The sequence below is a fragment of the Hirundo rustica genome, chromosome 21 (assembly GCF_015227805.2).
Source record: "Hirundo rustica isolate bHirRus1 chromosome 21, bHirRus1.pri.v3, whole genome shotgun sequence".
NCBI classification, from domain to species: domain Eukaryota; kingdom Metazoa; phylum Chordata; class Aves; order Passeriformes; family Hirundinidae; genus Hirundo; species Hirundo rustica.
This window is the reverse complement of record NC_053470.1, coordinates 373,748-496,603: the sequence shown is the minus strand read 5'-3', so window position 1 is coordinate 496,603 and position 122,856 is coordinate 373,748. Positions and strand designations below refer to the sequence as shown.

At 54.7% G+C, this 122,856-nt stretch overlaps 1 protein-coding gene across 9 annotated transcripts; it reads right to left on the bottom strand.

Annotated features, from left to right (window-relative positions):
- Positions 1 to 41,056: 41,056 nt before the first annotated feature.
- On the bottom strand, positions 41,057 to 108,430 carry MID2 (midline 2). Of its 9 annotated transcripts, none has more exons than XM_040083980.2 (13): positions 97,164 to 97,302; positions 96,425 to 96,628; positions 95,827 to 95,888; positions 95,469 to 95,735; positions 92,353 to 93,074; positions 63,605 to 63,700; positions 59,134 to 59,241; positions 56,735 to 56,883; positions 56,129 to 56,256; positions 55,017 to 55,160; positions 51,477 to 51,638; positions 46,554 to 46,761; positions 41,057 to 46,372 (listed from the first exon to the last, which is right to left on the bottom strand). In XM_040083980.2, the coding sequence occupies exons 5-13, from the start codon at positions 93,016 to 93,018 to the stop codon at positions 45,970 to 45,972; spliced, it is 2,064 nt and encodes a 687-aa protein (XP_039939914.1). In that variant the 5' UTR covers positions 93,019 to 93,074; positions 95,469 to 95,735; positions 95,827 to 95,888; positions 96,425 to 96,628; positions 97,164 to 97,302; the 3' UTR covers positions 41,057 to 45,969. The 9 variants fall into 9 exon arrangements, with proteins under 9 accessions (XP_039939914.1, XP_039939913.1, XP_039939916.1 ...); XM_040083979.2 differs by having other exon boundaries at positions 96,457 to 96,628; XM_040083982.2 differs by having other exon boundaries at positions 96,526 to 96,628.
- Positions 108,431 to 122,856: the final 14,426 nt, after the last annotated feature.

Here is a 122,856-nt window from a genome sequence, read left to right as displayed (position 1 = left end):
TGCACAGGGGGGGAAACAGGAGGTGTGGGAAGAGCTTTGGGGCTGGGTTTGGTCAGGATCCTTGTGTGAGAGCTGCAGGACATTGCAAGAGCCATGCCTGGGGGTGATGTCATCTCAGGTAGGAGAAACAGGGCTGTCTCTGTCTGCCAGTGCCTCCAAGTTCCCCATTCCTGGCATTGAGTCTCGGGCAGTGCCATGACTGCATAAAGCTCACCTGCATGCTAGGGCCCCCAGGAGTCTTGGATCAGCTACTGCCCTTGGGTTCCTTCCCCTGGCCCAAACTTCACCATATCCCTCTCACGGGGAAAAAACTCCTTCCCAGAGTGGGGAAACCTGTCCAGCATGCCAAGACCTCCCAGGTGTGCAACCCTTCACCCCTGGGAGCCAAGAGGGGTTGGGATGGTTCAGCCCAGTCGCTGTGTCCCAGGACAGAGCACCTCTGACACATCAGATCTTGGCATCCATATAGCAACAGAAAGGACCAGAAAGTGCTGAGAGGTTGTTATGGAAACAGCCACAAATTGGATCAGTACTTGGTGCAAGGAGCAGTTTGTGTGACTGATGTGGGAGCAGGTGGGTGTGACAGCTGCAGCGGTGCAGGGGCCCTGCAGTGGCGCCCTGCTGCCCATGCTGTGTCCCTGTTCTGGGGCTGGGCTGTGGCAGCGCCTCAGCTCACAGGGACCCGGGCATGGGGCTGTAGGCAGCACGGGCTGGCTCCCACCCACCTCACCCAGCCTCTGCACACCCCACGGAGGCGAAGGACTGGGGCAAGTAGGGGGTGGTTTGCAGAAATTCCATCAAGAAAACACTTTCTCTGCCACCTCTCCAAGCCCTGGCTGAGCCCAGCATACAGCGTCAGGCAGGGGGGGCAGCGGCCCCTGCACCAATAGCCCCAATGTGGGCCGCGGTCCGGCAGCTTGGCCATTGTTCTGCTCCCGGCGCTGGAGAGCCACGCAAGGTAACCCATCACTCCGAGCCACTTCTCACCTTGTGCGGGGCAGCCCCAGACCCTGCACGCTCCTCGAGCCCCGCGGGCACACGCGGCTGCCTGCACTGTCCCGGCCACACGGTTCCTGGGAGCCCGGGCAGAGCCGGGTGCCTCACCGGGAGCCCGGGCTCACCGTGCCCGGGCCAAGGGGCAGGAGGCTGCCGGTGGCTGAGCGGGGAAGTGCCGGTGCCACGGCTCCGGCCGGCCCAGCGCGGGAGCGACTCCGCTCTGCGTTCCCGCAGCAGACCCTCTTCTGGCAGAGAACACAGCTATGAAGAAGCCATAAACATTTGCTAAGTGGCCGAGCTGGTTATTTTCAGGCCAAGAGGCCATATTAAAAGCTCACAATCAGAGAGGCTGATGAGCTCATTGGAGAACAACGGCTTGGGGCCGGGCCAGAGCCGGGGAGCAGGGCCAAGGCTCCCAGCCCCACGCCGGCACCACGGCGAGTTGCTCCGGGCTGGACTGGACCCTGAGAGGTGCCACGTCCCGGCAGAGCCACCGGCGGGGCCCCTGCCAAGCCGGAGGGCAGAGCCGGGACACCGAGCCTCAACAACACCTTATGTTGTCCCGCTGGAGGTGACCCCCAAGCTACCCCCCGAGGCCTGGCACGGGACCTGCACGCAGGGTTGGAGCTGCCGTGACACCTTCGTGCCACCTCGAGTCCCCTCCAGGCTCTGCATTCCTGGGATTCCTTCAGCGCACTAAACGCATTTCCTTGCTCCATGTCCCGGGAACCGCACTGAGGGCCAGACCGTCCTGCGCAGGACAGGCACTGTCGGGGTGCCCTCCCTGCTCCCGCTGTGCCAGGGCTGCAGGATACAGCCACCTTGCTCTACTCCACCCCTGGCAGTGTGAGAGCTCGGCATGCAGAGGACAGGGGTGCCCCAGCCCTGATCACCCCACAGCCTGCACCCGCACCCCCAGGGCTTCCCCTGAATGCCCCCGAAACAGCTGTGCCAGAGAACAGCACGGGCCAGGCTGCAACCACGTGCCATGGCACCCCATCGCTGGAACTTGTCATTTATGGGCTCTCACTGGAGACGTGGGGTGCGAGGGGTGTCATTGGCATCTCCCCCGCACTGCCACTGCATCTCCCAGCCCCTCTGCAGGGGCACGCCGTGCTCACTCCTCCCGCTGGGGTCTCTGGGGAGGCTTCCTGTCCCAGCCCGAGTGTGTGAGCAGGAACAGGAGGACACATCCAATCCTTGTGCTGGGCACGGGCACTGCCAGGGAGCAGAGGGCACCGCACCTCTCCCGGGGCTCTGCCTGCTGCCACCATGGGTGCGTCCTGCCTTCGAGCCCTCCCGTGACGGGCCCATGCCACCGTCCCCATCCACTGGTGGGCACAGGCAGGGGCGAGGAGCCGAGCAGGCGGCTGTGCCAGCCCTGGGGCTGCTGCTGCCTGCACTCACCTGCAGCGACAGCCACCACGCCGCGCACCCACGACCCCCTGCCCTCGTCCTGCAGCGCTGCCAGGCCCTCCCGGGGCGGGGCAGGGAGTCCCATAGGCAGGAAAGGACAAAACTTACCCAACTCCGCCTCCTCCTTTTCCTCTCCCCGCCGGCTCCGAGGGCAGGGGGAATGGCAGCTGCCCCACACCTCAGGGGGTGCCCCGAGCCCCCATGGCCGGGATGGACCGGCGGCTGCCCTGGCCGGCAGCGGGAGACGGCAACAGCGCCAGCTCTGGCGGTCGCTTGCTCGCACTAACTCGAACCAGGTTTCTGGAGAAAGGCTGGATGAAAACGCTTCTCCCACCCCAGCCCAGGCCCTTCTTAAAGACATAGCTACACATCCCTGCTGCGGGTGCTGGAGCCGTGGAGATTGAGCAGGGATGGAGCATCCTGCCAGCCGACGTCTTTCCGGCGGGTCTGGGAGCCACAGAAAGGGATGTGATTGGTGGGTCCCCTGGAGAGGAGACAGCATCCACCACCTCCGCCATGGGCTGTGCCAGCCTGCGTGGGGTGCTGTGGGCAGTGGCGGCTGACCCTCTTGTAATCAACAGGGGTCAGGCAGCCAGGTGAAGATTTCCTGGGGCTGGCAGCAGCCTGTGGCCGTCAGGGAGGTGGCTGTCCTTCCCCCCTGCCCTTGGCTGGGGTCCCAGTGCAGCAGGAAGGGAGCTGGTTCCACGCAGGGCCTCGGCAGCCCACGCTCTGCCTGACAGCTGGGACCACCCGGGAGGCGCTGGCTGCAGCTGCGGGGAGGGGAACACCGGGGGGATGGCCAGAACACTCTCATGCTCTGGACAAGAGGGCTCCCCGTGCGGGGTATGCGCTGGGGGATCTGCTCTCCCTGCTCGCAGGACACAGCTGTGTGAGAGGCCCTGGGGATGGCAACGACTGGATGGTGATGGACAAGCCCTGTCCAGTAGAGAGGCGCCGACGTTGGGCAGCCATAGCCACAGCAGCCAGCTGGGAGGGATGGGAAAGCACTGGAGCAAAATCCTGACACGGGGGGAGGTGATCTCAGGGCTGAACCCACAGTAGTGGAGACTCCCCACATTCCCACAGAGCACAGACCAAGCACGAGCTCAACTCGGGAGCATCCTTCCAGGAGCACTGGCAGCACAGATCCTGGCACCCTCAGCATGCCAGGAGCCCCCATCTCTGCCACAGGCACACACGTGCACACTCAGACACGTACAGAATCAGACACGTGTGTGCCAGGGGCGTTTGCTCTGCGCTGGGGATGTGGGGTGCCCTTGCTGTCCCCATCCTCCTGCCTGGCTGTGGGGACACTGAGTCAGGATCCAAGCTCATAGTGGGGCCATGCTGCTCCATGTGGATGCAGCCAGCCACTCAGGGTGCCAGGAAGGGAGGAAATGGCTGCTGACAGCCACTCTCTGGGTAACTGGGGGAATTACCGTGTTCTCTGTCTGCTTCTATCTGCTGCCATTAATTAACTCAAGGAGTAATGATCCTCTCCTGATGTCTGCACTGCCCACCCTGCTCAGTCTCCCCATACCACACAGCTCCACGCTGGCTCCTGGAGCTGTGCCCAGCTGCCAGACACTGCTGTGCTGGGCTGGGGTCAGGCTCCAGCAGACAGACAGGGCATGGTCACCGCCTGTGTTGGTGGGTACTCCCACAGAGCCACACGCGTGCCGCTGGCCGAGGTGCCAGCCTGATTCCCTGCCAGGCATCCCAGTGCCAAGGTGGGCGGCCAGTGGGACGGCAGGAGGAAGATGGCAGAACCTGCTGGCACGGCTAAGTAGAAGATGCTACTTGCCAGCGTCCTTGGCCTCCTGGGTGCTGTGCCAGCTCCTGCTCAATCCAGGCTTTGTGCTGGCAGCCAGCAGCTCCCGTGCACGCACAGGGACTGGCGTGTGGCTGCCCTGTGCCAGTACCTGCAGGGCAATGGGCACAGCCAGCAGGCATGGTGCTGGGCACTCGGGGAGCACAGACCAGCCTGGGAGCTGGATACGCATCCCCAAGGGATTGCTGGGTTCCTAAGCAGCCAGGTGTGTCCCTGGTGGGTCCCTGTGTCCCTCCCCAAGGGTCATCTGCTCTCAAAGCACAGCCCCACAGCCACTGGGGGATAACTCACATGGGTGCCACAGGGAACCATCCTGCACTTGGACCACCACAGAGCTCCCTACAGCTGGAGAACCGGCAGCCAAGGCATGCTCCAGCTCTTGCTTCCATGTGGAGGTGAACGCATTCCACACGCTGCTTTAGGATGACACAAACTCCAAGGAGACAAATAGTTGAAGCCAGTCCATGTTCCTGAGCCGTAAGTGCTGCCATATTCCCAGCCAAAGTCCTTCCTAAGAACCAGGAACACCGGTGCTCATGGAATTCCTTCTAAGCCTGCTCTGCAGAGACAGGCCCAGGCAGGAGGAATCAGAAACACCACGGGTGTGTGAGGCTGTGAGGGGACAGCAGTGGCTGGACTCTCTCCTGCTTTCGTGCACTTCTTACTGGGTGATGGGGGTCCAAGACCTGCTCTCCTCAGGGGACCTACTGCCCCTGAGGGCCACAGCCCAGCCCCTGAGCCCTTGGGGGCCTCAGCCCCAGCTCAGCTCTCAAATGAATCCTTCCAAAACACCACCCAAGGGTGAAACCCCTTTTTTGGAATGAGCGTTTGGATCCATCCCGGCAGGAATCTCAGCCCTGACAATACCCCAGCAGGGTGGGAGGGAGGTGGCAGCAATGAACTGGAGATGCCCTCCTCAGGATATCCCACATGTCCCCCTGGCATGGCCAGGCTCTGCAGGAGCCCCATGCCCAGGGGCAGGGGAGCCAGGGGAAACTGTGATCATGGAGGCTGGGAAAGCCCAGGCAGGGCTGCCCTTGCCTTGCAGGAATGCCAGCAGCGTGGGGAGCTACTGGCAGCAGTGTTGGGGTGTCCTGCCCCTCACGCTGCCTGCAGCACGCATTTTCAGGGAGTGGCCTCAGCCCACTGCCGAGGACGGCTTTCAGCCAGAGCGAGGCCGGTGGGAGCCGTGTGTTATCCATCCATCCACCCCTCGCTGAGCTGTCAGATGATTCCTGTTAAGAGAAGGGTGTGGCTCCTCTCCCCCTCCTCCGGCGGCCAAGCCAACTCTCCAGCCTTGGTCAGCATCCCACTTCCTGCACGCCAGCAGGCTGGGGAGATCTGCTCACCCCTCTGGCACTGCAATCGCCACTGGCTCGGGGAAATGCAGGAAGAGAAAATGCCTTGGAGGGCGGGAAGGGTTTTGGGAGCTGCTCTGCCCTGCAGAGGATGCTACAGTGGGTTGGAGCTGGGGTGAGCAATGCTGGGCTCCAGCCGGGGGCCCCACAAGTCTTTTTGGCACTTCTGTGCTGTGAGCAACGCAACTGGTCAGGAAGAGAGCATCAGGGTGAACTGAGACCATGAATCCCTCCCAGCTGACCCTTCTTGTCCCCTGAATGTGGGACATCTCCTTCCCATGGCTCCACGGTGAGAGCCCTGTACCATTCCTGGCACCTTGTCCCAGCTTGAAGGGCACTGACCCCATGGGCAGGTGCTGACAAGGACACCGTGGGGTGAAAGGACTGGAGCTCAGGCAGGTTCAGAGGAGGGAGCCTTGGGACTGCAGTCACGGCTGCAGCCACTGTCCCAGGGACCGAAGGACAGACCAGCCACTTCAGCCCGGCAGGAAACTCCAGCATGTAATAAGGTGGGTTTTTTTCTTTCCTTCATTCCTTTTGTTTTTAATCCAGTCACAGAATATGGGGGAAAACATCTGTGCCAGCTCAGCAAGGGAAGAACTGAGCAGAGGGCATGGGGGCAGCATCTATCTGGCCAAGAGCTCTGTCTATCTCGATGGCTGGTGTCAAAGAAGGCAGGGAGGTCAGAGAATGGAAATGCTGCACATTTCAGCAGGAGCAGTGAACAGCTGCTCCTACCAGCACAGCCTGGGGTTCCTTCCAGAGAACTGTCCTGTGGCTCTTCAGGGACTGCACCTTGAATAGCTGAGATTTATTTCTGGAGCTGCAGGGTCCTGAAGAGGAGACTGAGCCACACTGGCATGTGTCACCATGCAGGACATGGCTGTGCCAGTGGGCATGGGACAGGGGGCCTGCTCCCTGCCCTGCTCTGCCTGCAGTGGGACCCTGTGCTGAGCATCCTTGGCTCACAGCCCCGAGGCATGAGGGATGCTCCCAGCTCCCGGTGACAGGCGTGTGCCCTCCCCACTCCCACCACTGCCGGTGAATAAGAGCAGAGGAATCCAACAGCCCTTGGCTGCCGTCTCCTGCTGGAAACAGCCACGCTGCCTCATCAGACAAGTGTTTCCCCAGTCCTTTGCTGGGTGATTTCTTCATCTGGAAGCAATACTTCTCCAGTGGCATCTCCCCTTCCTGAGGAGGATGGGGCAACTCCCTCAGCTCACAGCCCCTGGAAACACCCATGGACACACTCTGCTGCACAGCGGTGACCTGAACTCCCCAGCCATGGGGTGAGGAGGCCCATGTCTTTTAAACCTTTCTAAACCTGTCTGGTAGGAGCCAAAACCAGACAAAGGCTTATGACCCAACAGAGAATGCCCAAATCTGGGAGCTGGTACCAGGACCAGGCCTGGGAAGGGCAAAGCGCCACAGACTCATGGGAGCTGGAGTCAGGTCATCTGTGAGGGCTGGACCACCACCCTTATGCCTTGCCTGCATTGCTGCTGGGCTTTGGTCATGCCTGGAGCATTTCTGCTTGCTGAGAACTGTCTGGTCCCCATCGTGTGGCCTCAGAGGAGATAAAGGATGGAATTAATCCAGCCCAGGATGGTGCTGGATCTGCAGCAAGGACATACTGCGGCTGGTGCTGGGTTAGTGTTGTCTCCAGCTCTGCCCAGGAGGCACCTGCTGAATCTCCAGCCTGATCCATCCCTGTCCTTACAAGCTGGCCAGACAGTCTGTGACATGTCACCTGGACCCACGCTGGCTGAGCAGAGGCTGTACCAGGGCACGACTGCTCCTGGGTGAGCTCCACCTGGAGCATCTTCTGTGGACTTGCATTCAATTTTAACAGGGGAAATGTGATTTTTGCCATTGGATCCTCTTCAACAAATGAAAATGGAGGAGAAAATAAACCCCAAACCCAGTGCGGGGCATTGTTAAGCGTTTTCTCCTCACTCCTGGGTCCCTGCTGTGCTGCAGCTCAGTGGGAAGTGTCCTCTCAAGGCCTGGGAAGCCACCACTCTCCTGCAGGGGTGAGCTTCAGTCCCCCCAGGATGTGATCTGATCCCCCACCGTGGGCTGATGCTGGAGCACTTAGCAAAGCAAACTGCCGCTGAAGTACCAGTCAGAATTTTGTTCTTTACCCAAGTAAGTTCAGTCACACTGGAAGCTCTGGCACCGCACAGGCTGGTGGTGGATGGATGTGGAGCAGGTGGGAAGGTGAATGGTCTGTGTTCCCTTAGGATGCAGGGGGAAATGAACCTCCTAAGCCTCTGTGCTACTGAGCAGCAGTGAAGGTGAGCTCAGCTCTGTTCACACTGCCCCAGCCCTTCCCACTAGATAAATCACAGCATTTCTATCACTACACACCTCTGACCCCAGCTCTGAGCCAGTCCAGAACATCTACATACATGCACATTCATGGCTCTAATGAGGAGCTGTAGCACAGGAGGTCAATTTGCTGCTGCCTTACACACACCTGCAGCTACCTGTGGTGTCGCTTGCCAGGTGCATGGAAATAGCTGAACACACAACATGGGGATACACACCCCACCTGCCTACAGCAGCAGCTGCAGGTGCCCCCTGACAATCCCCCCATCACTCTGCCGAGCCCTGCCCCCTACACCATCTCCTCCATGGTGTCCTCCACTGTCCCTCCACACTAAGCCCCTGCCACCACGGTGGCACACACACAGTGCTCCTGTGGCCACCTGGAGCAGGCCCATCCTGCTGGCTAGACACAGTGAGGGACCATCTGGCTGCTGGCACAATCACCTCCTCCACCAGCAGGCCCTGGTCCAGCACGTGCGGCGATGCCGCTGCCAGGTTTGGCACGCTCTGGTGCCGTGCACAGGTCAGCTTGGGTGACTGGGAACCGTCGCTGTCCCCTCACTCGTCCTGGCCACAGGACAGTGGGAGCCTCATCTCAGTCTCATGACGGGTCCACAGCACTGCCAGGAGCAGTGCAGCTCCCGAGCTGAGGCTGGGTGCTCTGCTCCTTCCCGGCATCCAGGATGCGAGCTCTGAGGATCTGGCAGTCATTTCCCATGGCTCCAGGCAGATGGAGCAGCAAGGGAGCCCTTGTGAGGAGATTTGCCGAAAGCAGAGGCACAGGCTCTGCCAAGGGCCTGGGAAACGCGCGGTGCTTGAGGGGAATGTGCTGGAGCAGCACTGCCCTCCCCGCCCTGCAAAGCCTTTAAAATAAACTTCTGTAAACAACTCCAAAATGAGCTTATTTTAAGATCCCCCGAAACGGCGCTGCCTGTTCCTGACCCAGCACAGCAGCCCGTGCCAGACTGAAACGCTTGGAACGGGAAGTGGAAGCAGTCCAAGGGAACCCAAACCCTGCTGGCTGCCAGGATGAGCTGACAGGATGCCTGGGTGACAACCAAACATTTTCCCCACATACACAACGCCCCGAGTGAAAACTGCCCCACGCTGGAGAGGACAGGACAGCCCCCTTGGCTCCCCTGCCCCAGGATGAGGCAAAGCACCTGAGGCAGGGACAGTGTGGGGGTGGCAAGGACCAGTCCCGGCAGTCCGGTGTCCCTGCTTTCCCAAAACGACCCCCACTAACTGCAGACACAGCGTGAGGTGTGCTTGGCCGGCAGCCTGGAAAATGCCCGTTACGAGCAGGGGAATAAAGTCCCGGCAGAGGGAAAGGGCGCAGGGTTGTCCCTGCCTCACCCCAGTGCCCCGGCCACCAGCATCCCAGCGACACCTCACCCCAACGCCGAGCACGGTACCCCGGCCGCTGGCGCCGTGGGCTTTGGCGAGGGCACTGCCACCCCAACCGCGCTCCCCCGGACCTCCCTGCTGATGGAGGAGGCACGATGGGCCAAGAAAGCAGGAGCCGGCGTGGGTCACCCTCCCGGGGAGGGGACACCGGGTGACAACGCCGGGGGAGCAGCAGCGTGGCCCTCGGGCACCGGGGCACGGAGCGGGACCTGTGGGAGCGGGAAGCGGCGGCAGCGGCACGCCCCGTCCCGCCGCGCGTGTCCCTTACCTGCGGCGGCGGCGCGGAGCGAGCGGCCCCGCAGCAGCGACTGCAGGCGGGCGGCGCGGCGGTGCAGGTGGGCGGCGCGGCGGGCCAGCGCCCGCAGGTGGCCCTCGATGTCTCCCAGGAGAGCGACGGAGTGGCCGCAGAGCTCGGCCAGCTGCCGCAGCAGGGCGAGGGCCGCCAGGCTGCAGGTGTCCCGCAGGTCGGTCAGCGGCCCCGCCGGCCGGACCCGCACCGCCACGCTCCGGCGGTAGAAAGGCATGGGGCGGATCGGCTCGGGGCGGATCGGCTCTGTTTCCCCCGGGCCGGTTGCGCCCCGGCCCGGTTCGGTTCAGCCCCGGCCAGGCGCTGTTCCGCTCGTCGTGCCCCGCGGCTGCAAGGGCTGTGGTCCGGCCGCAGCGCCGGGGCTCGGAGCCGGTCTGTGGGAGGAGGAGGAGGAGGAGGAAGGGGAGGGAGGGGCGGCCCCGCTCGGGGATGCTCGGGCCGGCGGCGGGGCACGGCGGCAGGAGCTGCGGGGATGCCGCGGGCCGGCTGCCGGCCGGACCCCCGGAGCTGGCGTTGCTCGGGCTGGGGCACGGGGCACGGGCGCTCCTGCCGGTGCCGGCTGTTCCCTCCCGTGCCTTGCCCGGGGGCACGGGCACCCTCCGGTACCGGCAATTCCCCTCTTCGTTCCCATTGCCGAGGGCACGGGCCCCTCCAGCGCTGTCTGCAGCTGCAGCCGTCCTTCCTGTGCTGGCACCGGCGTCTGTGGGGCCTCCCCGAGCCCTGCCCCGGTCTCCCCGGTCTTCGGGGCCCCAGGGTCCCCCGAGGTGGGCAGCGCCCAGCAGCCGCCTCAGGACGGGCCCTTAATGCCGCATTTCCCCCGAATTTCCCGTGGGTGTTCCTGCTCCAGCAGCAATCTTCCCTGCTGCAGCTCTCGCCAAAGGCAGTATTTGGGTGGCCCCGGGGTGGCACCTGCGTGCACTGGGGATGTCCTGGCTGCCCAGCTCCGGGGAGATCCAAGCTGCCTGGCTCCTGGCAGCAGTGAGGGCAGCAGCAAAAGCTGGGAGAAGAGTGGCTGTGGTGGGTGTAACCTCCAATCCAGATGGCCCCGTACCACATTCCCGGCAGCTCCAGTTGCCTGGGACAGAGCAGGACTAGAATTCCTACTGGGAATTTCCTGTGATCCTGTTTCTCCCTGCATAGTGAACCTTGCTGGACTCCTGAACTATTCCTGCTCTGCTTGGGTTTGTGTAAATATTTGTTCATCCAAACCCAGCTCCATGGGGCTGCTACCACTAAGAACTATCTTTTCCCTTTTCCCTTTTCCCCTTTCCCTTTTCCCTTTTCCCTTTTCCCTTTTCCCTTGTCCCTTTTCCCTTCTCCCTTCTCCCTTCTCCCTTTCCCCTTTTCCCTTCCCTTTCCCGTTCCTTTTCTGCTTTTCCCTTTCAGCTTTATGAGGTGTCCTGAGCTCCTCTCTGTGCAAAGAGCTGAACATCTCCTGCAGGAGCCTTGGTGTTCTCCCATGTTGTCATTCCCTGGGCTGATGGATTGTAGTGGTTGCCACCTGCCTGGATGAAATCGAGGCAGAAGGAGCTGAGGAGTGCCTTGGCTCTGTTCCCAGCACAGATAGGGAAACTGAGGCACAATGTCACACCCCGTTAGCATGTGGGGAGGGTGAATTCAGCCTGATTCTCTTGGCTTGCGTGGCCTCAACCATGAATCATCATCTGGGTCGGGAGAGCATCTGGAGCCCATCAGGGCTCTCCTCACTCCTCCTTCCCAGCCCACCCCCCCTTTCCAGCACTGACCTCTCCTCCTGCCAGCCGAGAAGGAACACTTGGACAGTGTGCCTGTTTCTGTGGTTTTGTCAACACAGATCTGTGTGTCTTGAAATCCAAGGATGAGGTCTAAACTGTCTTCCCCAGCAGCTGCAACGCCCACTTGTGCAGGCTCCTGCTGGTCAGGACGAGGACAACCGAATCTGCTGAAATGGGAATTTATTCAATTTTTTGTCTGGTTTTCAGGTGGTTTCCTCTTGTTCTGCCTCATGATGCAGGTTTGTTGTGGCAGCAGTGCCCAGGTCTCGAGGCTGGCTTAGTGGAGGATTTTAAGCCAGGTAAGTGCCAAGGGTTTTCCTTTTGCTTTCTGTGTGCCTTTGCCTCATTTCCATATCTTTTTCTGTAGCTGGAGAGGTGTGAACACCTTGCCATTGAGTGTAAGCCTAGATCTGGACTCTGGGAGCCAAGGGATTCATAAAACCATCGTGTAGTGCAACAACCTCAATAAATGACAAAAATCTGGTTGCTTAGCAACTTAAACTGGTTGGGTTTTTTGTGTTTTTTTTTCTAAAAGGATTGTGTTTTCTTGAAGTCTTCTGTCAAATATTTAGCGTGAGAAAATTACAAGGGCCCTTTCCATGTGAAATAATCTGCGCCATGAAGTCACCACATATTCTGCTGATCAGGAGTGGGGCTGGCCGGGGTGGGAAGGCTGGAAACGGGGAGCCACAGCCTCGTGATGCCTCTGGAGCTGTGGATAGGCCCCAGGGAGAAATCCCGGGAGAAGCAGTGCCAGGGCATTGTTCTGGTTCTCGGCGGGACCGGACCCCTCGGCGTGGGCAGAGCCAGGAGCCCGGGGCTGCTCCGGGATGCGCGAAACCCCGGCGCGGGGACGGACGGGCTCGGCATCCCGTGGGAAACAGCTCCGCTGGCCAGCGGCCGGGCAGGAGCCAGGCCAGTTCTGCAAACACTGATTGCAACCAGATGTCCCAGGCATCGCCTTCCCCGCTCCGGCTCTGCTCCGCCCCGCGGAGAGCATCCCCTCCCGGGAAGCGGACACACCGCGCCCGGAGCGGCTTCGGGTGAGTGTCACTGGTGTGGGGCTCAGGGGATGGTGGTGCCCGGACCCCGGAGGGGGTCAACAGGCCGTCCTAACCTTCTCTCCGGTTTGTCCTGAGGATGCTGCTGCCTCTGCCTTGTGTCTTCTCACTGACTATCTGGTGATCGTTGAGTGAGGATCATCGGCTCTCCACACAACCGCCCGTCCCACGTTGCATCCCTGGATGCTGGTAAATCCAGAGCAGCGTCACCGGCTGGACCAACCCCAAGGGGTTCAGTGTCCAACAGCCAAATTCTCTGCTTTTGCAGAACTGCTTCTTGCTATTCCAATACCTTCGGGGCCAGGGCAACCCTCAGCTGGAGCCCACAGCCGTGCAGGCGAGCCCAGCGTGGCTCCTCATGGACAGCTTCCGATGGGAGCTGCTCCAGGTTCTCACCACCCCTCCGCAGAGGCTCAGTCGCGCTGCGCGGATGCTGGAACCACCACGCACCCGGCACGGGGACCCTCCCGGCCTCCCAGTGCCCACTGGAGGGTGCTCTCTGCCAAGATTTGCACAGTGGATGCATTTAAGCAGCACTTGGTGAGGGGAAAAAAATGAAAAACAGTAAGGGACAGGTTGGAGCAGTTTTGGTGGGACCGGCGACAGACAGCACTGAACCCTGCCGGGCACCCCGCAGCATCCCCAGCGCAGTCCCAGCCCCAGGACCAGGTCCTGCTCCCGTGTGCTCCCCCCACACGTTGATTTGTGCTCCCAAGCTCTGCTGTGGCACAGCGATTCTGCGGGGCAGCGGCTGAGGCTGCTCCATGTGCCTGAGCCGTGGGTAAACACCTCCAGCCCACGCTGCATGGCCGTGCCCCTCTCTGTGGCCTCAGATCTCGCGTTCCTGCGCCTCCCAGGCCACCCTTTTTGGTGCTCTGGCAAGTCTCTTTCCTGCTGCAAATCCCTCCAGTTGCTGCAGCTCCTCTGCTCTCCCTGTGCCCCCTCCAGCCGTCCCGTGCCATGGTGCCAAGCAGATCGGCGTGGATACACAGGCTGCCAGGGCCATGGGTCTGCTCAGACAGATCCCATGGCCCAGGACACTGAGTAGAAAAAAGAACAGCACCTGGGATCAAGCTTTTCTCCCACACATTTGCTTTTGTTTCCCAAGCTACACACAGGTTTTTCAGAACTTCGTCTGAGGAGCGGGAAATATCCCCAGCCAGGCCGTGGATCCAGGTCCCACCAGCTGCCAGCCCCTGTCCTCCTGCTAAAAATTACCTGGCACAGCCAACACCCAAAGGGTGTCTCCTACAACCACACCTGGTCAGTGATGCCAATGTGCTACAGCATCCCCTGTTCTTGGCTCACACGTGGTGCTAATCATTGTAGCAGCTCCTTTTCCCTCCAAATTCACTCCCTCCCACCCTGGCAGTCCCCACTGTGCATTCCTGTGTCCTCCTGAAATGCAAGTGCTGAATACCTTGTTCATTGAAAAGAATGTTCAGCTACAAACTCATCCTCCAGCTCCCTGACTTGGCTGCTTGGAGGTGCAATGGCCTTTCTGGGTTCAATCGCTTCCCTCTGTGTCATCTGTGGACTGGGCTGCGCTGTCCAGCCCTTTGTCCTTTCCAGAGTGCTGTGAAAAACATTAGCATGCGCAGTGGTGAGATCCATGGTGGAAGTGTTCCTGAGAAATTGAATATCAAACCCCTCAGTTTTCTGTTCAAGTGATTTTTTTTTCCATAGAGGCATCATTCCCCTGGCTCTTTCTTGTCTGTAGTCCTGCAGCCCTCTGGCTACTCCAAACATCCACAACTCCTGCTGGGAGCAGGAGCAAGGATGTTTTGGAGACACTGACACATTTTCCATCACAAAATCCATGTCATCTCATCTGTGCTCCATTAGCCTATTTTTAATCACAGTTTAAACCATTTTCCAGGAACAAGCACAGACTTGCTGGCCTGTAACTTCTCCAGCCCCTGGTGATATTTTGATTCCAGGTATGTGAGCTGCTGCCAGGAAGAGCAGAGGCTGCAGTAGCAGGATGAACATTCACAGAATCAGGGAACGGTTTGGGTTGGAAGGAACAATGAAGTCCATCTCATTCCATCCCCTGCCATGGGCAGGGACACTTTCCACTATCCCAGGGTGCTCCAAGACCCGTCTAACCTGGCCTTTGACACTTCCAGGGATCCAGGGGCAGCCACAGCCACTCTGGGCACCCTGTGCCAAGGGCCTCACCTCCCTCACAGGGAAGAATTTTGAGAGCAGATAAGCAATTAACCCCTCCCTTTTTGCATAATCACATTATTACACCTGCTGAGTTACCGCTGTGCCCCCAGTTGGTTTTTATTCCCTGCAAACCTCAGCTCCTGCAACCCAAGCTGCCAAACTCCCCGATTACTCAGGTGCATGTTACTCAAGTTTTTCTGAGTTTCTTTATTAGCCTTTTGATTTTCATAAATGGAGTCAGATCTTTTAGTTACTGTAGAATATTAGAGCAGTTTTTCTACCTTTCCCACAGAAGTAATATAAACAAATCCTTTGTTTTTCATTCTCTATCCTTTGTTTGCATATTTCTAACCTGAAAACAATTGTAACTGACAATTCGTCTGGCCACTGAGGCTGAGGGGTGGAAACCCCAAAAAGCCAATCTTCTGCTAGACCCACAAATGTATAAAAAGTAAAAGAATAAACAAAGGGGTCTCTTCTCTCCGCTCTTTCAGCAGGGAGCTGGATCAGAAGAACCTCTGCAAAAATCTCTTGTCTGTGTGTGATTGCTTTGTGTGTCTTGGTGACACGTGCAGACTCCTGGCACCGCGTCCCTCCTGGGGCAGGAATGTCAGGATGAAACGCTGCCCCTCTGTGAGGGAGTGATGTGGATTTCACGGGTTTCCTGTAATTTTGAGTTGACCCCCTCCAGATTTCCTTCCACACCTGCACAGCACACGCTGCAGTTGCTTTGTGGTGAGCCCCCTCCAAGCCCCGAGCTGCAGAACGGGGGGGGACCATGGTTGGTCTCTTGGGGGCTTCCTCCCATGAGAGAGGCCACTCCCTCATACTCACAGATAAAGTGCCCCAGTACTGGAGACAAGCTGGTGCAGTGTTTCTCATGGCTGCTCACCGTGGGACCTCTCTCCAGCCACTGCAGAGGGTAGGGGAACACAGGGGAGGGAGAGAGTGGCAGTGTGGTTTGGAGAGCCTCTCTCTTCGGAGGGGACACTGCTCTGGGGGTGTCGTTGCTATGCCACAAGATGCTCCAAGCGGGAAAACGTCCCAGCAAGCCCCGTAAAACAAACAGCACACGGGGCAGGAGGAGCCTGAGCAGGAGAGGGGAGCTGTAGCTCACCCCAGATGGGCAGGAGCTCTGTCCATCAGCACTCACCCACTCTGCCCCAGCCGGAGTCCCAGCAGCGCAGGGAACAGTCACCTCCACACTCATGGACGTGGGGAGGCTTAGAGCAAAGCACCTCTCTGCCAAAATGTGACTTTACATTTGGGGCTTCGCACTGAGTCCTTTCCTAATCCAAACTTTTAATGTCTGATGCGGCTGGGAGTGGCTGAACTGCAGCTATGTGTGGTGCAGCGATATATCCAAACACAGGCTGCTTTATATGCGACGTACCTCAAAGGCACGCTACACCACCAACATATTTTTCCCAGGCTTCATATAAATATTTATAGGGCCCGGGGGTAGGGGGTGTCAGTACATGAAAATAAATAGCGTTACTTTTTGGTATCACAACATTTCTAGGACAGAAATTAGTTATTTCATGTGCGTGTGTCCAGCACCAACACAGACCACAGAAGGGAGGGTTTAACTCTGTGCTCCCCCTTGGGTGGCTCTGAAGAGCTGCTCTGTGAGGATGTCCCTGTCATCTCCATCGGGGGGTCCCTGCCAGCTCCATCCCGGCGCTGGCACGGTGCCGGGGTGTGACAGGGACAGCTTTGGGGCCTCTCCTGTGGGTGTCACTCTAGAACTGCCGAGCAGCACCGGCTGGGAAGGGATTTGGCCCAGCAGAGGGAAGGAAAATATTCCTCATGGCCTGACGTGCTGCCAGCGCTGCTGACGGCCAAGAAATCTGGATTTGGGCACTGGTCCACCTTAGCCAGCTCTTTTCCAGTTGCTTTCCCCCTCCTGCTAAAGTCCTGGACCTCACTCTGGTTCTCTCCTCCTGCCTCTGGCTCAGGCTCCCACTCATCCTGGGCAGCTGGTGGGGCTCTGAAGGGCTGTGGTAACTCCTGAAAGTCCAGAGCTGGTCGGAAGCAGACACGGAGGAGAGGACCTGCCATAGGTGCAGGTTTATTTCTGACCCCCTTTCATCCTTGCTCTGACCCATTCAGCTGTTCTGAGCCTCCTACACCTTCAAAAGCCACTTGTTCCAGGTTTCCTTCAGGTAAACCTTCACTTTTAGACCCTAAAATGCTGGGGGCATGTGCAGCCTCTGCCCAGTCAGTGCCCATGGAACTCCCCAAACCTTTCCCACAGTGGGGTGAGAAGGGGCAGAAGATGCTCTCCTCTGGCTCCAGTGGGAATGGAGCAGCCAAGGCTGGAGAGGGGGGAAAGTGATGGCAGGGAATGGGTGGAGCTGTGATTTCTTTTGTCAGGAAATCAATAAATCAGAGGGCCTGGAACTTCTCCGGCATCTCATCCCACTCAGACATCCAGGCAGAACAGCCAGAAGAGGCACTTGATGGTTTAACTTGTTACGGTTTAATTCCCTGTCCCATGTTAACATCAGCTGGTCTCAGTTTCAAAATTAGCAGTGGTAATTGATACCTGAGCACGGAATAACTGCTCCTGGGCTGTGCTCCTGTCAGCCCCAGTGACAGCTCTGTCAATCACCAGGTGATTTATGCAGGCTCAGGGCCTCACAGGGATGGGTTTTGGTGCTCCTGTTGCAAACTGCTTTTATTTTTTTCCTCTCGGCCTCTCGTGCTCACTCACGAGTTGATGCTCATCGTTATGGTGGTTTATTTGTCTGAGCACGGGGCAGGGTGAGCACTGCATTTGTTACACAGACACAGGGGTGTGCACACCCCGGGCCTGCAAGTGAGCACACACTGTGCACGCCAGGAGCAGCTCTGTGATGCGTCAGCTGCGGGGCTGGAGCCCCTGGGCACCTCTGGCAGCACCCTGCAGAGGCCTGGGGGCTGCTGGCACTGCTCCCAGCGGCTATCCCTCTGCTAGGCTGGGCAGAGAGGGCCAGCACCCTGCCCAGGCATTCTTGATTAGGTGCTGCGTGCTTGGGTGGGGGGCTGGTGAGTACCTCAGCACGGGCACTGTGCCCCATCTCCCACAAGGACCGGAGCTGTGCTCTGGAGCTTGTCTGGCATCACCGCAGGATCCTCAGCAGCCAGCCTGGGGTGCCTGATGCTGCCAGCAGAACTCCTTCCCCGGTCCTTGGGGGCTGGAATGAGGAGCTGTCTGCTGGGGAGGGCGAGGAGCTGGTGAGCTTTGCCTGGACAGGAGTGGTGCTGCCCTGAGGGATGGGATGCAGGAGCAGCTGCTCCCCACAGGGAAGAGTCATGTCCCAAGCACAGCCCCGTGCCGGAGTTCATTTCGCTGCCTGAGGCCAGGCATCTGCGGCTGCAGTGTGTCCCAGCTCCATCTGGGACACATGGGAGCAGAGGCTGCCCCAGTAGCCCGGGATGGCTCAGCAAAGAGCAGGGAGGCACAAGGGAGAACACTCACCATTGCTAGAGCACAGCCAAAAACGAAATAAAAGGCCTTTTGTTTTCCTTCTCATTAGTCTGGGTCTCCCCATGCAGGAGAAGTAATTATCTATTTCTTCACGCTGTTGTGTGTTCTTCATGCTGCCTCGGGTGCGTGCCCAAACACCTTGTCTGCAGAGTCAATTGATGCTTCTCATTCCTCCATTCCCTGAAAGGGCTCTGTGTTCCCTGTGTTCCACGTGTTTGGGCTTTGTCTGCCTTTGTTTTTCTTTTTTTTCCCCCTCCCTGGTGCCCACTTCATTAACCAAATAGGCGCAATTTTGCCTTTAGGGCGGGATTATTTCCCACATGGGAGAAGCAGCTCCAGCTCTCCAGGTTCTGCCTGTGCTCCCGTGCAGGGATGCTCACCAGTGCTGAACCAGTGTGGGAACTCAGTGTTCTGGACCCTCAGCTCTCAGCCTATGGCATGTGGCCACAGCTTCAGGGAAAGCAGATTCCTTCAGGAAAAGTAGATTCAAGGTTATCAAAGTGAAATCTCCGTCTCTCCCACCAGACGTTGCCCAAGAGAATCTGAATTCCTGTGGACCAAAGAGCAGGAGGTGATTTTCTGGGGCAGCATCTCATGGTGGCTGAGGAAGGAACAACGCTGGCTGTGCCAAGGTTTAGTTCAGGTGCCACAGTGTGTGCTCAGCTCCTGGGCAGTGTGGGAGCTGCCTCAGCCTGCATGTCCCTGGGTAGGATGGTGTTGGGGACTTACCCCAACACTGAGGTGGTTTCAGGGTCTTTTGCTCTCCTGCACAGCTCTGAGCTGAGCCGAAGGAAGAGACGGAGTTCTCAGGTTTAGATTTTTCAGTGTTGCATACTTTGTTTATTGTTTTTATCTTACAATTTTCTCGGAGTCCGACAAGATGTTCGCAGCTGCATGGATTCCTCACGTCTCCCCCCGAGCTGGGCTGTCCTTATCTTTTATACTAATTACTACGTATTTCTTATTTACTATTTCTTACCAATGTCTATCACTATTACTAAAAAGGTCATCTTTACTTTGACCTAATCTTTACTAACTACTTTGTGCCACGTCAATGCAGAAATGGAGTGAGGGAAGGAGAATGAAGAAGAAGGAGACAACGCCCCAGATTCTCCATCTTGTCCCCATTCACTTCAGTGCTAGGAACCTAAAACTATTATTTTCTCATTCTGTGATAAGCTAAACTACCATTTCTCACATTCTTGTGGCCTGTAAACCTTCTCTCAAAGTTTTTCCCATGGACTGAAATCAAAGCCAGTGTCTCTCTGAGCTCTGGGCTGGGGTCCCAGACCCCCCTGCCCAGGTCCCTGACCGTCCAGGGCAACCAGAGGAATGCCCTGGACTCCAACAGGATGGGATATCCCCGAGGGAGAAGGGATGAGCTCTGGGAGGCGGGATTCCTGCACGCTGCTTTCACAGCCCTGATGGTTTCCCATTTTAACCTTGACCACTTAAGATCCAGCTCCTGCCTCTTGGCAATGATTAATTGGGAAGATGCTGTTGAATTAAGACTATTGATGTCTCCTCCTGAAAGTTAGGCTGCTAATAAAGTTATATGACAGTGTTTATGCTTATACTAGATTAATTACCTGCCTTTTCGTGCCCGTTAATGATTTGTTTGTGACGCTCTTTATTGTTGTAATGGGGGACCAGTGACTGATGGACCTCCCTTCTTTATGAGTGTAATTAAAAAGGTAGCAATTAGGGCATTTATGCAGAAATAGCAACCAGGATCCAAACCTTGGGTAGGGTGTGTGATCCACACTGATGTCCCACTCACAGCTATGGGCTCCTACCTGGATTTACATCAGGTTGCTGGAGTAGGATGTGATCTTTGATAAATCCGTGAGGGTTTTCCTCATAATATTTGGTTTCTCCTATCCATAGGGGCTGTTTTTAAACTGGCATTTCACAGCTGAGATGTGGAGGAGAGGTTTACTGCAGAACAGAGATCACAGCCTTGTGACAGGACTGCTCCCATTGGAGCCGGGAACATGCAGCGTTGCACCTCTGCTTTTCCTGTTTAGGATCTTGTCTTGGTTTTGAAAAGACAGGTGTCTGCTAAGGAGAGGCAGGCCTCTCTAGGAAATGAGGAATTTGAATCCTTCCCTCCGTGTTATTATAATTTGGAAGATTAAAAAACAAAACTTTTCAGTCAGAGCTATGGGGAAAAGGAATAACAGTCCTTTACTAGTAAATATAACAGAACAGACAAAAAACCAACAGCAATTATAACAATAGTAGAACAGAACCAAGAACCCCGAGGGCAAACGGTGGAAGCTCCGGCTCTGATGGCTGGAAGCCGGGCGCAGTTGACTGTCCTCGGCAGGCACGGGGTGTCCTCGGCAGGCAGAGGTGACAGTGCCGGAGAAGCCGCAGCGGCGGGACCTGGTCTCACCCAAAATCCAGCAGGACAACGAAGAAACTCCGAATTCCTGCATACTCCAACAGATGGTAGAATTCCCAGGACCAGACTCCTTCGTTAACCGTGGACTCCAGCAGCCAGCCGTGGCCCGATCCGTGCTCCCCCCGGAAGAAGAAAAGAGCCGCGAGATCCCCCACCCTCAGCTCTCTCCGGGAGCTTTTTTTCCCTCTCCCAAAACTAAGTTATCAGTTCTTTTGTTCAGGTTAAGCACTCAGCACGTAGTCTCCTAGCAACTTGGGAGGGGGGGAAAAATTCTACAGGAGACTTAAACCTCAACAGATCTCTGTAAAGCCAGGTGTGGAGCTACTCTACCCCAAGGTGGGGATGTGACTCCCTGAGCTGAGCCACATCTCAGGTGGGGCAAGCAGCACCGATATCGGTGTAGCATGGTGGGCGTATTTCCCAGAACCATGGAAGATCCCTCCTCCCTCCACGTTCATCAGGTACAGCTGTTCCCCAGCACTGCCAAGGCCACCACTAACCCATGCCCCCAAGTGCCACATCCACACATCTGAAATTCCACACGTCTGGGGCTGTCCCTCTTGGCTCGGTCCAGGGCTTTCTGGGGCCAGCTCACAACAGGGAGTGTGGGGTTGTTCTGAACTTCCTGTTCTTGTGGAGTATCTCCAGAGTCCCCCTCATCACACACAACTCTGTCATTCCTGCAGGAAACTAAAGATCAGAACAGGCTTCCAAAGAATGGCTCCTTGGCAGATTGGCTCTGAAAAAGCAAATGGGTCCTCACAGAGCTAAGGTTTCTGACTCCATTATAAAGACTTCTTAAGATTCTAAAAATACTTTAAGGCATTTTCTGAACTTTCGCTGGGGAGTTACTTTGGGAGGGGCTCTGTCATTGAGACCAGCAGGGATCTGTGACTTCTTCTGGGGACAAGTTTATATTTGCGAGTTAAAACCCGTTGGAAAGCATCGCTTATCTCTAGTACCAGCAGAAGATGTAACACATCCCCTCACAACCCTGAGTGTGGAGAGTGAAACCAGGAAGCACCAGCACTTGTCACACAGCCCAGGATTGTCACTCCTGTCACTTCACCTGCTTTTCTGCCATTGGCAACCCCAATTGTCCCCTATTTCTATCGAGTGGTGTCCTGCAGTCAGGGCCAGGGCAGCAAGGGGGCTGGGTGCCCTTCACCCTGCCAGGGACTATGTGAGATGGGAGCAGATGGACAGCGAGCAGGGGCCATGGTACATCCCTACATTTTCACCCAACACTTCTGCAGGGAGGGAACAATATTCCCTGTGTCTGATGAGTATTAAATATTCTCCAAGCCACAAGGTCTTGGTGTGCGTGAACATATGGCAGAGCTGCGTCAGCGCTGGCCGCTGAGAGGGGGATTCATTAGTAAGACATTTTTATGTATGAAAAGAAAAAACATTCCAATCTCTGTGGCTGGCAGCAGGCTGGTGTTTTACAGTTCTGGGAGGAATAGAAGGATCTGCTCATTGGCACACTGCCCTGAAATGTTTATCAGAAAACATTTCTCCTTGTTTTCTTAAATAAAAATTTGCATATTGCGTGTTGGAGTAACAGTCTGCTGGAAATGGGCCCGTTGGAAGGGAACGAGCGATGGAATCTCTGGCTGCAGAGATGCACTTCTCTACCTTTAATCAGAAATATACATATGGTTTGAGGGAGAGTTGAGCTGGGAAGAGGAGCAGGGGGATGGAAGAGGTTGGTAGCAGAGCCATTAGGAACACTGGGAAGCAGAAAAGGAGATGCAGGGGTATGGAAGCACCAAGACCAGCTGGGGATGGGGAATTAAGCTGTGTTCCATCTAATGTCATGTTTGGGCTGGACCCAGAGGCAAATGGTACCCAGACCCATCACACACTTCATCAGAAGGAGCCTTTGCTCCAGTGGGGTGGCACCAAGAGACAGCATCACACAGGGATTTCTCTTCCAGAGGGCAAATGGTGCATCAAGGTGCCCCCAACCAAAGGGCAAAACACTGTGGGCAGTGAGGGCATCTGGGCACTGAGTTAGGAAACGTGGTCCCCAGGCAGAAACCCTCCCTAGCAAATTCTTGACTTCTGAAATATGTCAGAGGTGCTGTCCTGGGCTGCAGGGGCTGTGGGAACAGCAGCACACGCTCCCCTGGGATGGGGACCCTGAGATCACCTGCATGAGACCCTCCTGCAGTTCCCAGGCATTCCCAGGGCCAGCTGCTTTGGTGGTGCCACTCCTCAAGTCCTTGCACTGCTGTCTGAAGGGAGAAAATTGTGTCAAACTGGAAGCAGATTCAGCTCACCTCAGCTTCTTCATGGGCTTGGGATGCAGCACAGAAAACTTCCCTTTGATCCCTTCCTGAATCACTCCATCTCCTTCAAAGCCCTGATGTCACTTTGTGGGTCAGGAAAATGAGTGATCCATGTCAGCACAGGACTGGCACAGTAATGCACAGGGGGATGGAGCAGGTCAGCCACAGATACCCCCCAGGAGAAGGCCTAAGGGAGATGCATTTTAGCCATGGCCTTTGTGGAAGACCGGCCCTTGAGCCCAGCTTTGGAGGAATCCTGGAGAGACCACCAGCTTTTGTCCCCAGCTCGTGGCCACTGGGCATTTTCTGCCTGCCCCAATGCCACTGCAGACACATCCCTTCCCTCTGTAGCCCGGAATGTATCGGCTCTCAAGGTCCATGTGCAAGGATTTCTCTTCTCTTCCCTTGCTTCCCCCTTGTCGAATCAGTGGAGGCAAATTAGGTCATGTGGAGCTAAATTGAGCATTAACTGTTCTCCCTTCAGAACTGCATCTGCAGCCTCTCTGGGGAAATCAAAATAATTTCAAGATGTGACTGGGATCAGATCCTTCCCTTCCAGTGCTGGAGAACTCTGGACATTTCAGAGGGGGCTCTGAGAGAAAGCTCCTCATGAAAAGCAGGGCTTTGGGGAGGCATGAGAATGCAGATTGGCTGGGAAGGGGCTGGAATGTTCCTCCTGCCCCGGCAGCTCCCCCTCCTCAGCTCTGCTCCCACATCTCATGGTGCTGCTGTGCCTTTCCCTGGCTTCTGCACACCCGTGATGCTCCTTGTGCACTCAGCAGCTCAGGGTGGTGGCATCAGTCCCTGCAGTGTCTCTCACCACCCAACTCTCCCACTGCTGCTGCAGGACGAGGGAAAGCTGCTGGAAGTTGGTAGTGAGAGTTCCAGAGACTTGGTTTGAAAGACAGGTATCTGCTAGGGAGGGACGGGACCTCTCTAGGAATGGAGAATTCAAATCCCCTCCTTCCAAATTATTACAATTTAGAAAATTCAAGGGGCTTTCAGTCAGAGCTATGGGGAAAGGAATAACAGTTCTTTACTAGTAAATATAACAAAGCAAACAAACACCAACAACTACAGCATTAATAATAAACAGAACCAGGAACCTCGAGGGGCTTTGTTTCACACAGCCCGGGGCAGTTTGATCCCTTGGGACCCCGAGAGCACCAAGGTGGAGCAGTGGAAACTCCGGGGCTGGTGGTTGGAATGGTGAGGGTCCCCAGCAGGCAGGGGGGTGACCCCAGCAGGCAGGGGGGTGACCCCAGCAGCCAGGGGGGTGTCCTGGCAGGCAGGGGGGTGTCCCTGGCAGACAGGGGGGTGTCCTGGCAGGCAGGGGGGTGTCCTGGCAGGCCGGGGGTGTCCCCAGCAGGAAGGGGGGTGTCCCCAGCAGGCAGGGGGGTGTCCCCAGCAGGCAGGGGGGTGTCCTGGCAGACAGGGAGGATGCGGGGATACAGCGTAGCAAATAGAGCAGTGCTGGAGAAGCCCCGGTGGCCGGACAGGGCTGGCCCAGCTCCAGCAGGGCAGGCAGAGGAGCTCAGAATTCCTGGGCACACGAGCAGATGATGGTAGATTTCCCAGGACCGGACTTTCTGTTGACAGTGGACTCCTCCCGCAGCAAGCAGCAGCTCTGCCGTCCTCCCTCCGATGCCAAGAGCAAGAAAAAGCAAACTGCCCCGAGCTCTGCCCTTTTCCTGCCCCAAAACTCGTGTGATCTTTCCCCTCCTGACTTCCTTCGGTCACCTCCTTTGTGTTGGTCAAGCACCACCTAAGCACCAGTACTTATTCCCCTAGCAACTTATGGGGAAAAATTCTATAAGAGAAAGAAGGAACAAACATAACCCCCAGCACTGTCCCACCCCCACGGAACTTTGTGTGGATTTGACCTGTGCTGGAGCCCCCATCCCAGCCCACTGCACTGCCCACAGCTCAGCTTCCTCCTGCAGGAATCCTGGCAGCGGGAGCAGCGTGGGGGTCCCTGGGGAACCCAACCCTCCTTCTGGGCACTCCTGTCCCACGGGAATTCTGTGACTGGAGCTGCTCTCCGTTGCCCTGTGACCAGGAGATGTTTTCCATCACTGCCTTCACATATTTCTTGCAGATTACCAAGCTTCAAAGGCAGGCCAATAGTGAACCACAGCACGTGGAGCAGTGAGGGTCGTTCCTCCTCGCTCTGAAGGCACCTGGACCAGGGCTGGTGCAGCTCCTGCCTCTCTTGGAGGAACCCAGCCAACCTGGCCAAGCCCGAGAGCACTGGGATCAGTATTTCCTAGGCACAACTCGGTGATGGTGGAAAGGTGCAGGAACTCCTTCCTGGCACCTCATGGCTGCTGTGGCACAAGGTGAGAAGTCTTGTCTGTATGGGATGGTGCCTGCAGGCATAATGGGATAAAACCTGGGAAATGCTGAGTGCAGGGAATGGCTCCAGCAGTGAGGCTGGACTGGGTAGGAGGGAGCTTCTGGCTGCACATACCGGAGTCGCTCTGTGGACTCTTTCCTCCTTCCCACTCTTTTCCCAAGCTGCCCTCTCCAAAAAGGCTTGTCCTCGCAGGCTGGTTCCATGGATACATTCCAGGTAAGTTAATGAGACCTGAGAGGTGCTTGTGGCTGCCTCAGCGTCAGTGGAATTGTGCTCTCCAGTGTGTGAGGAGGTGAAAAACCCATCAGGAGCACCACAGCCCGGCATGGGCTGTGCATCCATCCTGGCCCCAGTGCCAGCACCAGGAAGGGTGGATGGCAGCAGGATGGACCCAGAAGCTTTGATGTGCAGGTGAGAGCTGCACTCATGTCCTGCTGAGGGTGGCAGAGCAGAAGGCTGGATCCACAGAAGCTGCTGACAGAGGAAGGCACTGTGTGGCTGGCAGGGCTTCCCTCGGGAAGCAGGCTCCTGATGGAGGCTTTACTTGCTGCCTGAGGTGAGGAGCTGTCAGGCTGTGTGTCTCAGGGAAGTCCACGTGCCCAGCGGCTGCAGGAGCCTGGCCAGCCCCTTGGGAACTCTGAGTGACTCCTGGAAAATCCTTACATATATGGAAAACCCTCCTGCAATCACCAGCTGTTCACCAGCCAGACCTCTGCCAGCCAAAACCAGAAAACTTGAGTGCTACACAGAGGAGGAGAAAACCCTGAGAGTTTCTTGAGTCTGGTGTCTCATGAAACAGCTGATAGCCTCTGGAAAGAGACTGTGATTCTTCCTGATGCTCCTGACCTGACCCTCCCTCCCTGCCCTGTGACTGCCTGTCTCAGGCACTGTGAGTGTCTGAGAGCAGCAGCTCCCTTGCTCATTTGATGGCAATTGAGAAGGAGCTGCAAGTGGCCTGTTAAGGTTTGGAAGGGATCTTAAAGACCACTTAGTTCCAAGCCCCTGCCATGGCCGGGGGTGCTGAGAGGCCTGAGGGATTTTCCCGGGATGCCCAGCAGCCTGTTGTAAATACCCTGGGGATATTGCAGAACACACATGGCCTTTGGAAAAACACCCACATTCCCTAAAACAGTTTCCCAGCCAAAGCTGAGATGTTATTTAATGAGCTGAGATGTTATTTAATAAGGCTGCTTTAAGCAGATCCTTGGGTTTTCTCAGCTGTTTCTCTGAATGAGCAAGATTCCAATTTTCAACCAGGAACAAATGTGTTTGCACAGATGAGAGGGTTACCTGTTCTCCCCATCTGAGATGGGTTATTTACCATAAACATGTTTGCACTGGAGTGGTGAAATGAAGGCGTGCTGATTGAAAAGCTTCGAGCAGCTGTTGCCTCGGCATCCCCCAGGAAACTGTCACTGCCAGTTTTTCTTCCCATGGAACTGACACTGCAGATCAGTCTAGGGAATGAGTGCTGTGTTGAGGAGAGATTTCTGTCGTGCTGCCAGGGGAATAGCAAATTCCTGTTTGATGCATTAAGCAGCATGTAAAAATTTAATCAAAACCGCATTTATTATACATGATAGCGGGGAAAAAAAAAACCTGGTAAGGGCTTCTACAATTTATTAACTGCATTAAAATTACTCAAGAGGAGACAGAAAGTGCTTCAGCTTAGCAGAAAAGCTTGAAAATAAGAGTGTTGCCGGTAGTATTGTTGAAGTGACCCAAAAAGTGTTTGGAACAAATAAACTCCCCCTGGATAAAGTGTCAGGAACAACCCGAGGGATTGTGATGTACTGGGGTCCTCATCCCCTGGGGTCCCTCCTGTCTGGCTGGTCCCTTCTGTGTGGCATTGACGGGAGCTGGCCCTGCTCTGTCTCTGGAATTGGCTTTTCCCCTGCTGGATACAGTGGCATGGACACAGCCGGTGGTTGTGGCTCTGTTTGTGACTTCTGCTTCTCCTCCAGGAAAGGCAGAGGTGTCCCCAGGGTGAATCAGGTGTGGGCAGGAGTTGTCGTGTGGCAGCAGTGACCATCGTGTCCAGGGAGGTCACAGCCACCTGCAGGGAAACAGAGACAAGTCTTTGTTGGAAGCACGAGAATCCATTTATTTCCCCCTGCCCCGGGCCGGGGGTGAGAGCGAAGAGAGGGGAAGATGAAGAGGGCGAGCAGGGGCAGGCTCCTGGGTTTATCAGGTATTCTACAGGAGGAGTCAGGTTCTGGTCAAAAGGAGGGAGATGGGATTTCAGCCTCCTCAAAGCAGCACTCCACAGGCAGGTCTCCTGCCAGGGTTCGGGGTGACCTCAGGTGGATGATGGGGGGCTGCTACTGCTGCTCACAATCCCCTGGATGCTCACCCAGCAGAAGAAAGTTCTCGTCCCTCTTGGTGGGCAGTGGATGGACTTGGCTGCTCCCTGCTCTGTTTAGCAAAGGTTTGGTGAACTCAGTAACTGGGCAAACAACATAAACTTGGGAAGGGAAATAACTGTTATTTCCAAGGTTACAGCCGAGTGGAGTCATGATAGCATCCTTCATTGATGGGAGGGAAAACCAACAAGGAAGAGGCTTTTGGACTAAGTCAGAGCAGAATGAAGGGAAGGATCCAGAGCCTGCTGAGGAATGAGGGGGGATAGAAACCAGGGAGGTCTCCTGGGCTGCATTCCTTGAGCTCGGTTTGTCCCATTCTCCTTTTCTCCCCAGAGCTGGCACCGAGCATGGTTCCGTGGAACCCACGGGAGGGGAGGGTCCATGCCCAGCCCCATCCAGCCAATTCCTCCCTGGGGGTGAGGAGCAGAACCTGGTGGGAAGCCACTCCTGGGAAAAGCCTCCTGGGCTTGTCTCCATCGTGCTGGGACAGCAAGAGCATGTCTCCAGCTCTCTGTAGGGATTTAGGCATGGACAGGAGAGTGTGGAGCACAGGACCTCACTTCTGGCAGCTGCTCTTCTGTCACTGTGAGGGGCCGAGAAAATACTGGCAAGTTTTTATGGAAAGGGTAAAAGCCTCAAGTGCAGATTGGAATTCTTAATGGAGCACTTCCACAGCCCCTTTCCTCACGGTGTACAGCCAAGGCTGAGAGTTGAGCTCTGCTTGTCTGAGCTGGGCTTAAACGGCTGGAAGGGTCTGGAGGGCTCAGCCTGCAGGAGGGGTCAGGAGCTGCGGTGCTCCTGCCCTGCATCCCAACAACCAGCAGTGACAGATCCCCTTCATGGGGTGGGAAATGTCCCCTCCTCTTAAATAACCCCCTTGGCATCCCCTCCTCTGCCTCTTCTCTGTAGCCCTGGGGCAGCGAGGGAAAGGCTGGGCTTGGCAGTGCTCAGAATTCAGATACATCAGGAAAAGAAAACTTTATTTTTTTCCCCCCTAGCAGTAAAAAAAAAAAAAGAAAGGGAAAGAGAAAGAGAAAGGAGAAAAGCCAGTGAGAGGCAAATTAACCAGGAAATCAGGCCTCTAGGAGTCAGGGGGAAATTGTTTTCAGAGAGAAAAATATTGCAAAATACTGCATGAATAGGATTTTACCCTGTCAGACAAAAAATGCAGCTAAGGGAAGGCCGGGCTGGTGGCAGTGGTAGTTGGTTCTGACTGTAATTTAAACAAGGCAGGAGCTGCTGGAGCAGAGCCAGGCAAAGGGAGAATTCTCCCGCTTGTGAGAGGAGCTGGAAAACAACTTTTCTGAAATGTTTAATTTCGAGATTTTTTTTTTTTTTTAAAGGGCAGCAAGCCTTTTTCTCTTTCCAAATTGATGTTCTTAAATGCAATGTGGGGATTTTTTTCAGATTAAAATGAAACAAACCCCAATGAAATAGTTCAATAAGAAAATGGTAATACATTGATTTTGGACAAATCCTTAGTGGTTTTATTTATTTTCTTGCTTTAATACTGGGCTGAGAAAGAAATACTTTGCCCTGAATCTGGTGTGTGTCTGTGGGGGTGGAGGGGTCAGCTGTGCCTGCTGCAGAGTCTAGGAGCCATTTTTGTACTGAGGGGAGAAAATGTTGAAATGTCGAAAACACATGTCAAGAACATGATGAGGGGTTAGGAGCTTATTTGGCTCTGGCAGTATTGTTGGGTTTTCATGGGAAAATCAATAACAATCTTGTCCCCATGTGTCACCAGCAGCCAGCCAGTCCCTTGCAAATCCATGGCGATGAGCTGGGCAGTGGAGTCATCCAGATCTAAGCCCTTGGAGGGTTTGGGGGAAAAGGGAAAACAGATTTAAGGCCAACACGATGTTAAAATGTATTTTTTTTCTGCCAAGACTCCCTGCCAAGGGTTCCCTGTCCCCACCCCATCCCTTTCACTCCATCCCTGATCCCCCTTGCCTGCAGCTCCCAGCCAGCCCTGGGCAGAGGCTGGAGCTGAGGACAGCTGTGCCAAAGCACAGGCTCCTGAGCAGCACCAAGCCTTTGCCCCAGGCCAGCAGCACCAGTGGGCTCCCGTTTCAGTCCAGTTTCACACACGGGACCCTCGCAGCCAGGGCTGTCACCAGCCTGGGGATACAAGAGAGCAAAATTTTATTTATTAGCAACTGTTGCCATAAAAGACGGAAATGTTGAGTGAATGTTCCAGAACTTCATCATTCTCCGTGGATTTTACTGAGGGAGGTTACAGCCAAGGCTCATTTGCAAGAACAGCCTGATGATTCCTGGGCAGAAGCAGTGCTTCCCGATTTTGCTTTTTGGTTTAATCGACGTCGCAGCACAATACCATCAGAAGGAGCCAGAGTCGTTTAAATCCACCCAAGCCATGCTTCCCAAAACAGCTCCTGGACTTCCTTTCTCTCTCTGTGCTATTTATATTCCTTGTGCTTATGGAGAAAACTCAGCTGCCTTTTCTGCAAGTGAATAAACCCCCTATTCTACTTTTTTATTCTTCCCCCCCCCCCCTTTTTTTTCCCCCAGTAGGTCTGAAATAAACCCTGGAGCAACAGCATCAGGGTGCAGAGGGCTGTGAGATGGGGCTGAAGGGGTGAACTCCCTCTCTCTCCAAAGAGATTAAGTGAGAGGTGTGTCCACAGCCAGGCGTGCTGGAGACCCCGCGCTGGTTCACCAGGACTGGGAAGGATGCAGGAAAAAGGAGCCCATCACCCCACTGGAGCTCATCCCTCCAGCCTGTCCCCTCTCCACACCACAGCCACATCTCATCCATCTCTGTCGTGGGCAGACCCTCCCAGAAGGATTAAGCTTTTTAAAATTTTTTTTTAATTTAAAATCTATCTGCCTGCAGATGCATGTGCAGCTTCAGTGACTCCTCGGTCCAAAAAACTGCTGAGTGGATAAATGGTTTGAAATGGTTGATGCAGAAACTGGGTCTTGGCATTTCCATGAGGAGGAGTTTCCATGTTTTTTCATTTTACGAAATGCTTGGAAATGAGTTAAAAGATCAGCTGAAATGGAATGGAAATTGTTTGAAGTTCTCGAAATACGTGTATATGGGTACACACACAGGGGTAAAAAGGGAGAGAGGGGGAATTCTGCTTTCAACTGTTTTCTTTTTCCCTTAGGTATATTAATTTTATTTCAGCTTTTCATCCGGTTTTGTAAAAAGACTTTTACCTTTTTATTTTTAATTTTCTTGGAGATGTTTCTGGGATCAGGACACAGCACTAGCAGCCTGGGGAATAGGGAGGGAGACTGGCACAAAACCTTGATATGTCTTAAGGTTGGTGGTCACGGAAAGTACCTGTGCTAGGAGTTAGGGAAGAAAGGAAAACCTTTGTGCAGTATGAGTGTATCTGTACTAAAGGGTTACACAGCATCCAAACTACAGGCTTACATGGCAGAAGTGTGATTATGTGGCTCATGCAATTATCACCATCAGAGAGGTGTTTTCCGGCACTGAGGGCTGAGGAATTCCAGCGCTGACACGATTTCCTTCCCCTCTAATTCCTCAAGCCATTAATCTGAACAGACTTTTATCATCCCCTTGCTGCCTTCCTGCGGATGATAAATGATGCACTGGCCACTCTGGGTTGTTGTGCTGTAATTTACTACACAGCCTTGTCTCTGGGGCTGGGCTGGGCTCTCCCTCCCTGCTGTCCTGGCCACTGTGCCTGGGCTGGGCTGCTGGAGCCTCCCAGGCAGGGAACCACCCCCAAGACTGTGTTTGGGAACTGGAGGGGGACTTTGTTTTCAGTCCAGATAGCAGTTTCTGCCTAATTTTCAAGAACCAAAGGCACTAAGCTTGTGATTACTGTGCAGGGGAAAAGGCAGCTGCTCCTGCTCATCCTCTCCACGCCTCCTCCGTGCGACCAACACTCTGGTTTTTTCCTGTGTTGTGCAGCTTGTGGCTCATGCCTCCCTGTGCTGGGGGATGCTGTGGGAATGGCACAGGGATGCTGTGGGGATGCCTCCCCTCCCTGTCACAATTTCTCCTGTGTCATGCCATTCCTCGCTTAGGTCAAGCACCTTTGGTGATGGAGGGGGTTTAAGTGCCACGTTTGATGCTGAGCTAAAGGTGAGAATGTGCACTATTTCACTCTCCCCTCCCCCCAACCACCACAGTGGTGGATTGTATTTGTTTAAATCACATTTCTTCCCTGGCAGCCAGCACAGCATGCTGCAGCCTCCTAGAGGGTTTGGAAATGGGGAAGGATAATAGCACAAAGAGGACATTTCCCTGGCTCCCCCATTCGTGTAGTCCTGTCCTGTTTACCAGCCCAATGCTGTGCTGAACTATTTTGCCATCATCTGCTTGCTTCTGCAAAATTCCATTTGAATTCCCAGCCCCGATGCTGTGGATGTACTGCACACGCCTCAAGCTCTCACTGACTCTGAGAGCCCTCCTGTCCCTCACTCCATGGGACAGGGCTGGCCTGCGCTCACTCTCCCTGCTTCCAGGGAGACAACGCCTGATCACATATTCCAAGCGCCTCATTCCTCTTCTGCATTCATTTTCCAGCCCAGGAACGTTCCCTCCCCAGCATAAATGCCGCACAGCAAACGTGCTGCAGAGCCTCTGTCGTGTTCAGTTCAAGGTCTTTCCTCTAACAGCCTCGGGCTTATCTTCTCAAAATCATTCCAAAGATCTCACCGATGGCTTGGGAGGAAGGAGGCACATTGCTTGGTGGTGTCACTGTGGGTGTGAACCTCAATGGCAGCCTGTGAGGTGGCTGTGACTGAGGGGGAGGTGACAGTCCCCTCTGTGCCACAGTGTGCCATTAGTCTTGCATGCACTTGGGGATTAAAGAGACCGGTCTAATTAAAACGGTATAAATCCAGATTTCCTGAAGTCAGACTGGTTAATGTCGTGTCATGCTGCGGCAACCTGGAGCTGTGAATTAGCCTGGCAGCGTCTGGCCCCAGCGAGTCAGGGCTGCCAACGCCGGAGTTTGAATCACATCTTCTCCAGGTCTCCAGCAGACTATAAAGGCTTAGTTCCATGGGTTCAATAAATAATGTGTCTGTTTTAAACACAGACAGTAATTCATGGCCTCTGAGTAACAGTAGCTCAAAGATCTTAATTTAAAGGTCTTTATGAGGATGATGCTCTCATGTGCTGGGGATGGTTATGGAGTCTCTAATTTTCAAATTACTGGGTAGAACCGAGCCCCTGTTTTAATCTGGCCATTAATTAGAGGAAGTAATTGTTGCCCAGTGTCTCTCCAAGCGCTCTAATGTGAACAAGAGCAGTCATTTAGTGCGGTGCTGGTGGACAGAAGCCTGCGGCACTCGGCTCTAATTGGGTCCCAGCCCTGGAAAGGACGGGACTGAGCAGAGCCGGAGGCTTCAGACTGCCTCCTTCATCCCTCTGGCTGTGATGAATTCACCGTCTGACTCCAGTGACCCCCGGGCTGGGACGATGCCACCCGCCCTGACGAGAGCCGGGGTTTGCCCGGGGTGGGGTCGCGCTGCCGGAGGAGGGGTGGGCTGGGGTCGGTGTCCTGTGTCCCGGGAATCGGCTCTGCAGAGCTGCGAAATCCGCGCACGCCGTGCCAGGCGGTGTCGGACACGCACCGCGCCTCTGGCTCGTCCCGAGCTCGGGACACGGCCCGGGACACTCGGCTCCGTGCAGGAGCTGTGCGGGAAGGGGAATGGGGAATGGGGAGGGGGACGGAGCCCAGGGGAACTCCCGAGAAAAGGATGCTGGAGCCGTGGGGAGCGAGGAGAGGAAAAGGGAGTGAGTGAGGGTTTGAGTGATGGTGGGGACTGAGAGGGACAGGGAGCAGGAAGGGCAACCGAGAACAAGGAGAGGGACGGAGCAGAGATCAACGAGGGTACAAGAGGGGATGGAAAGGAGGGAGAAGAGCTGGGAGCAGGAAGGACTGGGATCAGGGAGAGGAAGCAAAAGTAAAGAGAGGGACTGGGAGCAGGAAGCAAGGGAGGATACAAGAGGTGATGGAGAGGAGAGAGAGAGGAATTGGGAGCAGGGAGCCGGGGAGGATACAAGAAGCAATGGAGAAGAGCTCATCCCATGGAGCACTAAGATCAAGGATAGTCTGAACACCTGAATCACCATTTGCCCTGTGTCCTGGAGGTGATTTGTCACAGCAAGGGCTCCCTGGGTGCAGAGCATGGTGCCCAAGCCCAGTTAAGGCTCTCGCAAAGGAGACATCCAAGAAGAGGCAGCCAAACCCACACCGTGTGTTCCCATCTCCCTCTCCACTGGTGTTTTTGTCTGATTCCCGTGCCTCGCTCTGTGCTGAGCTCCACTGAGCTCCATGGATCAAGCGCCCAGGATTCACTTGGGGGTGGGAGGGAATGAGCAGAAAAGGTGACTTTAGGCGTTTTTCTTTTGCAGCCGAGGTTTCAGAGCTGTGGCTCTCGGCACCCACATCGTCCCGGCATGGGGAGGGGGCAGTGGGAGAGAAGGGAGGCCTTTGCTGTGGGAAATGGCTTTGGCAGCTGTGATGGGCAGATATTTATTGAACCCATTTTCACCAATGGATATAAAAATAGTTTTCATCCTGATCAGGCTGCTGTTTCCTTCCTCTCCTCTCGCACGCTCTTGCTGCCACTCACCCAGTGAAGCACTGCAGCTTCAGAAGACGTGGTTCCTTGGGGTGCCCAAATTTCCATGGGTGCCTTTTGTAGAGATGGATGAGGGCTGATGGGGGCAGTTCTCTGGGGTTTGGGGCTGCAGCTGCTGAATGGAACAGTTTGGGCAGGGACCAGCATCACTGCCAGCACTTGCACCCCAAAAGTGTCTGAAAGTGAAAAGGAGTCATTTCCCAGCAGAGGGGAGAGGCACTGGCAGAGGATGGATCCTGTGGGTGTGCAGTTTGGGACACGGGGTAGTGGTGGTCTTGGCAGTGTTAGGGGCATGCTTGGGATTGATTGTCTCAGAGGACTTCGAAAAGATTCCATGTTCCTGAGTGCTGCAGGCTTGCAGGCGGAGAAGCAGTCTTGGAATTCAGGATAATCTCCACACGCTGAAAAAATAGCCCAAAATCAATGATAGAAAATTCAATAATAACAAGTGCAAAGCACTGCACTTAGGCAGGAGAAAAAAAAAAAAAAATAAATAACAAGAGGATGAAAGGAGGATAACTGGCTTTGCAGTGGATGCCCTATTTTTTTAATTGATTTGCTGCCCATTTTTTATAAAAGCGACTTCCCAGGGCTGGGGCAGAAGGGCCAGAGACAAGTTTACACATTTTGAGGAGCCCAGAGGGTGCGCAGAGGGGCTGGGACATTCCCTGGAGTCCCTTCCTCCTTGTGCCAGCACCCTGACCCAATACCAGGCTCTGCTCTCCCTCACATGAGTGATTTCCCAGCCTGACTGTGGCTACAGGCAACGCCACCCTTCAGAGAAAGCTGGAATGTTTGGGATAAAATGATGACCAGGCTGTGAGGGACCCTGGCACTGTCCCAAATTGATCCCTGGCAGGGCAGAAAACGCCTGGAACTGCAGCCCCACATCATCCCTCAGCACTGGAGACCTCCAGGCTGCGGGGACAGAAGCACTGGAGTTAATGGATGGGGAGCAGGATTCGATGTGCTTTAGTGTCTGTTTGAAGAGTCGTGGAACACCTGGGGATATTTAATTGAAAGTAACTGTGCAAAACCCAGAATTAATTCTTATTAAACATCTGCAGTGACATTTTCTTAAGTAGAAATTAAACCGGGATTAAGGTGAAGTCTCCTAAGACTCTCCCTGTTGTGACCAGGAATATTTTAAACACTGGAGTACGTTAAATTTGAAGAAATGAGCTGATCTGGATGCACTCATGTTTTTCCCTGTCTCTGTGTGGCTGCTCAGGCAAACGGGGCAGCTGGAAGTAGAACCATAGACAAATGGAATCCTAGAATGGTTCGAGTTGGAAGGGACCTTAAAAAACATCAGGTTCCAACCCTTGGCCATAGAGAGGGACAAATTGCATTATTCCAGGTTGCTCCAAGCCCCATCCAATCGGACCGGAACACTTCCAGGGATGGGGCAGCTCTGGGCACCCTGTTCCAATGGGAAATCCCATGTGGATTGTGGGTGTCTTTGAGGAAGGAAAAAGAACAGACAAAGAGAAGGCAGGGAACAAGGGAGAGCTGGGAAGAGTGGCCAGGAGGGATGGAGTATCAGACACAGGGACACCTTGAAGGCCCTATCCCTCTCTGGGGCTGAGCCCTGGTCACTGGAGCTGCAGCCACGTGGCTCACACTGTCCCACCTACAAGAAGCATGACATGCTGAGAAGATAAAAATTTGGCTGGACATCAGGGCAGGAGATCTCCTGTGGGAATAATGGGGACAGAAACCTGTGGTTTTTATGCTTATTAGGTTCCCGACAGTGGCTGTGTGACACCGTGCCCAGAGCTGGAGGGAAGATGCTGCTGCCCACCAGCACTGCTCAGCACAAGGCTCCCAACTTCCAGGGCCGGCCATCTCCTCATCCAATGTGCTATTCAATTAATTAAATATTCTCTCTTCCAGATTGCTGGCTGGGGGTGACACACGCTTAATGAACAGCTGCAGGTCCCTAATCACATTGGCAATTAGGATGTAATTAGAGCACTTGCAAATGGTTTTCATGCTGATAAAACATGACAGAATGGAGCGTTTTCACTCACTGTCAGCTGCCAGACAATCTGTTACCCATCTAATGGCAATTTAATTACAAATTCCTCCACTACCCCAGTTTCCGGTTGCTTGGGTCCATGGATAATTGGTCAGCTCTTGGGTTGTGCTGAGGTGTCACCCAGCAGCGCTGGCCTGGAGCTGGGCATGGAGCAGAGGGATTTCTGGAGAGGACGTTCCCTCCCACCTGGCTCCTGTTGAGCCTGTCTCCACCTGAGGGAATGGTTTGAGCTGTGTCAGGGAGGGTTAGGTGGGAGATCAGGGAAAGGTTCTTCACCCAGAGCGTGCTGGCACTGCCCAGGCTCCCCAGGAAATGGTCCCAGCCCCGAGGCTGCCAGAGCTGAAGGAGCGTTTGGACAGAGCTGCCAGGGATGCCCAGGGTGGGGCTGTTGGGGCATCTGTGCAGGGCCAGGAGTTTGACTTGATCCTGATGGGTTTATTCCAACTCAGGAGATTCTTTGATTCTAAGAGGCTTGAGGGGAAAGCCAGGTTAAACACAGTGCAGGGGTAGGGCTGTGCAGAGGGCACAGGGGGTAGATCCCAGCTCCCATGGAGCCATGCACGGTAGCATTGGTTACCTTGACTGATCCAGGGGAAAATCCCACTTGACTGAGGAGCCTTGAGAGTACAGGTGTTACGTATGACATCTGATGTACCCATGCCATGAGGCATAAAGGGCTCCCACGGCATCAACCCGCCCCAAAGCGCTCCAGCGCTGCCTGCCCTGGGCAGCTGAGGGTTGTGGTGACACAGAGGGACCTTCCCCCCTTGCCCACCTTCCCAGGCCGTGAGGGGCTTTGGCTGTCTCCATGCTGGCCACCTTGGGCCTCTGTGGTGGGGACTGGGTTGGGAAGTGCCTGAGGCTGTAGCTGGGGCAGCGTGTGGCTGTGCAAGGGACGGGGCTCAGGCTCCACTGTGGCACGAGCATGAAGAGGCTCAGTGGGCTCAGAGGATGCTGCTGTGTATTTGTGCAGTGAGTGAAATAAAATAACACTGTAATTGTGTCATCAGCAGCACTTCTCTCCATCCTCCAGGTGCTGTTTGAATGTTAAGAGAGTGTGTAATTCATCATCAGGTGGAGCAGGATTAAGAAGCCCATTTCACAAATGAAGACACCACTCAAGAGAAGTTATTCACATCAGGGTGACACACTGGGAAGAGAACAGAGGGATTTTAATGACAAATGAAGGGCAAAGACCTGCCAAATGATGGACATATGTTTTGGTACATGAAAGCTCAGAGCCCAGTTATCAATTAAATCATCAAACCAGCTGAAGGTGGTTTGATGGTCCTTATGACCATCAGTAACCACGGCAGCCAAATTCATGGCATTGATGGGCCCTTGAAGAAATTCTGCAGGTAATTTTCTTATCGTTCTGGTGTTTAGCTTCCTCAAATCATGGAATGGTTTGGGTTGGAAGGGACCCTAAAAATGATCCAGTTCCATCCTCGAGTCCCACTCAGTTCTTCCCGCTCTGCCCTGCAACCCCCTCAAACCATCTCCCCCATCACTGCTGCCCTGACAGCTCAGCACTGGCCCTGTCACTCAGGTAACTGCTGCAGGCCGTGGTGGCAGAGGCACCTGTGCATCCCTGGCAGGGGGACAACGATGCAGTCCCTGCCCCACGGCTGCGGAGCGCAGCGCAGAGGCTGCATCACGCACATCCAGGCTCCATCCAAGCGTCGGGCTGATCAAAGGCAGCGAGCCTAGCACAGCTCCTGTCAGCGAGGGGCTGTAATGAGGATTTTCACGCAGACAGCCTCTGCAGAGAGAATCCCAGTGATGGATGTCAGCCTGTTTGCCTGTGTGAATAAACAGGGAAAAATGAGAGCCAGGAAGGCAGGAGAGCAAGGGCCACGTGGAGAGGAGGCACTTGGCTCAAAGCAGTGGGAAATTGGGGGCAGGGAAGCTGAGGGAATTTTGAGGATAAATTGCTCTCTGTAGCTACGTGTGCCTTGGGGACCAGGCAGCCCCTGCTCTGTGCAGCCTGGATCCAGTGTCTCGTGGAGAAGTACCCACGGGAGCCCTCCTGTGCCTCCCTCCCTGGGCAGGACCGGCACCCCACTGCTCTCTGTGACATGTGGTGATGGGAGCTCTGCTTCAGCTCTGAGGGTCCCAGGGTCCCCTTGCCCCCCCAGCTCCTTGTGCTTTATTTTCTGGCTGGTGTTTACTTTTAAAACTCCTGGGAGTGCTTGGCTCCTCACACCCTGCACTGACCCAGTTCTTGCTCGTTGCTATGGAGAACTGGGCCCAATTCCATTAACAGTCCCTGTGCTGCTTCTGCCTGGCTCTGAAGCTTGGAGGATGCAGTGGTGAGCCTGGATGGGATGTTCCCAGGAGAGGGGCCAGGGGAGATTTGCACAGGCTGATGAAGGGCTGGAGTCTCGAGCTGCCTGCTCCAGGTGGGTCAGGACAGTTCCTGCAACTCAGGATAGGTTTCTGCAGCTCAGAATTCCCGAGGCTCCCCCTGCACCCATTTTTAGTCTGAGACACAAGCACTGGTGTCCTCACCATCTCCCTCCCAGCACCCTCTCTCCCCTTCATGTCTTAAACCCCAGAATTCCTCAAAAAAGGCTTCTGGTCTCATTCCAGGTATTGTCTGTCGTTCCATAGCCAGACCAAGAATATTAAGTGATGCTCAGTCTAATGATCAAGAACACTCAGTTTTAGGGGCTGGTTATTCAGATGAGTATTTAAAACCTCAACTTCCATTAAGGATTAATCCAGGCCAGCTCAGACTGTAATTCGTTTGCCCTGTGCAGCCTATGAGCAGCTCAGGGTGTAATTTTCTTTTCTGTCCATTTATTTAACGTTTTTTTTCCAGCCTGGAGTGAGATCACCAGTTAAAGGGGTTTTCATTCCTGGATGGGAGTGCTGTAGCACGTATTCCCAGTGAGGATTATCCCACCCCAGTGCAAGTCATTGCTGCTGCAGACAGGACAGATGAAACATCTTGATGTCTCTTTCTAGACAAACCCAGTAATTTCTCTTATCTCTTCACTTTGCAGCTTCCCAGAGCAGGGGGAAAGCCCCAGGGTTCCCAGGCAGTGGGTTTTCAAGCTTTCTCAAGGGAGGGATTTTAAAATTTTCCTGTTTCATGAACCACAGAAGACATGAAAAGTAAAAAGCCAAAATCAACCTTCCCCTCAGTCCCCCCAAACCTGCCATTAGCCTCCCCAAGCCCATGCCACACGCCGTTTATTCCCCTCCTGGTGGACTTGAGGAATCCATTTCTGGTTTCATTTTCGGTATTTGTGACACTTGAAACCTCTCGTGTTTGAAGGACATTCCTGGAAAGCCGCGGCAAAGCTCATTCCATCATCTCAGAGCAGCCTTTCCCTTTCCATGAAGCAACCTGCCATGCGAGTGATGGTTTTAAACTGGCTTTCACAACGAGGGATGCCGTTTCCTAGAAACGCGAGGCTGACAGAAAAAGCACCAGATAAAGCAGGAAGAAAAGGGGAAAGCTCCTCCCTGGGCTCGGGCTGGCACCGGCTGTTTCGGGGAAAGAGGTGACCGGGGATGACATCCTTTAGGCTGCTTTCCAGGAGCTGTGACAGAGCCCCGGGCCATCCCCAGCACTGGCAAGGGCCGGAGCAGCCAGCTGTGCCCAGCACTGCCCGGAGGGAAGGTGGGAGCGCGCTCAGGGAGGTTTGGCCACAGCCAGAGGACACAGAGGTGACACTGAGGCGTTTCTCCGCTGGCACCATGTCAGAACAGGCTGATCCTTTGCTCTGTGCTCTCCCCTTGCCCAGCACCCCTCGTTCCTCGGCCTGGCCCCGAGCAGCCCCAGCAGGGACGAGCTCCCGGCTCTGCTGTCCCAGGGCTCCTCATCCCCTTGGAGCCTGGACTGCGCTTTGCCCTGCAGATGGGTTTCAGGTTAGGAAAGCCTCTAAGGAAAACGCATCCTCCCCTCCCAGGAGGCATCTCCCCGCTCAACGCCGTCGTTCCACGGACACCGGAGAAATCTCCGGAGCTTCCTCTCATTCTGTCGGGGCGGAGGGAGGAGGGATGGGGCGGGTGTGATTCCCGGCACCCACGGGACCCTGCTTTGCCAAGGTGTGCCCTTCCCAGCACCTCCCAGCCCCGCCAGCTCCCCAGGCGCTGGGCCAACATCCACCCTGGTGATTCACAGCAACACCCACTCCCAGCCCGAGCCACCGAGGCAGGAATCCTGCCAGCAGCACGGGGGAACAGCGTGTCAGACACATCCACGCAGAGAATTCCTGCCTTTCTGGAAGCTCTGGATCCACCGAGCAGACAGTTCATGCTGTTGAGCTGCTGTGACAGCCGGGGTGAGCCCCCCTAAATGAACCCCCGCAGGTCCGGAGGATGAGACATCATCCCGGGACTGAGGGGCTGCACGGGGGCGTTCTCAGCGCAGTTTCGGGGTGCCTCACCTCTCCACGCCCGGCTGGCCAAGTGCCCGTGTGGGGAATGTTTCTCCTCTGGAAGGTTTTATTTTTCAGTTTAAAAGAAAATAAGGTTCCCGTGTTGGGTCAATTCCACGGAGAGGGGAGCAGGTCCTCTCCCAGGGACGACTGTCCCATGGTGAAAGGAGAGGACCTGTGTCCCCTCGTACAGACTCCTGGAACAGCCAGATTTTTGCTCCTATTGTGTCCTTGCTGCTTGCTGGGTGCTTGCCAGGCTCAGGGCAGGCTGGGTGCCAGGGCTCCAGGTCTCTCCTGGGACTGCTCAGCAGGGCTGGGGCACCTCTGGCTTTTGGGACCTGTGTCAGGATCTGTTTGACAAGTGGCCAGAGCAGCTGTAGATCCCTGCCAGGCCCTACACACGCAGCAGGACACGCAGCACCAGGCTGGAGCAGAGTGATGGGATGGATGGAGGGGATGGGGTTAGGACAAACCCCGGGCAAGCTGCGGTGGTCTGGGGCTACCCTGCCAATCTCTGGACCGGGGAATACAACGTCTGGAAATGGAGGCTGTGAGCCCTGGGTGCTGCTGCTCCCCACTCCCCAGCGTGGGGCTCTGGGCAGAAGCAGGAGCACCAGACCCAGCCCACCACTGCTGTGTGTCACTGACACCCCACAGCTAGGGCAGAGCTCTGACCGATGCAAATGCCACAGGTTTGTCCGTAGCAGAAGCAGCAACTCATCCTCCAGGCAGGTTCCATGTGCTGCTGGTTAATCTTTAACAGGAAAAAGCGTGGAGCAAAGGCATAAAGTAAGAAATATTTAATTCCACAGCGTTGGTTTGCACCGTATGTTTTCCACTTAATAAATATTTTAGGCACTTGTGCTCCAAAAATAGGCTCTGTCTTCTGGTGGTTTGTGTGCCTGTACTCCCCCACATGAGGCTGTCCTCCAATGCCCCTTCTCCAGCAGATTCTGGCCAGTGGCCCCATTCCAGCACGGGGAGTCCCCAGTGTTTGGGCCCAGTCCTGCCTGGGAGCCCCAAGGGATGTGCACCCAGGGCTGGGAGAGGGGAACCCCGAGTTCCTCCCTGCTGGCTCCAGTCCCTGTGCATGGCAGGGGCTCTGTCACGGCCGGTGCTCAGCGCCATCGCCAGCTTGGCCCCACCGCCGGCTTCATCCTCACCCTCTCCAAGGCACTGGGGGGGCGAGAGCACCAGGAGGACACGGCTGGCACTCAGAGATGTCCAGCGTCCTCGTGGCCATCCAGGACTGGGGAAAGGGCAGGCTGGCACACTCAGTGTCCTGGAAAATGAGACATCATCCGGGGGGGCAGCAGGGTGCTCGGTATTTATGTGTACAGATGTTTTTGGATGGAGCTTTAGCATCCCCTGTGCCTGGCCAACCCCTGGGCTCTTCAGGCTGAGCTGAGCCCAGCACAAGGAAAGCTGCTGCTGGGTGATCCCAAGAGTCCCCTCTGCTTCTGTGGATGCCTGGCCATATGCTTTGCCAGGTTTGGGGAACACTGTGATGGCCAGCAAGAAGATCCCAGGGCTGTCCTCACCGTATGGCCCCCACCACACACAGACATACCCAGCAACGTATATATATATATTATTATATTATATTATATTTTTATATATATATCTATATATATATGTACACACATTAACAAAGAAGTTGCCAAAAAAAATCAACAAAAAGGGAAAAAACCCAACAGGAAGAACAGCCTTCCCCCCAAACAAAACAGAAGCGGGAATGTTACGTGTGGAAGGGGAGGCTGAGGGAAGCCAGGAGTCCACACATCCCAAACTTGTACACTGGTGTCACCAGGAGCAGAGGAACCAGCAGCAGCACTCTGAGCCCCCCTCCACGTCCTGGGCAGGGCCCAGGGAGGGGGCTGCTGCTCCCCAACTCGTGGTAACAATTGGCTGGGCTCTGCTTTCAGTACCACAAGAGGACAATGGGGGTGCATGGGAAAGGCCCCAGCCCCTGCTTGGGGTGTGGGGCTTCCCCCGCCTGGCCGAGTACGAGACACGTGTGGGGGCCAGGGGGTCCCACAATTAGTGCAATTTCATCAGGTGCAAAAGCCACGCTTAGGGCTCATAGTCTCTGAGGTGAGGATGCTGAGAGCGCCGTCCTTGGCATTGCCAGGGCCAACATCCACCTCCAGCGCCTGGCATCGCTCCGGGGTGACACAGGATGAGCAGCCTCGTGGCAGGGACTTCCATGAGACCTTCCCATGAAAAACATCCAACTTTAAAGGGTGATTTAACCTCCCAAAGTGAAACGGGGCCACATGCCAGGCTGTGGGGATGGCAGACGTGCCCCCGTTGCACCCTCCCTGAGCTCCTGCACCCCCGGGCTGGGAGAAGCAAACGGAGCTGCTTCTCTGCTCAGGAGGAGTCAGAAGGAGGGGTGTATCCCCCACTTGCCCTGCCAGGCACCATGGGTAAGAAGCCTGCAGCAGAAGGAAACCCCTCTCAGCCTGGCAGTGCTGCAGCAGATCCTTTCCTGAGGGGCTGCCCACGTCCCTTTCCCAAAACCCACAGCCCAGACACGGAGAGATGGCATGCTGGGCAACGGGCTCGCATGTACACGCTCCTCCTGGGCTCACCAGGCTCACCAACACACACCCCTTTGGCCAGGTCACTGGGAGGGGTCACCAGATGAATCCCGAACTGGCCCCATGTGAATTCAACCTGGCTCTGCCACAGCCCCCATGGTGTGAGCCCCAGGCACCCTGTCCAAGCCAGCCACTCACTCCCAGAGCCTGGGCTCCAGAATCACAGAACAGGCTGAGTTGGAAAGGCCCCATCAGGATCATTCAATCCAACTCCTGGCCCTGCACAGGACACCCCAACAATCCCACCCTGTGTTTGGGAGTTTTGTTCAAATGCCCCTTGAGCTCTGGCAGCCTTTGGGGCCATGACCATTCCCTGGGGAGCCTGTGCGGTGCCTGACCACCCCCTGAGAGAAAAACCTTTTCCTGACATCCAACCTAACCCCACCCTGGCTCAGCTCCAGCCATTTCCTTCAGTCCTGTCACTGGTCACAAGAACGAAGAGATGGGTTCCTGCCCCTCCACTCCTCCTTGGGAGGAGCTGAAGATGACAAAGAGGCCTCCCTTCTCTTCTCCAGCTGAACAAGTGACCTCAGGCACCCCTCACAAGACCTCTGCAGACCCTTCTCCGTCCTCACAGCCTTTGTCCACTCTCTTAAACAGCTTCATGCCTTTTTTATATTGTGGTGTGCAAAACTGCCCTCAGGGCTCAAGGTGAGGCTGCCTCAGCCCTGAGCAGAGCATGACAATCCTCTCCCTGGCCTGATGCCCCCAGAACACTGATTTCCCTCCTGGCTGACTGAGATCCAGCTGGGCATGGACCAGGACCCCCAGGGCCTTTCCACACCCTCTCACTCCCCAGTTCACACACACAGTCAGGGTTGCCCCATCCCAGGCACGGAATCCACGACCTTCCCTTGTTAAACTTCACAGCTGGTGATTCCCCATCTGTCTCATTTGTATGGGTCTCTCTGCAGGGCCTCTGTGTCCTTCAGAGAGCTGACAGCTCCTCCCAGCTTAATGCTGTCAGCAAACTGACTTAGGATTCCTCCCAGTCCTGCATCCAGCTTGTTAATGAAGATGTTGAAGAGCACGGGGCTGAGGATGGAGCCCTGCAGAACCCCACAAGTGATTAGTGCCAGCCTGATGTCACCCTTTGTGCCTGACCCGCGAGCCAGCTGCTCACCCACCCACGATGTGTTCATCCAGCTGTGGGCTGGACATTTTGTCCAGAAGGATCCTGTGGGAGATTGTATCAAAAGCCTGCTAAAGTCCAAAAAGATTCTACCTCCTGGCTTTCCTGGGTCAATAAGGTGGGTTACCCTCTCATAGAAGGAAATCAGGTTTGAAAAGCAGGGGTAGTTCCCTGTCAGCAAGCTCCACAGGAAGGGAGAGGCTGGGAGAGCTGGGTGGCCCCAGCTCAGTGGTTCCCTGTCCCACTGAGGAACCACATCCAGAGCAGGAAAAGGGGTTACAAATGCCACAGAACAAAGACCAAGCACCAGCTGCCTCGGGCCACCACAATGCCTGAAATCCTTGCCCCCACAATGTCCCAGCCACTCACACGCCCACTGGCCCCAAACTGTGCCACAGACCCCCATGGTGGCAACAGGGATTGTGTGCCAGCCCAGCTCCTCCTGGCACCTTAAATAAATCTGGAGACTGGAGCTTGGCCAGGGGACTCGATGCTTGTGGTTACTGGGAGTACTGGTGACAGCCAAAGAACTCCCAGTAACCAGGGTCTCTGGGCCTCTGAGACAGACTCAGTCCTTTGCCCCAGAGTAGACAGGATGGCTCCACACTCACACCACCACAGAACCATGGATTAGTTTGTGTTGGAAGGAATCTTTAAAATGCATGCAGTCCAATCCCCTGGCATGGTGGAAAACAAGCTAGAAGTCAAGATTTGGGGTCATAAATTGAAATTTTGAGTCATAGAGCATAGAGGTGGTCTTTGAGCAGGACTCTACTGCAGGCTCAGAGCAGGAAGAGGTTTTTGCTGCTGGGACACCAGACAGGACACTAATGGAGGCCTCTGTGGAGCAGGGCACTGCTGGCCAGACCCTGCGTCGGGAAGGAGCAGTGCCAAACCTCTGCACCAGGAGCCAAATCTCCTCAAGGATGCAGGCTTCCATGCTTACTGGGAAGCTCGCAAAGGAGGAGATGGTGGGCCGGGGGTCCGTGGCTCTCCACTGCAGGACCCCAAAAATGTATCAGGAGCATGCCATCTGCAGCATGGACGGCCACTGGGAACACCCTGAGTGCCATCTTCACTCCCACGGACCACCACCCTCCCTCCACGTGAACACCATCCACCACACAACAGCTGCCAGCGCTCAGTGAGCCTGAGGGCTCCGAGCCTCATCCATCTCACCAGGGAAGCTACCGAGCCACAGCCACACGGAAAGTCCTCCCTGAAAAGTGCTGCTCAGTGCTCTGGGCCCCCACATCAGCCGTCAGCGGGCTCCAGAGCCCACCCCTCCTGTCCCAACCTCACGGTACACACGAGCCATTCTCTGACCACCACGGCACCTCAGGTCGCTCTGAAACCCGCCCTGGCTTTTCCAGCCCCCGAGGGAAGACAGAACCATCCAGGTGACAATCTTCTTGGGGAGAGGTGGGAGCCACCGCCAAAGAGCTGCTCCAGCCACCCTTGTGCACTCTGGAGCTCACCAACAGCAGTTCATTTCCAGACGTGGTTTAAGGTTCTTCCACTTTTCCATTAAAGCGAGATGGAGCTGGGTGCGGACGGTGCTCAATTGCTCGGGTGCCACAGCGGCTCTCCGGCATGGCTGCCAGCGGGCAGCTCTGGCCACCTGCACCCACTGGGCATGGCCAGCGCTGCCACGGGGCACGGGCAGGCCTGGGCAGCCTAGTGACAGGCTTTCATTCCTGACACGTATGGGGACTCCTGGGGCCGGCAGTTACACTCCTGCTGCTCAGGGTAATCGATGAAATCTGGGGCGGGCAGCCCCGAGAGGATCATCAGGGATTTGTTCCAGATGGTGAAGGTGGGACATACTGGCAGGATGAAGGAGACTTCGAAGGTGTGGAGGTGGAGGGAGTTGGCCGGGTCGTAGAAGGAGAGCGCGTTGTTGTCGTAGTCCAGGAGGATACCGAGGCGCTTCATCTGCGGATGCACCTCCACCAGCATCTCCTTGTTGTTGTGCCGCACCACAAAGTTGTTGTTGCAGCGGGAGAAGACCCAAGAAGAGGAGTTCTTCCCGATCCACTCGTTTTTGGGGGCTGACTTGTAAGCCACGCCGATAGCATACCTGCAGGAGAGGAGAAGCTGTGCTCAGCACCCTCCAGCCTCGGCACAGCACCAAGCCCAGCCCTGATGGCACGGGCACCTCGTACTTTCAGAGCCCACCTGCTGTAAAAGGGCACAGGGTGGGCATCTCTGGCAGAGGCCAGACTGGGAAAGCGTCCCCCCTCGCACAGGTGGTGTCTTACCAGGTAGAGGATCCCACCACCACCTCCCAGTAGTGGCAGCCGCTGTCGATGAAGACGTTGCCGGCAGCGCCGTAGCAGCCTGTCCCGCTGAACCTCTCCGGCGTGTGGCTCTTCTTCAAGGAGCTCTCGTCCTTCTCCATTTGCAGCCCGTCATTGGAGATCTTCAGCTTCTTGTGAGCCATCTTGGGGTCCAGCTTGAATGGCTGACCTGTGGGGAGGAGACACATGGATTAGGATTTGCGTTATTAGCATCATGGTGCAGCCAACGGGCTTCTTCACATCCTGTATTCTCAGCTTTGCATATTTAATTGTGGTTTGCTTGGGTGTATTCCCCAAAACCAGACCAGATCTGGGTGATATCCCAGAGCTTCAACCAACCTCCTTGTTTGTCAATGATTTCCCTATGTAAGTCCTCAGACTATCCCTGGATTTGCAAACAAAACCCCAAGATGGTAGAAAGAACTAAATTGAGTTGAGGTGGATTTTGCTGCTGTGTTTTCATGCGAGATGCAGCGAAGTGCACACAAGCACCGGAAAGCATTTCCATAGGGATTCACCTGCTTCAAGACAAAGCAAATGACAGCTGCAGAGAACAGCCCAAGTCCTGCCAATACCCTCACCCTCACATTTTGGCACCCGGCTTGGGGTATGACTAGCTGTGTCCTCCTGCATGCTCCCATTTTTGGCTACAGACACTGAGTCCCAACAAGAAGAAACACAGACACCACCATAGCAATGGGGTCCTGAGCCTGGGCTGGGGACCCCCAGAACAGCCAGGAAACCCTGCAAACAGGCACACAAGGAGAACCCCAGGACAGCTGGGAACTTCTACAAAGAGCTGCAACATCAGCGACAATTGCAGCTGCAGAGCGGAGCTCATCTGTGCCGTGCTCTGTTACCTGATGGTAGCTCATGCTGGTTTTCCTTGAAGCTCAATTTGCTGAATAACTGAGTTGAGAAGCCTGAAACTAAAGCTGCAAATTGGGAGTGATCTGCCCCCTCCTTCTTCTGGCTGCTCTGATCTTTCTGCCGTGTCTTTTCCTGGCAGTAATGCAAAGAGACAAGCTCTGTGGAAGTGAGGTATAAAAATACTTGGCTCCATCAGGAGAGAGACACTCACAGCTCTGTTTGTGAAGGTGGCCCCTTGCTAAGGTCAGTGTGAAGAACTGGAGCCCAGCCCTTGTCACTGGTTTGTGCTGGCATGTAGTAGAGCAAGGACTTGAGCTGCATCCACAGGCAGTGGATGTGATGGGCAGGCTGGGTATTTCAAACAGCACAGCCAGGCACCTGCTACCATCAATCCCCTTCCCAGAATATCACTCTACCATGGGGAAAAAAATAGAGATTTCACAGAGGTCATGACAATCCCAACCTCAATCCCCCGGCATGGGAACTGCCAGGGGAAGGGGAAGTTGTGACTGCAGCCTTCACTCCCTGCTCCTGCACCATCAGCAGCCTCTGTGCCTCCCAGTCACTGTTCTCCAGCCCCTCAGCCCTGCCCTGCAGAGAGCCGAGGGTTGCAATGATTCCTACCACCATTAATGATTCCTCTCACCATTAACATTTCCTCTCATCATTAATATGTATCTGCTGGGCTGGTCACTCAGATTACCTTTATCCCACAAATTCAGCTTGCTGGGATATTCCTGATAACCTTTTGCTGGTCATCCCTGCACGAGGCTCAGGAGCTGTGGGGAAGCAGCAGGCTTCAGGGCTGGACACAGCCCGCTGTACCGCTGGAGCATTTATCAGCTGGGTTATCTCCCCCTTCCCTACAGAGCCAGGGTGAGCGGAGCAGAGGAAATCCTGTCTGGCACTGGGTGTGTGGGAGCAAAGAGGAGGCAGCCAGGAGCATGGTCAAGGTCAGTGGAATGTGGGGATGGAGGCAGGCAGAGGGAGGTGTGTGCTGGAGCTGCATCCCCGCCCTGCAGGACCCCAGACACCCACCCCACTCCTTTGGACCTCACAGGGCTCCTGCACCCATCCCAGTGAGCAGAGGCTCACCGGCTTGGGACACTCCTGTCACCCACCCAGAGGGACAGCGAGGACAGGCTGCCTGCTGTTTTACATAACAGCTACGGAAATAACTGGAATGAGATCCCCAGGAGCAGGAGATGACATCCAACACTCAGCCAAATCTGGGAGCAGCAGCCCACCTCACCCCAGGGGTCAGTGCAGGGGTGCCACTGGTGCCACCAGCGCCCTGCAGGACAGCAGCTCCTGTGTGGCCCACTCCTCTGGTTGTGGGGGCACAGGGACGGGGCAGAGCAGAGAGGGCAGACAGCTGGTGACTGAGTTTGGCTGAAAATGTGTGGAGAGAGAGGAGGGATGGATACGAACCCTGCTCCCAAGGATGCTGCAGGCACCCCCCACATTCTGCCCAGAGGGCAAACAAAGCTCAGGGACACAGGGACACAAAGCCAGCCCTTCCTGCATTCTGTCACTCCTCTCTGCCTCCAGTGGCAGTGTCCCTACTCCCACCAGCCATCCAAGGTGACACATGTGGGGCACAGGACACCCACACAGCATGGCTGCCAGCACCATCCTGTCTTCCCTGAAGACATCACTTTCTGCAAAGAAAGAAACAAAGGTGCAGCACTGTACTGCTGAGTCATAGGAAAGCCATAAATCCATCTAAATCTATGAATCTTTTCACAGACTCCCTGCTGGGAAGTTTCTGTAGGGATCATCCTGCTCCTTAAAAACACCTGCGCTAACACGATTCAGGCAGTAACAGTGACCACGCAGCCCACTGCTCAGGCATCAAACCCACTCCTGACATCTCACATGGGATGTGGATGGAGCCATCCTGTAGAACACTGAGGTCTTGCCAAGAGATGCAGAAATCAGGAAAAGCCAGAACTGCAAGGGAAAGTAAGGCCAGGATGCAGTGGCTAAGGCAAGGGCTGCAAAACCCATTTCCCAGCACTTTCTTTATGGCTAGAGCAGGGCCTGTCCCTGCATTCCAGCACTTTCAGCAACTTTTGGACACTTGCTCCTAACTAAGTCCTGCTCAGGCCCAGCCTCAGCAGAGGATGGTCTCTCTGTCACTAAACCAAACCTGTTCTCCCAGGCTTCTCTGTTCAGGAACGCAGATTTAGTGCCAGCACTGACAGTGCCAATGCTGCGGAAATCGATCTGTCCTGACACTGACCTTCTGGCAATGGAGAGATCTCTCCAGACATCCCTTCAGGAACAGAATGGGCTGGGAAATATGCTAATGGGCTATTTCTGTGTTGAGCTGCTGACACCTCCACCAAGTCTACAGCAGTGGAAAGTGTGGGTGTGATATCCTCTGGATATTGTCCACTGGAAAAGGAAAAAGCCTGGTCCCAAATACCAGTAGGAGGAAAGGGCAGTGGGGACATGCTGGGGCTGCAGCACAGGGCGGCTGCACCACTGGGCACCCAAAGGAGCCCTTGTCCCTTGAGGTTGGCCACAGAAGGAAATAAAGCAATACATATTTTGTCCATATATATGGCTAAATCAAACTTTCCTGAATTCCGAAGTTTCCACCAACACAGATGGCAGAGGAATACCAAAGCGGTGACAGAAAGGGATGTGCCCATCAGCGCCACATGCCTCTCCTGCCCAACACCTGAGTGGGAAGTGAGGGACAGGTCCTTGTGGAAGGGGCTTTAGCACATGCAAAACCACAATCACACATAACCTGTATAGTGTCTCAGGTGGGGCTGCTCCAGGTTTCAAACATGCAAGGTATCACTGAAGCAAGAGGGGCTCAACTCCTGACTGGAGGCTGATCAAACCCAGTCCATCCCCAAGCAGGAACTCTCGGAGCTGTGCTGGCAGGTCTGGTGACTGACACTCAGCTAAAATCACAGAGAGCAAACCCTGTCCAACAGGAGCTACCACCAGAGCCATCCATCCTCACTCCCAGCTTCCCAAGCTGCCCATTCCTCACACCCAGAGTGAGTGCTTTTCAAAGCTGGGGAAGCATTGAGAAACAGCAGCTGCAGGAGGGATAAATCTTTAATGAACAGGTGGATTGGGTTGAAGTTTGCTTCTCAACAGCTCCCTCAGCCCCACTGCCTCAATGTTGTTTTATTCAGTTTAACACCACGCAAAGAAAGGGAGGCAGTAGAGGTGATAAATCATCACAAAAGCCTTGTTCAGGCAGAAGCAACTGTTGGGAAAGGGCCAGATGGGAGGGCAGTGCTCACCAGGACTACGGAGAGACATGCAAGCACTGGGAAGGCACAGGCATGGGGCAGGCAGGAGCCTGGAGAGCCAATTTATTCTTCCCCCAGCATCTCACACTGTCCCTCCTGTGTCACCCTTCAGGCCATGGCTGCCAGTGCTTCTGCTGCATTTGCTGTCTTGCAATGGAGAAATGTTTCCCATCACAAGCCTTGGAGCTCTGTCTGTGCCAGGACAGGTCTAGCTCCACTCTTCTCAGAGCTCAGCTATCCCTAAACACATTTAACCCTCCTTGGCATCCCCAGGGCACTGGTAAGAAAAATTTCTGCTTCGGCTGCAAAGCCACATCGACCATCATTTTTCAACCTTATGGCTCTCCAAACCACAACCCTCTGCAAGCTAAGCCACACACAAGAACAGTTGCTTTGTGACTCCTTGCATCAGCCCCAAAAAGCACAGGGATGTAAAACCACCCCAAGAATGGACCCTTATGACCTAAGACCCCAGGGACGGGTGCTGACAGGAGCAGAGGGCCGGTGGGAGCCCCTGGCACCACAGGGGGTAGGAGGAGACCACCCGAGGCAGAGAAGGAACGGAGGCTCCAGGGGAGACGGGCACTCCCGTGATTTAACAACGCGGTATTTCCATCCCACTGCCAGCCACTGCCCGCTCACCGGGAGCGCTCAGCCGTACCCCGGGCACCCCAGTGCCCAGGAAACTCTCCCCCTGCACCTGCCACAGCCAGCTGAGTGCCTGGGCACCTACTGTTGGTCTTGAGGCGGGCGGGCTCACTGTTCCGGCTGCCCGCCTGGTTGATGGCCTTCACCAGGAAGATGTAGCGGGTGCCACTCTGCAGCCCATGCACTGTGTAGTGGTTCTGCTTGATGTTGGGGACGATCATCCAGCTGTCCATGGAGTTGTAGAGACCTGCAGTGCGGGAGAGGGTCAGAGATTTACTCCCAGGGAAGGACAGAACAAAAAGCCCCAGCGCTGCTAATGCAGAGCTCACGAGCACATGTCCCTCAGAAGGATTTACTGCCTGCCTGGGAGTTCAAAGTGTCTGCAAGGAAATTTCCAGAGATGATAAATCCCAGCAACACGGAATCTTTTTCATTATCACACAAAGGCAACGTTGGTAAGGCAGGGCCAGGGCCATAGTGCTGGCATCTTGGGATGCTGCCATGGGAAGTGATGGGGAAAGGGTGCAGAGAAAGGGAAATTCAGCCAGCAGCAACTTCCAGCCCGGGCAGACGGCAGCCCAGAAGCTGTTGGTGTCTGGGAGGGAGTGATGGTCATCATCATCCCACCACCACCCCACCATCACTCTCTCCCGTGTCTCTGCTCCCACAGGAAAACCTCCCTCCTGCTCCATGGCCCAGTATGCAATTCCAGCAGCAGAAAGGGATGTATTTGCACCCAAATCGATGTGTTTGCAACTGAATCTTGCTCCTGTCCCGGTCCTCAGTGCTCCAGAGTGGGAAGGAATAACCCACGGCTAAGGGAGGCTGATGCTTGGCTCCCTGAATAGATTGGTCTGCAGAGTGGTTCAAAGAAAATGAGCTCCCAGTGAAGGGATCCAGATGCTTGGAAATCATTCAGGAAGCTGAACTTCTTCCGGAAATGGGAAGGAATGAAGGATCCAAGACCATGGAGATGCCAAGCTGACTGCTGGAGTGATTTCCAGTGCCTGAGCTACAGGGCCTGGCATGTGTGGAAATGTAGTGCTGTACCTCAGGTGGGGTTCCAGGAAAGGGGAAAAGCCCTACATGGTGCCACTGAGGCTGTTCCAGCATGACTGGGATGAGGATCACCTGCAGCTGGCATGAGCACCTGAATAGCTGGAGCTGAGGGACAAGGATGCTGTGGGGCTCAGGGAAAACCACGGCAGCTATCCCAGCACAGGCTTTAAGCTGAAAGGAATAAAGGAAGCATGGAAGAAGTAGCTGGAGGCTCCTGGTGAGAGGTGAGGAGTGGCTTGTGAATTTGAGGTGACTTGAGAGGGGGTGTTTCAACATGTGCAGGACTGGGAGGCAGGAGCTGGGAATGCTCCACACCTCTTTTGCAATGGCTTCCAATTAATTTATCTTCAGTGGCTGGCTCAGCTGCAGGACAAGGCCAGGCTGCAGTCCCTGTCAAGCTGAATTTGGCTTGGGATTCACATGGGAATGGCCGAGGGGCACAGAGCAGTGTGATGTGAAGTAGAAAATAAAACAGATGTGATCCTGATTGCAGCCTGCACGCAGAGCTGCTCTCGTTGGAGCGCACAGCTTCCAGCTCGGCCTGGTCGGTGTCACCTTCCTGCAGAAGGACCAGCTGGGGATGCTGCATCAGGAAGAATGAGGTGGCTGAGATGTGACAACGAGAAGGACTTGACCTTCCAAAGTAGGTTTCTTTTGCAAAACAACCTCAAAGATCTTGGCCTTGAAGACCAACTTTCTCGCTCCTACCCTCACCAGAGCTTAAAAAAATCCCTTTTATTGTAGTATTCATCATCCATAAAAATGTCTGCCTCTTGCCAAGCTCTTGGCTTTGATGGAATCATGAAGGGGATGGGTTCCACAGGCCAACTCTGCACACCTTGGAAAGGTATTTCCTCTCCTGGTCAGGCTCCCAGCTCCTGCTCAGTGTTCCAGTGTCTCTTCACGCGAGTTCAGCCAGGGTTCACACAGTCCCATCACCCAAACTGTGCTATTCCAAGGGACAATAAGTTATTAATTTTCTTCTCAGGGATTGAACTGATTTCTTCACTCCCCCTACAAAGAACAACCTGGAGGTCGCTGGCTGGCCAAGGAGGACACTACTGACACGGAACCCTCTCAGCTCTCCTCCAGCACTATGCCAGCTGTTCTTCACTCTCGTGGTCTCCACAGCTCCTCATTTCCCAATGCCTGTGCCAGACCCTGGAGGTGGGCAGGTGACTCATTCCCAAGTCTGTCAGTGTATCGGACTCCAAGCCACATGCGTCCAAAGTGGCACGTGGGAAAAGGTGAGAGCTAGATCCCTCCCTGGCATTGTCCCAGGGCAAGGGCACAAGCTGCAGTAGGGGAAATCCTGAGTGGAAAAGGGCAAAATCCTCCTAGCTGAGGGTGAGGAAACACTAGACGCTCCATCCCTGGACAGTCCTTCTTCCTCAAGGAGCAAGCCCTGAGCAACCTGTCAGCCCAAACTGCAGAGAGCTGGCACAGGGACCTTCAGACATCCCTCTCTCGAAAACATGCAGTGACACCAGCAAGTCCCCATTTTGTCCGCAGCTGGAAGTGCAGGAGACGTGGAGCTGGTGGCCATCCAAGAGCAGAGCCAGAGAGGTGGCTGAGCTCTCCAGGCTTCCAGAGGACAAAGCGCTGGAGACAACATGCCCTAGCTGAGAAGGACAGGAGAGCCAAGCAGGACGGGTCTGGCGGCAGCAGCACCGGCACCCGACAGCCTCCATGGAAAGGAAATGCATCATCTCGTTTTCCAAAACAAGGGCAAAGGCTGGGGAGGTGAGATCCAGCTTGGAAAGTCACTGGGAACTTCCTCTGGCAGCTTCCTGCACATTTTAGAGTGCACTGAACAGCCTTCCGGAGCCGTGACACCGTGCTGCTGGTGCCAGCGTCCTTCCAGCCAGCAGGAAAGACTGACGGCAGCTAAACACCCGCTGTGAGGTACCCTGTCAGCACATCTCACGATGGCAAGTGCTGCTAGGAAAACCAGGAATAAAACTTTCTCACAAGCCACAGACCATCAGTGATTCTGTCCTCAGCCCTCCATCTCTGTGAGAAAAATCTGTGGTGGTGTGGAAAAACAACTAGGTATGGCAGTAATTTTCATGAGAAATTACCTGGAAATAGGCCAGAGGGTTTATAAACCACGTTAGTTACCAGCCACGGAGCAGCCAGCGCTGCTCTGTGTACGATCCCAGGCACACAGATCTGGGAGATGTGAGATGCACAGGAGCCTCCAATGGTCACGATGCTTCACCAAGTCAAGGCTGATGACACCAAGTGCAGACCAGAGCACCTCTGGGATGGCCCCCCCAGCACAGGGAGGTGTCCATTGCTCTGATCCACTAGCCCTTGGTAGATGCTTTGCTGCTGTTTCCTCCACAAATACCCAGCCTTTAAACCCATTGATGAACCTGAGAACCTTTTCCTTACAGAATGGGAGGGAGCTTAAAGCTGATCCAGTGACACCTCCTGCCAGTGGCAGGGACACTTTCCACTATCCCAGCTTGCTCCAACCTGGCCTTGGACACTTCCAGGAAAGGAGCAGCCACAGGTTGTCTGGGCTGGGGTTTCCTTGCTGAAGGGGAGTGTGGTGACTTACTGATGAAGTTGGCCTGGCCAGTGAAGATGGTGTACTGGAGCTCGTAGGAGCTGACGCTGAACTCATCCTCGGAGATCCAGTGCACGGTGATGGTGTCATGGGAGGCCGTGCAGAGCTCCTCACGGACTGACGGTGGGTTTGGTGCTGTGGGATGGCACAGACCACAGACTTGGGTCAGTTTGGGTTTTCCTTCCTTAAAAACCCAGGGCTCATGTTAGGACTGAGATGGGCTTGCAGCAGGAGTAGAATCTCTCAAAAACCACAACTCCCTCATATTATCTGTCACTGTGTTTCCCACTGAACTAAACTTTTTAGTTTAACAAGGCATCCAGAGGTCAGAGCACGGGGTTTTCACTGCTGCTCCATCACGTCTGACACCCTCACCCTGAAACAAGCTGAGAAACCACTTCCAAATCCACCTATTTCCCCGCACTGGTTGAGGATTAAGTCTTTTATCCCATAACAGATCCGGACATGCTTGTGCTAATCTTTCACTGAAAGCTGATCTGCTTCATGATGATAAAATCAGATTTGGATGAGCGAGGATGTCCTCACCTCCCTGGAGCTCTCATCCCTCCAGCGCTCCAGCACAGGCTGGTTCAGCAGTTGTTGGCTGCTCCCAGACCCCCGAGGGCAGCCATCAGTCTGTGCTGCAGCATCAGGGCAGCACTGAGGGGCCCACTGAGGTCCTGCCCAGCAAGGTTCATAATTTAGGACCACGTGACCCAGAAAAAGGGCAGAAAAAGGGAAATGCTAAAGCACAGGGTGCCTTAGAAGTACAATAATGGGTTAATTCATCATTTCTCCTCTGTAATCCTTACAGACCCTATATAATCCTTATCCCTCTTGCATCCTTACGGATATCAGCCTCCCCCAGCAGGTCATGGAGACCACAATTTTTAAGCTTTCTGGACTTCTCCATGGGATGGCAGGGTGAAACAGGAGGATGGGGACACATAACTGTCCTGGGGACAGCACAGGCCTTGCCCTGCCACAGCTGACCTGGTGCTTGTTACTGGTTAAGTCCTAAAATAGGTCTGCCAGCCCTTGGTGGAGCACAGGGCAGGGGGGCTGAGGGGAAGATACAGAGTGGAGCACACCTGAACACTCACCTGTTAGATAATCCAGCCCCTCCAACAGCTTCTTCTCTCTGGAAAAATCTAAAGCAAAGTTTTCAAAGGCATCATTAAAATTGATATCTGGTATCAGGACTTGCGAGGATGCAGTTGCCATGGCGACCCTGGAAGGAAAGAAGGGATCATCAGTACGCAGCAGGGTGCACGAGGGAGGCACAGGGATGGGGTGCCTCACCGTGCCTCACATGCTCTCAGGAAACCAGCTTGTACCTACAGGCCACTGCCCCCACCCAGGAGGATGGCCTAGCCTGGGGACACGTTCCCTGAGACTGGGGGGGCTCCATCTCTGGGGTTCACAGCTTTGACTGGCCCCTGAACTCCCTTTGGATTGGCATTTCCACCACTTTCCTACCCCAGGGATGGGGGCTTGCTTCCACAGTATTGTTAGGACCTGCCACACAGCAACTGGCCAGTGAGGGATGGGAACCTGACCCTGGGGTTTATTTGAGGACAGCACAGTGGGAGGCTGCAGGGATGGTTGGGGATCTCCAGGGGAGTGACTGGAGGGGACTTGGATCATCTCTGGGCAGGGACCTACAAGCAGGGGCCAGCTCCAGCAGCAGCGTCCCGAGCCCAGCCCACCTCTCGGCCACGTTCCTGGCAGTCTGCAGGAAGCGTGCGTGGTCGTTCTCCTTCAGGATGTGCTCAGCCTGGTTGATGAGGACCGTGGAGCGCTCCAGGCACTGCCGGCAGTTGGCAACCTGCTGGGCCAGCTTCCGCAGCTTCATCACCTGTTGGAGGAGCAGAGGGACACAGCAGCGCTCAGCAGCTTGAGAGGCACAGAGGGAGCCCCATCCTGGCCACGGTAAATTTTGCTTGGAGCGGGAAAGTCCCAGGGCACAACCTGCGCCCGCTCTGAGGGTCCCACGTGTGACGGACACTGGAAAGCAACGCACCCTCTCTCTGCTCCTCCCATGTAAATACAATTGTCACCCCTCATATGCTGGCCTGAAGAGAGCAGGCTGCCATGAGACTCCTGCCAGTCACTCAGCACAGGGCAAAGGAACCTCAGAAACAGGGAAAGCATTTACAGAGCTGATGGAAAACATCACGTTCACAGCTGCTGAACTGAACTGCTGGGTGATCAAGGTGTGAGGGAATCTGCATGTTCTCCCCCTCCCTTCTCCCAGGCTCCATACATCAGTTGGGCCGTTTGTCAGGAAAAGCAGGGCAGAACAAATGGAAAACCAAATGGCAATCCAGCAGGAAAGCAGAATTCCTCGCTCCTCAGCTGGAGCACTTCAAACTAGCCACAGCTTCCAGAGGTTACTCCTTTCTCCATTGGTTCTGCAGAGGGTTTGGGCACTCATCTGTGCCCTTCGCCTCTACCCAGCTACCAGCTGTAGGAAAACAACATCCTGGAGCTACCAGATCATTCTAAGCATGGCTGGAACTGGACAGCAGAGCCTGGAACCGTCAAGGAAGAGGGTGGGAAGAGCAAGCAGACAGACAGATGGACTGGCAGACGGCACCATTACATAAAATATGTTTCCTGGAGTGCTTGGGGTAGAAGCAGGATTTCAAAGCTCCCACTGTTGCCAGGGTGTCCTGGAGCCATGCCGGTGGCTCTTCTGCCTACACACGCAGTGGAACCCACTCCCAAACTGCCTGGGCAGCATCTGTATTTGGGGCTTGGCCACACGGTGGGAGTACCATGGTGGGACCCCAGTGCACACCCAAACTTAGTGAGAACAGCAGTGGGGTCATGCAGGCTCCCCTGGGCACCCTCAGAGCTACACCCCTCTAGCTCTCACTGCTGCACATGGAGAGCCCAGAAGGTGAGGCTGATGTCTCAAGCACCAACAGCTAGATAGCTGCAGAGCCAGCTGAGGGCTGTTGAGGCTGGAGAAGAGGCCCCAGGGAAGTAGGGAAGCACAGTCCTGGGACAAACATCCTTGCTGTGATAAGCACAACACAGCACAGGAGTGAGCTGGAGCAGTGGCACGGACTGCAGGGGGACCAAGACCACCAAAGACCTCTGAAGCCTCTGACCCATTTCCTGAAAGGTCTGGAAGAATGGACTGTGCATGAGAACTGATTTGCAGAGCAAGTGAGAACTCCCCAGGGCAGGCAAAACTTATCTATACAAAGGTCCCCCCAGGAAGCACAGGCAGTGCCCCCAGGACCCTGGACACTCTGTTAACTGGACTGATGCTTGAACCAGGACTGATGATCTCCATTCTTCCTTTCTCTCTCTCCTGCTTTAATGCACCTCCCCATCTCTCTTCCCTTTCACCCTACCCCTTTATCCAAAACCCACCGCTGTGTGCTTATACTGGGAGACCGGTACATAACAATTTCCATGCCAAAAAAGTTATTTGTAATTGACTAATAAAACTCAAAGCTTTTCCTGACCCTCTGACATTTGTCATTCCTTTCAACCATGAGCATCTATGAATCTTGGGTGCTCCCTTCCCCTTTGGGGTGGGATGCTACATGTAGAAACCACTGGGAAACACCTGGAACCATTGGAGGAAAGGTCCAAACACACCCACAAATATGAAGGCGAGAAGCAGCTCACCCCCAGCTGTGCTGCAATGCAAGGGAATGCAGCCTCTGCTCTCTCTGCAGCACTGGACTGCAGCCCTTCAGTATTAATTCCACATTATTCTATTAGAACCACAGTGGTGAAGAGCCCCGAGGAAGCTGTCTGGAGTGATCCAAGCCTCTGCACCAACTTGTCACGCTATCCAACACACTGTTCCTCCCCCAGTCTCAGCCAGCACATGCTTTGTCCTTGGCAGAGGAACCCTGGGACAGCAGCAGTTCGGACAAGGAGATGCACCGGTGCTGCCCCAAGCAAACCCTTCATGGCAAGGCGAGACACCCTGGCACAGCCCCTCTGCCCAGGGCTGGCACATCCCAGCATCGCTGGCTGAGGGAGCGCTGTTCCTAGACAGGAGGGGCAGACCCCGCAGCAGCCACCCTGTGGGCACAGGAGGGGATCTGGGACCAGGGACACTTGAGCTGGGACCCCTCACCTTTGTCTCCTTGATCTTGACGGCGATGACCTGTTTGCGCTGGCGGATGATCTCCATCAGCTCATCGCACTCCTCCATCAGCTTGGCCTCGTGCATGGCCGTGTTCACCTGGCCAGGAACAGCAGCACACAGGTGTTGGGAGGGACACACAACACACAGATTTTAGGAGGGACACACGACCCACAGCTGCTGGGAAGGACACACAACACACTCTCATGGCTGTGCTCACAGTGGTGCCCACAGACTGCAGTGGGGGCACAAGCAGAGATTCCAGTCCCCTGCCTCCAGGGCAGACCAGTATCCATGGGAGGGAGGACAGGACAGGACAGGACAGGACAGGGGGGAATGCACTTCCTGGAAGAGGAATCAAGCCCTAGCACTTCACTAAAGCATACTACAGGACAGAAATCAGTTTTCCTCATTTTATACTCCCAAATCCCTCTGAAACAAGACAGCCTTGAGTGAACCACGTTTTTGCTACAGGATCTTTTTTTAAACCTGGCCAGCAGATTATGCAACACTGGAGTGGGAGCCAGCTGATGGTCTGCAAAGAGAGCTCCACTGAGGAAAGCAGCAGAAAATCTTCCCAATCTGCTGCATGTGGAGGGGGGCGGGGAACAGCCCTGGAGTTTGGAGCCTGCAGCAAGCTGCTGTGGCAGAGCTGCTGAGGCAGAGCCAGCAGCACCTCAGTCCCTCAAAAGCTGTGTGCCCACAGGGATGGCTGTCACCCCAACTTCCCAGGAACACAAACCTGGACTCCTTCTCTCATTCAGCTTCTGGGTCACATGAGGATGAGGGAAGATGAAGCTGAAGGCTGTGCACAGCAAAGAGCAGGAAGGAAATGTTGGGCCAAGGGACAGGAGGGGAGGTTGGGGCACCTCAGCACAGCCCTGGGTCCATCCGCCCAAGGGTCCAGCTCAGGCCTAGAGCATTCCTCTTCCAGAATGGCTACAGGACAACATAAATCTGTAGCCATCCACAGCCTACATCTGAAAACCTGACCAAGCAAGAAATCTGCCCTGAACCAGGTTCATGTTCTGGGGGGCTGAAGGCAGGTAAAGTTGCAGAGGACCACACCAGATTCCCTTTCCCAGTTGCCTTCTGCCAAAAAATAAGCGTTTTCCAGGCTGGGATTTCCCCAAAGGGCCAACAGAGCATGGAGGGGATACTGCAGACCAGCACTGCCCCACTGGCAAATCCCTGGCTCAAGAGCACCTGGACACTGGCCAAACCACTCTGCAGGGATGAACCAGCTTCCAGGTAAATGCTGGGTTTGGGGGTGAAGACTCAGCAGGTGCTACGGCTGCAGGAAAGCTGGGCAGCTTTTAGTTGTAACAAGGGAGAGAAAAAATATTTCACCCACCTAAGTGGTGGGGGAGAATGTGCTAGGAACAACAGTCCTGGAATAAACTCAGCTCTGGGAAAAGCCTGTCCTGCACCTTATGGAGATGAGAAACAGCATCTCAGCCCACATCTGAGCCTGATTCACGCACAGACAAACCTCCTCCAGCACACCCCAGCAACTCGGGGATGGACCCACCTCCACAGTTGTCAGGCTGTAATGCAAGAGGTAACCAAAAGTATGTATTCTATTACCATCTGTTAAAACTAGGTGGGGCAGTGTTTTTTTATCTCTTCCATTCCTCATAACTCCAGGTGGGGTTATCTTCTGTTAATGGGCCAGCTGTTAAAACCAGGTGGGGCAGTGCTCTTTATCTCTTCCAGGACCCATCCTCCCTGCAGGGGATCTCTGCTGTTCATGGGCCATCGAGGCTCACTGCCTGGCTGATACAATTCCATCATCCATGGGGAGATGCTCCACCCAGCATGAGGAGCAAAGCATTCCGACCTGGATAAAATCCGAGATTCGGAACACCAGGGCAGCCTGTTTCTTCCAGAGGAAGACTGGACCCATCTCACCACCACTGGACCTTCAGAGGAAAACTACCCTTCTAAAGGATCGTTACTTCAACAGAACCACATCTGTCACTCCAGGAGGACTGCAGCCACAATTTAATTGGACACTTACCAACACCCTGACCAACAGGGTGTCAGGTTGTATTCTGACACTGTCAGTGTTTTCTTTTAGTTTGTTTGGTTTTCAGTACCGCCACATTTTAATTCTCCTAGTAAGGAACTGTTACTCCTATTCCCAAATCTTCACTTGAAAGCCCCTTAATTCCAAAATTATAATAATTCGGAGGGAGAGAGTTTACATCTTCAAGGGAGGCTCCTGCCTTCCTTAGCAGACACCTGTCTTTTCAAACCAAGACAACAGTCCTCCACAGGTTTTTGGTTGTGTAGCAGCTGTGCCATGGGGATACCAGGAGCTCACACTGAGGCTGCCGTGACACAGAGGCTGTAGTCCCATGGCACACGTGCAGCTTCTGCTCTCCCCACAGCGGGGACATTGGGCTGGTACCATCTGTATTTTACAAACTCAGCTTCTCTGCAGGGTTGTTATCTGCTCTCTTTGGTCCACATTCCCACCACTGCCACAGGATTTGGCCATTTCAACCTCTCTCAGTGCCGTCTCCCATGCACCAGAGTCACTCTCAGGGGCAGCACAGGCTCAGGGCCTCGAGGACACTTGCAGTGCCCTTGTCGGGTGAACCTCTGTCCCTCAAGGAGTTGGTGGCACCATTCCCTGGACATGTAATGAGATTTACACTGAATGCATCTGAGGGGCAGAGTACATGGGGATTGCATGTGCCTGCCTGTGTGCCATGTCTGCAAATAGCTCAAAAGCAAAATTCTCTGGAATCAGATTGATGGGGAGCACAGATATTTTCTGCTTCACAGTTTACTGTGCTCTCTGCGAAGGTGCCTCCGAGGGCCTGGCTGCGCATTCAGCATAGCTGAATGCTGTTATTTGAACTGTTATTTTAAGCAGAGCATCTGACAAAGCTGAAAACTCCCAAACTCTGTCAAAAAGGACAGTTTAGAGATATCAGACTCTGAGGGTCAGACAAAAATACCAAATATCTTTCAATTTATCCTACGTCAGATCATTAAGACATTGGAGCTGGATGAAAAGGAAGAGGTTTGGATGGACATCCAGCCACATCCCTGCTCCATCCCTGGTTGGTTCTTAGAGCCAAAGCATGGCCCATCAGAGCAGCAAGGGCTGGTGACTGTCACCAGAGCTCTGCAAGGGCATCCTAGCTCCTTCTCTCTCTGCCAAGCATCCATTTGCTATCTGTGTTCCCAGACTCAGCCCAAATCCACTGAGCCCTGGGGAAGAGGAAGCCCAGGAGAGACAGCTCCAACAAAGGCATTCCTACTGCAGTGATGCACAAGCAGAGAGAAGCAGGACAACACCTGCGACATAGCAGGCCAGCACTGCTGCAGAACCAAGTGGGATTTTTCTGCTCCTTATTTTGGCTGGAAGTTCAGAGTTCCTCAGCCCCCCTCTTTCTTCTCTTTGCACATTGTGACAGTGGCTGCCAGTTACAGGCGGCACACTCGACCCTGCTGGCACTCACAAAAAGGCCTTCTGCCCTCACTTCCTCTTGCCAGATCATCAGGGCATTATCGAGGGAATGAAGAAAAAAGCGCTGATGCTGCCTGCAGAAACTGCAGGGCTTGAAGTACCTTGACGGCCCCAAAGCCCCGGCTGCTCTGAGAGGCAGGTGGTCAAGGACAGGCTGCAGCTCCCTGAGCAAATGCATCATAGATGCTTTGCTGTGGGCAAATGGCTCCCCCAGCACAGGAGGATCCCTGGTGTTGCTGCAGCACACATGCATCCTGCTGCAGCACCCTTGCATCCTGCCATAGCATCTCTCCGTCTTACAGCATCCTGAGGCAACATCCCCATATCCCACCACAGCACTCCTGCATCCTGCTGGCTGCTGGGCTCCTGGGATGGCTTGGGGGGAGTGCAGGGGAGGCACAGGAGTTGCACACCCCACAAGGCCTGGGGTGTCGAGGGTGAAATAAACAACTGTTGCATTCCCTCATGCACTGGCAAACTCCCCCTGAATCAATGGCTGTGATCCCAGCTGCAGCCTGGGGTTTAGTCCTATGGGAAGCTGATGGTTCAAGGAATTGCTGCATGCTTGGTGTCACACAGCTGAGACCTCTTTGCAGGCTCAGTGTCACCCAGTTGATGAGCCTTGTTACAGGCTCAGTGTCACCTGGCTGAGCCTTGTTTCCACACTCGGTTTCACTCGGTCTTCCACCAAAAGCAGCTGCTGCCCCCAGCGCAGAGCAGTGGGCAGGTCCTCCCGCCTGGAGCCAGCTCAGCAGCCCATGTCTCTTCTCAGTGGCTCCCAATCATGCCAACTCCTTCAGACCCCTGAGAACCATCCCTGTGTCCTCCACTGCTTGGGACTACCCCCCACGCTCATCTCTGCTCCCAGAGGAGCCCCAGGAGCCCCAGGAAAGGACTCTGGGGTGATCCACGCATTGCCTCCCTTGAGCTGGGAGCTGTCCCAGGCTCCTCCCCCAGCCCCTCCTGGCCCTCACCCACCTCCACTTGCTGGCAGATCTGTATCAGCTTGGCCATCTGGTTTTCCAGTTCGCTGTTGCGTTTAACCAGGTTGGTGAGATTTGTCTCCAGGGTTTGCTGCAGGTCCAGAAATGGGAGAAAGAGGAAAAATACAGAGATCAGCAAAGCTGGAGTGTCCCCAGTCCCCTGCCAGGAACTGAGACCCTCTGCCACCCAGCACACTGCCTGAAGGAGGGGCACTGGAATAACTTTGGGCAAGGCTCCTGGGGGTCCTCGGCAGCTCCTGCCCATACCAGCAGGCTGTGCCATGGGGGGACACTGAGCCCAGCACTGCAGTCACCCTGGGGTGTCACTACCTGGAGAGGACAGTGTGAGTGTCTGCCCTTTGCCACTCCTTTGGAGAACAAATTTTGACTATTTTCATCAATTTTGCTCTGCACAGGGTGAGGGAGATGAACAAGAGCCTGATGAGCCATGGGAGGGGGATGTCTCCTTTGCCAACCACTTCATCTGGAGCTACAGTGGTACGGGCAAGGGAGAGCTCAGCTGCACTGCTGGCTTTCAGTCCCCAGCCACACTGCCCTTTGCTCACTAGAGCAGATCTCCGCCAGCAGATCATGGCCACTGGATTACAGCCAGCAGATCACAGCCAGTGGATCTGGGCCAGAAGACTGTGAGTGGTGGAGCATGGGCAGTGGATCCCAGCCAGCAGCTCTTGATCTGGAAGTCATGACCAGTGGATCATGGCCAGCAGATCTCTGCCAGCAGATCATGACCCGAGAGGACAGGGATGCCTGGGCCTGCTTTGGTGCCCACAGGCTGCACTGTTCTGGGAGAAGAGAGGGAATCCAGTGAAGCACAGATGAAGATGCCATTTGAGGGGTATCAATACCCATGGCCATGGGGGAACACAGTTTGTGGGTGTTAATTTCGGAGACACAGCGTCGCCAGTTCCATGTGCTCTGCTAAGAGGAATGCTTCGTAACAAAGAACCTGTTGCAGCACTTGGCAGGAAATGAGATCCTATTAATATTTTAAACTCCAGGGCTGAAGAGGGTCCCTGAGGTGGTTCATTCATCTGCAGGTAGGAACTGCAGTCTGAGGCTTTCATCTGACTCCAGCAGACCCATAAACATGGCCACTCTCAACACAGATGGGTAATTGGGGGCTACTGAGCCAGGAGAACTTGAATCACAGCCACAGAGCACAGGCAGAGCACTAATTCCTGAAAAAACACTGGCCTCTAAAATACCCCAAGCTCATTTGCAACCCTGAAAATTGCTGGCCAAGGGCGAGTGAGGCAGAATGCAGGAACAAGCTGGAGAAATGGAATAAAATCCAGGGAGCCTTGGTATGCCAGAAGGGTTTGCAGAGTGGGGTATGGATAATGGAAAAGCCAGCTGCTCCCGCCCCTCTCTCCTCACAGCCCAATATTATAAACATCATTTCACTACAGGAACTAACATTTCACTTGCTAATTACCTCCCTCATCACCAGCGTGGCTGCACTGAGGTTTGAAGCTTTGAACTCACACCAACCTGCTTTCATCTTGCAGGGTGTGATGGAGGGCAGGGCGGGGGGCTGGGGTACAGCTTTGAAGCACACATGCCCACACCCCATTTGCAGCATCCCAAGTTTTCTAGGGGACGGCATCACTCCTCCCGTCCACAAACACACACAAACCCTGTCCCCAAGCACCAATCCTTTCATCACACATTTCTGTGGCAATGCTGAGGCAATTGGAGGTGCTGTACTGGTGTCAGCGATGGTTCCACAGCCCTTTGCTGCTTCCCTCCCCCTCACTGCGTCCACAGACCCTTGCTGCCAGCCCCTTTGCATCCCAGAAAAGCACAGATGGAATGTTTCCATCTGTTTGACGGGCTGAAACAAATAAAATGGGCTTGAAGCCTGGATCACACCAGCTGGTTATTTTGTAGGTGTATATAAATTACAGCAATTACAGGGTTTGGATTTTAATTGCTTTATAAAATGCCCGTCATTTCCCCAAACCTCCACCTTCTGTCCTGAAATACAAATAGGTGATTTCTCTACAACTGGGGACACAAGTGAGAAAAAGTGATAAAAAGGCCTTGAGCAGGAGTCACTGGTGCTCTGTGGGGGCCTGGATCAGCCAGGGACAGCAGGACCAGAGAGGGAGATGCCCAGGTGCCTTGGGACAGGCTGAACCTCCTCCACCCTGAGCGTCAAGGACACAGAGGATGGAACCCTCCCACGACTCCAACAGAGCAGCTCAGCTCCTGCAGCCCTTTACCTGCCAGTGACCAGATGCACAATAAATCCACTCCCACCCAGCCAGAGGAGAGCAATCACACAGCGCTGGCCTGCAAGTACCAATGCTCATGTTTGTTCAGTTACAGGCACAATGGGCAACAACTCGATTCTCCTTTTCCTCCAAATAACAAACAAACCGTTGAACTAAACATGGATTTCTCTGTTTGAAGAAGACATCAAGGTTGCAGGCTCAAGACAACTTCAGGAACTATAAATACATGGTGTCCTCCTGGTCCCTGTGCTTCATCAAACGCAGCCTTGGCTGCACCTGGCCAGAGCTGCTCTCCATGGCCAGTCCCAGCTCATCCACCAGGCCAGAAGCTGGTTCCCTCTGGGAAACACTGCCAGCCTTGTGGCTTTAACCAGCTGAGAGATGGAACAGAGCAGGCTCTGAGACTCAAGCAGGTGGCCAAAGAACAGGCTCCCCACACATCACACAGGCTGAGGGGTCCAAGTCCCCAGGGGTTTGGACCATGCAAGTCTCAGGTCTCCTCCACCTGTGGGTGTGGGATGGGAGGATCTGGAGAACCCTGGAGCCGGGAAAGCCTAGGGACAGGAATGCAGGGGTGGTGAGTGGCTGCTGCCATCCCTCAGTGCTGCTCTGAGGGGCGAGAGACAGCCTGGCACAGTGGAACAGAGGGAGTCCTTTGGCTCTGCCTTACCCCAGACAGGTTTCTGCATTTATCTTCATGGGAAGGCAGCCAAAACTGGAGAGTGATACTTCCAGTGATTTACTCAGGGCTTTTCTCATTGCTCCTGTTCATCAATAACCGCTTCCAATAATGGAGTTGAATCCCTGCCCTGATCCTCCTGCGCACCACAAACACAAACCACGCGTGCATCCGCAAACCCACGTGCAGGCACACAGGCACCAAGTCAAACCCACTCCTAAATGCTCCCTGCATGCCAAAGCAGCAGGAAAAACAGTTCCTGGAAGGCACCAGCGTTCACCAGCTTCACGTGGACAGGGCAGGGGACGAGCACCAGCGGTGGCCATCTGGGATCGCTGCCACGCTGAGTACGCACAGTCAAGCCCTCGGGGCTGAGGACGTGCTGCCAGGTCCCAGCACGGGGCAGGGTTCCTGCTCAATGTCCTCTGACTTGTTTTGGAGCAGCACAGCGAAGCCACATACTGCCAGGACATTGCCCAGGGCGTCAGGAGTCTACCATGGAGCCCCTGAGGGAGCTGCTCATTTTTTAAAACCACGAAGTTGTTGATAGCATGGGGCAGCTGTAATCGCACTGGAGCTGTGGGAACCTCCACCCGTCCCTGTTCCTGGCCGAAACACTGCTCTGAGCTGAGCTCCTGCCCCAGGCACCCCCTGGGGGATGATGGAATTGCCATGGTTTGTCTCAGGAATGCTGGGGAAACTTTCTGGGGAAGCAGCAGCTGGACAGGGTGACCTGCAGGGAATGACCTCCCACCAGGGTCCTTCCAACCCCATCTCCTCGGAGGGGATTTTGGAGCAGGACAGTGACAGTGGGGTCGGTACAGCGTCCTCTCGCTCCACTGGCAGCTGCCTCTGCGCTGCCAAACTAAAATCACAGAAGTTTGGATGGGACCTTAAAGCTCATCTCATACAACTCCTTGCCATGGGCAGGGACACCTTCCACTACCCCAGGGCGCTCCAAGCCCTGTCCAGCCTGGCCTTGGACACTTCCAAGGCATTGACAGCACGGCACAGATCAGGCTCCTCTCACTGAGAGCAGGTCGAGAGCCTGGCACTGCTCCTGTGCCAGCAGATGCTCCCAGTCCCACCTCCCCTTCCTATGGCTGCACACAGGCCTGAACATTGCACTGCCCACTGCCAGCCCTGGCAGCACCACATCCAGGTGATTTGAACTGTAAGAGGGGAAATGCAGGTTAGACATATGGAAGAAATTCTTTCCTGTGAGGGTGGTGAGGTCCTGGCACAGCGTCCCCAGATAAGCTGTGGCTGCCTCATCCCTGGAAGTGTCCAAGGCCAGGTTGGACAGGCTTGGAGCAACCTGAGATAGTGAAAGGTGTCCCTGTCCAGGAAGAGGGGTAGAGCAAGATGAGCTAAAGGTCTCTTCCAACCCAAACCATTCCCCGATTCCACAATTCTATGTTTAGAATCAATTCCCACCACCAAGGAAAAAAAAAAAAAAACAAAAAACTTCGGGGAGAAATATGCAAAGCTAGTCAGCTACTGGGCTTTGCTCAGAAAATGTCCCTAGACAATGGGACAAGTGACAAAGAGACAGGACTGAGCTGCCATGTGTGACACTAATGCATTTTAAGTTGCTTTGGAGTGAAATAGACTGAGCAAGAGCTGAAACCTCTGACAGCATTCGGGGCTGCTGTCACCCCAATGGCAGAGCTGACCTAGAAACCAAGTGTCTCTGCATGAGATGGGGCTGGGGCAGGGGAGGCTCTGATGGTGCTGAAGAGTCAAGAGCCAGAACCTGGGCCAGGCAAAGGGGCTCTGGCAGTGACCCTCAGCACGGAGGGGATAGGGACCAGGGTGATGCACTTGACCCACACACACGAGAGGGTGCGACAACATGCCCCACGTCCCCTGATCAGTCTGACCAATAAAAGAGCAGCTCCAAACCCATTCATCAGGTTTAATCCCTGATGAGCTATCAGGCTTAAACCCTGACTGCTTCCTTCTATGCTCACCTTCAGTTGGGAAGCAGCTCTGGAGGGAAGCTCCCTAGAGGGAACAGGACTGGGATGCAGCTGACTCTTGGGTAGGTTTGTCACAGCCAGAGCTCCCAGCCACATCCATCGTGAGCCCTGTGGTGGGAGTCACCCACGTTACCTAGGCACAGAGTGCCCCAGCTATGTCCCCAGCACCCAGCCTGGGGGCGGCTCCAGCTCCTCCCCTACACCTCACAGAAAGCACAGGGTAATCCCAGCCTGACAAAACCTAGGGCTGGATCCTGCTCGCAGTGGGGTAAATCCACCATTTCAGTGGCCGTGCTCCAATTTGTAAAGGGGATGAAAGAAAGGAAGGAACCATCAAGAGTCCATAGGAGCAGCTGTGCTGGGCTGAGCAGGGCTGGGGGGCAGGCAGGCAGGTGGGATGCACGCTCCTCCACACGGCATTCCAGTGCGAGCTGCATCAGCACTTACTGTTGTCTTGTGTCTCATTGGGAATTTAAATTGAGGAGAGAAAAGCTAAAGCAGAAAACCCCGAGTAAACAGGGTGAGGGATTTGCAGCCACTGCACGTGTGCTGCCGAATCAGCACATCCCGGATTTGTGTCTTGTCAGCTCTTCTGCAGCATCTTCTCTTGGGCCGAGCCAACCAGCATCGCCTGAACCTGCCTGGCTGTGGGGAGCAAATCTGCCACTTGTCCCATCACACGAGCTAAAAGCACACCCCACATCTGTCATGCAGCTGCCTCACCCATGGGGAGGTGTCACTCATACCCACATCCTATGGGACACCATTTCCAGCGCCACACATCTCCGCAGCTCCAGCAGAGCTCCTGCCTTTCTGGGGTACATCTCAGCTGAAGAAATGAGAGGGACAGAAATGGCTGCAGGTAAAATTTGCTGTCACCTGTTGAAGTGACCTAGGGTCCCACCCACTTCCTCCCAATGCCTCACTCCTTGGCCTCTGTTACCCAGAAATGTGAGCGAATGTTCCAGCTCCTACAGACAACCTGAGGGGTGCGGAGTGCCGCTACTTCTCCTGTAAATCAAAGCTGGCCTGGGGAAAAGTCACAAGGGGGAAAAGTCGCACAAATTAGTTTAATGTTGTTGTTTCTCCAAAGTCGCTGATTAGTTGCAGATTTGGTCTGAGCATTATTTTGGCAAGGTTTGTGTCCGGCTGCCTGGTGCAGCTCCAGAGCGCACATTCCCTGTTCCTCAATTACCCCTGTCCCTGTGCTACTTAACAGCAGCAGGGGCCTCGCTTCCAAAAATATTCCTTCAGGCAAAATACTGTAAGAGCCCAAACACCTGGAAGTCCTTGGCACAGCCATCCTACTGACTGCAGGGAGAAGAGGAATGGCTAGAGGTGGTAGAGAACCTCTGCTGCTGGAGCTCGGCCACACACTCTTCTCCCATGGAATGAGCTGTTCCTTGGCTAGATTAATTTCATTACCTTGCTAACAATGCTGGGCGGCACAGACACACGGGGACACTGCTCCAACACTGCTCCTTTAGGCTCAGCTCATCCCAGCAGCCACAGACACACAGGGACTCTGCTCCAACACTGCTCCTTTAGGCTCAGCTCATCCCAGCAGCCACAGACACACGGGGACACTGCTCCAACACTGCTCCTTTAGGCTCAGCTCATCCCAGCAGCCACAGACACACGGGGACTCTGCTCCAACACTGCTCCTTTAGGCTCAGCTCATCCCAGCAGCCACAGACACACGGGGACTCTGCTCCAACACTGCTCCTTTAGGCTCAGCTCATCCCAGCAGCCACAGACACACGGGGACTCTGCTCCAACACTGCTCCTTTAGGCTCAGCTCATCCCAGCAGCCACAGACACACGGGGACTCTGCTCCAACACTGCTCCTTTAGGCTCAGCTCATCCCAGCGGTCACAGACACATGGGGACACTGCTCCAACACTGCTCCTTTAGGCTCAGCTCATCCCAGCAGCCACAGACACATGGGGACACTGCTCCAACACTGCTCCTTTAGGCAGCTCACCCCAGCAGCCACAGACACACGGGGACTCTGCTCCAACACGGCTCCTTTAGGCTCAGCTCATCCCAGCAGGCACAGACACACAGGGACTCTGCTCCAACACTGCTCCTTTAGGCTCAGCTCATCCCAGCAGGCAGGGCTGCCTGCCCCAGTACATCAGAGCTTTGTGTGCACGCAGTTTATCACAAGGCTGTGTTTTTAAGATCACTCTGTCTCCCAGCAGGAGGCTTCAGCATATCTGTCAGAGTGTGTTACTCCTACACAGGAATTTTACTTCTCAAACAGGCAGAGGATGAACAGAACTCAGCATAATAAATGGAGTTTTCCCCCACTGATGATCTTAGCATTCCCAGCTGCAAGGACACTTTGAGCAAAATTATTGGTCCTTGCCAAATCTCCCGGTTTTAACCCTTTTCTCCCAAGAGCTGTTTTCCTGGCTAGGTTAAGAAAAGGGATGGGAATAAGGCAGCTGACACCCTCCCTGTTACTGGGTGACCAGACCTTCTCCTACATCCTCAGTGTGCGGCCCCACCAGAAAGTCAGCACAAGGCAGAAGCCCAGCAAAGCACAGTGCATTCCTGCAGTTCTGGGAGCTGGAAAGGAAAACCAGGTGCTGCCCAAAGACAAGTTCAGCTTCCACCAAATACACTTCCAGCAAAGGCTGGTTCCCTACATTTCTGTGACAGACAGCACAGCAGCTTTTGGGTGTTCCCTCTCCTGCATCCCTCCTTATCAACCAACACATCTGGGGACAGATCTTGACACCTGCTTCCAGTCCATGGAGAGGCAGGACACACGGCAGCTCACCCCCGGGCCCCAGCCCCGCCAGCAGGCAGAGGAAACACGTGAGGCACGGCTGCTGGAGCACCAGGCACCCTCCCAGCCCAGGCTGGGGAACTCCTGTGAACCAGCCAGCTGGCAGCAGCTCTCACAGGACATTTTAATGCCACCCCGCACTGCCTGCTGCCTCGGTGGGTATGATGGGGCTAGCAGCACCCAAGGCAGCTGTTTGCATCTGGGCAGGTCCCCCAATTCCTCAAGCACTCACCAGAATCAGTGAATCCCAGCATGGTGTTGGTTGGGAGGGACCTTAAAGCCGATCCAGTTCCACCCCCTGCCATGGGCAGGGACACCTTCCGCTACACCAGGCTGCTCCAAGCCCCTGGCCTTGCAGACTTGCAGGGATGGGGCAGTCTCTGGGCATCACAGAGGTTCATCCCAGCAGAAACGCATATGGCTGATTTAGGTCCTGCAGTCTTTACATCCTTTAATCTCTCCAAAGCCAATCTTCTCTGCTTGGATATTATCCTGGTTTTCTGTATCGTTACAGAAGTATCGAAAACCGTTTAAATATTTTATTAAATTCATCCAGACTTTGAAAAGTTAGTTTTCATTCCTGAAGTCATCTAAACATGATCTGCTTGTCGGAGCTTCCTAGTTAAACACTGAGATTTTACTCCCCACTTCAGGCCGTGTGTTTTTCAGCTTAAAAGAATGTGATTGTCAGTCAACTTATTAAATGTGCTACATTTGCTATAAAAAAATCCCAAATTACAGCAAGCCTGGCATATATTTGTGCATTTCCCACTATTTTTATTTATTCCTTTAAAAGGACAGAGAGGAAGGAAAAGATTTCCAGTGCTCCAAGCAATGCCTTTTTCCAGAAATTTTTCTCCAGTGAGTAATTACTGGTTCCTTCCAAACCAGGAGTTATAGAGGGGTGATTTTCTGATGCTCTGCTGTAGGAACCACCACAGCTGCATAGCCTGAGGGGTGGAAGAGCTGGGGAACAGCCCCCTCTGAGCTCACTGCAGGATGGGTGACGGTGAGCAAAAAAAGCCAGTGCTGGCAGCAGCCCCAGAGCTCCCCACCAGCTGTGGTCCTCCCACACCAGCCCCAGAAAACCCCAGGGGTCATTTCTGGAGGAACCCAAGAAGAAGCTCTGTCGTCCCCAATGGAGCCAAGCGCTGCTGGAATTCCTGCTTCCCTGAAAAATCCCTTCTGTCAGAAAAGTAAGCCATTAACAATGATCATATTTAATTCTGCCTCAGTGATGAAACCACAAAACTTGAGGAAAGAGAGAAAAAACCAAAAGAAGATGCTGAAGACGTCCACCTGCTCCTTCAGCCTCAACCCTCCAGCCTTCCATCCTCTCCGGTTTCCGTCTCTCCTGTGCAGCAAAGGGGACTCACTTGTCACCCTTTTGGGTCATCGTGGCCTTGGGGATGGTGCCCAAAGCCTCCCTGCACAGGAGGATCGCTCTGTGGAGGCTGCAAGGGAGCAAGTTCCTTCTCTCCTGGGGATCCTGCTGCTGGAGCTGGAGGATCCAAGTACTGGCAGCAGTGCAGATCCCTCCAAGATCCTCAATGTCTTAAGGATCCCAGGTGAACAAATCCCTGTTGCACATCCTGCCAGATCTGGGGCCTGCAAGACCCCTAAGGGTGGATGGGGGGCCCTCAGGGTCCCATGCCCAGAGAGCTCCACCAGCAGCACTTCAGGGGAGAGGAGCCCAGCAAGCCTTAGAGCAAGGTCAAGTAGCAGTCACCCACAGCCCTGGGAAGACAATTCCAAAGGACAGGCACAAACCACAGCCTGAAACACAGAGCAAACATCTCAGGCTCGGGGAAGGATTAGAAACCAGAACACACCATGTGCCTGGAGGAGCTGTCAGAAGGCAGAGGGATAACCAGAGGATGAACCAACAACAACACAGCTCGAGGAGAGATCAGACCGTGAGACATCTTGAGAGCCCCACACTTGAAGAATGACTGTCAGGAACAAGCCAGAATCCTGGCACTGCTGGGTCTGAAACAAAGTGAACAAAGCCCTTTCAAAGTATAAAAGAGTATAAAGGAATGCTTTATTCCACAAATACGTATATCCTCTTGGAAGAGCTGACTGGTGGAAAGAAGATGCATCTTCTGAAGGAGCTACATCCTAGGCTAAGAACACCATCAAAGTTTTCCTCAAAAGAGAGGAGAGGAGTGGAGAGGAGGGTAGGGGTGGGAAGAGGAGGGCAGGTAAAAGGAACACTAACTGCAGTCAACAGCACTCTTCAGGGGTGCTCTGAGGACACTGCAACCTTGTTAACTGCTCTTGCTGCAGGTGACTGGCTGGGAAGAGCCCTTTGGAAGACTCACAGGGTGTGTGAAAATTCAGAGATAGAATTTCCAGGGAAAAAGCCTGACACACACTGATATGAGGTACACGGGTGCATCTGAATAGCAGGAGATTCAGTGTCACCAAAAATTACTAAAGGCAGAGGAGGACAAACTACATGAAAGAGCATCAACAAACACTTTTTCTATTAATGTTTCCTCCTCACCCTCTGATGATCTCTGTGTGATTCACAACCAGGAGAGTTTCATTAGGCCAAACCCTGGGACATGTGACGTGTCCTCAGCAGCTATGGGACCATCCCATGGGCACCTGTGACACCTGGCTCCGGGCATGGCTCGGGTTCCCCAGGCTCAGACAGCCTTTCCAAGCAGTGATATCATCTCAGGGGCACAAACACCCATCTGAGGATGCCAAAGAAAATATGGGACTTGGCAAGTCATTTATGCAAATTCCTATCCACACTTAATAAACAACCAGGTGTCTGTGGCAAAAATTAAGAGATGCAATTCAAAGGGAATGCACTGAGAAGGGAGTTTAGTGCTAGAGAGAAACTCATGGAAGATTCATACATTCCCAAAGAACATCTGGTTCCATTCAACATCAAAAAAGCTACTTTGTGATTTTCACCAGATAATGAGTTTATCAAAGACTTACTAATCATTTTATTCAATTCCTATCTCACCTCCCAAACCAAATTAGCAAAATTCAAGCAAAAAGTAAGGAAGAATCCTGAAGAAAGTACCTGTTCCCCACCTCCTCACTCTCTGGGCTGCACGTCAAGATTGAGATCTGGCTGCTCCCAAACTGAATGGATAACACATAAAGTGGCTGCGAAGCAGAATTCACGCCTAAACACCAGGAAGAAATGGTTTGAATTACAAATACAAAATTAGCTGGAGAGTGAAGCTAAAGCTCCTGCATTTTAAACTATGGCAGCAGACATGGGGAATTCTGCAGAGATCAGCCAGACCTGGCACCAGAGGGCAGTGACAAGTGACAAGGGTAACACCAAGCCTGACTTGTGCTGTAAGCATGACACCGGATTCAGCTTTACTGAGCCAAAACACCACAGAACACGGTTTTAATCTAAAATGCTACTTGGCAATAAATGTATAAATTATGTCTGCAAATGGCTTAGGCTCCAGCCCACCTGTTTGTCCCAGTCTCAGGTTCGTTTGGTGTCTCATCCTCCTCATGCTTCTACTGGCTCTATCAGCACCTCACTGTGACCCACCATGGCAGTGGCACCCAGCTCCTGCCCCTGTGGACTATTTCTCAGCTCCTCCATCTGGGAGCTGGGTACAGGCAGAGCCTGAAATCAGAGAATCCATGCTGGAAGGGATGAGAGCTGGAAGTGGACAGGGAACGAGGGCTGAGGAGGAGGAGCAGGAGGAAGAGGGTGTGCTGGGTGACAATGTCCAAGGATGGGGAGGGACCATCTGATAGGAAAAGCTCAGTAAGAAACCCGAAGGGAAGGAAACCACCTGGCCTACCTTCATCTCTGGGCTGTGACACCCATCTCGGGGCTGTGACACCATCTCCAGTGCTCAAACACCCATCTCTGGGCTGTGACACCCATCTCTGGGCTGTGACACCCATCTCGGGGCTGTGACACCATCTTCAGTGCTCCAACACCTGTCTGGAAGATGTGACACCCATCTCTGGGCTGTGACACCCATCTCGGGGCTGTGACACCATCTTCAGTGCTCCAACACCTGTCTGGAAGATGTGACACCCATCTCTGGGCTGAAACACCCATCTCCAGGGCTGTGATACCCATCCCATCGCTGGGGTGCATCCCACCAGCAGGAACTGACTTGGGCAGTCAGAAGGACCAGAACCACCTGCTCACAGGGCACAGGCCAAGACTCCTGAATATTAATTCCTCAGCCCTCCTTTTTCACAGCCTTCGCCCCCACACTCCCCATCAGGGGCTTGTGCTGGGGAGGGGCACTGAGCTGGCTGCCAACGCCTGGTAACAGAACACAGAGCCCGCAGTTGGGAGCTTTCCCTTTCCCAGCATGCCCTGAAAATTCATCTTCCAGCTCTGATGATCAAACAAGCTGATCAAATGCTCCAGCAGCTGGGGTTTAATTCCCTGTTGATCCAGCTCCTGCGCACGCTCAGGAGCTTTTTTCATTCCTTCCCCCATCTCTGCAGCAGCAGCTGGAGGAGCTGGAGCCATGGGACAGTTGGCTGAGGCAGAACAGCAGCAGGAGGACGTCAGGAATCACATGCATCTCTCCACCTGTCCCATATTGAAGGACTCCTCTCAGTTTAAAACTTTTCCCAGGCAAAATACTGGAGAAGCTCCTGCAAATGCCAGAGCAAAGATCTACTTGCTTTGTTTTGGGGACAGGATATTCCAAGGATTCCCTTCCTTCTGAGGGAGAGTCTGCTGGACGGAAACCCCCAAAACGGGGACGATTTCCCAGAGAAACATCCCTGGGAAAGCCACACCACTTGGTGGCATTACCCTCAAAAGCTTGGGCACGTGGGGACAGTTTGCTAATGAGGATTGCAGCGATTAGGAGCATCAAATTATCTTCTGCAGCACACAACAAACAATGCTAATGGTGGGATAATGTCAGGCAGAAATCACATTGGATTGGAACAGCACTGATAGCACATGTTAAGCAGACACATAATTACCACTGTGGTGCCTCGATAATATTAATAACGCTGCTAATTAGACTGATATAAATAGCAAGATTAATTGTCACAAAACATCAGTGTCAGGGTTGAAAGGCAGCTGCAAACCTTTTGCCAGCACTCAGGCACTGGGGCCATATGAGACAGCACCCGGCACCGATGGCACCCAGAGGCTCCTGGTCACACCTGGTAACACCTGGCAGCGCCCAACCCCAGTGGAGGGAGCTGGCACGAGGTGGGCAGCAGCAACAGGAGGGCACAGCCCAGCACCGAGCAATACAAAGTACTCCCTATCCGGAAGATGCCTGAACACCCCAAGGTCAGTCAGGATGATCCTGGAGCATGTCTCCACACAGCCCTGGCAACCTTATTTGTTCTGGATTGATAAGGGAACAGCCTGTATGAAGGAAACAACCTGCTACTTTCCCTTAATACCTTGAAGACAGAGGAGAGCAGCATTGGGAGCCACTGGTGAAAACGTTCTTCCATTGGGGCCTTGCTATGTTCCTGCCCAAGTGAGCAAGAAGAGCCCCCAAGGATGGCTTAGAAACCCACATCCCGCTGCTGGAAAAGGCAGGACAGGAGTAAATGGGAACAGTGAAGCCCAGTGTGCCCCTTGGGAGACCTCCCCTCTTATCCACAGTCGTCTCCTGCTGCGAGAGGCTGTGGAGCAGCATCATGCTTGGGCTGGAGGGTGACACCACAACCGGTGTCTCCCTTCCTCACCTCCTCTGGCAGAAGAACAAATTTGGACGGAAAATGTGGAGGATGCGGCCAGAAGGGGTGGGTCCCTTCCAACCCAGGATATTCTGTGATCCTATAAAATGTAAAGCCCGTGGAGACTGCCGCTGCATAAATCGCCTCCTCCCAGACTCCTGCCTCCTGCGGGATGTGCCTGCCCTAAATCAACTTTTCCACCTTTCCAGCACCAGCGTGTGAGAGCCGCCGGGGGCACATTCATCCCCACTTTCAGCCGGGCCATCCCACACTTCCCGGGAACCTGCCCCGAGTTTCTCCCTGGCTGGCTCTGAGCCACGCCGAGGGCAGCGGGAGCTGCTGGGCCGGGTGAGCCGTGCGGCTGCTCCGGGCTCCCTGCCGCAGCACCTGGCTGCGGGGGCAGCAGGCGCCATCCTGGGAACGCCGGGATCCGGCACGGGGAGCGCTCCCCGCTCCCACCCCGGCCGGCCCAGCCATGCCCGGCCTGGCAGCTCACCGTGTGCGCGCTGCCAAAGCGCACGGGAGGACAAAAACCCCGGGGTTTCGCTGCGAAGTAGAACCAACGCGCCAACAGCTGCCTGGGATGGGGCTTATTTAGGCTGATTTGTTGCTTATGTAAAGCTACGGTGAGACTGTTCAGACCGGCGCTGGAGATGTGGAGATAGACGCACTCGGTACAAACTGAGCCGCGGGGTGAACGCGCCAACGCTGGAGAAGCCTTTAACCCCTTACGCACCCGCAAGCAGAGAGTCCCCGTCCTTCTGCCTTTAGCCCTTTGCTCTTTTGCTTCTGGAAAAGTAAACAAAATGCCTAAACCTACCAAAAATTCCCTGAAACCATCACCAAGCAATGGCACAAACAGCGTTTTCAGAGTTTCTGCTGTGCCCAGAGCCTTGGTGCTGCCTGGGGACTCCTTTTGCCCCTGCAATGCATGGGATGCTAGAGGGGACTTGGCAGAGACGCGGAGGGGACGCTGCACTTCCAAAGCCTTTGTATCCCAGAATCCCACCAGACCAAGCGGCATTGTGGCTGCCACAGAAATCCTGGGCAAGCAAAGCTTGTACACTTCCCCCTGCACAGCCAGGGCACCACTGCTGACTGATGGGCTGAGTCCCACACCGGCCCAGGGGTCCGAGCCCACGGCCTCCTCCAGCACGTCCCAACACGCTACTGGGATGCCCGGGCACAATGCCAGTGCCAGCTTATCCAGCAGATCTCGGGCACCAGCCCCACGGATTACTCAAGCTCCAATGTCTTACGGCAATGGGCATGAGAGAAAATGCCTGAACAGGTTTTCCCTCCTGGAGCAAACAGCCCTGCCCGCTACAGCTGCCCTGGGGCTGGCGACACGGGCGTGCTGCTGGCAAGTGCCACAAGGCACCCGAAGGCAGCGGGTCTAGGCAGTCCAGAGGGAGTCCATGTGCCCAGTCCTGCCCTCAGCCAGCCCTGTGTGCTCCTTGTTCTCCCAAAACCATGACCATATGCCAGCCAGAGGCGCCAAGCGCCCCAGGAGCTCCCTACCCCGTCTGCAGACAACTTTCAGGAATGAGACCGAGAACCAACCCAAGACAGACTTTTCCAAAGTTAGAACACCTGGGAAGCGCAGAGGGAAGGAACCACTGGAGCCTTTGTGCTGAACACAGGGTAAGTGCTCATGCCAAAACCTGCTCCAGCTGCTTCAAACTTGGCTAAAGCTGCACCCAGTGAAGTGCAAAGCTCTCATCGCCCCTTGCTCACTTCTCCATTTGTTTCTGATGTAAGGAAAAATTTCCTTCTATCCTAGGAAGGAAACAGATCTGCTCTATGATACAGCCAGTAAAGGGGAGCCTCAAACATTGTGGGCAGGACCCCAGGGCCACCCACAGACCCTCGGTGGGGGCTGCCAAGGGGGCAGTGTCACTGTCACGCCCTCCTCACACATGCACAAGGTTTCCCAGCATGGACCAAGAGCATCCAGCTGTTTCACCGGGAGAGCCCTGGGTAAGGCTGGAGCCACCATCACTGGTGTGCAGCAGCAGGACAAGGGCTCTCCAGAGGCATCAGCAGCTCACAGGCAGCCCCTGCCCACCAACCTTTGGCTGCCCAGTGCAGGCCTTCCATTCCATCCCAGTGAGTCAGAGCCCGAGGCAGTCATGAGGCTGGCTGGAAAATCCCAAGTTCCAGAAAATAAACAAACACCTTGTGGGTTTGCTTTGTTTTGTTGGTTTTTTGTTTGGTTTGGTTTTTTTGTTTTGTTTTGTTTTTTTCCAAGCCTTTGGAGTGGATTTGAGTCAACATTTGAGCTTCTCTCAAAAGTCTTAGCATAACAGACATACCAGCCCTGGGATGCTTGATTTGACATGAAAACTGAGGCTCACATCCCCTCTCCTCCCAAAGGAGGGGCTTCCCAAATCCTCTGGGATAGCTGAGATGGCTCTTGAATCAGAGGCACCCTTCAGCCCAGTAAGTCCCATTGGGGCCTGGCTTGGTGGGCAGCAGATTGGCATCACCAGTGCAGGGAGATGCCACAGAGCATCCCAGCTCCTTGGTGTCTTGCACTGACTCCCAACCTCAATGGGCAGGGAGAGACAGTGGGAACCCCAAAGGTCCCTGCAGCAGCTCCCAAAGCTTAGCAGTGGAACAACACCTCAGGAGGACTATGCACATGGAAGGAACAACAGGAATTCCCGCATCCATGAAAATCGCAGCCTCACCTCTTTGTACCCTTTGCCACCACACCAGGTGCTCAGCTGCATCAGCCCAGACACCTGGGCCATTCTCTACAGCAGGTCCTGAGTTATCATAATGAAAGGCTGGCACAGGAATCCTGCTCTCTCTCTGCTCCAGCAGCCCCTTTCCTGCTCCTCCACCGACGGGTCAAAAGACTCTTTCAACCCTGAACAGTGTCAAGGCACAAGAATAACCCTCCCACACTGATCTTCCTGGCAGACCCAAATCCTGAGGGTTACTCACTGAACCTTAATCTAATTTGCTTTTCTTTCCTTTCTTTCCCCCATTAGTCCCCTCATCTTTCTTTAGAGACTATCTTTGCCAATGGGAACTTTTTGTTCCCTCTGACACTAAAGATTTATGTGCTGGCAGGGCTGCTGTGAGCTTCCATGAGAGGCCTCGGCCTGGGCTCTGAAAGAGCCCCATTAGAATTTAATTTCTATTTTTTGATCACGGTGTTTTACAACACTTAAAAAGTAGCTTTTGAGCACCAAATAACTCATCACAGATCACAGTAGAAGCCGTGTGAGATACCTTCACTTACCCAAGGTTACGCAAAGCTCAGCCGTGGGCAACTTGAATGATAAACTCCGTGGCTGGGCATGACTTGGATTTAAATTATTCCAATCCCGTCACGTTTATTAGTCTCCATTCCCCTTCATTTTCCCCGCTCTCCCTGTGCCTCACTCGGCCCAGCAGCGAATGGAACTCAGTGCCAGCACTGCCTCTCAGGCAGGGCCCCCCAGGCATCTCCTGTTCTGCTCTGCCCACACCCAGTTTGGATGAAAGGATGGGAAACCCCCCAAGCCCGGCCTCTGCAGCCCAGCCTGGGGGAGGTGGGGGTGGAGAACAGCCCCTCCTACCTTCCTGCAGCCCCGGAATGGGAAGGGAGCGCTTCCCCCAGCAGCTCCCCGTGACTCCTTCTGAAGGCTCTGCTCCCATCCAGAAGGGGCTTTGGCCATGGGACGGTTTGGGGGGACATGGGTTAGTGCTGAACAAGGTGATGGTGCTGGTTGATGGTTGGAGTCAATGATCTTAAAGGTCTTTTCCAACCTTAACCAGTCCATGATTCAGCGTCTCAAAGCCCGCGCTCAGTTTTGACCCAAACGCACAGCTCACCCCCCAGAGCAGAGCCATCACCCAGGAGTCACCCCTACACTGCAACAATTAATCCTGAGGAGAATATAAAATAACTCAGCATCAGTCTGAGGCACAACCCCCATCTGGCATGGCCTTCAACCAGAACCCAGAACAAAGCAAGAGAGAATTTAAAAAAAAAAAAAAAAAAAAAAAAGGGGAACAGAAAAAGTAGGAAGAAAATGGATTAAACTGCAGAGTTCAGGGAGTGACATGTTTAACTGCTAATGTGGCTCTGGGATTATTCTTTTTTAAGACATTTTTTACCAGCCCAGCTGGTGTCATTCTCTTAACACCCAGCAAGCAGCAAACAGATTGTGGGAGATGAGTTGTGCTCTCGCTGTGCTTTCTGCTAATAAATAAATAAATAAACAAACAAATAAATAAATAAATACAGATCAAAGGAGTGAAAAAAACCTCCTCCTTGTGATTTTGTTTTCCCTTCTGTTTCCCAACTGGTCCCAAACATATTTCCTGCTAGGGCTGACAAGGAATACTGTGAAATTCAGAATCACAGATTTAAGAACTGAGCGGCATCAGATGAAACAGAAATGCTGGGTTTCAGCAAGGGATGATGCAGAAAGGGTTGAGCAAATATGGTCCTGGGCAGAGACCTGGGCTTCTCAAGGCAGGGGCACTGCAAGGGGTGAAGAGGGTTCCTGCTGAGGATGGAGCCCTTGTCCTCCCTGTGACCTGCCCCAGACTGTGCCACCCTCTTTCACCCTCTTCCCGGCCCTAAACTTCAATATGGATTTTATTTCCAGGAGCCACACTATCACTTTGTGGGAAGAGAAACAAGACATTTCCCTTTCATTTCATCAGGAAAAACAGATAAAAATGAGCTCAAGACAATAATTTCTCTTCTTCCAGGGTGTAACAACCACACTACACCTGAGGTAGGTTGCAGGACTGAGGTGGTGATGAGGAGAAGGAGGAACACATGCCCAAATTGTGGGTCCTGGCAGCACTTGCTGCCCCCAAAACCACCAGCAGAGCCGTGGGGATGTGCTGCTGGGAGCGATACCTGCAGGGTGGGCTGCCCCCGAGGGCTGCACGGGAGATGTGCCCAAGGAAAGCCCAGACACAGAGACGGCCCAGCAACGCTTTGTCTCCAGCGAAGCATCAGCCAAAGGACCAGCACCAGGTTCCTCTCTGAGCACTGCTCTGGTCCTCAGCAACTGGCACTCGTCAGCATTAGCAAGCCCAGCACTCCCCACGGGCATGCTCTGAGGGCAAGGGAGAGGGGAGTCCTAAGGGAAATGCTCTGAGCCCTCGGGTGGAGAAGCTGGCACATCCCAGCTCACACCTGGGACTGGGCAAACTGCTGCCCAGTGGGAGGCTTCAGCCTCGCACACATCGCCTGCCGCCCGGCTCTTCTAAAAATTCACCCTTTCTCCTCGTGACTTGTAAAATTAAAGCAAAACCCCAGGACCCTTCCAGCACCGATGGAATACCACCAGCCCCCTCGGAGCCCGTGGCACTGCAAAGGGACCCAGAGCAGCTGTGAATCTCCCCTGCCTCTGAGCACTGCTCAGAGCTGGCATTCCAAAGGCGCAGGAAGCCCAGGAACATCCCAGGAGCAATCTGCCACTGGGAAGGCATCAAAGCAGGGCTTGCCAAGGCCCACAGCAGTGTGATGCCATGTGGGAGCCACACTGCAGACACACACAGGCTGGGGGAGTGGGTGGAGCCTGTCCTTGCCTGGTGAGAGGACACTGCATCCCATGCACTGCGTTCCATGACCCCTGGAGATGGGCTGAGGCCTTGGTTTACTCACTGACCACTTCCAGAGCTCATGAGGTGGGGGTGGCTGAGGACAGCAGCAATTGCAACCCTTTGGCTTTTGCTTCCTGAGGAGCTGGGGAAGAGATGCACTGCATCTTCTCCAGCCCTGCCACTGGAAGACAATACCTCATGGACCCTGTACTGGTGCCTGAGAGTGTCTGGGAGGAAAATGCAATGAAAGCCACAACATGTGTCCCACCTCCACCCCTGCAATGCATAAATGACCTGCTCTGTCCTCACCTGGCACATTCCAAATGAAACCAGTAAGTTCATGTTGCAAACAGCATTCCTAAAACACATTCCTAATGCCCTCCCCTGCTCCAGCTGCTCTCTCCTCAACACCCTCCCTAAGCATCCCTCCATTTTCCAGCCTGTGGCTTCCTGCTGGGTCTGACTGTCAGGAATCTTTGACAGTCAGTCAAACTGACTGTCAAAACCACAGTAACAAAGCCACTGCTGTTGGAAGCAGATGTGGCTGAAGAGAAATTCGGACTCTCCTGCCTTTAACCTAGTCATTAGTCTCCTAAAATGTCTACATTCTTGACTCCACCATGGACTCACAGCTTCCCAAGACCCTGGACCAGCTTTATTCCTGCAGATGCCATCAGGGAATAGCCAGCTTTCAACTTCTGCACACAACAAACCCACAATCCTCCACCCAGTGTTAATAAAAACTGGTTCCGTGCACCAGTTATGCAGGAAAAGCGCCATTTTGAGCAGTATGGAAATACTCAGGGTGAGTTATTTTGAGATGAAACTTTACAAACAAACTTCAGAAAGAGGTTTCGGTTTTGTCAGGCGTCATGCTGCAACTCCATCACCCCTGAACCACTTGGAAACCTCTCTTTCTCCATAGTACTGGGAGAGCTTCAGGCAGGACATGGTTCCTTCCTTGGGAGGCCAAAGAAGGGGCTTGCTTTTTTCATGTTTTCCACTGTAGGCTAGATTTTTATGGATCACTCGACCACAAGCATCAGATTCCAGCCAGGACACAAAGCTGCAGAGAGCACATCCATCAGGCTCTCTTGTCTCTCGAACTTTAGCTTCCAATCACCATCATCATAAAAATAAACAAACAAAGCCAAAGAACTAATGCTGAAAGATAACTCATGCATATTTTCTTTTGGATACTGGATGTCTGGATCCCAAAAGCCCTTTGGAGAAAGAAGGGAGGAATCAGGATTTATCGTTTCGGCACATCCCGCACGACACACACCTTTTTGCACATTATTTGCTGAGTTTCTCCCATAAACCAGAGATGCTCACAAGAGCACAAAGTGGTTCAGCTGGCTCACAAGTATTTGGCTGCATATTGTGATGATTTTGAACACTCAAACGCCCAAATCCCAGCCTTTCACAAGATCTGAATGCCTGGAGAAGTTGGGAGTGCTCAGAACGGGCTACAAAAGTGCCATGCTCAGAGAAGATGGCAGGGTGCAGGGGACAGCAAGACGCAGATTTATCCAACAGCTTTCTCAGGAGGAAAAGAAGTTTCCTGCTGGGATATCCTACCCCACTCCCTGGCCACCGTGGCTGCTCGCACTTCTGGCCATGGGGCGGGAGCTCGTCCTGCCCTTGGCTGTCCAGGTCTCTCCACCCTGGAGCACACCTGGTGAAGCCCCACATACACGGAGCTGATGGGGTCAGAGCCAAGGGGAGCTCACGTCGGTGGTAGTCCTTGATATCCCTCCAAAGAACACTGCTGGGCATGTTCCTATCAAAGTAAAATACTCTCCCAACCCAACTAAATGAAGGGAAGGCAACAGGCAGGACCAGGAAATGCCCAATCCATGTCATAGAGACTAAAATGATTGGAAATATCCCTGCTCCTCATAGCTGAGACTCCGTTTGCTCCAGGCAGCAGAGCCAAGGACATTGATCTCCGCCCCAAAGGGCCTGGCTCCCACAGGCACTGTTCACACCCAGAGTCAGGCTTAATCCCGCTGTGCATGGCCAGAGCCCAGCACAGGGGACAGCAGCTCAGGGGGACTGAGTGCCTGTCCTAGGGTGACTTTATATACATATATATGTATATAAAACTTGTATCCCCAATCATCTGTATCCCCATCATTCTGTTTGTGCTGTATATTGAGTTCTGTGCCTTTAAGACTGGTTCTAAGAGCAAGGAGAAGCGCGGAGTTTGTTTTGAGAAAACTGCCCGACTCACGACAGGGTGTTCGGAGAGACTGCAGGACAGAGATCTTTTTTTGCTTTTAGTTAGTTTCAGCTGGCTAGGGCAGAGAAGTTCCCTGGACTGTTTTTTTTCCTTTTTCTTGGAACTGTTTAAACCTGCTCTGGACTGAAAACCCAGGGGAGCACTGGGGGCTGCACCTGCGGCCCACCGGGGCCTGGACCTCGGCATTTTCCAGCAGCGCCGGAGGGACTGGGACTGATGAGAGACTGAGAGAGAGCCGAGCTCCACCCACGGCAAGGACATTCTCAATTTGCCATCTCACTCCAGAACGAGAGGTTTTATTGTTTCATATTATTCATTCTTTTATACTGGTTTATATATTTGTTTGTTAAGTAAATTAGTTTTTTCCACTTTTCTCCAAAGAGGTTTTTTACCACACGGTTGGAAGGAAGGGCCATGTGGGTTTGCTTCCCAGAGGGATCCTATACAGGGGTTTTCTCCCAAATTTGTCCCTAAACCAGGGCAGTGGCTCACAGGTATAACAAGTCAGCAGGAACTCACACTCTGTTCCGGTCCAGCGCTGCCAGCCTAGCCTGGCTGCACAGCCTCCCCTCCCACCTCCTGACACAGTGCTTACCTCACATGTACAGACTTCATCTGCTCCCACTGCACATCGTACAGCACAACAGGGGCATGACACCCTGAGAGGACAGAGCTCTCCAGCTGCTCCAGATGTGCCCTCCTACGGACCACCCAGCCAAGAGCTCAGAAACAGCATCAGAGGTGCAAGAACTTGTTCATCTGGAAGCCAGCTCAGGAGATTTTAGGGACACACCTCTGCTTTCCTCATCACAGACCTGTTTGTTGATAAAGATCAAACCCAGGTAGGCTAATCTGCCACTGCTTACAGAATCCTTTGGGGTGGAAAAGACCTCTGAGGTCAAGTGAAAGGTCACAGCTCCCATGGGGAGCAGAGTCTGTCAGCTCTGGGGGACGTGCCCAGCTCCACAGCAGCCACCCAGCACCTTTCAGCAAGGGGATGGTTTCCCTGGAGATCCTGAAAGCCCAAAGCAGGAGCTGTGACGCTCCATAGGACCAGCCTAAGCTGGTAAGGTAAGTGCCCACTCCTCAAGGTCCCTGAGATCCATCTCCACTCCTGACACAGGATTAATCAGCAAATGTGCTGCTACTGCATACTGATTTCTACAAAAAGGCACATCGAACTACTTCAATTGGATATTCAAAGTTGTTTTTTTAAAAGAACACATCAGCTGTCAAGGTAAAATCACTTAATTACACCTGTCAGGTGTTTCACAGGCTAATGTGATAATAATAGCAATATTCAGTATCACAGAGCAAGGTTCTGAGCCTGCTGAGAAATTCATCTGACACTCAACTGCACGTAGTTGACTTTCCAAATTACTCAGAGCCACTGAATGTTGCTGGGACCCATTTTTCGGGGACACACATGCCAGAATCACTGAACAGAGCCTGAGGAGAGCCAGTGTCACCCCCAGCAGTCAGCCAGCAGCATCAGCTGAGCTCTGCTCATCCCTACTCTTGAATATTCATCGTGCCCAAATGCAGTGTATCCTGAATATTAAAGAACAGCCACTCAGGGCAGGAATATCAATCCCTCGGCAAAGCTGCCGGCTGTTTTGGGAACAGAGGGCTGCCAGCTGTGGGGAGAGGGACAGCACTGCTGCTCCTCCATCTCCCAGGGACGTGGTGCTGGGGGAGCAGGGCTGGTGGCCTGGCAGCAGCCACCCTGCAGCCCAGGAGCTGCGAGGGCACACAGCCCGTGCCATGCAGGCACAGCCCGCTCCACCCAGCCCTGCACCCAGCGGTGCTGCCCAGCCTTCAGGTAGGGCTGTGCTCTCCGAAACTGCTGGCTATGTGTTTTTTAAAAGCAAAACCAGACTTCGTTTCCCCCAAGTGAGGTGTTCACGGGGTGGCACCTCCCGACATGAGCAGCTCAAGGCCCCTCGTCCCATCCCACGAAGCTCTGCCCACCACAGTCTGCCGTCAGGCAGGGCTTGTCACTGACATGGTGAAGTGCCAGGAGCAAAAAGAGGGGCAAAAAACCCAAATAAAACAGAAGATGCAGCAGCCGTGAGGTGCCCACAGTTCAGCTGGCCAGGAGGAAGAAAGTGGAGGGAAGAAACCAGGCTGATCTGAGATGCAGCTGAGACTGCTGTCCTACACAGGTCACACAGCCACTGGGCAGAGTTAACCCCTGCCTGACAACATGAAGCTTCCAAGGCCTAACCCTTCTCTGAGAGAGAGAAGAGACAGAGTGGATGTAGAAAAGGCACAGCATGAAGTCAGAGCAGCAAGAGCGAAAGAACGGATAAAGATTATTAAAAGGAGGGATTGAGGAAGTGGATGTTTTTTAACGGGACTTCTCTGGGGTAAATGATGGAGAAATGGACTGCTTCTTGTAACATCTTAATGTTGTTTGGGGGAATGCTGGTTCTAGTCAAAGTTGGGGATTGATATGATTGAGATTTAAGTGAGAATCCAAAGCCCCTCACTTCTGGGGTAAAAGGAGGTCTCAGCCTTTGAGGCAAAGATGATTTTAGAGAGAAAGTGATTTGAAGCCCTCAGCTCCTGGGGTAAAAGGAGGTCTCTATTTCTTTTGAGATAGAGACAATTTTAGAGCTAGAAGAAGAGATTCCTGGTTTTGTACTAGAGGAAGCATTCTTCAGCAGTACCCCAGATACACCGAGAGGCCCATAAGTAGCCAGGGGAAAGGCTGCTGATGGGTGGAACAGCACAACCTGCAAAAAACTCCAGGCAGTTGCAGATTTGTGACATTGGGAGGCACGAGACTGTTTTCGTCTTGTGGTGAATGTCCCCATAGGACTCTAGAGACTCCTCTCCTAAAGTGATGAAAGATTATGTTAAATTGGTGAAACTGACTGAGAATCACAAGCTGTGTCTCTCTGTTGTTTGTAAGAAAGCTAACAGCCTGTAAGGGAAGGGAAGAGTGTTTTGAAGTTTCATTTTGGGGTTTTTTGGGGTTTTTTTTTCAACTTTTCCTTTCCATTCTTTTAGTGTGTGTTAATAAAACAATTTGTTTATTTTTTAAGCTTGAGCCTGCTTTGCTCCCCTTGATCCTCTCCCACGAAAAGAAAGTAAACACTGAGACCACTACGCTAAATTTGGCAAACAGAATTTGGCGAACATGAAACCACTACAACATTTCAACATCCTGCAGCTACAGAAGGGAGCAGCAGACAGGTAATCACACTCTGCTGCAGAAACACAAGGACTTTGATCAAAGAAGGTGGCACCTGTTATTTAAAAAGAACCTCATCTGCAAACCATCTTTCTCCCTCCAGAGAGCTTGCACTCCGGTTCTGGGCTGCCATCTTCCAGGATACAAAGACTAGAGATGAAACCTCGAGCCTCATCTCAAACATAATGTCACCAAGGGATTTTCACACAGTTTTATGCTTTCATTTTCCGGCTCAAGCTGCTCTTGAGATAGCAACATTGAAATCATCTTGGATGTGTATACAGGTTTGGAAAAAGTGAGATTAATCTAATCAAAGCAGTTTTGCCATTCTGCTATCTCAATATCCATAATAGCTTAGTTATTAATAAGGTTAAAAAGGAAAACACTCCCTAAAAAGAAGATTTCTGGGAAGCAAAGCAAATTATCAAAGACCCCAGCCCTCAGTCCTGGTTCCTAGCCCCTGTGACCTCCAAACAATCAATATTAAAGCAGGGATGAGGATGATTTTCTGGGTGTTCAGTGTCAGCTGAGCTCTTGCCGCTCTGCCACTGAGGGCAATGATGGGCATGAGCACCCTGAGGTGGGGACCCTGGAGTGTGGCAGAGGTCTCCCTGCTCAGGGAGTTCACTAGATAACAAACGAGCCCTGAGATAACACTAAAAACACACAGAGCTGTGGAGAAGCTCATGGCTGAGCTGGGGAGGGCAAAGCCCCTTGCCCCACAGCTGAGGCTGTGGCACCTGAGGGGACAATGTCCCCTCCTGGGATCCCCACAGCAGTGGGGGCTTCCAGCCTCCACCACTACCGACCTGGAGTGAGCCTTGGCTGGGGCTGCAGCCCCTTCTCTCCCCTTCTGGAAATAAAGCAGCCAAAGCATCCCTGCTTCAGGGCTCAGGGGCCAACAGCTCTGACATCACCAGAACTCTGTTCCAGCTGGGAGCAGCCCCCATCTGCTGTGTGGGAGCCTCAGCAGTCACAACTGCAGCCCGTTCCTCAGCTGACTCCTCTTGGCGTGAAGAAATAGAGATATACACACCAAAATTCCTCTGAGCCCCATGGCAGTGCAGTAAATTATAAATCAAGCAGCAATCTGTGACTCACCCTGCACTAGTGGGAAGGCGCTCGCAGCTCCCAGGTGAACAGGTCCCACGTGGAAGCGTGACGGAAGGTTTTTCCTCAATTTTCTACCCTACCACTCTCCTGAAAGCCTTGGAGTCACTACCACCACTCTGTACAATTTGTCAGCACAGGGAGGCTGAGTTAATGCTGATCTCACTCCCACAGCCCCACGGGAGGCAGTGCTGCTCTGACAGGTAATAGAGGATAGGTTTTCCACCTGGCTCGTGGCTCCTTCTCCAGCAGAGACTGGATGTAAGTGTTACAAAACACCGCTTTTCTCTTTCTTTTGTGTATTTCCAGCCTGTCAATCTACAGAAGACTCAGCACCAGCAAAGGAAAAGCCTCCTCAGAGCTGGCCCTTCTCTGGCTCTTTAAAGGGAGCAGAGTGCATGAAAAGGCCACCGCCAATGGCCAGTAATTAAGGCAAAATCCTTTCTTCAAAGACCCCTTCCACCAGAAACCATGGAGAGAGGAGCCAGCTGGAGCTCTGCACACAGACCTGTTCTGGCTGTATCCCCCAGTGTAACCCTGCCCCAGCCCGGGCACGGCAGCAGCGCCGCAGCGCCGGCAGGACCCAGGCAGGCACCGCAGAGAGGATGCTAATTACAACTTTCAAGCAATCTGAATTTATAATTGGCCGAGATTTCACTCGGCAGATAATGCACTGCTGTCCTGGGCACTCGCTGTATCTAGGTCAGGCCATTAGTTTTGCTCTTAATCTACACAGAGTTTTAATTTCATCTTTAATGTCGACTTCCAGCCAGCGAGCTGAGCCAGCAGATGACTTTAGTCACTGATTGTGCTCAGCATCTCAACCCCTCCTGAACCCACGGGGAGGGAAAATGAGCACCACCATGCCGATGCGCTTGGACTGCTCCCAGCCATGCTCACACAGCGGGAGCGTCGGCGCTGCCCGCTGCACCGGGGAATCGGGGAACCATGGAACGGGATCTGCAGCTGATAACCCTTGACATGAACCTTCCCAGGGAAACAGGATGTCACCGCTTCCATCCCTGGCATCCCAGCTTCAGAAAGCTTCTGGACGTGATCCAGCACTCCATCCTCTGCCCCATCCTGCCTGGCATCCATGTGGTCCCTACTGAAATCCAGGAAACTGCTCCCACGGGCGGGAATCCTAATTGACGACATAAACAAATGGAGTTGAAGACTCACAAAATAAACCCATGGCATGCATTAAAGGGATTAAAGATGGTTCCTAAAACATTTGGAGGTGTATAATACAGTATGGATGGACCATGGCAGAGCATCCAGAGGGAAGCCAGGCTGCTGGCACACGCTGGAGACTTTAGATGTAAAACCAGCTTGGAAGAAAGGGGAGCACTGGAAGGAGGTTTCTCATTTACACACACTAGTCCAGTTTCAGGCACTCAGCTCTTATAAAGAGATAAAAAAAATTTCCACCAAAGATTTCTGTAGAAAGCACAGCCCTTTTGACAACAGGAAGTTACTCACTTCAAAAACCCAATTTTCCATCAAAAAAATCTAACTTGAAAGGCGTTCCCAGCTCACTCAAGATGTGGGATCAAAGCCAGGGATTAAGTGCATCTGCTCACTGCTGGCTGCTCGAGAGCGTTGCAGAGCTCCAGGAGCAGCCACTAAGCTCACCAGTGACATCCTGACAAGAGGACAGAGGGGCAGAGCCCTGCTGTGGGCACGGCACATGGGGCAGGCCCATGGGAGGCAGCAGCTGCTCCACTGGCGACACATTCCCAGGCAGCAGCATCCTATCAGTATACATTTAAGGATTTCAAGTATTTCAGGTACTTGCAAGGATTTTCATCACTGCCAGGGAGCACACAGTGGTCAGAGCTTGGACCGAGGCCATGTAAGGAGCTGACAGAAGATGCCAAAACAAATACTGGCTCTGTTGGTGAAGCCCAGAACCAATCCTGAGCAATTTCTGCAGCGGAGGCACAGTGTCAGGGAAAGAGACACCCAAAACCAGCCTCACCAATGCACAGCCAGAGGCAGGGATGTGCTGGAGGATGAACCAGAAGGACACACACTGAGGTCTTCTCCAGATAGCTGTGGCCACCCTCACCCCTGCTCCAGCCCCTCACCAGCAGCTCCAGCCCTGCAGAGACTGAGGATCTGGGCAGGATCAACAGCACAGGAAGAACGCTTTCAGCAGAGGAGAGCTTCCCTCCACGGCCAAAATCACTTCAGACTCTTATTTAATAGGGAAAAGGATAGTGTTCTGGCAACCTGTTACACCTTCTCAGATGGATTTGCCTGGCTGGCACAGGCTGGACCAGAGAGGACTGTTCCAGGGTTTTAATTTCTCTGCCCAGGTTTTATTGCATGCAAACATACATGGCCATTGCTTTTGAAGGTTTCCAATTTGCTAATTGAGACATTTCCTCATGGAAGAAGAATGTCCTGGACTACGGACAGGGCTGCTGGCGCAGCTCTGCACACTGGGGAAGCTTAGGTGAGCATGATGAGATGGGAGACAGGCAGGCAAAGCCAGCCTCCCCAGGCCCCTTTTGGCAGCACTAACCCAAGGCCAAACCTGGTGGCTGGAATATAAGGAAGAAAAACCCAGGACATCCCATCCTGTTCCTTGTGCCATCTGGGGTGTGTAGTCACAGCATTGGGCACCTCGCAGAAGGTTCATGGGAGTTTGGAGATGGGGAGGTGGGAAACCAGACCAGGAAACTGGACATCTAGGAAGACTTCTTTCCAGGCACCAGTTTGTTCAAAAACAAGGAGGAAAAAAATAATCTGGTCTGCACAAAAAACTCCAAGGGTTCTGTGTTTTTGTTGGAGCAATGAAGTATTCCTTCTGCCCTCAAAATACATGAGAGCGGAGAGAGTGGTTTTGTTCTGAACATGAACAAGTCAAAGATCCAAGAAAAGCACTTCTGGGGCAGAATGAGCCTGGAACATGAAGGGAGAAAGGCCAGAGGAAGCAGCAGCTGAGAAAGACATGAGCAGGGTTCTAACGGGAACATGAGTGCTGCCACAGCCACGGCCTCAGCAGCATGACGTCAGACGGGACCTGCTACAGGCTTTTTTTTCATTTAAAGAAAAAAGGAATGAGAAGGGTTTTGCAGGCTCATTCCAAATGCACAGCGGATGGAGAGGGATTTCAAACTTTATATAGGTCAAACATCATCCATGCAGGTTCACATCACATTCACTGCAACCTCAGCTCCCACAGAAAGCCTGAGCTTCAGAGCGCTCGGGAGGGATCTTGCGTCCTTACCTTCAGCTTCTCGAAGCGGTCACTGAGCGATGCCACTTGGTGGTCCCGGTGGCGGCCAACCAGTTTACATAAGGCACAGATGAGCTGGTCATCAGCAACACAGTACATGTTCACCTTCTCGTTCTCGTGCTCCAGGCACGTCAGTCCACGGAAGTGCGCGTCAGGCACGGGCTCCACCAGCCGGTGGCTGGTGAAGGGCTTCTTGTTGGGGTGGGTGGCCCGCAGGCAGCGGTCACAGTAGGACACCTCGCAGGTGATGCAGGTCTTGATGGCATCGCGGGGCGGATCCTGCTCGCAGAACTGGCAGGCGATCCTCTCGCCGGCCACGGACATGGTCGGGCTGTTGCGATAGCTCCTCTCGCGGCGGCTCTCGCTAGGGGAGTTCGGGCCGCTCAGCGACGCCTTCTGGAAGCGGTCGATGATGTTCTGCAGGGTCACATTCCTCTTGAGGCCCTCCAGGCCCCGGTGGTTGAGGGAGATGACATAGCGGCAGGTCGGGCACTGGAAGGCGGTGATGGGCTCGATGGACTCACTGGAGGAGCAGCTGGACACCAGGATGCGGTGGGCGCAGCTGAAGCAGAGGCTGTGGGCACAGGGCAGCAGGAGGGGGTCCTCGAATAACTCCAGACAGATTGGGCAGGTCAGTTCTGACTCCAGTGTTTCCATCTTTAGTTAACACAATCCTGATTCAGCATCAAAACCCAGGGAAGGCGGTCAGGAACCTGCAAGGAAGGAGAGCAGAGATGTGAGACTACAGCTGCACTCCAGGGCTGCTCCTCTCCTCCAGCAGCAGCTGCCTGCGGGGTTGGACATGTGATCCCCCCAAAACCCTGACATCCACTCTGACACTACCAACTCCAGCCGTGCCAGGCCCATGCAAGCACAGGCTGGAGCTGTCTCACCCCACATGGAGCAGAGCCTGGAGCTGCAGCAGGACAGGAGTCATATGGAGGGGACAGAAGGGGAGGAGCAGCAGCTCCTCTGACACCTTCCAGCCCAGCCAGGGCAGGACCTGGACCATAAGGCTGAAGAAAAAACCAGGAGAAACCACGATTTCATGTTTGTCTTGGTTCATGCTGCCAAGACTGGGGGCGGGGGCTGTGCTGGTATTCCATGCAGAAGGGCTGCTGTGCATGGCACAGATAAACCTCTTAACATTCCCTCCAGCAGCTCCAGGCCTGCTTCTGGTGAAGGGGAAAAGGTGAATCAAGTCGTGGAAACTCTGAGCAGAGCAGGTCAGGAGCTCTTTACATCCCATCCTGCTCCCTGCTTTTCCTGGCCATTGCTTTTTGGAGCAGGGTGGGGAGGGCAGAGCAGCAAAATTATAGTCGGCAAACTTCTACTGGCTGTCCTCCACAACAGCCAGGGATGCCTAAATCAACTCCAGCTGGAGGCAAACAAGCTTATTTTTAGCTCCTTTCCCTTGCAGAAAGCTGGAAAACAGCTCGCAGCAGGCAACTCAACCTGCTGCTCCCAACTCTGGTTTGCAGAGCACCAGGACCTTCACCCTGAGTGCTACCCAGCCTCTGCCAGCATCCCAGCACGTTCCCGAACAGTCCTGTAGTGACACGGAGCCAGATCCAGCCTCTCCTTTCTCACTCACCACCCAGTGCACAAGTGGCACCTCCTGGTCTCCTCAGCCACAGCAAGGCAGGCTCCGAGTGATGCCCAGCGTGGTGTCCCTCATCGTGGATGTGGGAGAGCCCCATTTAGTCCCTGGGACCCCTCACCCTGGCACTGCTGCAGGAACTGACCCTGTGGGAAGCTATGTGGTGCCCAGCCCAGCCCTGTTTTTACCCCAGGAATACCCTGGTGTGGTGTACAGGCTCAGGTTGGGGAGAAGAGGAAAAAAATCTTCCCGGTGAGGGTGATGAGGGAAGCTGTGACTGCCAAATCCCTGGAAGTGTCCAGGGCCAGGCTGGAAGGGGCTTGAAGCAACCTGGGACAGTGGAAGGCATACCCACCCATGGCAGGGGATTGGAATTGGATGGGCTTTAAGGTCCTTCCAATCCAAACCAGCCTGGGCTGTAACCAAAGTGTAGGGGGTGACCCAGAAGCAGGAGAGGGTCTGACTGCTGGAAGCCCCAAGCTGCTGCCAGCACCTGCAAATGACAAATTGCACAGGTGCCACACTGGGACCTGCCGACCCCCATCCCACTGTACGCATCAGTTCCATCACCTCCACCCCACCACCTCTTCCCCATTGTCAGAAATGGGATTTGCAAGTACCTGGAGGAAACCCTGAGCTCTTCCCTGCACCAGCTCAGGGGGCTTATAAAATAAATCCATTGGATATTTTGATACGTTCATGCTGCAGCAGCTCTTGCTGGCCAAATGCAGCCTTGCACACACGTACGCACATTTAAAATTATTTTTCTTTTCCCCAGGAAAGTCAGTGGAGAAGTGACTGGATCCAAACCAGCAGAGGAACACGAGGGCTCCCAGCAGCTTCCTCCGCACAGCCCACGGAGTGTTTCTGAAGCCTTGGAGCTGCCGCAGCCATGGGAAAGCAGTGGGGAGAAGCACTCCTGGCCCTGTGCCTGGCTGTTTGGGCTGCCCCAGATCCACTGGGCTCCCCATGCTGCAGGCCTGGCAGGATCAGGGGTCCCAATGCACCCCCAGTGCCCTGGGCACCTCCTGGCACCTGGGCTGGCAAACCTCCCATGCTGGTCCCTCACTGTGCCAGATGCTGGAGACACAGAGGCTGCCTGGCGCCAAGAGCCCCACATCCCAGAGCACGAGCCCAGCTGAGGGGGCACAGCAGCCCCTCCGGCCTCCCCACATCATCCATGGATTCTCTCTGGTCAGCAGACACAAAGATGAACAAAAAAGAAAAGACGAGAACAGGATTTGTTTCATAGCCTGACCAAAACTGGGAAAAGAATTAAAAATCAGGATTGGTGTGAGAGGCTCCTCAACACCTTGCCAGAGCCTGTTGTCCCATGGAGCAACATCTCATACTCCCACAAGCTCCCACACCTAACATCACGCTTCACATGCAGCTCCACTGCTACCCAAGGCAAAACAATGCAAAAAGTTTAAACAGCCTTTGGTTTTGTTACTGAAGCACATTTGTACATTAATCTTGTTTTCCTTGCTGGGACAACAGCTTTTACCTGTGACGTATCCAAGAGGAGCCTCAGGCTGGGACAGGAGCAGGAGCCCTCTCGGAGGTGTGGAGGAGGCACAGGAGCCTGCTCAAAGCCAGTACAGCAGCAGGGACAGGAGCCTGCCTGGAGGTGCAGCAACCCTGCTGGAGGTGCAGGAGCCACCTCGGAGGAGCGGGGGAGCCCTGCTCCAAGATGCTACACCTGGCAAAGCAGCCGTGCTGCCATCAAAGCCTTTCATGCCTCCCACTTTGATGTTCTCTTTGATGTCCAGGACTGACACAGCACAAAGAATAGCTGTTTAGATTAAAATCTGCTTTCTTTGGAGTCATTAACTCCCTAAATATAAAAGCTATGAAATACTAACACTGTTTACAGGCAGTCCTGTGTCACCTGTGCCCAAGGGTCAATGGCCCTGTCCGTGCCGGCCTGTAATGATGATGTGCAGCAGCAGGTTAACAATACACGTCATCCAGCCAACCATTGTTCTGCGTTGATCTGAGCTTTGCCCAAAACCGAGGGGAAGGCAGGGGGAATGGGGGTGGGGGGCTGTGAATCAATGACTAACAAAACAGAAGAGACAGGGAAGGGCAGCGAAGCCCAGGGTGGGCAGAGCTAAGGGTGATGCAGGGCCAGTGCAGAGCCAGTGCCAGGTCCTCTGGGACACGGTGACTACTGCTTTTACTTCCAGCCCAGATGGTCTCCAAAACCAACCTGCCAGCCTGGAGCAGCAGGAACGTGGGGTAAGGGTGCACAGGTTACCCGTGGCAAGTTACACCAAGGGTTCTCAGATACAAAGTTTCCCCCATCTCTTCCACCAAATTATTATTTTCACAATATCAAAGCACTTCATCCCTGCCTTAAGCTCATGGGCTCGTCAGGAGAGATGCAGAGGTTAGGCACCAAGGGAAGAAGGAAGGAGAGACATGGAAGGAGGGATGCTGCCCACATCATCACACCTGTACCTGGGAGGGGGGGACATCCTAGTGTACATCACCTGAGGCCACAGGCAGCCAACCCAAAATTCACGCTTTCCCCTCCAGCAGCATCCAGGCCCCTTTTTTACCCATGTTTTCCAAGTCCACATAAACTTCCCTCTGGTCTCCCCCAACACCAACACTGGGCAGAGTTTGGCCAGCCTTCAGAGTCCTACATCAGGATATCCAGACCTATTCAGAAAAATGTTAATTCTGCAGGTTGGTATTTTCCACGCCAAGTATGATTATTTATTTCCCCTCCCCCTTTTTATCCCTCTTTTTTCCTTCCCCCCCAAAAAAAAGCTCCAGCCGACATTGCTCAGCCTCTTCCAAGAATGAGGCTTTAGAAGAGCTATGTTGCTCCACCCTTGCATTAACGAAAAAAGTAATAAAATACGGCAACCCTTTCCTTAATTGGCTCAGTGACAGCAGGATACAAAATCTGGGCAGCAGTTCTCTCTGTGCTTTTTGTTGTCCTCGGGAAAATTAGTTCAAAACTGGATCAGTGTTGAGGGGAGGACAGAACAGCCCCTGCATCAGATACTTCTCCCCCACGGCAGCAGGGAACCATCCTGCAACTCGAGGGGGAGAGATTCCCCCTCCTCTTCCCTGGCTCTGTCAATGTCCCTGCGCTTTGTTATCTCAGTCCCAACCAACTTCCCTGAATCTACCCTCGGGACGGGCCTGTCCAGTAGACACAAGGTCATAGGAGGGAACACAGCCCCACCTTCCTAATCAGCAAGGTGATTAGCGTAGCCTCCCCTCTCCCTGCGGTGCCTTCCTTAGCTTCTGACCGAAGGAAGGCAGCCCCAGGAGAGGGGAGGCCATCAGGCTCCTCCAGCCAATCCACATCCACCGTTACCTACTTCTTCCGTGATTTATTTGCATCAGCTGTGCATATTTAACACCAAATTTGAAGCTCAGAGCTGCAGCCAGCACAGAGCACCCCTTGGCCACATCATCGCCTCTACTCCTCCCTCCCAGCACACCTGAGCACACCAAACAGAACTTGGCCTTTTCTCCCACCACTCTCCCCGTAATAACTCCACAAATTTGTCTGAGGCTTTCTGAAAATCCCAATGATCCATCTCCCAGCTGCCCTCTCTAATCACTTTATTGCCATACTAGAAAAATAACACCGCCTGCTGCAGTTAAACTGGATTCCCCCTATAAAACCAGCATTGCTGTCCCTAATCCACCAAACTGAAACAGCAGTTCCATACCAGCTTTAAATATTTTTCCAGCCAAATTGCTTGGTGCTAAAGCAAGGTTGCTCCATATAATTTCCACTGCTCTCCCTGCACCTCTCAAATGAAGGACAGAGTCGGGAGGCTGCATTCCCACACAGCAGTCCCCTTCAGTGAGGGACCCCTGTGGGCTGGCAGCTCAGCTGCTTCATTCTTAAACCCTCCAGAAGAGCCACCAGAGCCCAGCAGGCACTGGCCATTTGTGTTCTTTAACTCCTCCATTTGCACCTTATTCCCTCTGGGAATTTCACCTTGCATCACTGCCTTCACTAATGGGATGAGACCATTTTGCTCCATCACAAAACCCCCTTACTCCTGAAAGTCTCCTGTCAGGCTCCAAGGTTGGGAAGGGAAGTCTTGGGTTTCCTGCATGGGACAAGGATGCTCCAGCTAAAGCCTACAGGGTCTCCACCTCATTCACCTCCGTGATGTCAGAGATGCAAGCACCAAAGAAAGATCCTTTGTTTTGAACTCCAGGGATAACCTGGAGCAAGGGAAGATTTTGTCTGTTTTCTACCAACACTGCCCAGGAAGGTGACAGCTCCTGGAGTGCTCCCACAGGACCTCAGCACAGCATACATCGACTAAGGGCTCCCCAGGGATGTGGTGTCTGGAACCCTTGAGCTGCAGCGTGGATCAGGAAGGGATTCCATGCAGTTTGCTCCCCGGCTCCTGCAGCCATATAGCAGGAATCTTGCCATGTGGATTCCTCATCAGCTGAAGGGGTTTGAAGACACCCCAGGCAGCAATGGCACACACTGTCCTTCAGGACATTATGGGGCAATTCCCACTGACACCGTGTGGGAAGCTTTCCCTACCATCTGCCAGTGGCCTGAGGGTTGACAGGACACAAAAAGCCCAGGGCACCTCTCCAGCCCCTCCGCCGTGGCAGATCCCTGGAGCACAGCACACTTGCTTCCAATTCCTGGGGAAGACAGCAGCTCCCCAGCACTTCCCTCCCTAATCCATTAAGCCTGCAGCTGCAGCAGCCAGTCTCAGGCTCTGTCAGGTCATAGCCCATGGCAGCTCTTTCCCACATACTGCATATGTCCATCCATCTATCCATCCACGCATCCATCCCATTCCCCCGGCAATGCTGAAACCCGCAGTCCCTGCCTCTCTGCCAGCAGCTGTCCCCACAGCTCAAGGGCTGAAACCTCAGCTGAAGCTGGGGGGTCACAGTGATGCCAAGGGCTGGGGGTGGTGGCAGAGAGGGGCTGTGGCACTGCCTGGGACAGCTGCAGGCACGTGGCTTTAGCGGGAGCAGACCCACCATCCCAAGGCCACTGCAGATGTGAGTGACCCCCTTCCAGCCTGGCCCTTGAGGAAAGCAGCTGGGGACAAGGCACGCCACCAAACTGGCATGTCCAGCACTCACACAGCCCTGCTGCTCCCCTGCCAACCCACCCCGCAAACTGTCCCTCCCCTCCAGCCACAGGACTCCGCTGCTCCAGGTCTCACCACCCCCTCACCTCCCCTCTCCTCCCTTTCCTCTCCTGCAGCTCTGTGCTCTCCTGCCACCCTGCTCTGCCAGCCTCTCCAGCTGATGCTGTCTTGCAGGCAAGCAGAGCCAGCACTCATGTCTGCACCAGCAGCTCCTGAAAACAGCCCCACTCCCAAGCTGGCTCCTGCCAGACCACACATGGAAGCAGCCTTTTGATTTGAGCCTTTCTCCATGTGCACCCTGTGGCTCAGCATCCTTCCCCTTTTCCTCAGCCACTGCCTGCAATGCAGCTCCAGCCCAGCCTCATCCCTACCACAGCCACCAGCCCCTGGCCCAGCAAGGATGAGGGAGGCCATAGCTGCCGTGGCAGCCGGTGCTCTGGAATAACCTTTGGGCTCCAGAGCAAGTCATGGCTCCCATCCCCCAGATGGATGCTGCAGAGACCATCCAGCTCTGCACAGAGATCCATCTTGCTGAGGAGGAGCACACTGCAAGGCAAACCCCTCGGTCTCTCCAGAGGCTGTAACAGCAGCAACCAGGTCCCAGCTCACAACCCCAGTGCTGTACTGGGAGACTGGCATCCTTCAGAGTCTGCACCCCAGGTTTATCCCCACTCCATTGCTTCCTAGAGGACAGCAAGCACCGGACACTGGCACGACTCACCCACAGAGGAGCGGAGTTCAAAGAGGTGCACAGTGAAGGCAACACTGGGCTCAGGTGAAGCCCACCATGGGAAACAGCCTGGGAAGGTACCAGTGCTGCTGCCACATGAGTGTGACCACAGTGAGGGGCTGGTGCACCTCAGCAAGGAGCTGGCCCCGCACCAGTGCTCCCCAGGGCCCCCACTGACATGCAAAAGTCAAAACTCTGATGCAGGGATGTTTTTGGGGGGGGTGGAATAACAGATCCTCAACCAAAGAAGGGGGGTTCCGCCTGCATGGCACAATCCCACCGCAGTGAAGGCACAGAGCCTGAGAGGAGCACCCCACCATGGTGCCCCCCGACCTGTTCTGGGCATTGCCCCTCTGTACCACCTAACCCATGCTGGGAAAGGAGAAAACTGAATGGGGCCAAGGGAGCAAGAAGGGCTTCAGAGGGGACAGGAGCTGCTGTCTGAACCAAAGGCTCTGTCACATCCTTGCTGGCTCAGGGTTGTCCCGTGTCCTGATAGAGCTCCAAGGAGCACATGTGACCCCAGCCCATGGGAGCACACCCTGCCGATACCATCGGTCCAGCCCCATTTTGCTGCTCAGTGGGGCAGCAGGAAAGCGGCAGTTCTGATCCCCTGGCAGATCCAGCCTCAGGCTGCGCATGGAGGCTTTGGAGTCAGCCGGAGCCTCGTCGCTGTCCCGACCCAGCGCCCTCTCCAACCTCCCTGCCCCCAAAACGCCTGATTAGTTGCACTTCCGACAGATACCACAGAGCCGGGAAATCCAAGGGCCATTGTGCTGCTCTGTGCAAGGTTAAATATATTCGCACAGCTCCTTGGGCTGCATTCCTGGAAGGCTGGAAGGATAAACAAGACTTCCCACAGGAACTGGAGACAATGGGGGGATAATTAGTGCTAATGCCCATTGCAGAAACAAAGCAGGTAGCAGATATTTTGGACTTTTACACCCTCCTCCCCCCACTCCCCCCTGAAATGCTGAGAAAGAGACACTCGGACTGATGTAACTCGGCTCCTGGGCCCCCTAAAAGAGATCGATTTAAAAGAAGGGAAGCTGCCGCTGCGGAGGGTTCAGCGCGCGGCTTGGCCACTCCACGCTTCCAGGCGCACAAGGACAAGGCTCGGAGACACGTTTCAGTCCCAGCTCAATCTGGGGTCCCAGGCGAGGAGGTTTGGAGGTGGAGCTCACACCCATGCTGCTTCCAGCACAGCACAGCCAGCGATGCCAGACAGACCGCAAGGAGAGCTCCCGCATCGCTGCGGGATCACCTCGTGTCCACAGGGACGGGACTCCCACGCCTCCCTCCGCAGCCAGCCACAGATCTGCTCTTCCTACAGCTACCTCCACTTCGTTCCAGAGAACGTCCAGCTAGGGCTTGTTTTCAAACCGTAGCAATTTTAAATCCTTTTTCCTACCCCAGTCCCTTGGGAATGCTCCGTAGACCGGCCAGATTTTCCAATTTTCCAATCCTCCTCCCGGTGCTGCGGAATGACAGAGACCCAGTGCTCCCTGGACACTTTTCCAGCGCATTAAACAGGTCATTTAAAGCCTTTCAAGACAAAATGTTCCCGAACCCCGAGGTGACTCAAAGCCATTAGCATCTCTTTGGGGAGGCCCCTCCACTGCTGCACAGGAGCACTTTTGCTCCTCATGTCAAGATAAAATGCAGGAAATACATTTATAAACAAAAAAGCACCAACTCCCCTTGGCTCAGCCTCCCCTTGCAATATCCCCTGTCAAAGGGATGGTCTCTAGAGAGGAGGAGGAGGAGGTTCCAGCACACAGAACGGACAGGTATGGCAGAGCTGTCCCCATGTCCCATGCTCTGCTCTGGGTGTCACCAACAGCCACAGTGGTGTCCTTCACACTTTATAAAGCACATCAAAGGATGCTCCACTAGCAATACGTCACTGCATCTTATGGGACCAGCCCCAAGCTCACTCCCCAGCCACCCAGGAGGAGTTTCCTGAGCCAAGGACACTAGCACAGCCGTGGCACTGCAGGGCATGGATTCCCATGGTTTATGCCAGGATGGGGATTAACTGCTGAAGGCAGGCTGGAGCACACAGAGCCAGGGGAGAACCATGCAGCTCACCCCATCACCTCGTGGATCAGCCTGTGGCAATGGACCAGGAAACAACCCTGAACCCAGCACAGGCTGCATCCCAGAGCACACCAAACAGAAGTGCACCGTCCCCGCCCAGCTGGGTGGAGGACTTGGACCATGCTGGTTGCCTCCATTACCCCTGTTCCCAGCCAGCTTGGTTCCACCACATTGCATCTCTCCAAAGTTCTCCTCTCTGCTCTGAGGGGCAGCCAAGATAATTTTGGCAGCCTGCAGGAACTGTGGATCTGCCCGCCATCCTTTCAACTCTGCTGAGCTGCAATTCAGACATGAAGCAGGTAACTACATAGGTAATTTCCTCTGGCCATTTCCACTCCCTCCATGTGGGCTGCCAGAAGGAGGCAGAGGCTTCTGGCAACAAGAGGCATGGCACAGACAAGACCCACTCTCACACACTGATGAGTCCTTTAATGATGGGAAAGGAACCTAAAACGTGCCGAATTTTGCATTTGTCACAATCACAGGCAATTCCAGAGCCTCCCAGGGAGTTTGACACACCAAGGCACGGCTGCAGCTCCACAGACAGGCAAAGCTGCTGAGGAATGACAAGTGGACACAAATTCCTGGGCTGCTGGAGGGAGCACAGCACTCTGCAGGGTCACTCCAGGACTGACCACAACGGTGGCCAGAGGCTTGGGAAAGTACTGATAGGAACAAAAGAGTTTAAAAAAAAAATCCCATCTTTAAAAATTAAGTGTCATGTGTATAGATATATATTCAGTCTGGCAGGCTCATGGTCTCCCTCATCCAAGTGCCAGAGCAGTGAACAGCACCACAGCAAGCAGTGCCACCATCACAGTGTCATGTTGGGTCTCAGCATCAGCACAACAGTGCAGGTGGCCAGAAGCAGTACAGCATCCAGCCAAAACCCCAGCCTGCAGCTCAACCCCCTGCCCCCCATTCCTCCCCCAAGAGGAGGCCCAGGGGGCAGTGAACCACTGCTCACAGCCCCATACCTGGAGCTCAAAGGCCAGTGCTGTCTCCCCAGCCCACCCCTGCTCTGGGTTATTGAGCATCCTTGAGAGCACCCTTCCCTGCCTCACTGCATTCAGTTCTGTTACACAGCCAGATTTGGGGGGTTCCATGAGGATCATCCACAAAATGCATTTAAGCTGCTCTGTGTCTCTTTGAAAAAGAAAGCTAATTTATTGCTCAATATCGCTGCTGTGCTGTCAGAGGATGCTGCAGGCTGCACCTTGGAGAGCTGGCACATTCCCACCTCCCCTATGCCCCCACAGAACCCCACTCCAGCCAGGCCTCTACTTCCTGCCTGAATGTAATTTTTTCCCTTCAGTCAACCAACTCAAAATTGGGTTTGTGTATTAAAGCAAAATTTAATTCCTAGGCCATTACCCCAGCGTGGTCTATTTCCTGCATCTGCAAAATGAGAAATAGACAGACGGAGCAATTCATTTTCCTCTTAGACACGAATCTCAGTTATAAACAACAATAATGACATTCCGAAGAGGCATGGAGCACTTTCATTTTGGAATCCCATGGAAAGTGTTTGAGGCTGGGGGACCCCTGACACAGCTGGCACATGGACATGCTGTGTGTTCCCACATGGATGCAGCACAAGTCCCTTGGATCTGCCAGCAGAGTCTCAGTGATGCAGCAAGTTTCCATTTATTTCTCACACTGGCTTTTCGCAAGCTTGTGGGTTTTCCTTCTCCCCCTCTAGCAGAGTCACCAGACAGTGAGAATCTATAAAATACAGTTTTGAGCCCTGAGAGTTTGCAGCATCCAACTGCAATAGCTGTAAAAAAAATCCCAGAAAAATAAAAAACTCCAACTCCTCCAAACAAACAAAACCCCCATACAACTCTCCCCTCCCTCTCCCCCACTTCCCTTCAGTCTCTCTATTCTTTTGAGACTAGAAAACTCAGAAGCAGTTTAACCCACAGAGTGACAGCAGCATCCCCATTTATTCGCAGGCCACTCTGGCTGAAATTCCATTCCAACCGGATCCCATCCGCACCCTTTTCCTGTCCAAGGGCAGAAATCCCACAGGAAATGCCCAAAAGGAAGCGAACCAGATGCCACCACCCAGTCGGGAAGACCTGGCGCCGGTGCTGGGCTCCCTGCAGCAGCTCTTCACCGGGACCTCCCAGCCAGCACAGCTTCCATAATTTACAGTTTCCATCAGAATCACCACAAGCCTTTTCCACTTTGATTTAAGAGACTCCCCTGGTTCAACACCAGAGTTGAAAGAGTCCAAAAGGCTCCTGGAGCATGCCAGGGCAGCCCTGGCTGAGGTGGGAGCAAACACAGAACACATCAGGCTTTCCCACACGCCTGGGGAATGGGGGACCTGATGGCAGCTGCAGTATCCCCTCTCCAGTCCTGGGCTCTGGGAGCATCAGGGGACATTTGGGACACTCCCCATGAGCAAACATGCACTGAAGAAAGGGACATCATACAGGGGGAGGGAAGGGGGGACGGGGACATGATATTTAGCTTGGACATCAGGAAATGTTTTTTCACCCAGCAGGTGACTGAACACTGGGACAGTCCCCCCAGGGAAGTGGTGATGGCCCCAAGGCTGCCAGAGCTCAAAAAGCACTTGGACAATGCTTTCAGGCAGATGATGAGATTCTTGGGGTGTCCGTGCAGGGCCAGGAACTGAATTTAAGGATCCTGATGGGTCCCTTCCTACTCAGCCTATTCTGTGAGTCTGTGAGAGGGATGACAGCAGCTCTGAAACACAGGGAACTTCCCCAGCAGAGAGATGTCTCCTGCCCTCCTGGCACCCAGGACACTTCAGGTTTGTTTACTGGGGAGGAAGTCGAGCCCACAGTGACATGGAGACCAGTGAGCTGCATGGAGGCTGACTGGCACCACAGAGCTGAGACTGCATGAAAAGGAGATAAAAAGTGGTCCAGCCTGACCCTCCCACCAGCATCCCAGATTTTCATCACTCAGCCCCATTCCCACACTGGAGCAGTCCTGGGGCTAGCAACCCATTCCTGCCCTTGCTGTGTTGATGGGCATTACTGGGGGCTGGGTGCTGCCTTCCCCGCAGCAGTGAGTTGGGAGCCCCAGAAAACACGGGCAAGGGTGTCCCCCACCCTGGCCACAGGACCCACCTGGCCCCAGGGCAGGGGGCCACACCGAGGCAGAGTGATGGACTGCCAGCGAGCACAACTGGCTGTCTCCTGAGAAAGTGCATCCAGGGGCACAAAAAGGGCAATTCTGTCACTGGCCATGCTCCCTGGGCTAGGGGCTGGAATGAAGAAAGGGGAAGGGCAGATACTGAAGCCACCACATCCTGCCGGTGCTGGCAAGGCCCCACCACTGGCACCCCAAAAGCCAGGGCTGCAGCATGCCTAGCTCTGCCCCACGTCCCCCCAAGGATGACACAGCCACCAGGCTCAGCACCGTGCCCCTCCTGGCACCCCTGGATGAGAGGCAGGTCTGGGGCTGCTGGCACAAAGGTCCAGCCTGATGTTTCCAGCAGTGTGTAGGAACACATCAGGCGCCCAGGATCCGAGGGGGAGACACTCCCTGCATGCCACTGGAGCCCCCGCCCTTGCACAGCACAAGGCGCCTTTCAGAGCCACACAGACATGCCATTCTCCTGCTGATGACCTCCTTGCCCTGGCATTTTTGGGACCCAGGCTCCACAGCAGCGAGCGATGGCGTTGGAAGCAGCAGCCTGAGGCCGGTGATCAGCATCCCCATGAGTGTGCTCGCTAATCAGAGGGGCTGCCAGGGCTGCCCGCTCACACAAGATGACGGCACAGCCAGGCACTCATTAGGCTGCAACACACACTCACTTTCCAGGCAAAGAACGCTAAAACCAAGGGAAAGCAGCAACACAGGCTCCAGCCTCCCCACGGCTTTGTCCCTCTCCAGGAGGGTGCTCAGGGGAGCAGCCACAGACCCTCTCACCTCAATGAGGGGAGCAGTAGCCTCAGAGAGGTTCCAAGCAGGCTAAGGTGGGTTTGTTACAGAAGGTGTTTGTAATCAGCAGCAGCAACTCCTTCCAACGGAACAAAATAATCACACTGCTCATCAGCTTCATTTAATGAACCAGCTGTGCAGCCTCCAGCGACAGTTCTGGTTCCAGCATCTCTGATGGGACAGCCTTGGTCTCTCCAGTGACCAGCCTTTGGGATGCACCAACCCCCTAAAGCAAGGGGCTGATTCAAGGGCTAAGAGGCTCAACACCCCCCTGCCCACTACAGAAGCTCCAGATGACAGCTCAGAAACCCACAGATAGCCCAGGAGAGTTGCAGCATGGGTTTGGAAGCACCTATCCATCCCTAGAGGGGATGGAGCAGGAAACAACATAAATCTGGCTCTAAAAGTTAGTCATTTAGCAATCTCACATGGTCCCAGGGCTAATCCCACCCTGCTCACCAACTTGCACCCACACCAACACACACCCCTGAGCCGTGCCTGTACCTCGGAGGCCAGCGCAGCTCACTCGGTGCATGCTTTGCAAGGCAGGGATTTATCACCCACTGCCACTCCATTTTTTTGCAAAGCAGCATTTCCAAACCAGGCAGGATGTGGGCTGTGCACAGGCACGGCATCCCAGCCACCATGGAAGGCTGCACAGGGCACAGACCCAGCTTGGATCGCAGCAGCCGGCACACCCAGGGCTCTGTAGCCACCTGCCTGAACTGAGACAGCTGCTGCTGTCGTTGGCATCAATTCATCCTTCCTCCTCGTATTCCTATGGCACTTACTGTCTCTTCCCAGGAGCATCCTCAGGGAACATCCCCTCAATGCAAGAGCATTCCAGCACTGCAGCCTGGGTCAGCCTCCCTCCTTCCCTGCCTCCGCGCTGTGGCCAGTTTTACTCCCCATTGGTCAGGGGCACAAGCCAAGCATGGAGCCTCGAGTGTGCTCCTTCACAGTGAAATGTAGCAGTGAGCACCTCAGCACAGAACCCACGGCACCCGCAGGAGCAGAGGCAGCTCTGCACAGCCCCTCCAGCACAGACCAAGGGTCACCACCTGCTGCAGCCAGGGTACAGGAGGGAAGGGCATTGCTGACCACATCAGAAGGGTCAAGGAGCAGCTCCAGCCCACACTCAACACCCCGCCGGCAGGCCGACAGGTCGGTGACACCTCCCAGATTTGCCAGGCACTGCCCAATGATGCTCCACCGCCACCTGGAAGCCAAGAGTGCCCTATGCTCTGCCAGGCACTGCTGCCAGCTCCCACCCGGCTGCGGCAGCTCCTCTGGCAGAGCCAGTCTCCTTGAAGCCGCCTTCCGACAACAAAAGTTGAGCCGAAACCTCCGGGCTGGCTGGGGAGACCTGGGCGACAGCCAGGAAGGGCAGGAGCCATTAATGCTGGCGCGTCCAGACTTGAGGGAATGACGGAGCAACCAGAGCTATCTGCCCTCTCCAGAAACTCCGCAGACCGCTGGGCAGAACGGCCCTTCACCGCGCTCCAGCCCTCGTCAGACGTGCACATAGGGGCGATAAACTTGTGGCTGGGACGTTTTTTGAGGCAAAAAACCCGAAAATAAAGTGCAAGAACGAGGCATCACTCAGGCACGTTTTCCAGCAGCTGCACAGATCCTCGGCGCGAGCAAACACACTCTGCTGCCAGCTGAGCAGTGACACCCCCCAAGCGCGGGCAGTACCCCGGAAATGTCCCCCGAACCCCAGTGCCCTGGGGGGCAGCACTGGCAGACCCCCCACACGCGGCCGTGTCTCTCCTCTGTGGCTTCCGACGCGCCGGTCGCGGAGCTCGCTACTGAATAACTTCCATGGCCCTGGAGTTCGTAAGATTCCAGGGGTGAGGGGAGGCCCAGGAGGATCAGGGCCGCACCGGCCCCACGCCGGCTCTGCGGCAGCGACGACAGCCGGGCACCGCAAACCACCGGGAGCTGGAGCGCGGGCACGGGACCGGGCGGCGGGAGGGATGCGAGACTCTCCACCCTAAAACCCGCCACGAGGGGGAACGGCGGGGGGACGACGAGGTGGGTGCGGGATCCCTAAAGCCGCGGGCGGGGAACGGGGAACCGGCGAGTTGGCACCCGCTCCGTCCGTAAGGCACCGCCGCTCCCCGGCAGGACGGCTCCCGGCGCACCGGGAAGGCCGCGGGAAGCGGCGGGCGGGGACAGGCCACCAGGGTCCCCTCGCCAAGCGGCGGGAGGTGCCGGGGCGGGCTGGCAGACGCACTCGGCGGCCGAGAGAGGCGATTGGGAGCGGGGGAACCCGGCAACGGCTCCCGAGAAGAGCGGCAGCCCTCCGCCCCGGCACTCGCTGCAAACCCCCGGGAAGGGCCGCGCCGGGGCCCCGATGGCCGGTTCGGTGGTTCCTCCCGCCCCGGTACCTACCGGCGGGCCGCGGTATTCCCTCCCCGATTCGGTGCCGCATCCCGCCCCGATGCCGGTAACTACCGGCAGCCCGCGGGAGCACCCTCCCGGCCCGGCCCGGCCCTCCCCGGTGCCCCCGGCCGGCCCGGTGCCGGTACGTACCGACGGCCCGCGGGAGCCTCCCCGCCGCTGCCCGGGCATCTTGGAGGCGCGGAGACACGGCGGCGGCGGCGCGCGCGGGGCGGGCGGGGCGGGGCGGGGCGGGGCCGCGCGCGCTCACGGGCCCCGCCCCTCCGCCGTGACCCCGCCCCCGCAGGTGAGACCGCCCGGCCCGGGGACGGTGTGTGCCCTGTGGGTGCCCCATGGCATCGGGAATGGTGTGTGCCCCATGGCATCGGGAACGGTGTGTGCCCCATGGCATCGGGAACGGTGTGTGCCCTATGGCATCGGGAACGGTGTGTGCCCCATGGCATCGGGAATGGTGTGTGCCCCATGGCATCGGGAACGCTGTGTGCCCTATGGCATCGGGAATGGTGTGTGCCCCATGGCATCGGGAACGCTGTGTGCCCTATAGCATCGGGAACGGTGTGTGCCCCATGGGATCGGGGACACTGTGTGCCCCATGGCATCGGGGATACTGTGTGCCCCATGGCATCGGGAATGCTGTGTGCCCCATGGCATCGGGAACGGTGTGTGCCCTATGGGATCGGGAACGGTGTGTGCCCCATGGCATCGGGAACGGTGTGTGCCCTATGGGATCGGGGACACTGTGTGCCCCATGGCATCGGGAACAGTGTGTGCCCTATGGCATTGGGACCGGTGTGTGCCCTATGGGACCGGGAATGGTGTGTGCCCCATGGCATCGGGAACGGTGTGTGCCCTATGGGATCGGGAACGGTGTGTGCCCTTTGGGATCGGGAACGGTGCGTGCCCTATGGCATCGGGAACGGTGTGTGCCCCATGCCATCGGGAACGGTGTGTGCCCTATGGGATCGGGAACGGTGTGTGCCCCATGGCATCGGGAACGGTGCGTGCCCCATGGCATCGGGAACGGTGCGTGCCCTATGGGATCGGGAATGGTGTGTGCCCCATGGCATCGGGAACGGTGTGTGCCCTATGGGATCGGGAATGGTGTGTGCCCCATGGCATCGGGAACGGTGTGTGCCCCATGGCATCGGGAACGGTGTGTGCCCCATGCCATCGGGAACGGTGTGTGCCCCATGGCATCGGGAACGGTGCGTGCCCCATGGCATCGGGAACGGTGTGTGCCCTATGGGATCGGGGACACCGTGTGCCCCATGGCATCGGGGACATGGCATCGGAGACACTGTGTGCCCCATGGCATCGGGGATACTGCGTGCCCCATGGCATCGGGAACGGTGTGTGCCCTTTGGGATCGGGAACGGTGTGTGCCCCATGGCATCGGGAACGGTGTGTGCCCCATGGCATCGGGAACGGTGTGTGCTCCATGGCATTGGGAATGCTGTGTGCCCCATGGCATCGGGGATACTGTGTGCCCCATGGCATCGGGAATACTGTGTGCCCCATGGCATCGGGAACGGTGTGTGCCCCATGGCATCGGGAATACTGTGTGCCCTATGGCATCGGGAACGGTGTGTGCCCCATGGCATCGGGAACGGTGTGTGCCCCATGGCATCGGGGATACTGTGTGCCCCATGGCATCGGGAACGGTGTGTGCCCCATGGCATCGGGAACGGTGTGTGCCCTATGGGATCGGGAATGGTGTGTGCCCCATGGCGTCGGGAATACTGTGTGCCCTATGGGATCGGGAACGGTGTGTGCCCCATGGCATCGGGAATGGTGTGTGCCCCATGGCATCGGGAACGGTGTGTGCCCCATGGCATCGGGAACGGTGTGTGCCCTATGGCATCGGGAACGGTGTGTGCCCCATGGCATCGGGAATGGTGTGTGCCCCATGGCATCGGGAACGCTGTGTGCCCTATGGCATCGGGAATGGTGTGTGCCCCATGGCATCGGGAACGCTGTGTGCCCTATAGCATCGGGAACGGTGTGTGCCCCATGGGATCGGGGACACTGTGTGCCCCATGGCATCGGGGATACTGTGTGCCCCATGGCATCGGGAATGCTGTGTGCCCCATGGCATCGGGAACGGTGTGTGCCCTATGGGATCGGGAACGGTGTGTGCCCCATGGCATCGGGAACGGTGTGTGCCCTATGGGATCGGGGACACTGTGTGCCCCATGGCATCGGGAACAGTGTGTGCCCTATGGCATTGGGACCGGTGTGTGCCCTATGGGACCGGGAATGGTGTGTGCCCCATGGCATCGGGAACGGTGTGTGCCCTATGGGATCGGGAACGGTGTGTGCCCTTTGGGATCGGGAACGGTGCGTGCCCTATGGCATCGGGAACGGTGTGTGCCCCATGCCATCGGGAACGGTGTGTGCCCTATGGGATCGGGAACGGTGTGTGCCCCATGGCATCGGGAACGGTGCGTGCCCCATGGCATCGGGAACGGTGCGTGCCCTATGGGATCGGGAATGGTGTGTGCCCCATGGCATCGGGAACGGTGTGTGCCCTATGGGATCGGGAATGGTGTGTGCCCCATGGCATCGGGAACGGTGTGTGCCCCATGGCATCGGGAACGGTGTGTGCCCCATGCCATCGGGAACGGTGCGTGCCCCATGGCATCGGGAACGGTGCGTGCCCCATGGCATCGGGAACGGTGTGTGCCCTATGGGATCGGGGACACCGTGTGCCCCATGGCATCGGGGACATGGCATCGGAGACACTGTGTGCCCCATGGCATCGGGGATACTGCGTGCCCCATGGCATCGGGAACGGTGTGTGCCCTTTGGGATCGGGAACGGTGTGTGCCCCATGGCATCGGGAACGGTGTGTGCCCCATGGCATCGGGAACGGTGTGTGCTCCATGGCATTGGGAATGCTGTGTGCCCCATGGCATCGGGGATACTGTGTGCCCCATGGCATCGGGGATACTGTGTGCCCTATGGGATCGGGGATACTGTGTGCCCCATGGCATCGGGAACGGTGTGTGCCCCATGGCATCGGGAACGGTGTGTGCCCCATGACATCGGGAACGGCGTGTGCGCTATGGGATCAGGAACGGTGCATGCCCCATGGGATCGGGAACGGTGTGTGCCCCATGGCATCGGGAACGGTGTGTGCCCCATGGCATCGGGAACAGTGCGTGCCCCATGGGATCGGGAACGGTGTGTGCTCCATGGCATTGGGAATGCTGTGTGCCCCATGGCATCGGGGATACTGTGTGCCCCATGGCATCGGGAACGGTGTGTGCCCCATGGCATCGGGAACAGTGTGTGCTCCATGGCATCGGGAACCGTGTGTGCGCTATGGGATCGGGGATACTGTGTGCCCCATGGCATCGGGGATACTGTGTGCCCTATGGGATCGGGAACGGTGTGTGCCCCATGGCATCGGGAATACTGTGTGCCCCATGGCATCGGGAACCGTGTGTGCGCTATGGGATCGGGGATACTGTGTGCCCCATGGCATCGGGAATGCTGTGTGCCCCATGGCATCGGGAATGCTGTGTGCCCCATGGGATCAGGGATACTGTGTGTGCGCTATGGGATCGGGAACGGTGTGTGCCCTATGGGATCGGGAACAGTGTGTGCCCCATGGCATCGCGGACACTGTGTGCCCAGTGGGATCGGGGACAATGCGTACTCCATGGCATCAGGAACACTGTGTGCCCCATGGCATCGGGGACACTGTGTGCCCAGTGGGATCGGGGACAATGCGTACTCCATGGCATCAGGAACGCTGTGTGCCCCATGGCATCAGGAACGGTGTGTGCCCCATGGCATCCGGGACGCTGTGTGTTCCCACGGGGTGGGAGGCGGCGCACGTTCCCACGGGATGGAGGACACGGTGTGCTTCTGTGGGGTGGGGGGCAGTGCGTGTCCCTGTGAGATGTGGGGAGCTGCGTGTTCTCGTGCGATTGATTGTGCTGTATGTCCGTGTATTTTTGGTGAGACTTGGTGCTTTGACAGTGGGTCTTTTAACACACTTATTTTTTTCAAAGTGAAAAATGAGTTAAATGGGATTTTCACCCCCTGTCAGCATAACAAAAAGGCGCCCCAATGTTCTCCATATAGCAAACCAGTTGTGGGTGAGGTTAGATTGTTATGTGCAAAGCGCACATATATACGTATCCACAGCAATAACATCAAAGGGAAACATGGGAGGGAGAACCCAGAACTCTCATTTATTCCTTGGTAATATGGGGACATGTGGCACGGGTTATTTATATTTGAAGGCTGCCCAGAGTGTAAAATGAGCCGTCTTTTAAAAATAAACATGAGGAAAAATACATCCAGGCTCCTGGTGCACCTGAAGGTGAGGCCGGGCAAGCTGCTGGCAGGTGCTGGAGAGGAGGCGCTGCGGGCCCGGACCAGCAGGAGGCTGCTCTGTGCCCTGAGCCCCATCGTCACTGCACACACACACACACATGTGCACACACACACACACACACAGACACATGTACACACACACAGACACACAGACACACAGACACATGTACACACACAGACACACACATGTACACACACACACACAGACACACAGACACATACACACAGACACACACACATGTACACACACACACACAGACACACAGACACACACACACAGACACACAGACACACACACATGTACACACACACAGACACACAGACACAGACACACAGACACAGACACATGTACACACAGACACAGACACACAGACACACACATGTACACACACACACAGACACAGACACATGTACACACACACAGACACACAGACACACATGTACACAGACACACAGACACAGACACACAGACACAGACACATGTACACACAGACACAGACACACAGACACACACATGTACACACACACACAGACACAGACACATGTACACACACACAGACACACAGACACACATGTACACAGACACACAGACACACGCACAGACACACATGTACACACAGAGACACACACAAACACACAGACACACAGACACACATGTACACACACAGACACACACAGACACACACACAGACACACAGACACAGACACACACACAGACACACACACACACAGACACGCACCACGTTGGTCCTTGCAGACTCTGAGCACACGTTGGCCCAGGCAGACACTGAGCACACGTTGGTCCTTGCAGACACTGGGCACACGTTGGCCCAGGCAGACACTGGGCACACCTTGGCCCAGGCAGACACTGGGCACACCTTGGCCCAGGCAGACACTGGGCACACATTGGCCCAGGCAGACACTGAGCACACATTGGTCCTTGCAGACACTGGGCACACCTTGGCCCAGGCAGACACTGGGCACACGGCAGCTGTCCTGCTGTGCCTCTCCAGCGGAACAGGACCGATGCACGGCCGCTGAGCAGCCCAGGCTGCCACCACCATGGCTGGCCTGGCTCTCACCTGCCTCACTGTGCAGAGGGACCACAAATGCCAGCTTCCAGCAGGGTCTGACAACAGGGGAGTTAACAGGCACCATGTTGTTTGCATTAAACTCCATCTCTGATTTTCTAGCCGTGAAAGCACAGCCCGGGCAGCTGTGGGCAAATCACTGAATCTAGAGCTGTCCTGGGACCAGCCCTTGGTTTTGTATCTGTGCAGAGCAATGTGAGGTGAGTGAACAACCAGACCAGAGCCCCATCCTTTCACCCTTGCACAGGCAGGAAATTAAAGCCACTTTTCCAAATTCAGAGCCACCAGTAGCCCGCAGCAGGTAGCCAGGGGTGGGTTCAGGCTGAGCAGAGCTGGAGCTCGAGGCTGGGCAACAGCAGAGATATGCAACCCTCAGACACGGCACATTAGGTTATAGGGAACTGAGACCAGTGAAAATGAGCAGACAGCTGGAGGTCACAGCAAAGTCCTGCCACCGAGGGTCTCTGAGCAGACACCAGTGGCAGCTCAGCCCTGACCTCTGAGAACCTCAGCATTCCTCCCACAACAGCCAGGGACACAAAGCCCAGATGGTGCCACTGTGCAGTGGTGGGCAGCTCCATAGTGTGCCCGTCCCTCTAGGTCCCAGCTCCCGTGCCAGCCTCACCACAGAATGAGCAGGGCCAGGGAGCACAGGGGCCTGGAGCAGCTGCTGGGATGCCAGAGTGGGGATCAGCCCCGGTGCCCCCTCTGCTCTGCGGGATCTGGCTGTCGCTGGCACTCCCAGGCTGAGGGGCTGTGGTGGATGTGCACAGCTGTGCCTCCAGCTGCTGAACAGACCCAATGCCAAGGCCCAGAGTGGGCTGGGACCATAGCTCAGGGACACAGGATATTTAAGTCCCTCAGAGTGTTTTCCTCGTGTATCACTGCAGATGCCAGCCTCCCTCGAGACCTGATGGGTGCCGGATTAGCTGGGATCCTGCATTAATCGGCAGAGGTGTCAGAGGTGACCTTGGGCAAATATTTACAATTACTGTGGTGTCGTGTCTGTGCATGTACTCAAAACACAAAGGGGGTAGGGTTCAAATGGTACTTTACTGAGCTGCAGGGCAGCAGGAGGGTAGAGCTCCTCATGGTGATGTGCTAAGCAGTCCAGGGCGGGGAAATCATCTTAATCTGCCCACAAAGGTGTGTCGGTGTTGGAGTGGCAAGTGCTTAACAGCTCTTCTGGGAACTGTGGGTGTGAATAGGGACCGTCTCGGTTTCTGCATCACACGGCTGTGAGCGTGTTGCTTGGACTCAAGGAACTGCGATTTTCCTGCCCAAGGCTGGTCTGCACTCACATCCACATTGCACAGGCAGGAATGGAAACACTCGAGTTGTGCCGCGTGCCTGGCATGCCGACTGAATAAATAACACGAGGTTAGAGAGCAGGATTCCCCCTCAAAAACTTGTTCTTCCGAAGCACAGAGGAAAAAAGAAAGAGGAAAAAAAAAAAATCCTTTTAAGTTCTGTATCCCTCCTCCCACTCCTTCTGAAGAGCAGGCAGGCAGTGTGGAGATGAGCAGGGCTGGATGGATGAATTCCCCCAGAAGAATTTCTTCTCGATTCTTTTCTACATTTTGATGATTTCATTTCACCAGCTCTCATTAGCACCTCCTTCATCCCCAGCTCTTCCCCAAAGGCATTCTGCTCTCGCTCCCTCCTGCTGCGAAGGGAGAGGCAGAGCAGGGATAGCAGCGGATGCTGTGCACCACCTCATGTTGAGGGCTGGAATTTCAGAGCCTGACACCAGCTCCAGCTCTCTCCCGTGGCGAGGGAGGTGGAGTTCCCCTCTGCCCCGGAATTTACTCTGCTGGATAAGAGCGATGCCTCATGCTCACACAAGGGCTCAGTGGCAGTGTCCTGCCCTTTGTTAAAGCCCCGTGGTCTGACAGACCTGCTGGAGCCCGAGCAGCCACATGAGCTGTCCCACGAGCTCTGAGGGCTGATTTCAGAAGAGGAAAGTCTGTTTCCCCAAGTCTATCCCTTTTCTGCCCTCAAACCAACCCTGGATGCCTCCCAATCCAGCCCAGCTCTTTCAGAAGGGCCACAAGGTTTTGTGTCGCCCTGTTTGTGAGCAATCCCCTGCTCTGCCTCCCCTCCCCAGGACCCTCAAGAGGGAAAGGAGGCAGGCTTTGACAGGTGAAAAATATGCAGCCAGGTTTCCAGCCACCTCCTGCACATCTCTGTACCGCCAATGCCATTTGCACTCCCCCATGCCAGAGCTCAGCAGCAGATTTGCTCCCGAAGTACTGCTGTGCCAAAGAAAGGGCTCCTGACTCCCTCAGGTCAGGCCTGTGGAGGAATGACACGCTGCCTGTGCTTTTCCCTGGTATCCTTGGGCTGTGGGTCCCCACTGCCACATGTTCATGTTGGAAAAACATGCATGATGCTTGTGGAGCCCAGGGATCAGTGTTGCATATCTGGAATTCTGCATTCAGCACAACATCCCACGTGCAAAGCCAGCTGTGGCGGCCTGAGCTGCACCTGTACCAGCCCCTGGATGGAAAAGGGGCCCAAGCCCATCCAGCCTTGCACCCAATGACAAGATTTTGACCCCTAAACAATCAATTCAGTAGGAAATTAAACAAGAAAGAAGTACAGGAATTACTGCTGAGGTCACACACCGCAGAGCACAGCACTGCACTCAGTGGGACACGCACTGCAAGGAGCAGGGCAGCACTGCTGGAGTGTTCCCCATCAACCTGCTTCCAGGCTGCTGCACCTGCTAAATGGAGCATCCAAGGGGAACATTGGCTCTCAAAGCCCAGAGATTTCTATAGCGTTTTTATAACTGTTTCTCCTTCCTCTGACATACTTCCAAAGCTGCATTTGTGAATGTCACCTTGTACACACTCATCCCTGTGACAGCACGAAGGGAAAGGAGCTTACACTACGCTTGCATTCACCAGCTCCCAGCCAAGGCTGGCTCAGCCTGCTGTCACGGGGCTCCCACAGTGACCGGACGGGCTTGGGGAATGCTTCAGGTGACCCTTGCGCTGTGTGAAAGAGAAACCAGCTCTCAGCAGCCAAACCAGCCTTCCTCAACCCCAGCCAGCTCCTGGGATCACCAAAACTTCCCTGACTCACCATCCTGCAAGGAGCATTCCCTCTCCCTACTCTCCCTAGCTCACAGCTCACACACACTTCCATGTTCACGTGAATCTCCCTCATTCTTTAAGCCTCTCACACTGTCAGGTAACAGTTATTCCACTGTTATTGTTTTTTGCCCCAGCATTAGGCCACCTTAGGGGGAAAAAAAAAAAAAAAGGCGCACTTAGTAAGACCTAGGTCAGGCTTATAACCAGAAAAAAGCAATATACTCACTCCAGAGCACTCAAAATTTCCTCAACAGTCATCATCTGCACTCAAAGGACATCAAAGACTTTCCAAAAAGGAAAAATGTGCCCTCACGGCTTGCACATTCTCCCACTCCCTTGCCTGTAGCACACAGCAAGGGATTCCTCCTCCCTGCTCACAACTCAGCTGGAAGGTGAGAGAAAAAATGAATGCTGAGCTTGAGGGAATTTAAGGAGAGACAAATGACAGCAGATCATCCCTTGGGGTTCACAGTAGCACCTCTGGACAGGAGCAAGTGCCGAGCAGGGATCTGGGAAGACAGACTGAGGTTTGCCAGAGTAGGATCCCTGTTCTGGCTGAGCAGGTGCCCATCGCTGTGTGTGGGGCACATGGAGCTGTCCTGAGGGCTGCCCACCCTCAGTAAATAACTCATGCTCCTAAACAGCACTGTCTTTGTTATTGAGGCAGAGGAGAGAGCAAAAGGCACGTTGGAGGCATTTACTAAATCAGGTTGTGAAACAGAGGCTGCATGGGCTCGGACATCGCCGTGGGCTGGCTGCCCACAGCCTCTCCCAGAGGTGGCACAGGCTGCCAAGGCTGCCAGGGCACAGGTGTGGGGATGGGCGAGACTGCAGCGGGCGAAGCCCAGATTTTTATCTGGGCAGTGGGAGTGTTGAAGCCCAGATTTTTATCTGTGCATTGGGAGCAGACAGGCCTCCTGGGAGGCAGCTAACCTTAGGAACAGGCACTGAGTCTGTCTTACGGCTGAAACCCGCAAGAGAGAGCTGGACACACACCTGCCATGGGAATTGGTCCCTGTTCAGCAGGGGGAGAGGCCAAGAGCTTTTTGGCAGCTCAGAGAGTGGAGCTTGCCCCACCGTGTCCCGCTGTGGCAAGCCAGTCAGATATGACTGGGGCAGGCCATGCAGAATGGAACAAAATGCAAATCAGACCAAGAGGAGCTCATCCCGAGAATAACGTGATGTGCTACTGTGTTGAGAGGTGCTGGGAGAGCAACTGATGCTGAAAGAGCAGCGAGCACAGCAGGTGAGGCTGCACGAGGTGACAAGGACAGTGACGGATGCGGCTGAGCTAGGAGGGAGAAGACCCTACCCATGAACACGGTTGTCACTTCATTACAGGTTGTCAGCCCTCGGGTCCACATGGGAGGTTCGAGCAAAGCCTCGCTGAGCTCCAGCCCCTGTCTCTCCGCACCCCTCCCCCAGCCAGCTGTGACTCCCCGGTGTCAGGAGAGGAATTCCCTGTGGAACAGCACCCGGCCTAGCAGGTCCAACAGGGTGCACCGCCTGCTCCTCTGCTCTTCCTTCAGCAGACGTGGGGCTCGGGAGCAGAGTGGCGTGTGCTGGCTCCAAATTAAAGTGTTGTTCAGGCTTGATGGGAAATTGAAGTCTGGAGGAGGAAGAGGAGGAGGTGGAGGATGGAGCCATGCACAGCTGTACACATACACTGACTGTCTTGTCCCCTCCATTACTGCTGGGGATGGTGAAGTGAAGGGACATCCCATATGGGAGCTAAAACTATGCAGAAAACTGAAAAGCCATGGTGGGTCTTCAAAATTTCAGCTGCTTCCCACAGCAAAGGCCATGGTGACACCAGTGCAGCCCATGAAAACCTGCACAGGGAGCTGATGCCGAGTGGGAAAAGATTCTTCCACCTAACACAGGACTGGCACAAGAGCGGAGCCGGGACCTTCACCCAGCAGTTCAGAGGGGAAACACCACTCAGCTTATTAGGAGGGCGATTAATTACTCAAACCATTTACTGAGGGGTGTGGTGGGATTTCCCCCAGCAGCTCTGAATGCCCACCAGGCAGATGGGAACCAGAGGCAAGCTGATCTGTGTGCTGAGCTGCCCGCTCACCACGGCTGCCCCCGCGCCCTGGCGATGGTCCATCCAGCTGACGTGGCAGAACAAAAACATTTTTCATTTGGATGCAGATAAAAGGTGAAAACTTCACATCTAAGAGCTCTGAAGTGTTGTTGTGGAGGTGATTTATCTCCTTTTTTCCCAGAGAGGCTGCTGCTAGACTAAACCACTGTGCAGCCATCTGAGGATCTCAGTCTTCAGCCGGCACAAAATTCCTGCAGAGAAAGGAACTCACATTAATATTTTTATTTTTAAAGCTCCAGTTCCTGGAGCAATGGGAGGATTGTCATACCTCACCATCTACTTGCAGTAAGGCAAGTTTTTTGCCTTCCCAGCAACTCACAGATCCAAAGAGAAAGTCAGTATAAAGTTTTAAGGAGACCTGATGCTTGTTTGATGGAAGTAGACTTCCCAACACTGTCTCCTCATGCTGGTTGCATCCCGGGGTTTGTGGAGCTGCTTTGCTGCTGCTGGAAAAGTTGGTCTCACTTTCACACAGCTCATTATTGTAATTGCAGCTCTCAGGGACAGGAGAAATGCGCTCCTTCAGAGACACATGCATCCTAATGACTTCTGACTCACTGCCAAGGATAAATCATCACAAATCAGGGCTACGAGGACTTTTGGAGAGCCCTTCTGCTTCAGGTGTTTCACCCTGGCAGGGAAGGAGCCCTCTGAGATACCCATCAGCCAGCTGAGTGTTGTGTATGGGGAACACATTGCTGGCTGTGAAGAAAAAATCAATTCTAGTTCATTTTCGTACCGGGAAGAATGTTTGGAAACACGCTGCCTCCGTCAGGCACGCTCAGGGAGTACCTGGGTCAGTCCTCACTGGTGCTGCAGCGTACCTGAGGGGTTTTGCAACTTTATAGCCACTCACAAAGGTTTACAGGTTTGAAAAAAAAGTATTTCCACCAGCTCAGGAGGGCAGGAAAGCTGGCTCAGTGCACAGGATTCTGCTCTCCTGGAGGGATGTTGCTATTGGAAGGGGCTGGGCAGAGCTCAAGCAGCTCCTGAGGCATTCTGAGGGAGGCAGGGGCGGGGGACCCAGGGAGACCCAGGGGGCTGCGGTGTGGGCTGCAGTGGGCAGGAGAGCTCCAGCGCTGCCCACAGCCTTGGCAGAGCACTGCCACAGAGTCCCACACACTCCCAGGGCCTGCCTGTCCTGATGGGAGCAGCAGCACCATCCAGAAGATTGTGGATTCAATCCAAGGGACTGGGCATCTGCTGGGCCCAGGCACAAACCACAGATGGAGTGATGGAGCTGAGCTGATGTGTGCTTCGGCCTCATCTGCAGCCTTCATCCCCAACCCCCTGTGCAGAGAGAGATGTGGAGCTGGGAAGCAGAGCCTAGGGGTCACCTTAGTGGGACCTTGTCACAGCAGGGAGCTCAACCCTGTGCTGAGCACAGCAGGGGTGAGCAGAGAAGCCCCTTCCTGCACAGTGAATATATGCAGGAGAAGTTCTGGCCAAAGGTGGCCTCAGTCCCTCCGTGTCGTTGGCGGGATTTGCCCTAGCAGGACTCCCCCAGAGACCCTGGGGATACACTTGGACACGTGCAGAGCGGTGCTGTAAAGCCCCGTGTGCTGCCTGGCCCGGGAGCAGCCTTGGCTGGGCTCCCACCCGGTGCTGCCATGATCCCTGGCCGGGATCAGGTGATGCCAAGCCCTTTTTGGATGAGAGGCAGCTCTCCCGGCTTTGCGCCACAGCAGGAGCCATGCTGGGAACCAGGCAGGGTGAGGGTGGATGGACAGCTCCCTGCCGGCCCCTCACGCCTGATCTGGCCGTGGTGCCTGCCTCGCCCCCTCTGGCTGGTGGGGCACCAGCTGGATGCCCTGGATGGCCACCAGAACCACCTGAGGCCAGCCCGACCGCCGCGTTCCCTGCGCGCACTCCGGCTCTCCCTGCACACAGAGCGCAGGCTGCGTGCCACGCCCCACAGAACCAAGAGCTGGAGTTTTCCAGAGACCTCGTGGGGCACGGAACCCTCCCACCCCTGCCAGGACACCAGTGATGGCCCCACGCTGTTGGAGCCCAGGGCATTCCTTTGGTTGCCCCGGAGGGTCAGGGACCTGGGCAGGGGGGTCTGGGACCCCAGCCCAGAGCTCAGAGAGACACTGGCTTTGATCTCAGTCCATTGGAGAAACTTCCTACATTGAGAGAAGGTTTACAGGCCACAAGAATGTGAAAAATAGTAGTTTAGCTTATCACAGGGTGAGAAAATAGTAGTTTTAGGTTCCTAGCATTGAAGTGAATGGGGACAAGATGGAGAATTTGGGGCGTTGTCTCCTTCTTCTTCTCCTTCTCCTTCCCTCACTCCATTGCTGCATTGACGTGGCACAAAGTAGTTAGTGAGGATTGGGTCAGAGTAGAGATGACCTTTTTAGTAATAGTGATAGACATTGGTAAGAAATAGTAAACAAGAAATACGTAGTAAGTAGTATAGAAGAAAAGGACAGCCCAGCTCGGGGGGAGACGTGAGGAATCCATGCAGCTGCGAACATCTTGTCGGACTCCGAGAAAACTGTAAGATAAGAAAAAATAAACAAAGTATGCAACCTTGAAAAATCTAAACCTGAGAACTCCATCTCTTCCTTCGGCTTGGCTCAGAGCTGTGCAGGGGAGCAAAGACCCTGAAACCACCTGAAAAACGGGGAAAGCCCCCGACACCACGCTACTGCTAGGAGCGATCGTCCTTCCCACTGACTCGTTCCCGCAGGCACAGACAGATTTGAGTCCTTCCAAACTTAGCAAGTTGGTGAAGGGTTTTCCAAAAAATCATTCATCAAAACTTCTGCAGATAATTATGAGTTTGTTGCTCATTTATTAGCACGAGGCTGTAATTACTTGCTATCCAGATGATTTGCTGCACAGATCATGTGGTGCTGAGTAGGTCAGATGAGTACAAGGCTCAGATTGGGATTTTTAAGTATGTTTTCCTAGGAAAGTCTGCAGTGCATCCCTAAATGATGCTGTGCTGTCAACAGCGTATCTGTGTGAAGGCAGAGGCAGACATGGGGACTTTGGGATAAAAGTGGGTAAGTGTTTATAGATAATTTTGCTCTATTTTGTCAAGCTATAGCAATGTGGTTCAGGGGAACATTGCTTTGTGTTTTCCAGGTGTGTGACACATGCATCACTGTGTCACTTGTGACACAATTATCCTGGTCCCCAGCCAGTGCCTTGAAAAGGCATTTTGTTGTTCAGTGGCCAGATGCAGCACATAAGCGGCCATGCAACAGCACCTGGCCAAAACCCGCCCCTGTGACCCTCTGGTGACACTGCCTTCAGCTACAGTTCTCCCATTCTTGGGACCAACCCTGTTGCCAGCCCTGGGGCTCTGGCTGTGCCATTGGGGTGTGCAGACTGTGCTCCCTGTTTCTAGGGGAGAGCGATGGGACTGTGCTAGAACTACCCAGGAACACAGGGAGCAGATCCTTTTGGCAGCAGCTGCCCTTCCTCGCTCCATTTGGGCACTGTGGTTGCCATAAAGAACTTGTCCTGTTGCCCAAAGCAGAGGCAGAGCAGGAGCCACCTCTCCAGCTCAGGTGGGAACAGAGACCCCAGGAAGTGTCAGGGCTTTCAGGAGCTCTCACATGGCAGGTGAAGCTCAGCTGGCGTTGCTCCTTTGTGTCAGGGCCGGTACCAATGGAGGCAGAGCCCAGGCAGCCCTGGGCAGGACATTCCCTGTGATCCCCCCAGGATCCCCCCTTATTGTGGGGCTGGGCAACGCCACCTGCTCCGTGTGCCTGGAATCCCTCTGCATGGCTTTGGCTGGGCTGGCTGCGCTTGGCAGCAAAATCTGTCCCGGCACTGGAGCAGGAAGAGGGGCTCCCTCACATGCAGTGAGGCACCTGCAGAGTCCAGGGACTTCTGGGCTGCCTTTGAAGCACGGTTCATCTCTTTTTTCAGCACATCCCACATACCCCAGACCAAAGGTCGTTTGAGGGGAACCAAGGTGGGATCACTGCCTGGCTTTGTGTGGGGAAAGTCAAGATGAGC

Bases quoted from the DNA above. Each gene is read 5' to 3' on its own strand.
- MID2 (XM_040083985.2), bottom strand. From the start codon at position 93,018: ATGGAAACACTGGAGTCAGAACTGACCTGCCCAATCTGTCTGGAGTTA. The intron at 56,884-59,133 runs GTGAGGGGTCCC...CTCCTCCAACAG, and splicing joins TCAAGATCAAGGAGACAAAG to GTGATGAAGCTGCGGAAGCT. The intron at 46,762-51,476 runs GTAGGTGCCCAG...TCCTCCCCACAG, and splicing joins CGCCCGCCTCAAGACCAACA to GTCAGCCATTCAAGCTGGAC.